General features: G+C 38.6%; 3 protein-coding genes across 3 annotated transcripts; all 3 read right to left on the bottom strand.

The window, feature by feature from the left end:
* Positions 1-12,166: 12,166 nt before the first annotated feature.
* On the bottom strand, positions 12,167-29,934 carry LOC306864637 (metabotropic glycine receptor-like; the record flags this gene model as incomplete). The annotated part of the gene is made up of 3 exons (XM_079408763.1): positions 28,923-29,934; positions 13,661-13,772; positions 12,167-12,205 (listed from the first exon to the last, which is right to left on the bottom strand). Exons 1-3 carry the CDS (start codon positions 29,765-29,767, stop codon positions 12,167-12,169), a joined length of 996 nt encoding a protein of 331 aa, XP_079264889.1. The 5' UTR covers positions 29,768-29,934.
* A 7,525-nt stretch (positions 29,935-37,459) lies between these two features.
* Positions 37,460-43,068, bottom strand: LOC306864986 (patched domain-containing protein 3-like; the record flags this gene model as incomplete). Its single annotated transcript, XM_079409321.1, has 4 exons — positions 37,460-39,189; positions 41,017-41,162; positions 42,136-42,257; positions 42,370-43,068. 4 exons carry the CDS (start codon positions 43,066-43,068, stop codon positions 37,460-37,462), a joined length of 2,697 nt encoding a protein of 898 aa, XP_079265447.1.
* A 10,928-nt stretch (positions 43,069-53,996) lies between these two features.
* On the bottom strand, positions 53,997-106,588 carry LOC306865160 (rho GTPase-activating protein 21-like; the record flags this gene model as incomplete). The annotated part of the gene is made up of 25 exons (XM_079409582.1): positions 53,997-55,709; positions 56,673-56,704; positions 60,083-60,188; positions 60,731-60,772; positions 60,881-61,006; positions 61,555-61,644; positions 61,738-61,811; positions 61,995-62,073; positions 62,168-62,326; positions 64,428-64,570; positions 64,879-65,027; positions 65,114-65,178; positions 66,707-67,006; positions 67,405-67,524; positions 67,973-68,015; positions 68,130-68,232; positions 68,328-68,474; positions 70,796-72,689; positions 73,633-73,656; positions 76,554-76,608; positions 76,992-77,070; positions 81,243-81,335; positions 99,855-99,876; positions 102,330-102,515; positions 106,307-106,588. The coding sequence occupies 25 exons, from the start codon at positions 106,586-106,588 to the stop codon at positions 54,090-54,092; spliced, it is 6,033 nt and encodes a 2,010-aa protein (XP_079265708.1). The 3' UTR covers positions 53,997-54,089.
* Between the last annotated feature and the right edge of the window lie 37,591 nt (positions 106,589-144,179).

Genomic DNA, 144,179 nt, shown 5'->3' on the forward strand with positions numbered 1-144,179 from the left:
ACCGGGCAGGGACACCGGCAAGGGATAGTAGTATCGCTTTTTATTAAATTTTTTCATTTATATGTTTATTATTGAAATGTTGTTATATGCATGTGTCAATTTGATTTAATTTCTTTATTTTCTTAAATATGTGGGTAGATAGTATTTATAGAGTTGTAACTTTTTAGTTTTAGTTACTTTTTCTTATTTGTAAGTCGCTTTGGACAAAAGCGTCTGCTAAATGACAAAAGTAAAGTAAGTAAAACAGATCTTCTATGAATACACTGTCAAAAAGTAGATTTTGGCTCTAAGCATCTGTCATTACAATGTGAGAGGTTCTTCAGATAAGCTGAAGGAAGTCGGGATTTGCCATGTGGAAGTTATTTGGCAGCACATGCGGCTAGCAGTGTGGGAGTGTGTCCCACGGGTGGGTAGAAGTGGAGTGTGTGCCAGCTGAGTGATCAGTCACGCTCAAAACTCCCGCAGACTGCTGCAGTCGCTGTGTGACCGTCTCAGGCTGCACAAGGACTGACGCTCGCTCGTGTTTCCACAGCTTTAGCATTACACATGTTCACAAACCTGTTCAAATAAACTGAAATACAGGATGCCTGCTCTATTTCTATTGCTTTTTGTAAGCTCCATATTGACATCACATTGCCACTTGTGACTATGACTTTTTAGCCATTCAAGTCAACAGATTAATGGTTTCAAAAGAAGAAGAACATTTTGGAATTGGGCTGTTCACACTCCCAGCAACACACAGCAACAAAATGACATGATTGTATTCATTTTCAATGGAGCGCTAACGACTTGCAGTGACACGAGCAACAGTGATCACTGGCAAGTGGATGTGGGTGTGATTAAAGCCGTAAAAAATTTTAAATAAAGTAAAAATTATGAGAATAAAGTAAGAAAAGAAGTAAGTTTTTTTCGACTTTATTCTCATAATTTTTACTTTTCTAATGTCATGTTTGAATTTGAGTTTTTTTTTTTTATATATATATTATATCTTTAATTTTATTTTATACTAAAACACCATTGTAATATACAATACATACACGTGTGTGTGTGTGTGTGTGTGTGTGAGACCCTGGACCACAAAACCAGTCATAAGGGTCAATTTTTTGGAAATAGAGATTTATATATCATCTGAAAACTGAATAAATAAGCTTTACATATATATATATATATACACACACTATATTGCCAAAAGTATTGGGTCACTCCCTTCTTATGAACATGTTTGACTACTTTAGTAATTTCTATGAGTACAAATCTTAATGTTTAAGCATATAATGATATTCTAGGGAACTGTGTGCTTCTAATTTTATAGCAACAGCTTGGACAGGACCCTTTTCTATTCTAACATGACAGTGCCTCTGTGTATAAGGCAAGGTTCAAAAAGACATGATTGATTCAGTCAGTGTGGAAGAACTTGACTGGTCTGCAGAAAGCCAAGTCCTGATCCCAGCTGAACACCTCTGGTGTGACTTTATATTCAGACCGTGAGCCAAAAACTCATCACCAAACACCAATGTTTATTTAAATGCCGAGCGCGCTTCTCCTCGGGAGACCGGTCTCTTTCCCGTGCATGCTCGCTGGTGTCCTCGTGGGTCCAGGAAGGGATTGTTGAGGGATCGAGTGTCGCCGAAGACACGAGCTGCCAGACCTGCGGTCCGGACAAGTACCGCACCTGCGAGACGGCTGATGGGCCAAGATGCCAGGCCGTATAACCCCTGGAAGCGCCGCGGGCCAAAGGAGGACGAAGCCGCCGCCCCTCACGCCCCGGACACTTTATTTTATTATTTCTGTTCAATAAAAGCCTCTCCGAGGCCTGACGCCACACCCACTGTGTCGGTCATTTGCTCTTCCCACCACAATATATATATATATATATACACAGCTAAGTCATATATATATTTGGACACATAAGTGCTTTGACACAATCTGTATTGTTAAATGCGCTATATAAATAAAGGTGACTTGACTTGACACATGCACAATTTTTTATTATTTTAGCTACTGACCAAAACATATTCAAGTTACAGTTATATAATGAATCCTCCAACAGCAGAATATTACTTCTTTAGCATCAAGAAAACAAATTCCTTGTCAAATTATAATATGTTATTTTTACCATCATATATATATCATCTGTGATCACATTTTCTAAAGATAATTTCAGATATGTAGTTTAATGATAACATTACAAAAACAGCACTATAGGAATAGTGCTATACAAGCGACTTGAAGTATGGAGACAAGTGACATGCAGAGACAAAGTTGCTTCACAGTCCAGACCTAATTGCAATCGAAGAAACGTGGATGATTAGAAGAGATTGGTCTGGAGCTGTTTTGCAAGGAAGAGTAGAGAAAAAAATGACAAATCAAAATGTGCTAAGTTATAGCAGCAGACTCTTGTTCAAGAAGACTGGCTGCTATAAAAGCAAAAGGTGCTTCAACAAAGTAAATGATACTTGACTAGTTGTGTGTATAACCAGGGCCTAAAATGAATGCTTGCCATGTGCCAAATGCGAGTAAAAACTGGGATTGGTGAGTATATGAAAGTATGCAGTTTTTGGCCTTGTGTACAATTAATTAACTAGTTTTTCTCTTTCTATTTAATTTTTTTCTCTTTAAAGGTTTATTTGTTTGTTACATGCATTTTTTTGTTTTAATTAATTAATTTATTTATTTTTCACCTCTCAATAGTCTGCTTTTATAACATTGGTTTGTAGACTTTTTTCCAATCAGATTTTAGAGTAAAACTATAGAGTATGTACAACATATACTTTGTTAATATATCATTTACAGCAATAGATAAATCAACTGAGGTTTTTGGTGACTATTCTCATATTCAATTTTAACTGAAACATTTTTATTTATTTTTTTGTGATGCCATTATTAATTTTTGGACAGCGGACACATAAAATCACATCATATCAAATCTACTTACATCTCACGATCGGACTAATTCATTTGAATGGGAGGAAACTGCTCTAAGCAGTCACCAAAAAAAAATAGCACAGCTATTGAATGGTATTGCTGGCCTGTTGCCACACATCATGATAGAATTGATTGTCATACTGAGTGTGGCGGCAGTAGTTTTGCCATGACCAAATCAATGTGATTCATGAGTCTTTCCGGTTATGGCTCTGGCACACATTCTCTCATGTGCTCTCTATAAATGGAGCTGTACTCCACTGTCTGTAATTGTTTCATATCAGCATCCTATTCATTTACACAGTCTATAAATAGAGACATTACCACAGCAGATTGAAAGAGGAGATCAATTTATCATGAATGAAGCAGAAGCTGACATGATACTTTATGATCACCATGACAGCCAGAACTCACAAATATAATGTGAAATTATGACCCTATGGATATTAGGAAAGTGCATCAGGAAAGTAAATCTGTAAGCAGTTTTTGCTGTAATGCAATCATCACCTTTAGTATTTCTCATACTTAGGGTCACTGATTTGAACAAAGCCCTAGAATTTCAGGGACCAATTGCATATGAAGGTGAAAGATTTCCCCATGCTAACGTTTCGCTAATGTGTTGTCAAACAGAGATCCCTGGCTCAAATTTTGTATGTTGTTATTTATTATGATTATGATTATTATTATTTATTTTATTTTTTATGAAAGAAATACATAAATGATAAAGAAATCCAAAAATATTAAATGACATGGATGAATTAGTAATTATTTACGCCTTTTAGTCAAATCCGCTGACTTTGTCACATTAAATGACAATGGTGACAGTCCCCCCCCGAAATTTGCATGCCTATAAGAATTATTTAAGATATCTTAATTTCCTGTTATATCTTAGTTCTTATCAAACTTTTCTTTCTGTCTCTTCATTTTTAAGGCCCTCTCATTCTCTCTCTCTCTCTCTCTCCCTCTCTCTCTCGCTTCCTTTGGCTTGCTCCCTTTATCAGGGGTTGTCACAGCGGAGTGATCCGCACAACCGATTTGGCACATGTTTTACGCCAGATGCCTTTCCTGCCGCAACCCAGCCCTGAGAGTGCATTAACTCAAGCAATCCCAGTGCTGGGAAACACTCACTCACTCATTCACACACACACTCACTCACTCACTCGCTCACTATGGCCAATTTACTTTGTCCAATTCACCTATACTGCATGCCTTTGGACTGTGGGGGATTAAATGCCAATGGTGACAGCTTTTTTTGTTTTTCCTGAAGTTTGCATGCCTATACGTATTAAAGATATCTTAATTTCTTGTTATTTATTAGTTCTAATCAAAAATGTTTTCTGTATCTTCATTTTTAATGCCCTGTATGGTCTATTTTCAGATATATAGGGATTTCACTGTCTCTGTGAAAAAACTGTTAAATTGTACATATTTTCAGTGGTAAAAAACAAATGTTGGCCAATTTTGCATTCAGCTGATACTTTTTCTACTTTTAAAGTCCCCATGCAATCAAAATTGAATATTTTTTTGGCTTTTAGTTTGAATCTGTTAGCCTTAAATGGGTTATGAACTGAGAAATGCCTCAAGGTTACGTATGTAACCCTAGTTCCCAGATGGAACGAGACGTTGCATCGAACTCTATGGGAATGCCTCCAGCGTGACCACACTCTGAAACGTGTGTAATCAGACCAATGGATGGGTGCAACATCACGGACGGGGTGACGTGTGACCAGGAAGCTATAAAAGCTTGCGCGGTGGAGACAGCGGCAGCTTCCGGTAGAATGAAGGAAGTATGGCAGGAGATGCAGCATCTCATTCCCTCTGGGAACTAGGGGGTGGTGATGGCGCAGTGGATAAGACACATGCCTTTGGTGTGAGAGACCCGGGTTCGAATCCACTGTGAGACACCAATGTGTCCCTGAGCAAGACACTTAACCCCCTAGTTGCTCCAGAGGTGTGCGACCTCTGACATATATAGCAATTGTAAGTCGCTTTGGATAAAACCGTCAGCTAAATGAATAAATGTAAATGTAAATGTAACTAGGGTTACATACGTAACCTTGAGATGTTCCCCTTCAGGAACTCGATTTTTGTCGAGTGCTTTGGGAACAAGAATGCCCACGCCGCCAGATTTACAAGTCTCTGCGTAGTATATGTACTGAGCACAACTATGGCAAGAGGACGGAGGAACCAGGAGCGGTACGAATGTCAAGGTCATAAAACCTGACAAAGTTGAATGGCATAGACCAACCCGCAGCGTTACATATATCTTGCATAGCCACACCCTACAGGAAGGCCTTGGAAGCGGCCACACTTTGGGTGGAGTGAGCCTTGACTCCCAAGGGCGAGGGGAGACCAGAGGACTCATATGACATAGAAATGGCATCAACAATCCACCAACTGAGGGTCTGCTTAGTAGCAGGCAGACCCCTCTTGGAAGGACCATAAAATATAAACAACTGGTCGGACTTCCTCCACATGGCAGCTCTGTGGACATACATGTCCAGTGCTCGCACATGCAATTAAGCTCCTGCTGGTCAGGCTCCCAAAAGGGAGGAGGACAGAAAGCCTGAAGTACGACGGGCCTTGGTACTGAGGAGGGCACTTAAGGGACGTACCCCAGCCTGGGGTACAGAAAAGCTTTGGCCAGGCCTGGCGCAAAGTCTAGGAAAGAAGGGGCCACTGACAGGGCCTGTAAATCTCAGACTCTCCTAATAAAAGTGATGGCTAGCAAGAAGACCGTCTTAAGTGTCAGAACTCGATCTGAAACCTCCTCAACAGGTTCAAACGGAGGTTTGCAGAGAGCCTCCAGGACCACGGCCAGATCCATGGAGGAAAACGAGGTCGTACAGGAGGCCTCAGCGCACTGCGGAAGAAACGTGTAACCAGGCGTGTTCTTCAACAGACTCGCCACCGAGAGGGGCGTGGTAAGCAGTTATAGCCACCACGTACACCTTCAGGGTGGAGTGGGTCAACCCTGCAGAGAATCGAGCCTGCAAGAACTCTAGCACTGAACCGACCGGGCAGTTAACTGGGTCAAGCTGGAGATCTCTACACCAGGAAATGAAAAGTTTCCACTTCAGGGCATACAGTTTCCTTGTAGAGGGAGCTCTGGATTGGAGGATGGTCTCAACAAACTCAGACCTTAAGCTACAAGTTTTGCCCCCTCAGAGGCCACACCCGCAGCTTCCACAACTCTGGGCTGGGGTTAAAGATCGTACCCTCTACCTGTGAGAGGAGATCCCTCCTGACGGGAATCTCTCATGGAGAGCCGTTGAGAAGGGAAATCAGGTCCGAGAACCATACTCGGCCAAGCCATAACAGGACTACTAGCAGCAGACGGACCCTGTCATGGTGCACACTCTCTGGAACTCCCAGGAGCAGAGCAAATGGGGGAAAAGCAAACAGATGAAGCCTCTGCCACGTCTGCACCATGGTGCCTAGGGGTGGGAATCTTGAGTCACCTCACGGTTCGATCCGATTCCGATTCTGGGAGTCACGATTCAATTCCAGAACGATTCTTGATCTACCCCCCCATTAATTAATTAATTTACCAACTTGAGAATTTTAAAATCCTTACATTTACATATCCTTACATAAGTAATTAAGTACTTTTTAAAATAATTACAAATAAAAAAATTATTAAAACAGTTGTATGTTAAGAAGTTTAAACTAACAGCCTATAACTTCAAAACATACTAGCAAGAGTGCTTTCAGTGTTTAAGATTATCTGAACGTTTTCCATTCAAGAACTGTGATTTTTCTTCATCTTTCCCTGCTAAAAAAACACAAAACAATAGAAGCCCAATAGAAACCATCACAGAAATTCTATTTTTTTCCATTAAAATACCATTATAAACCATTAGCTTTTTCCAGTAAAACCATTACAAAATTCCTTTTTGTAGTGTGTTTTGGGCATGTTTCCACTAGGATTTAACATCCCACCAATAGAATCCATCACATACAAGTAGACACCATTATAGTGTCCATTAAAACCAATAAAATTCCCGTCATAACCATTAAATCCATTGAAATTCTCAGAATCGATCCAGGATTGTTGGAGAGAGAATCGCGATGCATCGATGGATCGATTTTTTTCTCCCACCCCTAATGCCGTCCAGTCCAAGAGGAGCTGGATGAGTCAGAGAAAACCAGAGGGGACAGTGCGATGTCTCCTGAGTCACAAACAAGTCCAGCTGAGCCTGGCCAAACATTCTCCAAATCTGACACACCACCTCTGAGTGGAGTCTTCATTCTCCAGGCCTCGGCCCCTGTCATGACAGATTGTCTGCTTCCTGATGGAGATACCCAGGGATGTTAACTGCTCTGATTGAAAGGAGTTTCCCTTGGGCCCATACAAGGATCTGGTGTGCCAGCTTGTACAAGGGGCGCGAACACAGACTTCCCTGGTGGTTGATATAAGAGACCACCGCTGGGTTATCGGTGCGCACCAACACGTGGCAATCTCTTGAAAGTGTTTTAATGCTCGAAACACAGCCAGCATCGCCAGGCAGTCGATGTGCCACGTGAGATGGTGGCCGCTCCACAGACCGTGGGCAGGTTGGCTACTCATGACCGCACCCCAACCGGTGAGGGACATATCTGTCGTTAACGTTACACGACGACAAGGCACTCCCAACACCAGCCCCTGTGGCAAAAACCAAGGTTTCCTCCACATGTCTAAGGCATGAAAGAATTGGCGTGTGACCTTGATCATGCGAAGCGGACTTACCCTCGGGGAAAACCCCTTTAGGTTTTGAGCTACCACTGTAGGGGTCTCATGTACAGTTGGCCAAAATGTATCACATTGGACGCAGCTGCCATCAGACCCAGCAATCTTTGAAACTGCTTGATAGTGAGTGACCGGCCTTCTTTGACTCACAACTGCAGTGAGGATGGACTCGATCCGAGCAGAAGACAGCTATGCCTGCATCGTGGTCGAATCCCACACCACACCCATATAAGTGGTCCTCTGTAATGGAGAAAACACACTTTTCTTGGCGTTTAGTCTTAACCCCAACTCTTTCATATGGGCGAGAACTACATCTCAATGTCGAACCACCGTCTGCTCTGATTGAACTAGAATCAACCAATCGTCGATATAATTTAGTATGCAGATGCCCTGGAGTCGCAGTGGAGCCAGAGCAGAATCCACACACTTTGTGAAAGTTCAGGGTGAGAGTGCAAGCCTGAATGGAAGAATTCAATATTGGTAAGCTTCTACCCCGAAAGCAAACCTCAGGAACTTCCTGTGTTGAAGACAGATGGAGAGATGGAAATACGCATCTTTTAGATCTATTGTGACAAACCAGTCCTCGGACCTGATCTGAGACACGACCTGTTTGATAATGAGCATCTTGAACTTCAGTCGCATGACTGAGTGATTCAACCGACGCAGATCTAAAATCAGACGCAACCCCCCATCCTTCTTCAGAACAATGAAGTACAAGCTGTAGAACCTGGATTCTCTGTCGAGAGGAGGGACCACCTTGATGGCCTCCTTCTTCAGAAGAGTATTTACTTCTTGTTCTAACACCGGAGCCTGGTCGGGACCCACCACAGTGGAAACGATCCCGTTGAAATGAGGCGGAGGAGAACCAAACTGAATTCTGTAACCTCTTTCTACAGTATGCAGAACCCATTGTGAGACATTTGGCAGAAGGTTCCACGCTGCCAGAAAATCTACTAAGGGAATCAGTCTCTAGAGACTGACCTCCGCTGTAATAGGAGACCTCCTCAGAGGTAGCGAACCTCCTAGAGCTGCTACGTTAACAACTCAGTCTCCTGAGGGCACTGAGGAGAGACGGGCACCGTGTAATGAGGTGTACATTGGCAATCTGCCATGCCAATTCAAACATAGCGTTCTGATGAGGGGGGTTTAAAACAGGACAGAATATAGCCTATTACTTCAGAATTATAAAAAAATAAAAAACCAAGGCAGTTCATGACCCCTTTAAGGTTATCTACTTCATAAGCTAGTGTGCTCCAAAAAAAATGACAAAATGCGCATTTAGAAGATATAAGCATTCAGTATATAGGGGATAAGGAATGATATGCTTTCCATTGGTCCAAATATAGTCTAGTTTCACGTGCCACACAGTTAGCTCCGGTGCAGAGACACGATAGCACAGAGAGGATCATATGTGCAAGTCGGCACAGACCACAAAGCGTATTGGAACCATTTGAATTCTACATTTATTTTAAAAGCAATATGGATGAGATTAGGAGAAATGGTTAGACAGATTCGGCATTAGAAACAGCACTGACAAGTAGAAAAGATAACACTGGTGCCATAAACCAACATACACACTTTTCAAACTACACATCCTCAGCATGATTATGATCATTGTTGTTAAATGCGGCTTTACTGAGCTGAATCGACGGCTCTGGCTGAGTTGTGACATAAGCTAAATGTTACTGGCTTTTTTTTTTTTTAAAGGTGGAACTGCTTGATATGTTCTGCCCTGTCTTCTAGTTTCTGTTGAAATTATGTCAACACATCGCTTAAAAGCTGTTTCAAGGTACTTCAGTGGACCTTTAAAAAGAAATGTCTGAAGAACAAATAATGTTAAATGTATTGTCTTTTCCTCTATCATAACAATTCCGTAGAATATACCTGTTTGAGTGCCATAAATATATATTTTGAATGTATATCTCTGGAACTGAACCATATATAGGGCCTTAAAAATAAACCCACCAAAAAAAAAAGAAATTATTACGACCCAAAATCTAAAAGGACCTTAAATTATGTTTGATACATCGTGAGTTACAGGTCTACAAACTTTGGAGAAAATACTACTACTACTACTACTACTCCTACTGCTACTACTAATAATAAAACACTTTTTCCTGTTTTTGAAATTATATCTTAATATACTATTATATCATAGTTCTTAATTACATTTTATTTTGGTATCTATTTTTGGTATCTTTTGGTATCTTCATGGCCTCTACAATCTATTTTCAGAGATATAGGGATTTCACTGTTAACATATAATGCAATAAAGATTGCTTTAGTCAACTATTTTTACTAATAGACCAACCAATCTCTGTGTAAAAACAACATAATGACACTGCATTCTTTCTGAAGTAATTTTTATCCCCCTGTAGTTCGTCTCCAAATCTTAGGTGAAAACTGTCAAAACTCCCTCCACAAAATAGTGGACTACTCTGTAAATATTCATCCATGACATTTAATATTCGTCTTTCATAACTATGTTTGTTTGTCGTTTTAACATTAAAATCAAAACTTTGGGTAACACTTTATTTCGATAGTCCACTTTAGACATTCTACTAACAGTAAGTAACTTTGCAACTACATGTCAACTAGCAGTCATTAGAGTATTAGTAGACTGTCTGTTTAATAACTTCTAACACTTTATTTTGATGGGACCACAACATACAACATACTGAGTATTAGAAACTTTGCAAGTATATGTCAACTTATTCTACTAACCCTAAACCTACCCTACTGAGAGTTAGTAGACTTAGTAGTTGCAAATTAATGAGAATTAGTTGACATGTAGTTGACACATAGTTACAAAGTTACTTATAGTTAATAGAATGTCTAAAGTGGACTATCGAAATAAAGTGTAACCAAACTTTGAGCTAGGGAAGTTTCCAAAACTTGGTTGATTTTGACACATAATGACCCTAATGTGACCACATCTTTAGGCAACCATTGTTAACACCTTATCGTGCTATTGTGAGGGCAAGTTTTGCAAGAACCACACACATATTTTATCTAATTTGATCTACTTTTAAAACCACTTCTGTCTGAAACCCGAGAATTTCTTCCCATATGTGTCCTTTATAAATTAGCAAACTCAATCTTTGCTTCTACATTTAGAGCAGAATTTCATAAGGAAGCATAGTTTCCTCATAATGTTCATACTGTTATTTTTGTAAGGAATATCAGGCCTGCAGAGGCACAAGGTTATGAACGATGGCTCTCTTTAATGCCACTTCCTCTGAGCCTCTCTCTGCCTCGTTTCCTCATTAGTACCACAGCCTATCGAAACCATACATCCCTGTCATACAGTGAGCGAGTTCAACGGATATTTCATCTCACACTAAATCTTTTTTTTTTCTTTAACACAACCTACAAAGAGACATAAATGGAAGGAAAGTAATTATTCCACTGGTGGATGTATTTGATGAAAATATCAAACTTCAGAGGGGGTTCAAATGCACAGGCTCATCTGTTAAGTTCAGTGGCTTAAAGTAGCAATAACAGCAGCACATGATCAATGCAAAACCAGCAGGTGTGTGACTCACCAAGAAAAGATCAATTCAAAGTGCCACTGAAAATAGCACAGCTATTTCACCAAAATAACCAATTGGAAAGTCCAAATAGAAAATGTGTTAGCATCTTTGAATCATGCATGTTTGTCAGCTTTTCTACAGGCTATTTATACCCTGGCGGATATTTGTCTGTCTTGTCTAATTTGGACCTGATTGTATGACTAACTCTACAAACACTAGAGGATGAGCTGTTTACTCTTGTCTGGTTGGGTGTACAGCACGGAAAAAAATAAAATGCCACAACATTTTCAGAAGATGTGTGTTTGAAAGGATCTGAAGGATCTGATCAGTTCTTATAAATGTCAATAATGTACTTGTTCCATTAACACACATACATTAGCATGTATAACTCTTTTTAGGATTAAAGGGATAGTTCATTCGAAAGTGAAAATGACAAAACTTTGAATAGGAAAAAAAAATCGCAGAGGTTGTTTGCTGTTATGAGAGATCACGCAACTTTAGAGATGTCTAAAGATTAAATGATTAAATGACAGATTGAAGAACAAAGTGTGTCAATGATGATCAAGATTTCATTCATTTTAAGTATTCTTTGAGCATTGATGTATTGCTGACTTTGACTTTGACCACCGTCTTCAGTAAACTCTCTCAATTGACTGAAACTCAACTCCTGGTCATTATTGTTTACATTCGTCTCTCCAATGCATCCAGCTATGTTTTTTATGCTAGAGTGTTCTTGAAGCTTCTAAGCTTCTGGAAGGTTACCAAAAGATTGTACTCCTGTAGCTCACACTTTAAAATATGATGCTAGCAAGGCCATGGGTTATGCATGAACGCTACACATCAAAGCTTACTACTGAGGGGTAGAATCTGCACCGTCCCCAAGTATGATTGATGCTTGTCTTACTAGGATGTTTTAGCATCCACAGTCAAACCAAAACCATACCTTCAACCACAATGGCTAATTGCATATGCAGTACCGTTGTTACACATTCTGGAAGTCTTTGCTAATGATATTCTTGGTCTGATGAAGTCAGAAATATCTGGTTTGGCTTAAACAGGTTCAGTGATATGTGGGCTGCAGTTTCAGCGTCAGACATCCGAGATAATGAGAGTGAATTACAACTTTTTTTGCATACGAGAGGCCCTCTGGTACAAAGCCTCTATATCACATTACATTAAAACTTCTGATTGCAATGCAGTTTTGAGCTCTATTTATAGTCAGCGTCACCATCAACAGACCTGTGTTATGAGGAGTGGATGAAAGCTATTATGACAGAGGTCACAATTCAATTGCATAATATAGTGAAGATGCTGTGTCGCTATGTGCGGTATGCTCGACTGTGTCTTGAACATGCACACTGTGCAGTGTCCATCAGGAGGCCGAGCACACAAAGAGCTTTCTCAATTATTCAGTGCACCCTGCGCAATCTATTACATCACATCCATTATGAAGGAGCCAGACCTTAAAAATCTATTCTCTTTATAACTGCAATCCTCCAAGCATCAGGTTAACAGCATTAAGACACAGCAAAATCATTCACTGTTGAGCCAGAAGGTCAAAGATATATACAAAAATGTCTTTTGTTCTTCAAAATAACAGCAGGATGAACGCCATGAATCAAGAGCAGAAATCACAATGTGAGTTGGCATGCTGCTCTGCAATGATGTGGTTTTTGGACTGCTTTGTAAGAGGTCCTGAAGAGTTCAAATTATTTATGTTCTACTGCAAAGTGGGGATATTAAAGGAATAGTTCATCCAAAAATGAACATTCTAACATCATATATATAATATATATAATGTCATTTTTTATTGAAATGTCTCATATTTGTATATTTGTAATTATTTGTTTAGAATTTAGATCATTTAAAATACTGAATATAAAATAGCACACTACAGTTAACGTGCTTTAGCATGTTAGTCAACACATCAAAATACATGTAAAATACATAAATAATGCATACAAAATACATACAAATATATACATAATACATACTTCTTTAAAGCTCAGCAAAATATTATCAAAACATAATGATTAAAAATGGTTTAATTTGACATTATTACTAAGTACATGATCAGAAAGCTCTCGGATTTCATCAAAAACATCTTAATTTGTGTTCCAAAGATGAATGAAGGTCTTATGGTTTTGGAAAGACATTAGGGTGAGTAATGACAGAATCTTAATTTTGGGGTGAATTATACCTTTAAGTATATATATATAAAAAAAACACTGTCATGAAAGTTTCTTTTATTAATAATATCTGTATTATACTTTTAAGATTTGAAATACACAAGTGCTCATTCAACAGAATCAAGTGCATTTGTTTTCACAAAGGCTGCCGCATGTACTTTTCCTTTAATGTTATATTCTAATTATATTTTTAGTCCACTGAAATGTCTCCTGGAATGTATTAAACAAGTAAAAACTTTGGTGTTTGCAATCACGACATTGAAGTAATAGCTTGAAGTTGGACTCACCTCCATAGTGGTGAGGTTGCACCTGTGTGGCCAGGCATCTGCAAACCAGCCATCTGCAGAGCACTGATCAATATCCACATCCTGCAGGCTGACATCCACTCGAACAACACCCCTATATGATATGATAGAGCACAAGAGAAAAAGAGAAATTAATCTATAAAGTAAAACACTGGCACTTTAAACATACACTTACAGTACTTCACACATGTACATTTAATGCTAAAAGTGTGCTAAAATGATTATTCAGCTTTGATTGCTAAGCAGAAAAGTCATTGATTGACAAGTCTATTCAAATCCTAAATTGTGTCTTTGTTCTAAGTGACATAACAGCCAATGTGGATGTGTGTCTACACGGATCCAGTAAGACTAAGCATTTTCCATATTGATGTTTTCACCCAGTAAACAACAAATCATCAATAAGATGATCAATACACTCTTTATCAGTCTGGTCTTCCTCTTCAGTCAGCAGAGGAGAGGAAGCTTTTGCATTCTCATCAGCAGTCATAAAGGGAAGAAAAGAACATCAAATCCTCCAGAACCTTACAGGCATAATGTGTAATAGTCTCTCTTCATAGAGCGGCAGCATCCTGAACAAATAACCTCTAAAGTACTATGAAATCATAGATATAGAAATTCTTATAGAAAATAATTGTTTATGGCTTCATCATTTGGCTGAATGGAGTTTTGAGTTAAGAACTCAAAGAATGAAGCTGACTGACACTGAATGATCTTTAATGGCATCTCTCTTCAGCATGTTTATTTTTATTTCTCATCACAGCTGTCTGCACCAGCATTCTCACATCTGCTGTCAACGTGCTGGAACATTAAGAACAGGCTTGTGCACCATCCCAGTCTCAGTTGAGAGAAATCACATTATGAAACACAGATGCCCATGTGCTCTAAAGGCCCGTTCACACCAATACGAATTTGGTTCGATTTGCACATGCGATCTGTCTGTTCAGATGGGCTGAATGCATATGGCAGAAAGAAGAAAAAGCATAAATTAAGATGCTGTGCCATGGCTTGATTCCTGTTGCAGCTTTAATTATGTACCGGAATGGGACTGGCTATTGTACTCTGATGTTGGATGACAAAATAACTAGACAGTAGATGCATACAATAAGTGCATAATTTTAATTTGGAAGGCTACTTTATAAATGGATCAGGGTCTGAATAAGAAACAAGAGCTTTTACCAGTAAGCAACCACCAATACAGTATTGTACGTTGCAAAGGCGATTTCTGCAGAAAATGAAAATGATCTAATTTCTCTGTTAAAGTCTTGTCTTAGCATAGCTTTTCCACAACACAGAAAGGGTTTAGACAGAATTCCTTTACTTCATATAGGACATTGTCCAATTTACTGCAAACATAACTATATGTGTCTTTATTATTAATCTGACACAATCATAAATGCATCAAAATTATTACGTTCTATGCATACACAGGGGAAATAACCTTAGTTTTCAGTACAATATTGTAGAGTGACAACAATATGAATTAAAGAATATCATTAATGTCTGTGTAGTTGCCTAATTGTGATATCTACAGAGCATAGTGATCTTGATATCAAATACAATTTTATGAATTTGAAAGAAAATAATATAAATTTTCACGCTGTCAGCAATGAATCATATGTCTAAATCCAGAGTCTCTCAGAGTCTGCCAATTTCTCTGGAATAACACATAGGCTAATTTTCAATATTTTCCAAAAACAGTTCATTCCAGAGCTGCTTTACGAATGATCTTTATTGTACAATGCCTTGCAAACCCTTAGTGAGAAGGATAACTAAACTCATTCAATTTCTTTATTGCTGTTTATAATTATATTAATTTCAGATAAATTATTTGCTGTCTGGAACAAATCTTGCGTGTGGATCTAGACTGCAGTCTGCTAATTGATGACCTCTGGACAAGGTTGTTGGTATTTGGAACTGAGCCACGGGGGAGGTGTTTGTAAATTGAACATGTCAGATTTTATTATATGTTCATTTAATGACGTTATTATACTTCTATATTACTTTTAACAAACAAACATTTCCAATGTCTTTCGGAAGAAGAGAATAGTATACAGATACTACAGTAAAGCCAATCATCACACATGCTTGTGTTTTGGATCTGATTGCTAAAGTGGCTGTGGAGCCTCTGGTAAATAATAACATACTAATATTACATTATTTTTTTTTTTCTTTCTTTTGTTCATTCATTCAAAAAATAGAATAAACCTTTGAAATCTTTGACATATGTGTCCCTGGACCACAAAACAGTCATACGATTTATACATCTTGATTTATACATCATGAAAGCTGAATAAATAGGCTTTCCATTGATGTATGGTTTGTTAGGATATGACAATATTTTGCCGAGATACAACTATTTGAAAATCTGAGGGTGCAAAAAAAACTAAATATTGAGAAAATCGCCTTTAAAGTTGTCCAAATTAAGTTCTTAGCAATGTATATTACAAATCAAAAATGAAGTTTTGATATATTTACAGTAAGAAATTTACCAAATATCTTCATGGAACATGATCTTTATTTAATGTACTAATGATTTTTGGCATAAAAGAAAATTAATTAATTTTGACCCATACAATGTATTGTTGGATATTGCTACAAATATACCCCAGCGACTTAAGACTGCTTTTGTGGTCCAGGGTCACATATGATGTTTTATTAACAAGGTTAAGGTGGAGCACGATCAGATAATCAACCAATTTGGCACAGGTGTAACTCGTTTAGCTCACCATCCTAACTAGCACAATACGTATATATACTGTATGCAGCCTACCTACCTCTGTTCAATGACAGTTTTCCGGCATCCCTCCTCCACCCCACCTCCACACTCCTAATCTATTTTTATCCCATATTAGGGATAGGCGGAGTTCTCTGGGTTCAGGCTATATTCCGGGCTCGGAGCCCTCCCCCAGGACAGCACACCAAAATATGCTCACTATTTGCTATCAGATTAGATGTAAGGGTGAACTCGTGAAATTAGCAATCATTAATGTCAGATGCAATTATGTTTAATTTTTTTTCACATCAAAAGACACCAATTGATGGACTAGAGTTGTGAGGATTGCTTTTGGATTATTATGATGTTTCATCATTCACTCATTCTGACGGTACCCATTCACTACAGAGGATCCATTAGGTGCAGTGAAGTAATGCTAAATTTCTCCAAATCTGTTGGGATGAAGAAACAAACTCCTCTACATCTCGGATGTCCTGAGGGTGAACTATTCCTAACAATTCGAAAAGGAAGATACTACATATCAAATACTAAATCAAAATCTGCATAAATATGATGATTTATATAACCATTTATGAAAATACCATAAATCGCATCGATGCTGTGGTCTGTGGGGGTTAAGGAAGTGAGTCGATGTGGATATATAGTATCAAAGGCATATGAGAATGATGCTAATAATCCTCTAGACTCCATATTTCTCATGTACAACAGGTGAAAAAATCATCATAAGCTATACTGTGGTGCACGCTGGTCCTGCAGGGATGCAAACATAGATCAGAAAACACTGAAAAGGAAGACTGCCTGAGGTAACAGAGATCTCTTTGTTTCTCTCTGCGACTATATCCGTTTCCTGTCTTTTTCCCTTTCTTCCTCTGAGACAGACACAGAAGGTGCAGTCATGGAATAGTCTCTGCTCGCCTTAATTGAAGCCTTGGCCAAGCAAGTGTGCTAATTTTAGCAGCCGTGTTCATCAAGCGTCGGAATGCCACATCCTTCATCCAAGGTCACATGGGACCTATGGCTCTGTATTGCCATTACTAGCTCGCAAGACAGAAAGTGGATTGGTGACAGTGCCATCATTTTGTCTTGATGATGAAAAGCCTGATGATTATTGTGATTAGTATAAATTGAATGTAATTACTGTGGCAGACTATGTGACACTGGATTGTATTTCAGTCTTCCCTGAGATTGAAATGAGATATGGAGACGTTGACAAGATCTGTTGAGATTTTTTTTTTTTTTTTGGTATGTTAATCGACAGTGTTCAACAATGTTCAAGACATCTACAGCATATCTTGTTAAAAAACATAATTGCCAACAATTTTCTCTGACTTCTCAGAGCACATTAGCTTGCTTGACTAATACATTATAGAGTAAGAAGTAATACATAAAAAGTTGTAATTTACTTTTTATACTTTATAAATAGGACTCTTGACAAATTTTTTTTTTTCAACAAATTGTTATCAATTTATTAAATGCTCTATATTTATTATGATTTATTATATATTATATTTAAATTTGAAATTTTGACAACCCTACAAATAGACGAGCATACAAATAAACACAACATAAACATCAAATAAAATAAATAAATAGTTTTATGGTAATGTTTTGTACTTTTGTGCTGTTGAATGCGTAAGCTACAGATGATGACCTCAGAAAATATCAAGGTATACAGTATTACACAATTCAATTCAATTCTGATTAATTTCTAAATATTTTCTTAAGGAAAAAGAAAAAAAAAACTCAACTATTGATGCACACCTAACAAGGAGACCCTCATTTAGTACATTTCAATAATATTATAGATTAACAACAGAGACTAAACTTTTTATATGCAAATGCTATTCATTTTCAGATATCATCATCATTTATTTGCATTGTCTCAAAAGAGTCAATAACACAGGTAATTTGCATATAAACTTAACTTCATGATATACTTATTTAAACACGCTTATTTAAAAATGAACCGTAAATGAGTTCCCTCTAGTGTGTTTTGTTCTGTTCACTAACAAACTATGAACACTGAATAACTTTCCTGAGGTAATGTTACTTTAAGAGGCATGTTCACAAGCTCTTATATTTACATCATTTCTGGGGTTGAAGCACTGATTGATCTATTAGATGAGAAATGGTACATCCCTAATTAATACATTTATATTTACAATAACTCAAGAAATATAGTACTTTATCTTTGCTTTTTCTCACGTTACAGTGTCAAATAATTTTTTATAGTTTTGTTTCGCTTTTATTTTTAACGTTTCTTTTGAATTTTGACATGGTTAATACGAAAATCACATTACTTTTTGTGTATCATTTGTGTAACAGTGACCATAAAATCTACTATCTGTTATTACTCATACATAAAAGTGATATTGTACATGCATAATACTGACCTAACAACAACAGTTTAACATAAACAGTTACCAAAAGTGAGTTGTCTAAAACTTCAGATTTTTTTTTTCTTTTATGACTAATTCCACAATGTTCCAGAAATATCTAGAATATTACAGAATGTCACGGAAACTTCTAGAATGTCCCCATCCTTGCTAAATATCTTTTAAAAAAAATATAAAATAGTACGAAGATGTATCTGTAATAAACCGATATTTCGTAATTAATCATAGAACTTTATAGAATTTGTTTTTAGAAAATGTATCGGACCTAAATATTTAACAAAATATTGATGCAGCTACATGAAAATAAATAGTGTAATAATGATTAGCACCACAGAATTACATAAGAAACATTTATAAAAAAAAATAAGTGAAACAAATGTTTGTTACATTGCGTTACCTTTGGTAAAGCTACATTTGAGACTGATTCATTTAACATGACTTGATTAAAAAGATCAATTGTGTGCCTTTTTATTGGTTTATTGCTTAAATGGGTCATCAGATGCCCATTTTTGATATGATTCTTTAGGGTCTTAATGAAAAGTCTATAACATACTTTGGTTAACATTTTTCAATGGTAGTGTAAAAAATGACTTCTTTACCCTGTCAAAATCAGCTCTGTTTTCAGCACGCTGATCTAGTCCATGTTGCTTTAAATCCTAGTGAGCTCTGCTGACTCCGCCCCTCTCTTCTGTGGAGTGATGAGCAGACCATAGATATGTGTAGAATCCCTATTCGACCGCTCCAGATACATTGAAGTGTCAGCCATCTCGCATTCACCATAATAATGAATATTCAAAGATATACAAGTGTATAACTTGCTGTTGTAGACGCACACAATCAATGCACTCAAAGCTTTGCAGACTGTTCCAGAAATGGCGGATGGCTTATCTATTGTCCCATAGAAACAGTCCATAATGAAGAATCTAGGTATATATATCTATGGAGCATACTAAACTTCAGCCACGAAACTGGCTAATTAGCACATTATTAGGAAAGGCGATTTGCAAAGATTCATAAAAACCCTTATACTCTAGCTTTTTCTGTAGATAAAGCTGGATCACTTTTATGTAGGTCAGGAATCGGCGTATTCACTTCAAAGCGAAAGTAACGTTAATTCACTGCTTCTTAAGCAGCTCAGATGTTGGAAATAAATGACGACTGCTATATTCATTCGTTACATCGAACAACTAAACACTTCAAATCGCTTAATCTCAGACATCTTGTCTTCCCCTGCACCGGAGTCGACACAATGGCGGACGGATGACAGCTCACTCAGGGCGGGTCTAAGGTAAGACGGTCTTGTCAATCAACTATCGTGGGAGGGGCCTGTGCAGAACTACGTCATTCTGACGGCAATCTCAGAACAGCCTGATTTGAGAAAGAGGATTTTAAAATAGGGATTTAAAAAAAAAAAACAGTGGGTGGATTTTTATCATTATAGGATGGATGTGTACACACACTTCCAACACACATTTATGTTCAAACAACTTGTAAAGTGAATTTTGCATCCAATGATCCCTTTAAATGAGACCAATTTTAACCTATATTTGTAAAACAAGTGCACTTTTATCATAATGAATCATCTACTCCATTGCACAGCTGTCATTAGTGGTTACAGTACAATTTTCTTCTTACAAAGATTATTATAAGAAGCATTATTATTATTTATTATTATTAGGCTATTGGTGGTGTTGGCAAAGGTAAGTTAAACGACTTATAACAGTAATACCATGTCACTGCAAACTATTTCTTTACTGCAACTGTTAAATTGATATTTATGTAATAGTATATGACACTTTAACACTTTTTGACATCTTATTTCATTAAAATTAATTCATTTTTGCAACAAATGCAGTTAGTGTCAGTGCTACAAAATCAAAAGTGATTTTAAATGCATTTTAAAAGTTTAATCAAACTTTAAGATACTTAGTACTTATTACAACAAAATACTTTAAAAGAAAATACTCATGTATGAACTGAAAATGTTTTCCAATGCTTAATTGCATTGTTAATTGCAATTTAATGAAAATGCATTATAGTTTAAATTTATATTAAACGCAATTAGCTGAACTCTAGAGTGCTTTTCTGGCCCACTTCAGTAGGACTAAGTAATCTTTATAAGTAATTTCATAATTATATTATACTTATTTTGTCTCATGCAAGTACTGGCGAATAAACTGACAAACATTTATGGTAAACTAGCATGCAATGTCTTTTGAAACTTGTATATCATCTACTTAAATACATTTGCAATTATACTTTAATACACTGTAAAAAAAAAAAAATCGCCTTTAAAGTTGTCAAATGAAGTGTCACGTATCCTGTGGGTGTGCCCTGGTTGGCCACCAGATGTCACTGTCTTGTCTGAGCACATGGGTTTGTGTTGTGATTGTTCCATGTGTTCCCCCGGCTGATTGTTTGACCCCGCCCTCCTTGTTATTCCCTAATTGTCTCAGCGTGTACACCTGGTGCCTCCTCGTTTGTCTCCTTTAAATGATCCTGGTGTTTGCAGTCCTGTTCGGCCACGTTGTCATATGTTCTTGGTGCAGTAAGTCATGTCTGTTTTCTAGTCCTCGTTTTTGCATTGCTCTGTCAGTCTGTTTTTCCCCTCGGGGTAATTTATGTTTCTGTTTTGTTTGTTTTTATAATTAAAACCACCATTTCCCTGCACTTGAGTTCTCGCTTCATTTCTCTGCACGTATCATGACAGAACGTGGCCGACATCAGAGAACTCAGCGGGGAATGGATTCTTCCCATCCTCCAGCCCCTAACGTGAGGAACCCCACTTTTTTACGGATCCTCCAGGTCAGGACGCTGCACTCTCTCCGTCAGAGGGGCACTGACGTCAGGATGTTTGCCTGGACGTTTTGTGAGGCAGCAGAGGGTTTGGGATACAACGAGGTGGCTCTCAAGGACTTCTTTAACCTTGCCCTTGATGAGCCCCTCGATGAGGAGTGGATGAGGGAGCTAGACCACTTGACTTTTGGGGAATTGGTGGAGTTTTTGAAGCTTCTCCAAGCGGCGGTGCCCGCTCACAGCGCTCCCGAGGCGGCGGTGCCCGCTCACAGCGCTCCCGAGGCGGCGGTGCCCGCTCACAGCGCTCCCGAGGCGGCGGTGCCCGCTCACAGCGCTCCCGAGGCGGCGGTGCCCGCTCACAGCGCTCCCGAGGCGGCGGTGCCCGCTCACAGCGCTCCCGAGGCGGCGGTGCCCGCTCACAGCGCTCCCGAGGCGGCGGTGCCCGCTCACAGCGCTCCCGAGACGGCGGTGCCCGCTCACAGCGCTCCCGAGGCGGCGGTGCCCACTCACAGCGCTCCCGAGGCGGCGGTGCCCGCTCTCAATCCCCTAGTGGTGGCCGAGGATGCCGCAGCGGCGCCCCGCTCCCGGAGACGGAGGAAGAGGCGGAGGAAGGCCTTCTCCGTCCCACAAGGCCAGGAGGCTACCCAGGAGCTCACTGCTGGCCAGGAGGTCGTGCCAGAGCCACCCGTGCTCCTCGCCCTGCCGGCGCCACCCGTGCTCCTCGCCCTGCCGGCGCCACCCGTGCTCCTCGCCCTGCCGGCGCCACCCGTGCTCCTCGCCCTGCCGGCGCCACCCAAGCGCCTCGCCCTGCCGGCGCCACCCAAGCGCCTCGCCCTGCCGGCGCCACCCAAGCGCCTCGCCCTACCGGCGCCACCCAGACTCCTTGGCCTGCCGGCGCCACCCAAGCGCCTTGCCCTGCCGGTGCCACCCAGACTCCTTGCCCTGCCGGCGCCACCCAGACTCCTTGCCCTGCCGGCGCCACCCGAGCGCCTTGCCCTGCCGGCGCCACCCGAGCTCCTCGCCTTGCCGGCTCTACCCGAACTTCTCGCCCTGCCGGCTCCACTCGAGCTCCTTACCCTGCCAGAGGCCGTTCCTGAACTCACTGTCTGCCCTGTTACGGCCACAGAGACCGTTCCTGAGCTCACTGCCTGCCCTGTCACGGCCACAGAGGCCGTTTCTGAACTGACTGTCTGCCCTGTCACGGCCACAGAGGCCGTTCGTAAACTCACTGCCTGGCTTGTCCCTCCGGCCCCACCCTGGCAGTGCGCTGGGGTTCCTGTTGGGCCGGAAACCCCCTGGTCCGTCCCTCCGGATCCGTCCTGGTCTCCTGCTCGGCCTTGGTCTGCGGGCCCCCTGCCTCTGCACGGGCCTGGCCCACCATCCCTCCCCCTGATCTGTCTCTTGCCCACCTCCCTTCTTGACATTTTGTATTTTCATTTTTCATGTTTTTGTGTGTTCTTAGTGTTGCAGGTGGAGCATCTGGGAGCTGCTCCTTTGTTGGGGGGTCGTGTCACGTATCCTGTGGGTGTGCCCTGGTTGGCCACCAGATGTCACTGTCTTGTCTGAGCACATGGGTTTGTGTTGTGATTGTTCCATGTGTTCCCCCGGCTGATTGTTTGACCCCGCCCTCCTTGTTATTCCCTAATTGTCTCAGCGTGTACACCTGGTGCCTCCTCGTTTGTCTCCTTTAAATGATCCTGGTGTTTGCAGTCCTGTTCGGCCACGTTGTCATATGTTCTTGGTGCAGTAAGTCATGTCTGTTTTCTAGTCCTCGTTTTTGCATTGCTCTGTCAGTCTGTTTTTCCCCTCGGGGTAATTTATGTTTCTGTTTTGTTTGTTTTTATAATTAAAACCACCATTTCCCTGCACTTGAGTTCTCGCTTCATTTCTCTGCACGTATCATGACATGAAGTTCTTAGCTATGCATATTATTAATTAAAAATTAAGTTTTGATCTATTTACAGAAGGAAATTTACAAAATATTGTCATGGAACATGATCTTTACTTAATGTCCTAATGATTTTTGGCATAAAAGAAAAATAAATAATTTTGACCCATACAGTGTATTTTTGGCGAGTGCTACAAATATACCCCAGCGACTGTTTTTTTTGGTCCAGGGTCACATATATCAGTAAATATCTTATCACAGATGAAAACAGAAGAAGTTTACTAAACGTAAATTATTGTTAGGTTTAGCTTATAAAGGAACAATGTCTGAGGAGATGGTGTTTGTTGATGGGGTATGCGTAATGGCAGTGGGGTAAGGGGTGAAATGTGAAGGTACAAAGAGACGCTGACATTAAGGATCGCTGGACTGTTTGCTTTGATAACGGCCGGCAGTACTCGACAGAATGACCCCGGTGTCACAGCACAGACGACAAGCAGGGCCTTGAGTCACATTAGCCAAAACTCATCCTGTCAGCCTAATGCATTTCCCTTACATTTCCCTCATTTTGTTTCCTTAAAATAGAAGCACAACATGACACTGAGATCATACTAAAACATAATGCTTCAGTGCACTTGATTTATTAAGAGGATGCTTTTAAGACCGTCTGCCATTCAATAGACGTGTGCCTTGAAGCTAGCTAAGGTTCTGTTGCTGCCTGAACAAATACAAAAAATTACTCTACGCTTCGTCCATCCATATTTCATGGAGTCCACGGCAGAATGACAGTTTGCTCTTTAGAGAGTATGTATAGCTGTCTCCTGTTTCATTGTGCAGGTTTTGTTGGCTAATTGAATTTTATCTAACTGTCTTCCTTTCTTTTTGGACTGCATTAGCATAACAGCGCTCGTGGCGAGATCCAGCTTCGCACTGGATGAAAAGAGGTGACATCCGTCTCCATGCATTTTCTTTTTAATGAGCTCCCCCTTTTAATGCCAAACTGAAATTAAATTCAAATAGAGCAGAACAGCAAGAAACCGTGTTCACGCTAATTCCAGCTAACACATGAAATGGATGGATTTCTCCCAAAGGACTCGATTTGTTCAGACAAGAGGTAAGATAGGACATCAGTATTAACAATAGCCATTTCCAATGCATTCATATTAGCTATGTTCTGAATGGAATACCAGTTAGTTCTTAATGAATACTGCACTGTATACACTGTCTACTAGTTTGAAAATGACTTTGTTTCTTGTCATTTCAGCAGTGTAACTTTTATATCTTATTTTATATTTTAAATCTAATATTACAGTATTACCGTTAAAAGTGGGTCAAAGATGAGAAATCCTATTTTGTTGTCTGCATCAAATTAAACTTAAAAAAAGTTATTTTATATACATAAAAAGAATATTTCATGCACGTAAAGTGTCTACTGTAATGTGAAAATAAAATGTTAAATTATGGGTAAAATAATGTTCTATCATCATTTAGCATAACAGATATATATTTTGTAAAGATGAAACAACATACGTATCATAGACTGTACTTATTAAAATATAGAAAATAAAAGATTAGCAAACAAAATTGTATTATATTTAAAATTATTACAAAATGACAAATGGGTAAAGCCTAGTGGTTTGAAGGAGAGTAGAAAAAAATTGGTAAAGATTTAAAATTATGATTTAGTTTTTTTTTTTTTTTTTTTTTTTTTTTTTTGGGGGGGGGGGGGCTCTTTTAATATCATCTAATGATTATTGTTCTAATCATGCCTCAGGATTTTTTGTTGTATAGACTATTGCTACACTAAATGACATTTTAGTGGATGTGTACTGTAAATAATGGTGAAAATTTATTTTAGTATTATATTTTATTTTATTTTAAATACATACATACAATGGAACACATTCTAATGTATGGGAAAAATATTCTAATGTATAGAAAAATTAAAGCGGTATTAAACTTATTATTGTTTTGATGCTTGAAAACCCATACTTGAAAACAAATATGAACATGATGTTGTAGAAATGGCCATGTCTCTTTAAGACTACCATGCCAGTAGTAATTGGTCTATTCCAAACTCGTCCTCCCTTGGGCTCTTGGTAGGAGCTTGTAGGTCAGAGGACCTACAGCCCATGTGGGTTATAATAGGACATTGTGGATTTGTGTATCCCCAGAGGCCCCTGGCAGACTGGACAGCCTTAATAGTGTTCAATTTTCTCTCCATCCAACCCTCACTCACACCTGACAAAGGATAAAGATTGCATGCTATGGTACCTTAAGATCTATATGTACAGTTAAATACAAAATATGCAAAGAAAGTATACTAAATAACTAAACGTATGAGAGGGCAAATCTTAATGTTACACCATACACTGACATTCTAAAGAATTGTGAAATTCCGAATTCATTGCAGCATTTTGGGAGCAGTACTCCAGTGTGCAAAACAAAGTCTACATGGTTGCAGTCGAGGAAGAACTGAGAACTGAGATTTCTAAAAGTTCAAAAGTAAATCTCCCATTACACTTCAGTGAAATCAATACATAAATGCACAGCTACATAAAATAGTAGCATCTGTGAGAGAAAGACAATGCTTTCACCATACAGCCAATTATTGTTGATCATCAGAAGTCAAGAGATAAAATGAATTTCAATCTTCTAGAATGGTTTGCCAGTGTGGTTCATTGCCTCATGAGCACTTCTCATTTGATAATTAGTCCTATACCAGATGAATGCTTATAATCAACAAACTCCTTTCCACATGATTTAAAACAAATAGCAGCCTCAGATGCTATTAATCTATTAATTTTATAATAATCGATTAAAACCTTGAGAGACCCCCCAAAAAATTTTTACAAATAAAATTATTATTTTGTTAATTAATTATACAATTATTATATTTATTACTATAATCATTATAAAAAATATTAATTCATCAACATCATCTATAATATAAAATTTTTGGAGAGTTGCACGTCATGACATTTTACAACTTGAACTAACCTTTTCTTGTCATAAAAAATTGCTATCTTAAGTTTATTTTCTTCATATTTCTATATGTCGGTTGCACCATATGACTTTTTCATTTCATTCTTTTACTTTTCATTATAATATCAGACCATTGTCAAAATATCAAAATATATATGTTTTTAATCATTAAAATTTATTCAAGTCACTGTATGTATGAATTGCATTTTAATGTATTTTTGAATACATTAAATTTGAATAGATCCGAACAAAATAATGAACATCACATTACTGACCCTTGGGCCAATAAGCAGCCACCCAGAACAACCTAACAATACCCTAGAAACCACCAAACAACCCTACCCATCCATATAGCAAACAATTAGAACACCTTAGCAACCACATAGCAATATTCTAGCAATCAGCCACAACAACCTCACATTATGGCAATGGGCATGTGCTCAAATTTCCTCCAAAAAAGGTACAAATGTGACCCTGGACCACAAAACGAGTCATAAGGGTCAGTTTTTCGAAATTGACATTTATACATAATCTGAAAGCTGAATAAAAAAGCTTTCCATTGATGTATAGTACAATATTTGGCTGAGTTACAACTATTTGAAAATTTTGAAAATATTGAGAAAATTCACCATTAAAGCTGTCCAAATTAAGTCCTTAGCAATGCATATTACTTATCAAAACTGAAGTTTTTACATATTTAGGGTAGGGAATTTATAAAGTATCTTCATGGATCATGATCTTTACTTAATGTCCTAAAGATTTTTGGCATAAAAGAAACATCAATCATTTTGACCCATACAATGTATTTTTGGCTATTGCTACAAATATACCCGTGCTACTTAAGACTGGTTTTGTGGTCTGGGGTCACAAATATATTTAGAATTAATCATATGTGTGCTCTGCGTGTCCTTTAGCTGAAGCTACACCAGATAATGGAACTTGTCAAAGTGAATAAAGACTCAAATAGATGTAATTAACTTTTCACCTGCATGGCCCAGACATTTCACTACACAAATACCAGGTTGTCCGTCACAAGAAGTCTAAATTTAAGATTTCGACACAACATTAATCTAAAAATGTCTGCAGATGTATGAGAGGTGCCTCTAGTTGCTGTTGTACATCTTTCATTATTTATTCATTATCGTATTGACTGAAAGGTATCCTGAGAGTGAAGACTGGAGACACTGCATTACAGAACACCCCTTCCCCCCTCCATTGCCCCTTTATAAATATGTGTAGGTGGCAAAGAGTGGGCCTAAAGACAACAGGATGGATCTACCTTAGTGTCATGGCCAGCAAGTGTTTCGGAATTCATTACCCAGGAGGTACGAGCCATCATAAGATGAAGCCTTGGCCAAATATCGACCTGTGCAGAGAGGTTACAAATTACAGCATAACTACTGAACAAACCCAGAGAGACACTGGCTTCCGCTGGCTTTCCTCATTTAGATGATAGACTGGAGAATCTGACGATGGCAGATATAAATGGAAACACCATTTTGCTATATGCTGCAAATTGAGCTCGGTCCCTGAATTGTTACATACCACAGTCCAGCTATTCATTTAAAGCAATCACATAAACGATTTTCCTGAAAGAAGCTACAGGACTGGTTACAGCTTTTAAAGAACAATTGTGACTGTAAAATCTGAGTCCATGGTGCTGGCGCCTGTGGGATTAATTAGCAAACAGGAAACAGCCCTATTCCTGTCTCTGAGCTCCAGTGTTACCGGCACCCCTTAACTCATCTATGAACAGAGTCGAGGATCCTTGTACACAACATCTCCACCATGTTAGCCTGATCAGTATAAACATCTCCAATGACCGCGGTTGTATATTGAGAAGTGATCTGATTGTTCGGGGGCCAAGAGGTTTCTTGCTATGCAACCAGCATTGGTTATTTTTAGAAGCACTCTCTACACCTGCAGTGATGGTTTGCCATACTAACCAACAGCATTCGTGGTATAAAATACAAAAATGTGAACAATAAGACTATGAAAAAACATTATTGTTACTGTAATTTGGCAATTCTGTTGTAATAAATTGCTTTGACACACTCACACTGAAACATGCTTTTTTTTTTTTTTTGTATTATAAAAAATGTTTTACAAATAAACCAGAATTAATTCTACAGTAATGAATTTTCAAAAAAAAAAAAAAAACATTCCTACTAAACAGAACATAATCATCATCATTAATAACAGATTATGTGTGTATAATCTGCACTGTAAAAATAAAAATTTTCAAAGTTGTATATAAAAGATTATTAGTTATGTTTTACAATAAAATTCTACTTTGAAATGCCACATTTAATTCAGTGTTTTACTTGCGGTTTCTTTATAATTGTTTGTGAAATTTGGCAATTTCTGAGTAAAAATAATTTCTACGGCAAACATTTTTCAGTGTGCATTATGAACAACTGAACAATCCATCCATGTTACCAAAGTTACCTGAAGTCTGGATTCCGGTTGGGTTTAAGGCCATAGAAGCCAGCAGACAGTGTCATAAACCATCTGGGAATGAAATTCCCATTTTTACACTCCAAGTACGGAGCTGACCAGCGGATCTGTCTTTTGTCGGTAATATAACTTTCTCCATTGCGCACAGACGCGTCAAAAGAGGCAAAATCTTGACTCAGCACTCGTTTTTGGAGATGGGTCTTCTTTTTATTTTTATGCTCGTGGTACCACTCCGTATCAGCCGTTCTGTTCTTCAATACATGGTGTGCAGTGCTGGATAAATCCTGAAGGATGATCTCTCCACCTGCCCGTGTGGCCTGAAGGTAAACAGGTGGCCCATCAGGAGGGGACTCGGTGCTTAAGGTGACCACTGCTCGATGGATCTTGATGTCTCCCTCCAAGATACTCCTGACCAGAGCGTGGTACCACTCCATATCGCGTCTGGGGCTGTGATCTCTGGACCTGTTCGTTTGTAGGATCATGTTGAGGAAGTTTGTGGCGTGAAGGACCGTGTCCAGGACGCTGCGCATGGAGTGATGAGCGTCTCCGCGCGTCCTACCCCGCAACACCGCCAGCTCATATCTCCTGGAGCAGTTGCTGTGTTTTAAGGTGGAGGAATCCCCCGTGTGCAGAAACGCACTCACCACTCTGGGTACCCGTTCCTCAATCCTCTGCGCTAAACCCGAATGGGGATTCCGGAGGTGCGCTTGCTGGTTGCTGTGCGTATTATAAATGGGCAGCTTTGCGTTTAGGTCCCGATCATGTTCCACATATCTATAATTTGATCCTATAACAAATCCCACTTGCAAGAGTAACGATATCCGGATTATGGCCATATCCTTCAAGCCCGCTCTTTTACCTTACCAGCTTCAGATCACCAAATCTGATGCGAGAAATCACAGCTGGAACGAATCAAATCAGCACAGCATTTTCACCTGTGGATTTTCACGCATTTCTGACACCTGATTCCTGGCCAGAAGACAGTTATTGCATCGGTTATCCCCTTCCCCTCAAGTGCAGTGGTGTTGTTTGTGTAAGTGATGCTGATTCGGTCTTGTATCTCCTTGCAGGAGCGCAGCAGATGTACAGGATCCCCGACGCTCACCTCCCAATATGATGCTGGACCACAACAGACGTGATCGAATGAGAGAAAGGGTAAGAGAGAGAGAGAGAGAGAGAGAGAGAATCCTATTTTTCGGAGGCAGGGAGTCAGTACTTCACACTTGGATGACAAACACACTCCGCCCTCTGTCGTCCACTCCAGTCTTAAACCATTAGAACGGCAGAAACCATTTGCTATAGCATCTAGTGAAGTCCGATTCGCTTCATCGTTCATTGAGTCGGTTCTTTTCAACGAACTATTTCGCAAAACAGACTCGTTCGGTCAGAGCGCTTATCCAGTTCTCGGCTTGCGTATCAGCTACACTGAGCTAGGCTGTGTCTCCCAAAAGCATCGTAAGCTTAAGTACATCGTAGACCCATAGAAACCAGTGGAGCTACGATCAACTTAGGCTTACGATCCTTTTGGGGAACGCAGCCCTGAACCGTTCGAAGGAACTGATTCGGGGAAATGAGTCGAACTTCCCAACACTACTAACATCCCGTCTTCTTCATCACCTTATAGGGTTTAGGAAAGTGCCCTTGATTGGTGTATGGTCATTTCTGCTGTCAGTCATTTGACGGAGGGCGTGTTTGTAAAACTGAAGGAGCTATCCAGTGCTGAAAGGAGAAAAACATACATCGAAAAAAACGACGATAAATCACATTAAGGTTTCGGGTTTCGGTAAAAATAGACGCTCGATGGGCAGGAGTACATTTATAACAGCTCTGCTATAAACAGCCTACTGCATAAACATCAACAGGGCGACGCTGTTTAAAAGACACATTGCGCTGAGATAAACGGCGTTGCTGTCGAGGTTGAACTATGAGCTAGAATTGAGACGTAACGATAAAAACGAATTGCCGTGGTTGTTTATCATAATAAACAGATCGCGCTCTTGTTTTCAACAAGAGTTTGTTTGTTGTTGTTTTGAACGCAAAACTAGTCTTGACACACATTCGAACGCGTTCTCGCTCACAGCACGCGTCTTAATACGCCGTATCAAGTTTTAAGCAGTTTCATAACGCGTCTCCGCCACGCTGTTTGAACGCTAGAATGCGTCCTGTGCGCACGCTGATCTAAATACAAGTCAGTGTTGTGATTCCCCATCAATAATTACTTCTTGAGTTAAACATATACAAGCTGGACAGTGCTGTTTGCTTCGAGGAGACTTTGGAGTGCGAGTGCGCAGCACTGCTTGTCGCTCACTGGGGGAAATACTGCAGTGATGCCAACAGCACAGGATGGATGCATGCGACTGCGTGAGGATGTGAATCATGGTGCAATATGAGTCATCATCACCGCACGAGCGCGTAATCCAGATCTGTAAACAATGAGATGCTCAGAACGAAATCTAAACGCGTTCGTCTGGGGCGCAAATGACTCAAGCAACTAAATGAACTGAAATGGCATTTAAGAGCAAACAATCGGTGATGCCATCAGAGGTACACGACTCAAGCTTACCAAAGCCCCTCATAAAAATCCATGTCTCTGAACCATATGTTCATAAATGGAAATATTTGTACATTATTAAATCTCAATCTGACAAGATCCTTTGGTGTTGTTTTAATATATTGATCATATCCAAGCATAACTTATCTCCTGATAGGAATTATAAGGGGAACATGGGCTGTTGTCACATGGGAAACATTCACAGGGGATATATAGATGTATAGAGCCAAAAACTCATCACCAAACACCAATGACTTGTACATAAGGGTACTGTCATTTTAGACACGTCCAAAACTGTTGCAACAGAGATGGAAATACAATTTTTAAATACATGAATTATGTTTCCATCTTTATTGCCGCAGTTTTGTTAGTGCCTTTTTCTGTTCACACTACATATGCTTGTTTTTTCTAGCCTAAATTGGGATATTATTCTTCAAAATAAAATGTGCAATATCATCATACACTCAAAAAAAAAGAAAAAGTACTGTACACTATGTAGTCTTATTGTATGAACTTAAATTAATTGTATAGAAAGGTTCTCCTTATTTTAATTTGATTCACAGAATGAACAATTCTGCAATTTTGGAATATAGTAGCTCTTGGGTAATTCAAATCAAGTGTTTTGTGTTTCATAGATGAAAAGCCAAATAGCCAAATAGAGAAGTAAAATACAGAGGGAAGAATTTTAGTTAGTTAGTTAGTTAGTTAGCTAGTTAGTTAATATTTCAAATGACAACTGCTGCAAATGTGAAGAAGTGATGTGCGTACTTAATGTAAATGCCTTTAATGTGATCATACTTAAAAAAAAAAAAAAAAAAAACTTGTAGGTAATTTATTATATTGCTTTCATTTATTTAAAAACGGATGATTGAAAAATATAATTTTCTGCATGACGAAATTTTCTCAGTTTCCCCTAGCTGCTTGCTGGTTGTTTTTTCTAAGAAATTATTTTTGTACATGAATATAAACTGTGCCTATACACTCTGTCCAAATATGGCCCATGTACCATGTTAATATGATGGAATTTTCTGCATTGATTTTTCACAGGTACTTTACTCTTATTTTGAATTACGCATTACATTTATGCATTTGACAGAAGCTTTTCTTTCTTTTTTTCAAAGCTACTTACATTGCATTGAGGGAACACATTTTAAGTTCTTGTTTTCCCTGGGAATCAAATCCATGGCCAACGCTAGTACCATGCTTTACTGTTAAGCTATACAGAAATGTTTTTAGGGTTGAAAGAAATTTTCATAAACTTGCCTGTTCCTAAAAAGGTAATTTTCTGCCAGGATATTTTTTCTTCTATGGATATTTCTGATCTTTATTTTACAATTAATGGTCTTATCAGTGGCTTCCTTTACATGCTCTTTCAACACTTTAAGTATTTAGTGATTTTCAAAAAGGCTGACTTTTTAAAGGATCTTGTGTCCAGAAATTTGAGCTAAATCTGTTGAGCTTCATTAAACTAAACTGTCTTCTGGCATCCTTAGCGCAGTTAAATGAAAGTATAACTGTTTCAATAGTAAAGCAGCAAGACGCAATTTAACATGATTTTAATGTGAAAATTGCTTTTCTATGTACAATAATATTTCAATTAACATTCTATAACAATTTCTACAAACATATATCTCATATATCTCTCAACAGCAAAATGAATGCATTAATGATCTTGTGGCACTGTTGTGTGGACTGCTTAATAGAGGTGCAGTTTTCAAGACTAAACTCCTCTGAGTCAGAGTTTTTCCCTTCTGTTTCTTTGTCTTTTTTAGGAGTTTTATGGCGTGTCATCATATCATATGCAGGGAGAAGACGGGCGAGACCAGGGGTGACTGGAGTGTGTGGCCACAGAGGGGATGTGTCAGACCCTTATAAACAACCTGATCAGGTGCATTTGGCAGCCATGGGGTAGAATATGTCCATTTGCTGTAGCATCTGCTATGCCTTACACTTTTTAATAATGACCAGTTTATACAATAATTTAGCAAATGTGTATATTTTTATATTAATTTTCATTTAACAACATATTCACTAAATGTGTACACATTAGGAAGCCAGAACCAATCAGTGTATATTGTTAGGAGCCTTTTTTTATTTCTGTTTTAGTAAACAGTCAAACAAAAAATAATAATAATAATTATAATGAACTTTCTGTCTTAATTTCTGAAATGATTGCTACACTTTCAACCAGTGACCTTTTGCTGAATTCAAACTTTGCCTATTCAAACAGATAGGAGCTGTGCTTGCACGAAATATCTGACCAAATTGGCCGTTGAGTGAACTGGCCTGCCTTAAAAGGATCTGTAAAAAGGATGCATTCAGATTAGGACTCTCTTATATTTCAGAATTCTCTAAAGGGTTTTGTTCTGGGAAAGACTGATATCTGCTATTGTAGAATATTAGGTTTGTGTGCAAAAGCTATCTAGCAAAGTGCCCTGCAGTCATATTTGCAAATAGCCACCTTTTTTATAGATTAGGAAGTCACAGCTTCTAAAGCAACCACCCAGTTTATTGATAATCTAGAGTTTACATGGGTTATCCCACACTAAAACTTTATTATGTCATATGACACTTTTCTTGTGCTGCTGAGGTATATTTACCTTTCATTCACACAAATGGCCTGGGTTAAAGTAGTATTTTTTCTTAATTACATTTTCTAAATTAAGTGAATTGTGGAATTTCCATTCCATTCAGATTTAATCTAAAGCTTCATTGAGTTTACTTTTCAGAAGTCTGTAATTCTTAATGTCCATTTTGTATCCTTAAATTTCTTAGCAGAGACCACTAATAAATAGCCTAGGGTTCCAAAATCCCATTATTATCGCATTATGAGGGTGCATGTAAACACACTCATTGAGAAATGACTCTTCCTACATTTTTGCAAAACTCCAAAACGTACCTATAGATGCAATTCACTGCAGTTTCCAGCTAAAATGAACACTAGAGGCAGTAAAAGAGGCAGTTTCCATGGTTAAACTTTTCACACATTTTTGGCAGATTATCGATTAATAAAGACTTATTTTTGCATGGTTCCTTGTAAATTACTGTATTATGATAGCGCATGATTTGTAATGTAACACATTTCAGTGCTTTTATCATACAACCAAATGAATGGCTTTCTGATGTGGAAAACTTAGTTGGTAGCCTGCCTGATTGCACTTGGGATGTGGAGAGCTCGGGAACGAGTCTCATGAAATAAGGGTCAAATTGAAGACTTGTAGAAGCAAGCTACTGTACAATGGCATGATTGGTTCAGGAATTTTTTTTCACATTCGTTTAACACTGCTTTTTGCTTTTGTTAACACTCCCGGTTAGGTTTACGTCAGTGTTGAGGAGTAGCTAGTTACATGCAACACCATTACGTAATTTAATTACAATATAAATGAAACTGTAATCCATTACAGTTACTGAGAAAAAAATGTGTAGTTAAATTACAGTTATTTAAGAAAATGTTAATCATTACAAAGGGGGTTACATCTGAATATGTTCAGTAAAAATCTAGGATATGTTGAATAATATTATTTTGCACACAGCCAGTGAAAAACCAAAGCTGCACGATAAACAGTACAAGACAAAACATAACAAGAATGCACACCGATATAAACATGAGCTGCATGAGACAACGAGAAACACAGAACACAAGAACGCACGTGGACAGAAGAGCGCAACGCCCGATCAAACTCGAGACCACGCATTCACACAACAAGACAGAACAGGGAGCGCGAGTGTGTGGACCCCGACACAAAACCAAAACTGAGCAAGGCATGAGCTCCAGGATCCAAACACCACTCTTCAACAAGAAGCAAGGCACACAGACAAAAGAGTGCACTCGAAGCCACACATTCACTTGAAAACAAAGTCATGAATAAACTACACTGAAGGGACAGAACACTGACAATATCAGATTCATGTTAATCTACTGGATATTTCACTTTGAAAGTGCTGTGAAATGTGCAAGAAGTAATGTATAACAAACCACTGGGACCTAGGATGACAGTACATATGGGATTTGTACTTGATGTTGCTATAGCTCATATAAAAATACACATATATGTACTTTAATTTGACTTTTTATATATATAATATATAATGTAACGTAATACAAGTAATATTAATATGTAATTTAAAGAAATAATTTAATTTAGCTCAAAGGGAATCATTTATGATTTTATAGGGATTTGAACAGAATCAGTGTCACGGCGATTCACTGAACTATATAACAAACTCTGCTCTGGATATTAAAATCAAAATATAGTGAAAACACTATTAAACAGCACAGTAACAAGATCGGCAGATTAAGACATTAACTTGTGAGCAGAAAACACAAGATACTTCTCTTTTCAATATAAATCAGATTTTATTTATATAAACCTAAGACATAAACTAATCTAACACATGAACACAAGCATTCACACGTTGCAGAAAGAGAGAAAGTGAGGAAAGGATGAGTTTAAGAGAATGGAAATGTGAAATCCCAAGTTTACAGCAATATGTTCAATTGCATAGACCTGAACAACCATCAATCACTTATTTAACCCTCGTTTTGAGTTTCTCAATGAGGCTAAGATTTATATTAAAGTCACCAATTCAGAACTTGGAGGCGTTACTTGCTTGCATTGCCTGTGTTATGGGTTTCCTTTGTGTCGTCGTCGGTGCAGACAGGGGGTTCCCCGAAGTGTCTGATTGGCTGGAAGTTCAATAGTCTTTGAAGTGAGGTCTTGGGCGTTGGCTGAGGATGCGGAGATGGTCTGGTCGAAGTTTGAAGCGAGTGCAGTCGGAGCTGGACTTTGTAGCAAACTTACATTAACACACGAAACTCCACGGAAAGACAAGAAACTAAAGTAAACGAATAAAAGGATGTAACGAGACTAAGTTGTTTTCCTTCTCATTATGGCTCGTGGGCCAGAGCATGCTCAAAGAGCAGCACGCGGTGGCAAAAGAGAAGAAGACAAAGAGTTTTGAAAAGAGAGCATTTTTACGAAGAAGAGTGAGAGTGACAAGAGGAAGAGAGCCAAGAGAAATAAAAGATGGTGTCCTGAGCTTTTAAACTCTGCTTTCAGACCGTCCCATCTGGACATCTTGACCAATTAGATACTGTCCTTGCTTGGGGTATTGCTTTGTTTCTCCACCCCACTAATAAATCAACTTGTTATCTGTTCAGTCAGAGGTCCGAACTTTACAGGCTCTTGCAAAGTATACTTTTGAACGTTGATTTCTATAACAAGACTATGATACATTTGACAAAGAATTGATTGGAAGAAACATTTAAAGCGTGAATTTTCAAACTCATACATACCACACATACATCTGAATCCTTCAGCTATTCAATAGTGATTAAAAAAACCATACATAATATTTGATTAAAGCATGATAATCTAATGTGTAGTTTACAAACATAGTGTAGGTTATTTCTATGCAGAGAAATAACTCGTATGTCCTTTTAAGATTATTTTTAGTACATGTGAACAGATTGTCTCTATGAACGAAGGACTTTCAGTCTGGTTCTTTGTCTTCCAAGAGACCCACCCAAGAGAGTCTGTAGCTCGTGATTTTCTATGACAGGTTTACATGTGAACATCAGTCTTGATTACTTGCAACAAATTTGACAGTCTCCTTCTTGAACTGGAATTATTAATAAGTATTCTTTTGTCTCAATGTTGCAAACTGTTTTGTGAAAGAGGCTTGCTGGTTAGTTTGCTTCAAACTAGCTGGTGCTCGAATCTGGACAGATTTATTACATCCCGTTTCTTGGAGCCTCTCTGAATTCCAGCTCCTCAGGTTTCAATGTTCTGATCGCATCTTCACTTTGTCTGATTCAGTCTCTGATATCTTACAATAATATTTAAATAAAATAATACATTTTAATACACAATACTCACTTTCTCTGCTAAATGAACCTGATAAGAACATGCAACCTATCATCACAGAGAAACTAATACAGACTATTTTATTTACATAATAAAAGTACACTCAGTTCCTATGGACAGTCCGGGTCACGGCACCAACCTGAAGGCATCTTATTATTTGGAATAAAATATACTTGACTACTCTGTGTTTTTACAGTTTGTCTACACATGTGGGAATTGTCCTTAGTGAATGCATAGTTATCATATGCCGTGCTTTCAATCATAATGACTTTTGGAATAACATCAGGCACAGTTGTTGTTTTGTTCTTAGCTTCTTTTGAACTGCAGGGCAGTAGGGTCAGAAACACTGGGATGAAGATGATACTGTGAGCTAAACCAAAAACCATAACGAGGAACATGATCTTAAAGAAGGTCCTGAAGATGTGGTTCTTGGATGCAGCCAAAACTAGTACGCCTATTATTGTCGAGGCAGCTCCTTGTAGCACCGGATAGCCCAAAGAAAACAATGCATCAACTGCCCGCTCATTGGCTGTCGATTTTTTGCTAGAAACAAACGCATATGAAATATGAGCAGAGAAGTCGACAGTGAAGCCAATGCACACCACCAGGATGATCATCGAAATGGAATCTAGGTTTATGCCCCACAAGGCCATGAAACCAGTGACACCGGTGATGACTGAGCCGATGGAAAACGTGACCCACAGGGAACAAATTGGGTTTGGGATTAATAACAAGGAAACGACCAACATGACAGCTGTGGTGAAGCCCACATTCTGAATGGTGCCGGTCACTATGACCAAATATTGGTCCAAGTAGATGAACAACGGGTGGAACACTATTAGTTTAGCTGCACTACAGCTTCGAGCTGTGTTTCTGAGTTCATTGAACATCATTATCTCCATACTGGCATTGGAAATGTCTAAAGTCTGGACAAAAAATCTTGAAGCATTGATTTTGCCTTCTGCGATATTAACGTCAAACTTGAACTCTGGATAGTGCAAGAAAAAAGATGATAAATTCTCCATGAAGATGTTTTCACTGTCTAGATTTAGGCCTTGGGTATGAGCAAATTGTAAATAAAAGTCTAACCAGGAGACAGACAGATTTTGATTGGCAAATGTCAAGTTGTAGAGTTTTTCCATGCAGTGGTTTAGTTCTGATCTGCTGCTCTTATTCCAGTATGGTAACTCTTCAGTCACTACAACCATGACATTTGGACCATACCTGGAGAAGAATTTCTGATCATCATCATAATAATTTACGACATACGAATCATCAGCTGCCAGGTCTCTCATGTTAATGCCCTGCTTTAAATGAAAACATCCATAGATGCCTCCAGCCAAATAACCCAAATACAGCAGCATCACACAGACTTTGGTCCAGGGCTTGGTCAGGAACGGACCATAATAGAACTTGAAGAAATGTGCTATGGGCTGTTGTTTCTCAGCACCGTTTCTTTGGTCATAGTCGCCACCTACACAGCAGAGGCGATACGCCAACGACTTTCCATTAGGAGTTTGTGTTGGGAGTTTGCAGCAGGTCAGCCAGTGTCTGTTACTCTGCTCTCTCCTGCCGTTTAGGGCTAGAACACTTCCAAAGAACAAGATGTTATAAATGTAACAGAAAATAATGGATGTGCTGGTGTACAAGCAGAAGGCCTGAACTGAGCGGAATTCACTCATGAGCCCGATGTAGAAACCAAGAACGTCAGTCAGTGTAGTGATAGTTATAGACATGGCGGCTTCTTTGAAGGTTTCTGCCATTCTCTTCTCCACTGGATCCTTCACTTTGGTTTGTTGCCAGTTGGAAAGCATGATGAACATGTCATCAACACCAATGCCTGTGAAAAAAGCTTGCTCTTAATAAGCCAACTCTAAACCATAGGTTTGAAATCACACATTTAATTGAAGTTTTATGCTAAACATTTTTTAAATGTTTTAAAATAATGCTATTAAAGTTATATAAACATTTGCATTTGAACAAAAATGTGAAATTTAGACTATAATAAAATAAAGAAAGACAAACTATAGTCTTTCTACAGTCTTCAGTGTTACATGATCCCTCAGAAATCATTCTAATATACTAATTTGGTGCTCATGAAACATTTGTTATTATTATCAATGTTGAAAACAGATGTGCTGCTTGACATTTTGTGGAACTCGTGACCCATTTTTTTTCAGGTTTCACTGATGAATACGAAGTTCAAAAGAACAGCAATAAATGCCTTTAGTGTTATCAAGTTAATGTTTCCTTGTTGAATAAAAGGCATTTCTTTAAAAAAAAAAAATAATAATATATATATACATATACAGTATATATATGCATTAGTGCTGTCAATCGATTCAAAAAAATAATCGCAAATTTAAAATACTAGGATTTACCTGTAAATGTGTTAAATAAAGGAATGCATGACAAACTAGTTTAAGGAAACAGAACCTTTCACATCTCCGCCAGGTATGAGACATAATCCTTATTATTCTTTTGCTTTTTTTTTTTTTTCAGCCATTATCAGGCTTTATACTGACAATAAAACGTTTACCAAGCCACATTTACAACTTCAATCCCAGTACACATTTACCCAACTATTATCAAAAGTATTTCTAAATAAATACAACAAAACATTTACTTGCGACCTTACATGAAGTATTATCCTTCCTATTGGTCATATACAGTATTTGTCCTTTTGCAGGAGCTTGACATTTTAAGGAATAGAGCTCCAATTGTGGAAAAGAGTATACAAATTATTTTAATGATGAAAAATACAGTAAACAGTACTGTGAAATATATAATGTTGCAATTTAAAAATAGGTGTTTCTATGTGAATATATAGTAAAATATAATTTATTCCTGTGATCAAAGCTGAATTTTCAGCATCATTTCTCCAGTCTTCAGTGTCACATGATCCTTCAGAAATCATTCTGATATGCTGATTTGCTGCTCAAGAAGCATGTCTGATTATTATCAATGTTGAAAACTGTTGTGCTGCTTCATTTTTTTGTGGAAAATGTGATACCATTCAGTCTAGGGTAAGATTAAAAATATAAATATTTTTTTTTCTTCAACAATGTTGAATTAATCAAAGATTATAGAATACAAAAATGAACTTTGATTAAATAGATTTAAGTGACAGTAAATATATTTACACTTTTACACAAAGTACTTATATTTCAAATAAATGCTGTTCTTTAACTGAAAATCATTATACCAATAATAAAACCATTATTAATAATTGATCACAAATAATAACTGATAATAAAAGCAGCAAATTAGGCAGCATTAGAATTATTTCTGAAGGGACACTGAAGACTGGAGTAATGATGCTGAAAATTCAGCTTTGATCACAGAAATAAATGACATCTTAAAACATCCTAAAAAGAAAACTACTATTTTAAGTGTAATATTTCATAATATTAGGTATTATGTATGTTTGATCAAATAAATCAAATCTTCTTTCAAATAAATAAATAAAAAGCCTTAATTATTTCAAACTTTTAACCACCAGTGTGTATATAAAATAGGCTAATGCATGTGAATTAATAAGCAAATTATATTTGCATTAGGCCTATAGCATAAATCACTTCTAAGATTGAGAAAGATTTTTTTGATTTTTAACATGTGAAATCACGGAAGAAAGCAGATTTGCAAGTTACCCATTTTACACACTTACCCAGAATCAGGAAAGGTGAATTAGCCACTGTTATTACGAATGGCACTTGAAAAAGGAGCAGCAAGCCAAAGCTGGAGAGCACAGCCAGACCGGCAGACAGAACTCCCATGAAAGAAACCCAGACCTTGTTCCTCACATTATCGAGACTAAAATCAAATGTAAAAAAATTCATGACCACTAGTGATTTTTTTTCTCATTTATAATATATAATCAAATACATAATATAAATATATCAAATATATCAATATATAATCATATATATCAGTAATATATAATCAAAATTTGCCCCCCTTTTGCTTACTACCACTTAAGGTGGCATGAACACATTTCTTTGTTTTAATTTATTACAATTATAAAACTTTCCACACACACGCACAGGTGTCCATAGGGACATTCCATAGGCGTAATAGTTTATACTGTCCAAACTGTATAAATACCCTAAACCTATCCCTCACAGAAACCAGCATTTTTAGATTTTCAGAAAATTTAATTCTGTATGATTTATAAGCTATTTTTATTAGCTAATATAACTGGTACTATCCTTATAGGGACATTTGATCCCCATAACGTAGGGAATACCAGACAGACACACACACACACATACACATGTTTGTTTTCACATAGGCTTAATGGTTTTTATACTGTACAAACTGTATATGCTATTGCCCTACACCTACCCTCCACCTAAATTTAGCCCTCACAGGAGACTGTGCATTTCAACTTTCACTCTGTGTGATTTATAAGCGTCTTGAAAAGTGAGTACATGGGTCAATGTCCTGAAAAGTCACCTTCACCTTGTAATACCTATATCATTATACAAATTTATGTCCTCGTTTGTCACATTAAACGCACGCGCACACACACACACACACACACACACACGTAATTCAAAATTTAAATCCCCAAGACTGCATTTAATAAAAAAATACAGTAAAACAGTAAGACTGACAAATTTCTTAACATATAAAATAAAAATAAATTAAAATGTTAATATATTTTACTGTCACTTGCTGTGTCTTTAAATCAGTTTTCATCATCTATCTATATGTATATAAACTTATTTTTATTATTTTGTATTATTTGTTTTTATGTTTACTCCCTGTAGTGTCTGTTGCTTACCGCATGCAAGATAACACTGAGAAGGAGATTGCGAGTGAGTAAGTTATTGAAAAGAGAGGAATTCCATCTGTTGTGTGTTTCTCTATCTCCTCTTGTCTGGAGAGTGAGGTAAAATGAGACACCTGCAGATTGAGAAAGTTATCTACATATATGCTACTTATGGAGTACATATACAGTATGATTTGATCTACAATATATTTGCATGCGTGAACAACTCCTTCACAGGCTACATACCTTGAGTCCTTTGCTGAGCGGTTTTTTGGATAGAACATTTTGGAATTGTTGAAGCCATTCAGAGGTTCCATTGTTATCCTGCAAAAAGTAGAAAAGTCTGATGGCACGTGCCTGCTGGATCACGCCTCCTCTTTCTTCAACACCTCCTACTGCAGAGCCAAGAAAAACATCTTTCCCTTTCCACGTTTTCATCGGAAATGATAAATTGGTGAATTTATTATCAATAATGTCCAGTATGGGATTTGAGACACAGTCCCCATTTTCTCTGGCACAAATATCTTTATAACTTATCTGAGTTTGATTGACTTTAACAGAGAGACTATGCACTTGCTTGTCAAGCTCGCTGATTTCCTCAAACAGGGCACCTGTTAAAATGTTTCCTTCCACAACGGAAAATATTATCACTGAATAGTTTCCCTCAGCATAGAGTCTTTGTTTTGAAAACAATGAATCGTTACTTGGAAAAGTTTCTTTTACAAACTGTCTGGCTTGCTTGGAAGGTCCATTGATAAGTGTGAACTGTTTCTCAATGTCATTGTTCTCGCGGTCTTTGAGAAAGTACAGTCCTCCTCCCAGAGCAGCAGACATTATCAGAGGAATGACAAAAAAACAAACCGGATAAGAACCAACCAGATGGCCAAGTTTCTCAAAAAGCTTAGAAACAGGTTTCTCAATGCAGTCTGTACGATAAAACGCCATAGTCTTCAAGAAAAGGGGAAAAAAACAGAGGCAAGACTAGACTGAAATCTGTTCTGAAAGATGTTCTCATCTGTTGTATTTATTAGTCTACACAGTTTCTGAAACCCTGCCCAGAGGTGTGTTCATACAGTATAAGGAGGGTGATTTTGTAATAATTATCCAGAAGAAATACTGGCATTTTTTATATTTCCTTATTTAAAATAATTTTCATGAACCCAGGACTTTTGAACTATGAATGGAGGAAGTTTTTATTTATGGAATCAGTTGGTGACAACAGTTATTCATTTACAATAGAAAATGTTAAACGTCTAAAGGTAAATGCAATATGATAAACCAAGTTGCATGTGAAAGTAGTGTTATGCAGGCTTCTCACTGGCTGATCATTAAAAATATATCTTGAAGTCAGTAAAATATACAAACTGAGGCGTGTGTGGGCTTCCTTCCCCAATTATTTTTGCAAGTTGCAGACAACTAGTATACTCATGGCAAGACGTTATGGCAAAAACATTTTGTTTCACGTACTGGTCAGTTTTGAGATTTTGGGCTATTTGGCTTAAAATACACTCATAAGTGTTTATTTTATTCTGATTTATTTATTTGTATCTGTAGTTTGCAATTACAATACATATCAAAATGACTTTATTTCTGATGCACTGAGACAGAAATATCAACTTCAGTAGCACTTTTTTATAAATAAAACACTTTTATTCTTATCTATATTCTGAAAATTTTTGCATTTGGCTGGTTTTAGACATTTTATTCCGAAAATATTGTGAAGATTTATTTTATTTTATTTTCTCTGTAAAACAAATACTTCCCTATCAACAAAATGAAACGAGAATTTTGAAACTGAATTCATCCAGGATTTTGTTCTGAAAATGCATGCCAGTTCGTGCATATTAGCTCCTTGCATTCTTTCTTATCATGTAGACAACAGGTTAAGTAAAAATATGAATATGTAATATAGCATGTATATTAGCAAAACATGCTTTTTAGTAGTTTTTTTCTATCTGACTAATGAGCTCATGGATGCCGAATGGTTATTCTGAGGTAGCATTGTTTAAAAGTTTTACACATTTTCCGCAATTTGAAACAATTAAAATGAGCAATTACATGAGCAATTTAAGTAAGTTGTATTGTATCTTATAAAATACCTTTTGATGTCCATTCATGTTTATTTCGTTCTATAGTAGTAAACAGAAAGATACGATAGGTTCGCATGCCGCTTGAACTGAGGCGCTAAAGCAATCACTCATGCCATATTAAAGAGGGGCAAAACCACATTTGTTGTTTGAATTTCATTATGAATTTAGCAGACTTTTAAAGCAGATATTTTCTTATTTAAAGTCAACAGAGCACAAAGCTTTTTTGTGATTTTTGGACAGCAAGTGCACTACAAAATCAGAAAGCTCTCAGATTTCATCAAAAATATCTTAATTTGTGTTCCGAAGATGAACGAAGGTCTTGTGGGTTTGGAAAGATCTGAGGGTGAGTAATTAATGACACAATTTTCATCTTTGGGTGAACTATCCCTTTAAGGACACCAAATATAAAGAGGAACCCACAACTGTGCTGCATATCCTGAGCATCCGTGTCATAGGATGTCACCTCACTAAGAAATTTTGCAATTTGAAGACAAAACTTTCTGCCTCTGTTACTTTCTCCTAAAATACTCAGTTCTTCTAACCCATTCCAAGATTTTTTTTCCCTTCATGGTTGAGTGCAGTTGTGACGGCTAGTGAAGAGTGCTGTTCCAGCCTTTAACAGGCCGTGGTTTTGAGCCCTCCAGGCCCCTGCCACTCAGCTGTCAGTCCAGGCCCATATGGGCCCTCAGAGAACAGTCTAATATCATATTTCACACACAACCCGCTCAGGGTCAGTGATTTCGCAGATGCAATATGAGAAATGGACTCTTCATCAAAGAGAAATAAAAGGAAAATAAAACACCACCCACAATACAGCATTAAAACCATTCTAGAAAATTAATCTATGATGCTCTTTTGAGGGGGTAATTATCAGTGCAGTTGTTTAGTAAACGGCATATATAGAGGAGATTAAGAGATCAGTTACATCAATATTTATGTATATAGCTATCATTGTAGAAACAGATATATTTAAGTCATCCATGATTCCAGAGTGAAGGTTTCCAATAACAGACACTTTGAGATATAGTAAGTAGTAATGGGCTGGTATTAAAATATGATGTAGCCTATGTTTTCACAAAATAAAAATCAGTGTTGAGGCTAAAAATCCAAACAACTAAACAACTAAACAATAAAAGAAAGAAAGAAAGAAAGAAAGAAAGAAAGAAAGAAAGAAAGAAAGAAAGAAAGAAAGAAAGAAAGAAAGAAAGAAAGAAAAAGAAAGAAATGTCTCAGTTATGTATGGTGACCCCCGTTCCCTCATGGAGGGTAGCACTTGGGAGGCCAGACACATCTGACCTCATTGAGAAAAGGTCAATGAAATTGGTGAGCAAAATTTGCATAGCTGGCCATGCCCTGGACATCTGTGTATAAATAGGCCAACATGGCATTTGCTCACTCGTTTTGTCCTGACAAGTTGAGAAGCGTCTCAGCCCATTCAGTGTCAGTTCAGAGATATACCTTAAGAGACAGAACGTCTCTACTCCCTCCATCAGGAAATGAGGGTTACCATACATAAACAAGATGTTCCTTTTAGGTCAGTCACTTTGACGTTTTGTTGAATCTGACACTAGGGATCCCTGTACTATATGCCACAGCTGCTGAACTTTCCTGCGCCGATCAGCTCGCTGGTTTGTTCACTTCCTTCTTTAATGAGTCCCTTGCTACCTCCGTGGTTCCCACCTCATTTAAAAATCTGTAATAATCCCTGTGCCTAAGAACAATAAACCCTCTTGCCTGAATGACAATCGCCCAGTTACCCTCTCATCTATAGTCAAGAAGGTTTTTGAGAGACTTGTAAAGAGCCACATTTGCTCCTCCATACCTGATACTTTGGACCCTCTTCAGTTTGCCTATTGCCCAAACAGATCTACTGACGATGCCATCTCTCACGTCCTCCACTCTTCCCTCACACACTTGGACAGCAACAATGGGAATTATGTAAGGCTGCTATTCATTGATTATAGCTCAGCTTTCAACATTATAGTCCCCATCAAGCTGGCTTCTAAACTCACAGACCTCGGCCTAAACTCCTCACTCTGTGACTGGTTCAAGACTTCCTCACCGGCAGACCTCAAATCCTGTGGGAAGTCGTGGCCTAATGGTTAGAGCGTCGGACTTGTAATCCAAAGGTTGCGGGTTTGAGTCTCCGGCCGGCAGGAATTGTAGGTGGGGGGAGTGAATGTCCAGCGCTCTCGCCACCCTCAATACCACGACTGAGGTGCCCTTGAGCAAGGCACCAAACCCCCAACTGCTCCCCGGGCGCTGCAGCATAAAATGGCTGCCCACTGCTCCGGGTGTATGTTCACGGTGTGTGTGTGTGTTCACTGCTGTGTGTGTGCACGTTGGATGGGTTAAATGCAGAGCACGAATTCCGAGTATGGGTCACCATACTTGGCTGAATGTCACTTCACTTCAAGTGGTGAAAGTTGGCCAGTTCACCTCAAACTCCATCACTCTGAACGTAGGAGCCCCACAGGGCTGTGTCCTGAGTCCCCTGCTCTACTCTTCATACACACATTACTGCGTGTCCTCTCACAGTCTCTCTCTGAATGTGAGCAAAACTAAAGAGCTGATCATGGACTTTAAGAAGAAACAGCAGCGGCCCTACACTCCTCTTATGATCAGTGGGACCCCTGTGGAGAGGGTGAGTAGCTTCAAGTACCTCGGTGTAAACATCTCCGAGAACCTGACTTGGACTACACACATCCAAACACAGGTTAAGAAAGCCAGGCAAAGACTGTACCATCTGCGACAGCTGAGGATATTCAGGGTCTCACCAGCAATCCTGAAAACTTTCTATTCAGGGACCATAGAAAGTGTATTGACTATGTATGTGTATTGGTATGGAAACAGCTCAAATCAGGACTGCAAAGCACTACAGAGAGTTGTGCGCTTAGCTGAGCGCATCTCAGGGTCTGCTCTCGCCTCTCTGCAGGACATCTACCTCAAACGCTGCAAAAATAGAGCTGTCAAAATCATCAAGGACTCAAATCACCCTGGTAACCGTCTATTCACTTTGCTTCCATCTGGTAAGCGCTTCCGTAGCCTGATGGCAAAAAGTGAGAGACTTAGGAGGAGCTTCTTCCCCCAGGCCATCAGGCTTCAAAACTCTAACTCTGTCTCATAACATCACTTGACTCCATGTTAATATCAATATATCAATAAGCTATTCATAACACCATGACAATATCCATTCGTTTAAAGCAAAAAGTCTACTGAACCTTTCGTGTCCTTGTCGATACGTGGGAAGCGGTCCTGACACGATGAGATACCGTCTGCATACCGTCTCGATCAGGCTCCTGAAGTCCCTCTTCATTGTCTCCGTCTGCCGCATCTTGGTGTCGTTAACCCCCACATGCAGCACATGCAGCACGACAGCACCTATGCTCTCATCGCCCTTCAGGATCACGGGTATCTGCGCAGAAACAACGAGAAAACAAGCACCGGGGAAACAGTGAGTGTGCACTTTACCTTCAGCTAATGTAGCACGGACGTGCCGGACGATGGAGTCTCCGACGATCACAGCGTCGCGTTCCGTCTCGCAGAGGGGAGAGAAGCGGTTTCCGGGTGAAGATCTCGAAGGGTTTCCCGGCGCCGGAGTGAAGGACATCTGGGAAGATCGTGTCCTGGGTGCACAGGGTCTGTGCAGAGAAACACACAGAGTAGAGGTGGTGGGAGTGTTAGCAGCGTGCTGTATACGGTGAGCGTCGGCCCGGGATGTTTCCAGCATGGCTCTCCGCTCTCTTAGCTGGGCCTGCTTCTCCACCAGGTCACGGATCTGCTTCTCCACAGCCTCCAGCTCCAGCTGCACCGAATACAGCTCGAATGTGTCCTCACCTGCACTCAAAGGTAGACACAAATCCGGCATTTTAAGCAAGTAACAATGAAACAATGGTAATGTGTGTGAATAGAGTATTAGCAATGTAAGCGAGATTAGCGGCAGCCACGCTGCCGATGCTAACGGGCTATAAGCTAATAGCAGACTTGAGAAATCAAAATAAAACTAGTGATAACAAGGCGCTCTGATTGGTTTTGTTTTAGAATGCTATAGGGGATATATTCACATGTTATAGAAACGAAAATGATAGTGTATAAAAAAAATTTAAGATGGAAAATAGATGATAAAGAATCAACTTGATGGAGCTCAAACTCAAATCACGCAAACTCAAACACAATGCAATGAGCAGGCTATTGTTGGCACTAAGTCCAACTGAATGATAGGCCTCAAACAGATCTCTCTGTAAGGCTTGAAGGATCACTTAGAGATCCCAAGAGGGGATGAGGCATAGCCTTGGAGGATTCAACCTCCGGGCACCTCTTAGGAATCTGATAACCAGATCGTGCTTCCCCACCGATCTGCCCTCTAAAGTGTCATGGTTTGCTGCAATAGTGGATGCAGACAGGCCCTCTCGGGGGAAGGAGAACACAGACCCAATGCCACAACTCTGAGGATCCTTCCCATGGGAAGAACACCAATTCATGAAAATGCGTCATTTCAGGTCGTATAGCCACCTCATAGAGGGAGCCCTGAACCCCTCCCCCCTTTCTAAGAACCAAGTCTTGTTTGGGAAGTATGGAGCCACCAACAAGATTTGTTCCCTGGTTCCATGGACAGCTATACAAATTTTGCTTGCCGATTTCATTGCCCTTTTCTCAATAATGTCAGAGCTGTCTGGACTCCCAAGAGTTACCCCTAGTGTCGGACTTTTATACAACACTGAAATGACTGACCGAACCGGAACTCATTTTATGTTCCTTGAAAGAAAATTGTGTTTGAAATCGCATAAACTTTAGCTTAATTTTTCCATTTAGCTTGTGATACTTTTGCTCAAAAAGAAAACAAAATAAAGTCTGAGAGAAACGTTTATGTTACAGGCTTTGGCAATCTAATTTATAATGAGTCCCTAATAACAGTAACAACTTATTGGCAGCTGTGTCCAGTCTAGTCTTCTCTGTAGTTTCTACTTTAATCCCACAGGTCTACATTAAAGAGCAGGAGACAGACTGGCACCTGCAATTATACCTGTTCATCCAGCCATGGGCCTATTTTCTTACACTACACTCCTCCTTACACACACACACACACACACACACACACTACACTCCTCCTTACACACACACACACACACACACCTGCCAGTAAAGGCTAAATATTATTACTAGCAGACCTGTAAACAAGCACACAAAACTTTTTTGCATTCCCATGCAAGCCTAATATACAACAACAGCCTCACAATGTCATGCAGCATTTAATTATTCATGCCAACACCTTGCAAATATCATAAAAGTTCCCTGCATTGCTACATTGTACTTACCATGCTAAAACTGCAGTGCTCTTAAAATCCAGTCAGGACGCATTGTAAGAAAATAACTGGTTAAATAATTGCTGAATATATATTCTGCTATATTTGTCTAAAAGAATAACAAGGGCACCCAGACTCCCTCTTGTTTAAAAATATGAATGTGGACTTATCTTAACAGATATTATTGCTGTCATAAGCAGTCCTGGAGAGCTACGAAAGCCCTTTTGCTCTAGGGGTACCACTGCTGAGTTAGCAACCGAAATTCATATCACTATGTACGGATTCATTTCTTTTCCTGTCCCCATTGAGCCAGAGCTGGTTCATTCATTATATCTCTTTCATTCAGCAGGAAAGGCATATTGTGTTATGGTAATAAATAAATATCACATTTATTAAAAAAATGTTTAAGTTTGTGGTGGGAGTAAAAAAAAAAAAGAATGCTTGCAACTGATTTGATCAATTATTAGCAAAAAAAAAAAAAAAAAAAAAAACCCCTTTTATGGCTTTTATTGTACATCATGGTTCATAGCTTTTCCCACAGTAATAAACAATACTGCGGGTAAATAAATGATGCCAGTATTCATGTTTTTCATAGTTATACTTTAAACACTTGTGTTAAACATATTTTGTTGGTTTTACTTCCTTTTACTGGCACAAGCAGGTCTAGGAATCCCATGAAGTCACTGTATACCCTTCAAGCTATAAATGTTGGAACAAGACCTTAGATCTTTAGATTTGTATACAACTATTTAAATAACCAGGCACCTGTGTAGCTTACAAACCTCCTGATACCTTATAATCCCCAGAGCCTTGTGTTCAGAAAATTAGAAACGTCTGCCTAGGACAAACTGTTATCCAAAAGGTGATCAAACTTTTGCAGTAATGGGGCTGAGACTGTGGCATGAGCTGCCTTTACATATTAGGTGTGCTAAATCTGTCAGTGTTTAAGAATCTGCTGAAAGCTCATTTTGTGCTGGCAGCCTATACTATGGTGCATGTGATTCTTTGATCTTAATATATGTATGATTGTTTTTATGTAGCACTGTGGTTAACCCACATGGTCTTTTAGTAGTGCTCTATAAAAAAACAATCCAAAATCAAACCATCCTTAACAGTAGCTAAAATTACTGGTTACAGTAGTGACTTACAAGTGAACAAGGCTTTAATATAAAAAAATATACCTAATGGACACACTTTATTTTAAGGTCTAATTCTCACTATTAACAAACTATTACATTTGCCTCAATAATCTCCTAATTTGCTGCCTATTAATAGTTAATAAGGTAGTTAAATTTAGGTATGGGGTGGATTAAGATTTAAAATATGGTTATGCAGAATAAGACATTATTATGTGCTTTATAAGTACTAATAAACAGGCATATGCATGCTATTTAATAGTGAGATTTGGTTCTTAAAATAAAGTGTTACCAAGGTCTTGAACATCAGCCTTTTTCAGATGTTTTGGTTTGTTTCAAATTTATTTCAGAGTTTGTTTGGTTCAAGGTTTAGTGCTCTTTATTAAATATTATTTTGAAATGCCTGTGCATAAAATTAATTGGAAAAATAATTCTGTTGCCCACGCAGCTGAAAACAAAATGCACTCAAACTATTTTATTATGTGTTAAAAGTGCCTAAATGTCGATAAGGAAATAGAGTTGCACTTCGGCGTTACAGTAACTCCTTTTACCGGCACCGCCAGGTCCAGGAAGTTCATCAGATTCAAGTGTCTACCCTTTATGCTTCAAAAGTTTATTAAACTGGAATTCAAGCTGTTAAAAAAAATCCTCAGGCAATATAAACATTTACGAGAAACTAGGGTTTACACAATGTTATACAATAACCAACATGCAAGGTGTTTTTGGATGTAGCCCAGTCAGATCTCCACTTAAATTGGATGACCCAAACAACAACAACACCAAATAATAATAATAATAATAATAATAATAATAATAATAACAACAACCATTTGTACTGCCATATCTATAGGCCATTTTGCTAGGTGATACTGCAACAAATTCCTTGTATTGAGGCACTTATGATTGCACAATGCCCTCTTCTGTTCAGAAAGTGAACAACACTGAACATATATTTAATTAAAAATTAAACAAGCATGTACCCTACCAACCAAAGTTTTGGACTTGCTGGTCTAATTTTTTTTCTAAATGCTGAAAATAGTTTAATTTAACCTACTTGTAAATCAAATCAAATCAAATCAAATCAAATCAAATCACTTTTATTGTCACATCACCACAGCACGTGTGCCTTCGTGAGTGAAATACGAAGTATTTAAATTGTAAATCTGTAAACTAAAATTAAAAAGTTGAAATTGAAACAGATACTGTTGGGGGAAGTAATAACTGAGTGACTGCTAGACCTAGAGTCTATACATTACATAGATTACCAATGACAATGAGAAGAAGCTGACAAAGACCATTTATTTCCAGTGTTTTTTTTTTTCTTTTCTTTTCTTTGCAGTTGGGAGTCACACATATGAGCATTCAGAGGTAAGATGAAATCCGCACACATAAGCATGAAGTCATGCATACTCTCCCGAGGAGTCACATGCTGGCTACTACACTGGTCAGCTCGGACAAAATATGTGACTTTTTGACAAAGGTAACATACAAAAAAAAAAAAAAAAAAACAATACACATTTAAGATATTGCCTCAATACAAGACCAGGGTAAAGACGAATCCAGTGGCAAAGTACGAGATGACTCGAGACTACTGACTGATGAAGCAGTGGAAGTTCTGGGTCTGCTTTTGCATCGTTTTGTATAAAAATGTATTTTTTTTATTCTGATAAAATTCAGTCATTCATTCACAATACATATTACATATTAACAAATGACAAAATTAAAACATGGCACCTTTCCTGTCACCAGAACCAGTTGAGGCACTTTTTTTGTAAGGAAACAAAATTCCTTGTAATTTTATGACTTATTTGCTGTTAGGTCGTACTTTGCATTAAAATGGTTCAACATGACAATACCAGTAAGCCTGGTACTGCTACAGATGTTCAGGCTCTGGTGCTTTCACTTTAGCACTTACTTTCACAATCCAGTAGAAATATAAAAAGATTTCATTCTTCTTCCACATTTACGTCTGGCTGTTATGATGCACTGTAAAAGGGATTTCCACAGCACACAGCTCAGAAAACAGCCCATATTAAGGCTAACCTTCAAAATAATAACAATAAAAAACAAAAAACACTTCAAGTACAGACATTATTTACATTTTTTTCACAAATGAAAACTGCAACAAGCAATTTACGTGTTAGTCAATATAACAGCAAGCATATTACATTCTTCATATAAGTAACATCAGGAGTTTTCTTTTTTTTTGTGTCCTAACCTTGGACGAGATGCCTTTTCTTTTCCTTTGATATTAGTATCCTTCAGTAACAGTTTTGCAAATGCATGTCTGTCAAAGTCAGAAAAATTGTGCTGTCGAGGCAGTCGGTAAACATTGGTATTTTACAGCCTCTGAATATCAGGCCACTTCACCGTCATGCATATATTACTACCTTTCAAGAAAACAGCTCCAGTACTGATCCAAAAACAATGAGTCAGATAACTCAAATGTGTTACAATTACTCCAGTTACTTTTTTATAAGCCTATACATATAGATATATAAAATTTATATTTATAATATATATTCATATTTATAGATACTTTGTTTAAAAAAAAAAGGACATGGGGATGGAAAATAAAAGGGGAGTAACCTTAGCTCTAAGGACATTCATTCAATTTAAGGCCTGTTCACACCAACACGCATGTTTGGCACACAAATTCATCCTGATTTCCACATACACTTTGTCTTTTCAGACCTAAACATACAAACTGCAGACAGGTTGAATGAAAATGCAAATTCATTCTCTGACAGGTGCTTATAGAAAAGCAGAAATACTCTGGTCACCCCGATGACCCTGATACACAAAGCGCTGTGCAAATTTTCTGACACCCGCTTGTCACAGAGAAAGAAAATCAAATAGCATTTACAAGTTTTCAAACCGTCATTCAGATTTTTGTATTTGCTATGGTGTTTATTTAACAAAACCGAGTACAGAGACAATAGAGCTGGTTGCGGATTTCACTGCCATTTAGCAAAATAATATTTGAGAGTGTTACCATGCCATTTTATGTAAGAGAAGCAGCTATAGGCATGTCACAAAAAGCACAAATCTTACTGGTTGGCCAGTTTTCTTGTGATTGAAAAGAGATTTGTTGCATGGCTGGCATGCGAAAGTTTATGTCGGTCTAAAACAGGGCTGGGCAACTTCAAGCCTGGAGGACCACTGTCCTCCAGAGTTTAGCTCCAACCCTAGTCAAACACACCTGAACAATCTAATCAGTGTCTTCAAGATCACTAAAAAGCTACAGGCAGGTGTGTTTGATTAGGATCGGGGCTAAACTCATCAGGACAGGAAGTTATAAACAGATGCATTACCAGTCTGTGTTTGTGAAATATGAAAATGCATAGAATTTTTACACCAAACATTCAGCTTGGTTCGAACAGGCCTTTACACACATATTATGACACTCTTACACACATGCAAATTATACCTTTGTTTTAAAGATATTGGTAGAATCGTGAGCGCACCACTTGGGCTCCTGACAATTTCTGAGGATGAGCATCATCTCCAGAATTCAAACTGTTTCTGGATTTGCCCTTTGACGCACCTCCATTTACTTGTTCAGAGCTGGACTGGGGACATGGAGAAGCAGAGGGAGTCAGTCGCTCAGCGCTCCCTGCTTGGGCCTCTTCCATTTCTGTCTCTATCCTATCTTGACCTTTCAACTCTAGACTGGCTTGGGAGCCCTCAGTTCGACGATGCTCACGAGCAATCCAGTCCCGGATAGACACGTCCTGAGAGTCGCACTTGGGTTTGAGGTGCTCCACAGAAGAGAGTTCGGCACCTTGGTCCACCCCGCCCTGTTCCCTCCAATCATGAATGACATCTAGTTCAGCAAAATCCCGCTGGCCGGCCATAGTATGCCGTCGGCGGATGCCCTTTTTCTTTCCACGTGATTCCGTAGAGCGTGTCTTTTGCGTTCCAACACCGAACATGTCATCAGCAGAGGCACGTAGACGGGACTTAAGTCTCTCTGTGATTTTAAGATGCCACGATGGCTCAACGCGGTCCGATTCAGTACGCAATGAAGCACTAAGGCTGCCGGTAGAACGACCTCTCTTCATGACCTCCAGAACTCGAGACAGTCGATTTGATTCATTCTTGCTGACCCCTTGATTGCCACCACCAGCCCCTGCCTCCACAGATGAATCGCTGTCCGTCTTTTGTCGAAGGGATCGCCTTCTGGTCAAAGAGTCGCATTCTATAAGCTTATGGGAGGGCAGCAAGCGACAAGCTAGTTTGGGTGTGCTGTTGCCGCCATCTTCTGTTGATGGTATGTCTAGTCCAGCGATGCCAGGGCTAAATATTGGGAAGTCACTCTCGCTGTCGGTTTCCATCGGCCGTCCCTCACTGATGAGCTCACTGCGCTCGTCATCTGCCTCGTTTCCTCCCCGGCTTTCTGCCACAGACTGCACCTCTGGACTTAATGTGATGGATTCCACTCCTGTCAGAAAGGTGGTAGAGGAAGTGGTCGAGTAGTCTGACGTAATAGAGCTCACCTCTGCAGTTAGCGAAGCCCCCCAAGGAGCGGCTAATTGCTCAGGGGCCGGTGATGTTGTGTCCCATTTCCGAGGTCTGGTTCTGGGTACGGAGGCTATAGAACTCATGGTGCCCAAGTCTGAGGTGGTCTCATCTAACTGTGAGGAAGGATCTGAGAGGGTGGATCTGGTGGTGCGACGGTTGAAACCAGGTGAACATGAGAGCTTGGGTAAGGGGGAGAGAGCTGAAGAGGGTTTGTCTTTCATAAAGAAAGAGTTTCTGTGCTCCTTCTTGTTCTTCGGGGTTGACTCTGCACTTATGCCGTTCTTCTTCTCTCCAACAAGTGATTTTCCACATGGGCTGGACCTGCCTGCAACCTCCTCCTGGCTTTGACGGTTCTGCTTTTGAGTTAGGTTCTCTTTCTTGGTGAACAATGTATCAAGGTCGTCATCAGAGCTGCTGGGTTGCAGCTTCTCCTTGTGCTTCTTTCGTTTGCGGTTGGCCGCAGCAAAAATGGAGGAGACTCGTGGCTGAAGGAACTCGCGGCTGCAGTGGTCCTTCCCTGATCCCCAGGAGCCCTGGACAGAAAGAGAAAGCAAGAGTGACAGACTCAGTCATAGGGAAAATAAAATAACTTTGTAAACCAAGGAGCCATAAAGCACAAATGCCTAGCAAGGAAACATGGAATTAAAAGCCCAACCGCTGCCCTTGCAGGTGGCTAACCCAGAGTACTCCACCTGCTTCTCTGATAGCAGCACAAATCAGAGGTTGAAGGACTGAACATAGAAAGAAACATTAGAGACAGTCACAGAGCTCCAAATGAGGCCTCTTTTTCAGAACAGCCACATAGCACAAGAAGCACCCGCAACACCAACAGCACTGCCGCATGGAAAAAGCTGCATGGGTTGCATTTGAAAACAAAGCTGGAGCCAGATGACAGAAAAAGGGATGGGAATCTTAATCCATTTAGTGGTTTGTCTAGTACTTTGGGAGTTAGAGGAAGAGTCTAACTACAAGAGATAAACTTTATTCCCAACATTTATCTTCATGTCCACCAGCCTATCGTAGTAATGGTTCTTGGTTGACAAAGTGATGTCTTAATTCAGTGAATGCCAGTCAGACATTAATTCAGTAACTGACAGTGAATGTACTGTTTTAGATTGAGTTTGAGAGGCCGATCCACTAAAACATTAGAACAAGTTATAAGTTAAACATTCAAGAACTGTTAAAAGAGCCAAACAGCATGAAGATATTTCAGCTGCAGTAGTTTAAAAAAAATGGTTCTCGATTCCCACCCCTAGGCAGAAATGCTTAGTGCACCTTCTAGCAACATCTCATTTCTCTGTTACACTGAATGCAGGGCATGTTCAAAGCATGACATGATGCCCTCTGATCCATCTGTCCAGTCTCTTCAAGATGGCAACTGGCTCCCAGATGCTGCTTTGGGAGTGGTGGAGCATGTCAGCCTGGTGCAAGAACTGCACTCACTCACTATACCTGCCCTATCAGAGAAGTGGCCTCGTTTTAAAAGTCAAACTCACCTTAGATTTAGCAGAGTCACTGGTTGGTGAATCTGTGGAGTAAAAACAATGATGCATGGTTAGTGACTTGCACATGTCGTTCTACTGATCTCAAACAAACTGATATACAGAGAGAAGGTGATAAGCAGAGAAACATATGCATGAAGAAAGGGTGTGCATGACGACGAGAGCATGGCAAACAACGAGAGAGAGGAACATCGAGGAATAGTTCAAAAGCAGGCATGCATGCAAACGAATTAGTGAGCGCTGTTTTACTGTAGCGTTCAGATACATATTCACCAGTAGGGAGCAATTGTTCACATGTAAGACCATCCAGCAAACACAGACAATATGGTAACATTAATCTGGTACAAAATACATTTTTGTGGTTGCAAAAGAGATCAACTGGACTTGAACTTTTTTATGAAGGAATAACTCCAACTAATAGGATGCATGGACCACAGAGTACACACAAAATGATGCAGGTCTTGCAGGCAGTGATGTGACGTCATTGAGTGACATTTTTGTTATAATAACCTATAGAAAATCTATAACCATCTGATTCTGACATACTAAGATCTTAAGAAGCAGATATACAGAATCTATGATTATAAGAAGAAACTTGAGATAAATTGAATTATCTTTGAATTTTAAGTAGTATATAAGTATAATTTTAAGTAATCAGCAAAATATTGTACACAAAGTATCGTGGCTATACACATAACCAAAAGTTAATCTGTGTAAAACAGCAGCCCCACTAATAATATGAGAAATAATATAAGGGCTTCAACTAAAATACGAGTTTTCAATAGACTTAAACCCTTCTGAAGACTGTGTTAAAGTGTTCACAAGGCTCAACTTGTTTTGAGCCTGCTTGTTCCTTTAAGTGAATTTAGTGCTTTTTAATTAATTGATTCTACAACCCTTTCCACTCTGAGCTGAAGTACAATGTGTGTGGTTCAGAAATGGATGTTTAATGACAGTGCTGAGGCTGGTCTGATGTGTGCTGTCGTGACCACAATGAAGACGAGACACTCAAGGCATGAACCAAGGTCAGAAGTGACAGGGGTCAGAGAGGGGCTAGCTACGCAGAAAAGATGACACTATGGGAAGACAAAATGCCAGCAAGGAAAAATTAAAGAACCGATTCACTGCTGTCTTTGCTCTCATTTCATTTTCCATGGTAAAGACTACAAATTTTGGAGGCTTATTTTTTCCGTGTCGAGCCGAGCCCCCCTACACACCCCTTGGTGGTGACAAATGATATGACCGAGTGATATTCAGAGCCGAGTAGCATTACCATGCTGTCTCTCCATTTGGCCAGCGTTCAGAGAGAGAGAGAGAGAGAGGGGCGAGAGACGGCAAAGTGCCTTTGAGACAGCAGCACTGCTCTACGCCAGGTAAACTCACAAACCACACCCCACAGAACCCAACACTTCTGCTGCGCTTTCCTTTTGCACTTTTTTGTTCTCTTTTCTCAGTTGCCCCCGTCATAAAATGCGAGGGTGTCTGCAGACTAGGCAGCTACACTGCGGGCAACAGTCCTCCCTCTTCCTACAGTTCCAGCTGCCCATCACGGACACTACTGAGTCCATCAGTGACATCAAGGTGTGATAGGCTCCGCCCACTTGTCCTGTGTCAAGATCAGTATGTGTGAATGCTGGGAAAGCCTTTAGGACACGCGACAGAGGGGCACTAGGGACAGAGGGATCAGAGATTGGCAAGCGTGTTCTGAGGTTTGGCTTTAGCTGTTTATTTGTTCTCTCTTGGAGAAAGAACATGACGTGTTAGTGCAGCAGTTGGCAGAACTACAGAGATGACCCAGTGGACGCTTGGAGATTGAGACACACTAAATGGGTGAATCTCACAGAAACAGTTGTATTTCACCCCAAAATCAAAAGGAAAAAATCTGAAATTGTAATCTGCATAGGGTAAATGAAGCCTATTTCAGACACCATTAAGTTCTTTCGCATTCTAATATTATTTTCATAACAATTAAAGGGATAGTTCACCCAAAAATGAAAATTCTGTCATTAATTACTCACCCTCATATCGTTCCAAACCCGTAAGACCTTCGTTCATATTTAGAACACAAATTAAGATAGTTTTGATGCATTCCGAGAGCTCTCTGACCCTCTCATAGACAGCGAGGATGCTTACACGATCAAGGTCCAAAAACGTAGCAAGGAGATCGGTAAAATAATTCATGTGAGATCAGTGGTTCAACCGTAATTTTACAAAGCTACGTGAATACTTTTTGTACACAAAGAAAATAGAAATAATGACTTTAATCAACAATTTAATCATCTCTGCATCACCCTGGCGCCATTTTGGAGAGTATCCACTGAACGTAAATAGCGTATGCTGATCAAGTGGATACATTGTTTTCGTTCAAGTAAACAACGTAGAAAACATTGAAGATGAACGGAGGCCTTACGGGTTTAGAACGACATAAGGGTGAGTAATTAATGACAGAATTTTCATTTTTGGGTGAACTATACCTTTAAGGATCTTTCCAGTTACAATTCTCATTATTTTAATGTGCCCAAATGTTTCACTTCTTTTTTTTTTTGGTATAATCTGATTATTCTCTCCCATTCTTCTTATCATTGATTCTCATAAAACATCTGATGTCAATTTATTTTGAGAACCAATTCCCACACAATTAGTACTTAGCACAATTAGCACATGACCATATTTTAGATCCATTAATCCACCCAATACCTAAACTTAACAACCACCTTACTAACGTTTTAATAAGCAGCAAATTAGGAGTTTATTGAGGGAAAACTGTTAATTAACAGTGAATATATGTTCCAAATTCTAAAGTGTTATCAAACATCTTTATTAATATTATTTTTGGCACTGTAGTAATGTGGGGAGGAAATAATAATAAAAAAATCTTAATGTAAAAAATAGCCTTCATTTTTCTTTTGCTAAACAAAATTTGATTCTTTCTTTCTTTCATTTTTTTTTTTTTTTTTTGTATTTTTGGGTGAAATATGGCCCATGTCTTTAACAGGTTTTGTGAGATTCACACAAACATGACAAATGAGCAAAACAGAAATGGGATAAAAACTGAAATTAAATCAGCTAAAGGATGGAAAGTAAAGATTCAAACCAAATAACTCAATGTCGCACAGAGAAAGCTTCTGTAGGCAAACATGTCTAATATCTTGCCTCACAAACTCACACAGGCTTTGTAATTAAGCCATAGCACAGAAAAAAAAAATTAAAAAATAAAAGTTGGGAGAAGCTGCTTCTGTTCTCATTTTTTATCAATATTAAAATAAAATGTTTAAACATTATTATACTGTAGTTTTTGTTTTAGCTCACATCACAAGGTGTGCTCTTAAGCATAATGATACTTTGCAGAAGGGTATAAAAGCTGAACCCGTGTCAGAGAGGGTCCAGCAAAGGGCACATGTTACCTGACACTTCCCCTGGAGAGGTGCCCGTCCTGCCGATGTTGGTCAGCAGGTGGTCAATATTAGGCACAGGCTGGGACTCCACAGCACTGTCCTCCTGGACCGTAGTCTGAGCAGACATATAGAGAAGCAATTCATTGATTCAAAGTAATGAAAAGAAACTAGATTTTAATGGTTCTTGCTCATACAAAATTTTGCCTCCATGATGCTACAGATGTTTTCAGTGATTTTTAATGCAGGAGTTCTGAGTGGCTGCTAGCTTGTGACTTAAGGTCTCTGCACACTGAGTCCGAAATTTTCACACGTTAAAAAATAAATACGACCTCACGTTGCGTCAATCACGTATGCACACTGCCCCCGAAACTTTCGTCGGATCAGGTTCGATTTTCTGCGTTTTCGCATCCGTAGTATGCATTTTGATAGAATACGGAAAAACTGAAAAAAGCATGCAAAAATTTTGGACTCTGTGTAATGACCTTTACTCAAAAGAGCACATCCACAGTTATGGATAAGATACACTCAAGTACTTTAAGAGTTAAACAGGGTTAGGGGTGTGTTTAAAACCCTGATGCCTACCTTAGCAAACACACCTAAAAAGTAAATAATAAAAAAAAAATAAAGAATGACGAAAGCAGCAGTACTAATACACACCGTAGGTTCCTTGTCACCCTCCTCAGTGAAGAACCAGTAATACTGCAAAAGAGCACCAGACTGCATTCAGAATTATTTCACCAATGCTCAAATACCTGACACATCTTAGAGAGGTGTTTTCATTTTACATGAGAAAGTTAAAGAACTCACATGCTGAATGAGCGTTTCTACAATCTTGTACTGGTCTGGCATGTGTGTCACCATGTGAGTCATATTGTCTTCAGATGTTCTCACTAGTGTTGGGCCAAACACAATAGCCAGATTCCGTGGCTCCATCTGACACGATGACAAATGAGAAAGATGAGACGTTTCTAAAGACGTTATAAAGTGAGTGTACACACAGAACATATTCTTTTGAACATCAGGGTTTATGTCCAATGCACCACATATTGCTGTTTTGTTTACATGCTTCATTCATGTTTTTCTGTAAAAATCAACAGTGCACATTATTACACAGTAACTTGCTCTGCTTATAAACACTACTTTCCTTTTGGTTAATATCACCAAGCCCTACCCTCCAACTACATATGGCCATGCAATCAATTTTTGATGCATAAAATCAAGTCCCACCACTTTTGAATATCATATTTCCCTCAGAAACTAACAACTAAAATTAGTTGCAAACTTCATTTCATGCTTTCCTTAAAAAATAACTCTAAATTAAATATCCGGATCACTGAAAATCTGGGAAAAAGCTTGAAAATATGTCTCAAGAGCCCTGTATTATGTGTTCTGTTCCATTTTGTTGCACGTCATCTTGTTGTTTTTGAACAGAAGCGCACATTCTGTGGGTACATCCCTGTGGACTACCAGAAATGTTTTACCTTGTTCTTTTCCGAGTTTTCAGCCACAGTTTTGAGATGTGCCGAGAGGAATTTCAGTGTTTCATAATGGTGATCAGGTAACTCGTGAAGCTGAAAAATGAGAAGTATATTTAGGGTTGCCATAACAAACAGTGAAATTATTAGCACTATAAACAAATGCTAATTAGGTAAACAGCTTCATACCAGTCTTTTGAGTACTTTGAGTCTCTCTACAGGATCCTCTATTCTGTTGGCATCAATAAAGTCTGCATATCTCTCTATAGAGGGCATATCATGAAGGAAAATTACTTCAACTGTCATATGTTGAAATTGCACATCTTTATCGCTCACAGCCACTAGATGGCAAACTCCACAATTACTGTTTAGCAAGTGCAAGATATATAAATAAAATATGAGTCATAAAGAGCCCCAAGCAAGGGAATTCCAACAAGGACTTTTACCATCAGTGAAGAGAGGTTCAGGAAGTTTTCTGAAGAAGGATTTGAGTAAACTGCTGATCACATTCAAGTCCTTCCATTTCTGTGGGGAATAGAAAATGTATTAAAAAAAGAAGAAAACGGAGCTCAAGGAAGAAGCAAAGAAAATGTTACGGACACCTGAACTATAAACTCACATCATCCTGAATATCGATGTCACCCATGCCCTTGTTATTGAGCTCTTCCTGCATGATGGAGATGGCGGCATTATTTCCTGGCACTCTGTAAATGCCAGTGTATTCCAGTCCTCGTTCTTCCACCAGCTTACAGCACACTTCAACTATCAGAGGAACAAACTAAAACAAACAAAGAACAGTCACATGCCTGCAAGCCAATCTAAATCACTAAGACTGCACACCATAAGAATGTGTGCTGCTTACATAGACAAATATGACTCCAAAATCAGCAGTATGAAAAACATAGCAGGTTCCAATACAATTACATTCATCCCACAAACTAAACAATTAGTCTTTAAACATTATTAAACACCCACAGCTAAAAATACCACTACTGTAGAGCTCACTACCTTGTGAAAAAGTGTACTTAATTTGACTGAATGTACACCTGTAGCATACTTAAACATAAAGAATTAAAACATTTAAAATTGTATATATATTGTGACGAGTCGGCTGCCTCCCCCCTGTCTATCATCACCACCCCGTCCCGTATTCGCCGCCCTTCACCAGGCTCCCGACGGGAGTGGGTGTGTGAGAGAGGAGGGGCGCTGAAACAGCCAGGGCTGGCGGCGTGTGATGAGGCGCACCTGACGTGAGTAGAGCCTCATCACCGCCGCCGTTTAAACGCCGAGCGCGCCTCTCCTCGGGAGACCGGTCTCTCCCCCGTGCATGCACGCTGGTGTCCTCGAGGGTCCAGGAAGGGAGCGTCGAGGAGGACTGCCGCACCCGTTAGGCGGCTGACGGGCCAGGATGCCGGGCCGCCGAATCCCCCAGAAGCGCCGGGATTTCCGCAGATGGACGAAGCCGCGCCAGAGACGCCGCCGCCACTCGCTCCCGGCCCCGAGAGGGGAGCGCGTGCGGCCACCGGACTCCGCCCCTTCCCTGGACCCTTCCCTCCTGAACACTGCCCTCCTACACAGCCCCGCAGCATGACGAGGACACCAGATCCCTGTTTATTTTGGACACTTTTCCCCCTTTGGACACTTTATTTTAATATATTGTTTAATAAAAACCTCTCCGAGGCTTGACGCCACGCCCACTGTGTCTGTCGTTGGCTCCTCCCGCCACAATATATATACTGTATATTAATGAAATTAGCTCACTTAAGTGTGCTTAATGGCAGTTTTAAAAAGTGCACTGTGGAATGATGTAAAATTAAAAGTTTTACTTTAAAGTACATTTTAAATTATTTTTTAAATAATCTGTTAATAATTACACTTATTGTGATGTGTTGACTAACATACTAAAGCACAAGTAGCTGATTATAATTTTAACTGTAGTGTTGCAATATTGCATTTAAAGTTAATATATTGTATAGTATATTCAGTATATTCAGCAGTACACTTTAAACATATTTCAAAGACAACAAAATTAGTTAACACTTTATTTTAAGGTGTCCATAATACAGAGTAATTACCTAGTTAAGTACTTAGTAGTAGCCGTTGTACTTACATGAAACAAAATGTACTTACCCTGTAACTAATTTATGGAACAGCCTGTACTTAGAGATTGCAATTATGTAGATGTAATAGGCAGCTACTGTTACACATATGTAACAGACAGCTACTTATGTAACCAAAAGATTGTTACATATGTGTTGCAGACTTTATACAATGTAACTATTAATGTAAGTAAACAGACATAAGCTACTTAAAATAAAGTGTATCTATACTTTACACCTTATCCAGCTGCACCTTAGTTTGATTTAACCCACCAGTACACTGCTTAAATATTACATGGTAACACTTTATTTTAAGGTGTCCTTGTTACACGTTACATGTATTTACTATTATAATAACAATAAATTATGCATAATTACATGCAAGTAACCCTAAACCAAACCCTAATACTAACCCTAACCATATAGTAAGTATATGTAGTTATAAACTGTAACCAATTACATATAAAGACGTTCTGAAGTCGTACTTACAGTAAATGGCAAAAAAAAAAAAACACTCTAAAGTTAAGATCAATTTATTTATTTTTAAAGTTAAACCATAATGTATATTCATTTAATTACAATTAACATGCTATTACAGTGTCAAAAATCATTATATTCAGTTAGCACTTAAAAATATTCTTTTAAATTATATTAAGTGATAAGTCCTCTTTTTAAACACACTCTAAAGTGTACTTCCTTTTCACAAGGGAGCGAGTTTGTCACTGAAATCAACAATGCCAAGTGCAACAGTGAGAGAAAGGGCGCTCTTTGTGGTCTTACTCTGTTGGTCTGAGCTGGAGGGCAATCATCTAGTCTTACTCCAAATGTGATTCCATGAGACGATTTCTTCTCAAATGGCTTTCTCATCAGTCCAGGGATGCCCTTCCTCCATGTGCCCTTATCTTTTGGTGGACTGGTTTCATCTATGCACAGGCAACCATAATAAGAATTAGTCATAGAGATACAAGTCTCAAACTTAGTGAGCTATATATCTTCAAAGGCAGCACCCTACCCAAACGGAAACTCATAAATGATTGATTTGCAATCAACAGCACTAATGAAATGACTTCTGACTCACAGTTGATTACAGTAGAGTTTGATGTTAACATGTTGCTAAACAAAATACTCTAATCACAAAAATACTTAACATACACAAGCACTCGATATATTTTTACTGATACTCAAAAGAGCTGAATACAGCACAAAGATTAAGTGCCCTTGATGCTGTTACCTTTGTGCATTGCTTTCCTGTCGTGGTCCTTGTTTGGTGAGTGAGGGCTTGCGGCTTTATTCTCCCCTTTACCGCCCAGTAACGTCTGCCTGATGCTCAGGGACTGACGGGACGCTCTGGGTGAGTGTTCTGTCTTACTGCTGGGTGGACTGCGACACACAAATACCAAGTCAAGATGTAGAAGAGGAAGAAGACTACGAAATTTGATGGGAACCCTTCCATGTTTCCTTCTTACCTCATTAGAGTGTTGTACTCCTTTATTTTCCGGTTGATGAGGTCTGTGCTAGTTACAGTTGCATTCTACAAAAAGAAGAAGGAAACAGAGAAAAGGAAGACAAAAGCTGGTGTCAGACGAGTGGATGAAATATAAGAGTGGAATCCCCAAACACACCAGAGGGCTTGTGGATAACCCAGTGCTGTAAGAAGACAGAAGCGGACGTACTATAAAGAAGACGCAATGGTTTTCCTGAAGTGTTACTATTTATTTTCAAAAAAAGCCCTAGGTTATGTTCAGCTATTGTAAGAAAATTCTTTAAACAGGGTCTTTTCCATGATTCATGAGGAAGTCCAAAATATCCACCATATCCATATCAGGCACTAGACCTGGATAGACTTACCCAATAATTCAAAGATGAAGTGTGGTTTCTACACTACTCACGTCACTAAACGAACCTGCAAAAATGACGATTATTTAATTTTTAAAAACATGTTTCCCATCTGCCAATGGTCAGACAAACCCATGGTACTGGCTGAACTAAACTTAAGTCAAAAAGTTGAGTTTAAACAAAGTCATATTGAATTTTTATAAAGTCTGAAAAGTCTGATGCTAGGACACATACCTTAGCATTCAAAGGTAATTAAGGATTTAGATAATGCTAAACAGTTTTGTTCTAAGTGAGAGTGTACAATACTCAAAAAACATCGATGAGGATACACTCGGTTGTCTTAAGTGAAAAATAGCTGATTGTCTGAAGTGAGTTTAACATTTTCCATTATTTAAGAAAACAAATTTAGTTTTAATTTTGTTTCTAGCTTTTTGACAACTTTGAAATTTCTACAAACTGGCACCATCACTTGAATAAAGTCTAGAAATATCATAATATAGATTGCCCAAACTTCAAATTCATCAGTGCTACTTTGTTTATTCTTTTTTTCCCCATAATTATTTTTTTTTATCATCCAACTCTTTCTTGCAAAGTATGTGTATGGTTTATGATGTACAGTACATAAGATTTTCTTTTGTGCATAAGAAAAATATTATTTTACTGGACAAGAAGAAGAAAAAAAAAAACTTCAATCATTCTTGAAATTAGTCATAAACAACGTATGCAGTATACGTTGTTTACGTTCAGATCAAAGCGTAAACAATGTGAACAACGCATCCGCGTATGGTGCTGCTGACTCAGAACAGCATACGTTGTTTATGTATGTGATACTCTCCAAAATGGCACTATAGGGTGACATGGAGACGAGTTGTTGAATAAAGTTGTTATTTTTGCTTTCTTTGCACACAAAAAGTACTCTTGTAGCTTCGTAAAGTTACGGTTGAACCACTGATGTCACATGGATTATTTCTGAGCCTTGATCGTTTAAGCATCCTTACTGTCTATGGGAGGGTCAGAGAGCTCTCGGAATGCATCAAAAATATCTTAATTTGTGTTCCGAAGGTTTTACGGGTTTGGAATGACATGAGGGTGAGTAATTAATGACAGAATTTTCATTTTTGGGTGAAATATCCCTTTAATGACAGGTAATCCTCCTTTATTTGTATGTAAGCACTGAAATTGAATTTTGAAAAAAAGAGTGTTTATGATTACTGATCATTCACCTCTTCATCCAAGTTGCTGTTCTCTTGAATGACTCGGATCCAGGACAGCATTTCCTCACGATCTTCCGCCTGGAACAGGTATTCACAGTCTGATGTTGTCAGTCGAAGTACGTTCTTCCGCTTTGTGTCGCTGTAGGAGATGTCAATCAGACAGGCTTTGATGCTGATTGGCAGAGGCTCGTCCTCGATCTGGGAGTTGGCATTGGTTTGTCCATCCCTCTTGTCCTTGTACAGATAGAGGCAGTGGCCACGAAGCACAGCGTAGATCTGCTTCCATGACCGCATGCTACTACCAACACGCTGTAGAAAAGACAACAGAATTATGAGTTCAAATAGCAAATACAGAATACACAAGTTGATCAAATTAATCATTTACAACAGCTTCTATGATTCTGCACCCTTAACCATGGTAAAATCACTATAATCTACAGACTTATTGTTTATATGTAACCTTTGAATGGTGTAACATATGACAAGATCTTACAAGACAAGATTTCTGGCACTACCTTTGCCTACATTAAATGTTTCTGAAAGAAGCTCATTCATTCAGAGGTGCAAAGACTCGTTGCAACATGTTTACAATATGACAAGGACTCCTACAGCATCACAGAGCAGCATGCTCTGAAAACACTTTCATTTAGTATTGGGTCCAGGAACAAGAGAAATCTTGTGAATTATGGTGTTTAGTGGTGTTGTACCTTTCCCTTATCTGAGTTGAGCTGCCGGAAATGAAGTGGACCCTCTTTTGTGGCATCAGTGAAGACATCTGAAGTAGAGTCTCTCCTAGAGCCAGAGTCCTCAGAGGATCTGTTGACAGCCTGAAACACACCAAACATGGATTAACCAGGATTCATCCTTTTAGACGAATACCATTGAAAACCCTATGAGATAATTTATCAGTTTGGTAACTGGAAGACCACTGAGTTCAATATTCAGTAATCAAATTGGATGAGAAGTGAGATTACAACATTTAATCAAAAGCAATGCTAAAGGTTTAGAAAAGAATATAAGTGCTCGGTTACAAAGTCTCTTTCCATCTCACTATAATCATTTTAGGTGCTACTCATTGGCCAAAAATTGGTGAATTTGCGTACAGGTCAGGGTGCATGATTAATGTATTTTAATAAGAATTGGCACAAAATTATCATTACATTTTCAGACTTAATGTTAGCTGGAGATCAGATGCCAACAAGACAGACCTTTATGTAAGGTGTGACCTAATAATAATTTGTCATGTGTTATCTTTATTAAAGCAGTCTCACTCACCTTTCTAAGTCCCTTGAATCCATGGGTGTGTTTAATTGACCGCCTGTACAGACACAGTAAACAGAGAGATCATAAATTGGGAGAGACAGCAATAGAAGAGGACTGACTCTTCAACCTTGTGGTAGCTTATGACATCATGTCCTGATTGTAAACTTACCCTCTCTCTTCTCTGTAATTATCCAAGCCCTCATCGAAGGATCTGGAACGCTCCGTTTTAGCTCCAGAATCTGATTCCAAAATTGTGAGGAGTCGTAAGGAATCTAGGTTGGACATATGGGAGAATGCATGGTTAAAAACAAAAGCACATCTTTGATGCTACTGAGATTGTTTATGTGTTGGCAGAGATGTTTCTCACCCTGGTCATGGGACAGCTGTCGGCGTATTATGGGAGAAGGGGAAGTTGGACTGGGTGGGATGGTGGTGATGATAGGTGTGCTGGAAATCACGGCAGAAGCAGGAATGTGTGTGGTGTCATGGTCGTTACTGGAGCTTGATGGCTCGTCTAATGACAACAGACATGAGACACTAAGATTATTTATCTTAGTAGTATATAAGATGGATTAATGTAGTCCAATAGAGACAGCAGAATCAGACAGTCTGGAGGAAACATGCTTACTCATACAGCTAAGAAGAATGAGCAATCATTAACCTGATAAGCCTCCCACACCTTTTCAACACGCAAACAGTAGGGCAGACAGATTGCATCACTGCATAAAAATTCAATGTTTCCTTCTCTATAATTTTAGTGGAAAGTCCTAGTGATTGCTCTCCCTGCAGTCTCTGTATAACGCACTAATAAACTTTATAATGAAAAAATACCAACTGAAAAAATTGCCATTTCGGAAAACCACAAGGCTGTGAATGTTGTGTGCATTGGCATAATGTTTATAATTATATAACTTGACTTTAAACTTCATGCATGTTAATCCTTTCTTGAGTTCATCAGTTTGAAAGCCCAGATATGCAAAACCCAGCACTGTCGACTGGTTCTGTATAACAAAAAACAAACAAAAACCTATCAAACATAAAACATGGTCTATTAAATAGTGTATAAAACCAAACCCAAAACAGTTCTACCAAGTTAAATATAAACCACATACCATAACAATAGTAACAGCCTATCAAATAAAACAATCTATAAAACCAAACCCAAACCAAAGTATATCAAATTAACTTCAAAACACATTCCACCATCGCTTTCAAAGAGACTGGCATTTCAGGAACTAATCCAAAAAAGGAGCAATCTTTGAGCTAGTTTCCAATGGCATGTTCCATTACTTTGTCCTATCACTTTACTGCCCTGTTGTTTGTTTGAGGTTTCTGAGCTTGTGGATGAACTGGTATCAGGGAATGGCAGTGCAAGTGGCTTCCTCAGTCCCGCTGCCATGGGTGGAATGTGTCAGTATGTCACATTATCTGTGCCTCTGGGGACTATGATGTCATGTCCTATCACTGTACTGGTGTACATTACAGTATGGAGATGCTCCCAGGGACTTCATGAAACCATGTGCTCTATGAACACTCTTGAGCTGCTAGTATGCATACACTGTGTAAGAGCTTAATAGAACTCAGATTACTCATCAGTCCTCTCTGCTCAACAGTGTTTACATTGGGTTATTTAATAATAATTTGTTACATTTACATAGCACTTTTCTGGGTACTCAAAGCGCTTTACATAGAAAGGGGGAATCTCCTCAATCACCACCAATGTGCAGCATCCACCTGGATGATGCGACGGCAGCCATATTGCGCCAGAACGCCCACCACACACCAGCTTACTGGTGGAGAGGAGACAAAGTGATGAAGCCAATCAGTGAATGGGGATGATTTGGGCAGGATGCCGGGGTAACACCCTACTCTTTTTCGAAGGACATCTTGGGATTTTTAATGACCACAGAGTGTCAGGAACGTCTCATCCGAAGGACGGTGCTTTTTACAGTATATTGTCCCCATCACTATACACTGGGGCGTTAGGACCCACACAGACCACAGGGTGAGTACCCCCTGCTGGCCTCACTAACACCTCTTCCAGCAGCAAGCTAGTTTTCCCAGGAGGTCTCCCATCCAGGTACTGACCAGGCTCAGCCCTGCTTAGCTTCAGTGGGCAACCAGTCTTGGGCTACAGGGTGATATGGCTGCTACATGGCTGGGTTGAGCTAGTCATCCTGCTGTTATTAATATTATCATATATAAAAACCCACTGTTATACATCATTTGCTCTAAAGCTCTCTATGCAAAGCCTGGGCCATAAAGATGGAGAAACAGTGTGGCCTTTTAGCCTATATGAGTTATCTGAGCAATAAAAAGCAAATTCATCAAGTCATGTCCTAGTGTGAAGCTGACAATAACTTCCTTGTGTTAAAAGTTGGGGGATAACGTTCAGATGTTTAGTTTACTATGAATAATATAAAACATAAAGCAATATAAAATATGATTATTGAGACAGTCATTTTCCTTGTGTCCCCTCAGCTGCTTATGTTGATAAACAGAGATCCAGCTAGAACATATTCTGACAACTGCTTTGGTAAACACATAAACTACATTAGGTAATAATGAACCAAGCAAAAAGCCAAAAGAGATGCAGTTTTCATATGCAAATCCACTTTGAATATGTCAAAGTCTACATTTATGTATATAAAAAAATCATTTCTGAATCTGGAGTGCTTGTATCCAAAGAGACTACTTACATTGCATTCATTGTGTACATTTTATCCGTTTTACATTTTTGAACAACCTGTTAACCTTATCAAACCTAATCTGCCTTTGAGGTAGACTGAGTTGTTGCTATAGCAACAGCATCAGACAAACAGAAAAAGCTCTCACCAATGAAGGGAATGGAGTCCAGTGAGTCATCAAGGTTGCTTGAGAAGGAGATATTACACTGGTCTCCTTGCTTCCTTGTGTGCATTTCTCGGCGGGCATCGCTGGGCAGCCAGCATGTGTTGGATTCTGCAGGTGGTTCAGCCCCCCTTTCCATCTCGTTCACTGCCAGAATGTAGGAAGGATGGCGGATAGGTTGAGATCCAGACTTCTCCCTCCGAACCACAACTACAGTGGCATCTGGGCCCTCGATACCCTCCACCGTCTTCTCATTGGATTGGGGTTGTGGTTCTGTGTACCTAGGTTGCTGAGGAACTGTTCCGTTACTGGTGAATCTTGGCTTGGATCCACCCTGTTTTGTTCTATGGGGTTTAGAGGCAGCAGAACAAGAAGAAGAGCGACCTCCACGGGCTACTTCTCTGACGGGATCCTGAAGGCTGTCAGCCCGCCCCCTGGGCTGTAACTGCTTTGCATTGTGGGGCATGTGGTTGGCAGTGAGAGGTGTTCTTTGGTCTTTGACAGGGCCTGTGCTGGAGCTACCACTGATGTGGCCTTGTATTGATGCCAGGGCAGAAGCTATGTAAGTAGCAGCAGCAGTGGAAGGGTCTGAGACATAATTTTTCGCAGGTAATAGTGAGGGTCTGTTTGTGGAAGTTGCAGAGGTATTACCCAGGCTTTCAGCTCTGGAAGTGAGCAAAGAATCTGTACCTCTACTAAAGTGAGGAGTGATGGGCAACCCTGGGTAACTACCCCCTTGTCTGTCTGTGTTAAATACACCCTGTGTTCTGTGAGGCGCCATGCGTAAGGAAGAAGACTGCCTGCTTGCTCTTGCCTCGTCCCCTCTGTGCACAAGCAGCCACTCATCTGTCTCAGTTCTACAGCACGCTTGCCTGTCCAACATGGATGTTGCATTCTCATTCTGTCTGCTTAGGTAGCTGCAAGAATATGCTCTGGGTTTTAGGATGCCTATAGGGGCTGATGGGAGAGCATCCTGGGAAGCACTACGAGGCCAATTCCCAGTTAGAGAAGCCCGATCAGTACCACCAAGCCTCTCCTGAGAGGCACTACGCAGTGGCAGCACACTGGATACCTGATAACTCCGATCATGTGAGGCGCTCCTCCGTCTCAGCTGTGATCCAGAAAAGCCCCGTGAGGGCGTAGCTGTTGTTGACGCACTCTTCTGCTTGCTGTATTCAACTGTACTGGATGGGGATGCAGCTCGCAAACTGTCCAGGCGCTCCTGAATAGTCCGGGAGCCGTACATGTAAATCCGTTTGTTGTCAATGTATTCCTTGTAGGTGGTGTAGTTCCTCCAGTCAATGTTCTGGTGGGGAGAGCAGGGGGAGGGGGTGGCAGGTGGAGGGGAGGGTGTATAATGGGTGGGAGAGGTGGCTGATGGGAAGGTTTCTGCTGTTGTGGTTAGGGTATGTCTGTGGGAAGATATAGGCTTTGTGTCTATGCAAGTCTCTGGAGTTCTGGGGGTAGAGTCAGCAAAACCAGTGGACTCCACAGTTCTGTTGAGTTTGTGTTGTGATTGTGCTGCCCTGGTTGGAGATAAAGTGACATGGTCACTGGACCTGTTAAAGCTTGGGTCTGCTGAATCACCATACTGGTTGTCCTCCTTCCTGTGGCTGGGACCAGCCCAGGCCACATGTGTAATTCGGTCTGTGGATTCGGGTGATGCTACCATTGTCCTAACATTCTCATTGAATACACGCACAACAGTTTGGGTGTTGGGGATCAGCGGAGTTTGGGATGCGGTAAGGGGAGATACCTGTGCCATGACCAAGGCATTGGGTTCTATCCATGGGTAACATATTGGGGGTGGCTCAGGGATGTTCTGGGCATTTCCACTATATGCCTCGTTTCCTTTGAGGTATGCATCTTGAGAATAGGCCTGAAAAGAAGGGAGGTTCTATTAAATAAATGAATGACACTAATTGCACTAAACAAACACTGGAATACCAAATATATTCATTGCCAACATGGTTAAAGCAGTTTCCAAACATCAGAAATGTTACTTCTTTACTACTTTAATAATAAAATATAGGGGACAGGTTGAACCCCCACTTCAAATTCAAATGCATCCCAGGACAAATGACAGGGGAAAAGGTCAAGTAGCCAGAATCAAATGCATTTAACCTCATGGAGAGATTAGGTATCAGAGGCTTACCTACCTTTACCTGAGGAGAGAGAGCAGTGCGCAGACAAGAGGAAAAAGCGAGAGGAGGGTAGACTTTCACAGACGCTAGTGGCTGCTCGGTTAACATCTTAAGAAGTCAACAGCCAAGTAATATCCTTAAGGTCTGACTATATTCTGCTCAGGAAATCACTCCCATTTACAATGAACTCTCTTAATCCAGGTTAATATATGAAGTTATTTATGTCCCAATGTGCACAGCACAGAGCTCCGGCGTTAATGCGAGTGTAGACGTGATAGCTGGACTTTTGACTCTACACCTAAGGTGTCGAGTTACAATAGTAGACATGTCCCTCCCTCTCTCTCTTTCTCTTTCTGTCTGCTCCACCCCTTCTATGAAAATAAAGATGACTCAGAAGGCGACAAATATATATATATATATATATATATATATATAAAGGTGTAACCTCACAGCAAAGGAATAAATTAGGGGCAAAATGTGTTTTGTGATTGCATAAGCAAATACTGTACCCAAGCCTGTAATTATTTATATACGTACAGACTGTATTTTAATAGACATTACAGGTATAAAGGGAGATGGAATACACATGTACTTTCATGCAAAGGGAAAGAAACCACAACAGGGCAAAATTACATAACAGAAGAGAGGGAGCAGGTGACAGGTTTAGCTCCTTCTTACCAGAGCTGTGATATCCCTGGAGAACTGCAGCCGGAAGGTTAGATTGACAGCGGGAAAAACAGAGGAAGAAAGAACAAGAAAAAAGAGCAATACTGAGGGAAGATGACAAGAGCTCTACAGGTACACCAGAAGCAATCAGCCCCTGCTCCAAACAGTGCTGCTGTCATTCTAGTGCAGGATAAAGTGTGCTATAAATACACACTGCAGCAGAAAGAGAGAGAGAGACTGCTGGAGGGCTGCCAGTCCAACACCAGAGATGAACTAGGCAGAGGAGGACACACTTAAGATCAGAGGGGGTGACTGCTGCTCTTTTCCAGAGTGATCCTGGAGTTTTCAAACATATAAAACTTTCACACACACACATACACACACACACACACACACACACACACACACACCTATCTTGTCTAGTGTGGCCTATGTGGCTCCTTTCCATCCACACAGTGACTTTCTGCACAATTCCTGTCTGTTCAGATGGCAGCTTCATTTGTTCTTTTCCTCTGTTGTTTGTATGCCCTTTCGACCCATTTACACCTGATATTAAGATCCACCTCAGTTGGTCCAATTACAAGTGGTCAGCTAAGACTTACACCGGGTGGTAATACGGGTCTCAGATGTGTTTTCTGTGACCACTTCCACATTGGATTTCAATGGGAGGGTCTCTATTTCACTACATTAGTAAAGTAAATAAATAGATTGACATACTTTAAAATCTATATCTGGTGTTATTTTTTCATCCTTCATCTTTGCAGTGTTTCACAATCAAAACATTAATTTTGCAAGGTGTTGCTTTGGATCTGATCGACTGATTGCTTTGCATGGTGTACTTGTTATCCTTCTCTGAAGTCCATTACATATCTTCTTCTTAAGCACACATGGTAATATGATCCTTATATCTGCTCATAATCTGCCTACATCCAGTCTTTATACATAACTACTAATGCAAGTCTGTCATCAGCAATGTCATAAAGCAATTTTAGATTACAGCTTTTGCCCTAAATGTAATTCCCTGTTTTATGTTTTACATACAATTTATGTGTGAAAGGGACTTGTCATAATCCTACAAATAAAATCTGACAATCTGCCAATTTATGGTGTAAAATTACCTGAAGATTTTCATATTGATGCTGTGAGTGCACAAATCAGTAAAACTTCATGTTTAAAGTCATTAATCCTCATGCAAACTTATAGTCTTATTTAAGGAATCATTCTCATACACTTCAACCCAATCACAACAATCTGAAGGAGCTGACACCTTTACTCCACACCATTTACTTGTAGGCCTATGTGAGACAAGAGTTGAAAATCAATTTTTCAAAAAAAAAAAAAAAGAGAAGCCATAACCACTGGGTTCCAAGGGTTCACAAGCACACGACCATTGCAATGGCTGTTCTAAAACTATACAAGATATCTTGTTTTTCTATCCAAATTCTATGCCAGGACTGCATGTTTGCTTCACAGATAAGGCAATTCTGGAATGCACAACAATAAAAAATAAAAATAAATAAAATAAAATTCCAGTGATGTAGCAACTGGGTGGAACATGACCTTCTGACTTTTGGAAATTACTGAATACTGATGTTTTCTTTTTGTGTGCTTAATTAGAGACAGTCTATAAGGGAAATAATTGGAGCTGTCATATAAAACAAAGGCTTTAAACGAAACAGAAGTTTTCTAGCTGGTTGCTTCAGCAGTGGGCAGGTCTAACACACAAGTCATAATTTCACTCTCCGTGTTTTGATTTCAGCAAATCACCTTGGCTGAATGCAAACAGTTATTAATATTCACGGGTACAAGAGAATACCAGAAATTATCCCAATAGACCTAAGGGAAGACCTGAACCAAAAGAAAAGCTATCTCTGACTACTGTAAGTTAGTGTTCGAAAAATGGTCACAACTTGGCTGTTCGTGGGAATTTTAGAATGTTTTCAACTTTTTTATTGTTTAATGAAATGTTATATCAATAACAATAAAAATAGGGGAATTTTTAGGTTATTATTTAGATCTTATTTATGTGTACATTTCTTAATTTCTTCATTGTTTAAATAAGTAAATACACAAAAATCTACACTTCTAACAAATTGCATACCTAAAAAGGTGACCGGGTTTTGAACCACACTGATTGACAAAACAATTTTTATAAAAAAGACTACAGAAATAAGTAAATTTTGTGTGATGTGTTACAACTGCTAGAATCCAAGATTGATGTCATATCAGAGGTGTCATATAGAGCTTATTTTCATAGAGAGCCATTAGAACCACTTCCTGTTAGCTGAAATAACAAGCATGAGTGCTATTCCTAACTCTTCAATTCAGCACTGGATGGACTCATTACTGTCAAGTCAGAAAGTGTCTGAGGGCTCCACAGTGAAGTATGAGTTTATGTGGTTGGCATGTAACAGCCTGAGATTTGGAGTTCTGTTTGGAATGTGCTCAGATACGGGGGTGGCATTACCCTAGTTCTCAGGAAAACCTCATTACAGCTGCATTCAAAATAAGCACACACACACACACACACAGGCGCCATCACGCTTCTCTGCTCCGCTGGATCACTGAACTCTGGCTGGGAGAGCATCTTCACACACAAACTGGTGCCGTTTGTTTCCACTGGTCTGCTCTCCTTCCCACAATTCCTTTTGCTTGAACAAATCTCATTTTCAATGCAGTTTTCCATTCTCCATTCAGAAACTTCAAATCTTTTGACCATGACCATACCACTGAATACCTGAACATACATTACTGCCCAAAACATTAAAAATAACAGGGCAGATGAGGAACTTGAATTTTCTCAAACAAGAATTAATTTTAACTGATCAAGCCAATATGAAATCCTAAAGAGGAATCCATCTATTTGCACAAGAAATTATCATTAGTTTCGTGTGACAAGTAAACTCATGAGAAATATACCATACCAAACATACCAGCTGTAAAATGTCTTCATCTTTTGGCATCACGCAGAGCTCCAGAGACGTGTCACTGCAAAGAAAAATAAAAGGTAATTGTAATATTACAGATGATGGCATGACTTCAGTCACAAGAACAGTGCTTTCTTTTAGTAAATTCAAGAACAAGGAAGGGCTGCTAGCTGTTAATTCCAACTAAAATTACGCAATAACATATCCATTAAACATCCTCAAGGATTAAGAGATTTATCTAGATCAAGATTTAGCAGGAAGAGATAATCAAATCACAAAATGAGGGGAAAAGGAGCATATGGATACAGAGCAGCAAGTATTTAGGTCAAATTTAGGTTGAAAAACCCCCCCAAAAACTATGACTATTTACTAGACCAGATCTTTAACCATGAAGCTACACCACCCCTCAGGGGCTGAAACAAGCAGCGCAGCTTGCAACATTACCTGTTCTGAATAAGGGCAATTACTTGAGAATACGTTTTCCCGATGATGCTTTCTCCGTTGACTTTTACAATACGATCCCCTGTGGAGAATCAGGAAGAGAATCAGATGCTGTAGTTCAGTTATGTAAATACATGTTTTATAAAATGTTTTGCATGTATACACAGGATTGGATGCTCCTTAATGATCCTCCGAAGAACTGATGATTCTGTGGTAAGAATAATTAAAGATTTGGACAGGAACTCAGAGCCTTGAAGTAAGCATGTTCAGATATGCTGAATGATTTGAGCTGAAGATGAAATTCACAGGAAGACAGAGTGGTCAGAGAAGGCCAGCAGTGAGAGATTCTGAATAAATGTGGGAATATATGTTACGGACCCTCCAAAAAGTCTGTCTGATGACATCAAGAAAGTAATAACTCCTCTAAATGTTTCTTTGGGTTCAGATTGATCACACTTACGTAACACTTCAACTGCTTATGACAAAGTTCTGCCAGTTGGCTGGGAGTACGACCTTTTGCCTGGTTTACCTCTAACTGTTCAGTAGTGATGCTTTCATGCCTCAATGAGCCCAGATTTATGTCTTAAAGTGCATATTGCAGGTAAAAAAATTTTTTAAATGAATATATAACCTTGTATGAAAATACCACATGAACCGTTAATGCAGGATTTGAAAATGTTTTACAAGACGCGAGGGCATACATTTAGATAAAAAAAGTGAGGCTTTCCTTGACAGTTCTCAAAAACCGCTTTTTTTCAACATTACGTCACATAAGGGAGTCGTGTGCTGCACTCTTCTTTGAGCGCACGCGAGTCAGTGTGTTTTCGGTAGTTATTTTTATTTCAATTTATCATCGTCATGGTAAATTATTGTGTTGGTGGAGGTTACACAAACTCCAGCCTGTCAGGACATCGAGTCCACAGGTTTTCTAACAAGAAATAGGAAGGTATCTTCTGGGCCTCGGTGCGTTAGAGCAGGTGAAGAGACTGGACTTCACTAATGCATCTGCTTCAAACACCGCTGTGGTGTGTAACTTAACAGATGTGATGGAGGCCAAGTGGAAAAGCATGGTCAGCAGTTAATGTGATCTAAACTTGTGTTTGCTTCTCCCAGCATATGCCGTCTGAGAGAGGAATACTGCAGGTCACCACAGGCTCCAGGAGAACACAGCACTGTCATGTCCACTACACCTCTTTCCAGATCCCTCCAGTCAGAGGATCAACATGATGAGGCTGTTGGTTTATATCTAGTAAAGCCTTCACCATTTAACACACTTTAACAACACATTAGTGTGATACCCAGACTGAAAGATTAGGTAAATGTTTTTAAATGGGTCAGATGGTATTTCTTTTGGTAGTACATGTTTGGTACATCTACATATACATATATATATATATCAAGCAGATCTGCATTTATGCAATTTCCTCAGCATCTGAACAGTCATTGCAATCCATTGTTTTCCTGTGGTTTAAATGGACCGCTCTTCCCTTTTGATACGTCACTTCCGGTTTTGGCGCGTTTCAGATGCGGAAGTAAAGTTCTCTCACAAAAACGACGATTTTATACGCCATTATAAAAAATATATTTTAAAGAAAATCTAGTTCCTACAGTATTTTTCTATACATCGACTCACTGGAGTCTCTAACCTGCAATATGCCCTTTAAGGGGGCCAACCAGCAGGATGTTTTCGCGGTCTATTTGTGCTATTTTTATATTTGCTGGTGTATGCACATATGCATCAGATGGACGTCTTTGGATGCTGCATTTTTAAGATGGCAAAATAGTTAAAACTTTCCAAAAAAACGGTATTGACGGTGTGTTATTTAAAATAAATGTATATTGATATCATCTTAAAGGGACAGTTCACCCAAAAATGAAAATTCTGTCTTTAATTATTCCCCCTCATGTCATTCCAAACCCGTAAGACGTTTAGACATGAAGACGTTTATCTTCAGAACACAAATTAAGATATTTTTGATGAAATCTGAGAGCTTTCTGGTCCTGCATAGACAGCAATGCAACTACCACGTTCAAGGCCCAGAATGGTAGTAATGACATCGTTAAAATAGTCCATGTGACATCAGTGGTTCAATGTTATGAAGCTATGAGAATATTTTTTGTGTGTATTTATTCAACAACTTTGTCTGTTCCGTGTCAGTCTCCACTGCCAATCACAAGAGTACCGAGATGCATTTTTGTTTTCTTTGTATAAAATGTGTCACATGGACTACTTAAATATGTCCTTACTACCTTTCTGGGTCTTGAACATGGTAGTTGCATTGCTGTCTATGGAGGGTCAGAAATCTCTCGGATTTCATCGTGTTCTGAAGATAAACAGAGGTCTTACAGTCTCTCCAAACGAGCTGTTTCAGATTCTCCCTCTGTGCACGTCACCGAGGGGAAAAAGTCCCACCCATTTGTGACGCTCTCTGCCCTATTAGCATAAACACAGCCCTGAGTGAGAAGATGCGGTCCGCCATTACTGGAGATATATATAATGTCAGCACCAAAGAGGCATTACATGTGTTGTGTTTTGGGATGCACTAATAAACATAGGAGTCGCCATAATCTCCCCCATCTGAGCCAAGAACACTGTGGTTTAATTTAATTTTCGAAGGAAATACCACGGAAAAAAATCGGTAAAGTCCCCTAAATGTTTATGAATCAATACCAACGCATCATGCACGAACATCCTTATGTATCACGCATTTGTTTTCCAAATTGCCTTTCTGAAAGAGCTTCTTGGCACTCTGTAAGGCTTATTGCTAAAGCTATCATTGTCTCTGTGTGTTTGCACTGATGCTGCATTCAAGTGTTGCCAGAATGATCGTGAATAGGAATGTGGTAGTAAAAGTTGCATATGAGAGCAATGTGAGTCGATCGCTTGAAGTTGTCGAGCTCATAATCAGAAGTGGGACTTATAAAGTTTGTGATAGCATGAGACCAGCTATGTTGTTATTTTTATCCCACCGTGCTCCCCGTCTGTGTAATTCATAAACGTGAAATTATTATGCACAGTATTATCAGATGACTGACTTTGAAACAGAGTAGTTTTCTGTAAAGATAACAGGTTTGTAATAATAGTGAAATGTTTATTTGCAAAGGCTAGCGCTGCTAATGCGGAGCTGGAGCTCTGGAATCTCTGCCCTCTTCTCCGGGAGCAACAGCTCACTCGCATTTAAAGCAACATACTCAAATCAGCGTGTTTTGGCTCATACCTTAAAAGTGGCAATTTTAACAAGCTGTAAAAATGTATCTGTGGGTATATTGAGCTAAAACTTCACATATACGCTCTGGGGACATCAGAGACTTATTTTACATCTAGTAAAAAGGGGCATAATAGGTCCCCTTTAATACATACACAATCATAATGTAAATAATGTAGCGCCATCTGTTTGACATGCCACTATAACACCTTAAAGTTGGTAGTCACCTAGTGTACCTATTTGTGCTATTTTTATATTTGCTGGTGTATGTACATATGCATCAGATGGACGTCTTTGGATGCTGCGTTTTTAAGATGGCAAAATAGTTAAAACTTTTCAAAAAACGGTATTGACGGTAAGTGTGTTATTTAAAATAAAATAAACACAGCCCTGAGTGAGAGGATGCGGTCCGCCATTACTGGAGATATATATGTCAGCACCAAAGAGGCTTACCAGCACCTTAACGTTGGTTGCCACCTAGTTTACAGCTACTACTGCCAAATAAATTCATGTTCGATAAGATGATGGATGAAAAGGAGACACTCGCTTTCAACACTCGAAAAAAAAAAAAATTATAAATAAATATTGTGTATACCTAGTCTGCCGGAAGTTTATATACGCTTTTGTAACAATTTTGGCTACAAACCACCTCTCCACTTCCCTAAAGTCATGTTGTGCATGCGATTCATAGGCCAAAAAAAGAAAACACAAAATAAACAAAGTTAAAGATGAATTTGAATGATATTGCCCCCCCCCAAAAAAAAGATACTATACTGAAAAAAAAGATACTATACTATACTATACTGTCTATAGATACTGTGATAATATCATTATCGTGAATTATCTTTGTCATGATATCATCTACTGAAAATCTGATACCATGACAGCACTACAACGAACCAATCAGAACGATATAGAGGAAGGACAAGCATTTTCTGTTTACTGAGTGTCTGCTACAATGTTAGTGTCTTAATACCCTAATTATGAATAACTGATGACAAGCCTACGCATTAAAAACATATCTCCAGATCCATGTGTCTGTCTGTACCTGTGCAGAGTCCAGCTCCGTGCGCAGGGCCACCCTCTTTCACCTGCTTGACAAAGATGGTGTCCATCGGCTCCAGTCTGTTCCGTTGTCTCCCTGATGGCATGAGACACAGAACAAGAGTTACTAAAGAGTTTAATCTTGTAAAGCATCAAAAACACACAAAATAAACAGGAAATTTCTAATGTAATGTCATACATTAGAAAGGAATATTTAAATCAGGCCTTGGTCCGGCCCTCTCTTTTTCTCTTGCATTTCCGAAACTTGAACTGTCTTACTCACACCATTTTTTTAAGACTCATATCGCACAACGAGACAGCACATGTTAATCTACTGTATTCTAGTCAAGCTCAGTGAATCTTCTGTGGCAATCTCTCACACGCTGATCTGACTAAAGCATACGATAATATAAGATATGATCATGCCTACGTGTGAGAGTGTGTGTACACATATTTGATGGGGTTAGATCATGCTGACAGCTGCATGCCTGCAGGGATACACTGAGGGAAAGTATGTGTGCTGTCTGAAACATTGTAGCTACAAATATAACCTTATATATAATGCATAGAACTGACTGACTATCCACATTATGACGCATTGCACCGAATAGTATGCAATATTAAATGCTAATGCTGCATGCCATATCTGACCTGCTAACTCACCCATCACTGGTAAAAAAGTGCATCATCTCTGTGACAACTGCCACAAACCACATATTGAATTATCAGATACTGTAGGCCAATAAGGATTCTGCACGTTTTCATAATTTTCTGTGCTTAAGGAAAATCTGTGGAATGTTTAAACAGAGCTGACTAACCTAATTATTTAATAAGCAAAGACACATTGTGCAGGAGACAAATTACAATGTCTCTTTTGCTGTTCAAATTCTGCAGAAACCAACTGAATCAAATGATGGCAGATTGTGTGCTGGCCTACATGTACAGCTGTCTGGGACCAGAAAAATGAAAGCCACACCAGCACAGAAAACTGCACTGCAGAAAACATACAGCCACTAAACACACAAAATCACTGATATGTCTTACAAAAATGCTTGCATTAACATAGATATAGAAGTGCAGTATTTGAAGATGTGTTACACTGTTGTGTGGTGTCAGGCTCCCTCTACATGCAGATGAGGTATTGCAGAATATTTTCACCACATACTGAATGATGTAATACCTCACTGACCAAATAGGATATTTAGCACGCTCTGTTTCTGACATACATCTGGGCGTGTATGTGATGTATATGCATTAGTTTCTGACTTCATATCATGTCTTGAAAAACTAAGAGACAAAATGGGTGTTTAAGTGTCAAGTCAATTGTATTTACAATATGACGGTGAAGTGACGTGTGGCCAAGTATGATGACCCATACTTGGAATTTGTGCTCTGCATTTTACCCATCCAAGTGCACACACACACACACAGTAGTGAACACACACCTGGAGCAGTGGACAGCCATATTGCTTTGGCGCCCGGGGAGCAGTTGGGGGTTCCGTGGCTTGTTCAAGAGTCTCACCTCAGTCGTGGTATTGAAGGTAGAAGAGAGTGCTGGTTATTCACTCCCCCCACCGACAATCCCTGAGACTCGAACCTGTGACCTTTGGGTTACAAGTCTCTCTATCCATTAGGCCACGATTACCTAACATAGATTGCTTTAAAGCCACTTATCAGAAAATTCAGCCATGAGCAGCACAAAATTCAGTTTCAGGAACCAGTAGCTTCAAGCAGATCTATGGAGACTAATACAGTGCAAGTGAGTTAAGTGCTGCTGCTACTGTAATTTCATTTGCAAGCTTTAAAAATGTCATTATGCCCCTGATGAGCTAGCCAAAGATAACAGTGTCAAGGAACCAAAAAACAAGTTAGTTTCCTCTAACTTACAGGATGAGCAAATTGTAATTCCAATTCCATATATTACAACTGATAGTATTTAACTTAAAATAATAAATACTATACCAAAAATAGCATGTAGTTTGACCTACAGTCAGGTTGTTGGGCTCTCCTTGTTGAATTGAATGTGCACTTGTAAGCTTCACATTTATATTGGACTAAGCTGTCAAGTAGAGAAGTTATGGTATGTGGTATATGGTATATGGTATGAACAACATCTTTTCTCAATCAGTTCCCACAATGGGGAACATGTTATTATTATTATTATTATTATTATTTCGAGTAGCCCTAATTTATCCAGTACTGAGCATCCATCCATATCCTGTAGAGGGCAGTAATTCATATGACCAATTGATGGTTTTACAGAGTAATAGGATACTATCAATACAGTGGCTCGGTACCAGACCAGGAGGTTAACATTTTATCCCATTACATTTGAATTGTGGTTCAATCTGATTAGTACTGACATCTCGTGAGAGGCTTTGGATAATATGATATGGGCTCATCCTCATCTATTGAATCAGGCTGCCAAGGCTGGGTTTTTAATGGCAGTGCTTTACTGAGAGGTGGAAATAGTCAAGTGCTCCAAAGGATGTCCAACTGATACTATTACATCCATCGACTAATGGGCTGTGGATGTCAATCACAATACTGTGGTAATGGCCATTTCGAAGGTACTTAAATCTGCAATGCTTCAGAAGACTTAGAATATAGAGCACGAGTTGTACACTGATCAGCCACAACATTAAAACAACCTTGTTAATGTCATGTAAGTCTACCTTGTGCTGCCAAAACAACTCTGAAACATAGACTTCACAAGACCTTTGAACTTGTCCTGTAGTATCGGGCACCGAGGCATTAGAAGCAAGCAGATCCTTTAAGTCATGCAAGTTGCAAGGTGGGCTTACATCAGTGTTGGGTAAGTTACATTCAAAAAGTAATTAATTACAGTTACTAATTACTTCCTCAATATTGTATTTAAATTACTTTATTAATTACTCTGAAAAGTAACTTAGTTACTCAATAAGTAACTTAATTATTCAAATTGATAATTAGGCTACATCTTAAAATCCCTATAAACCTTAATAGAAATTAAACTCTTTATTCTTTCAATTTGAGTCAAACATAGAATAGTTTAGCCTTTTAGCTTTAAAACAACTGTAATACTTAAACTGTAATACTTAAGATGTTCAGGAAAAGCCCAACTAGTAAAATCCGTACAGGTTTATGTAAAAATAACACATTAATGTAGGTAAGAATAAATGACAGAAATGATCTTCTCTGCTGAATAAAGCTCAGATACGAGAAAGACTGTAGCCTACCTCAGTTTCATACGGATTAGGCCTACATAATCAGATAATATTCGTTTTCGATTTGAATTCGTTCATTTAAAAGTAGACACTTCAGGCTTTCAGATACAGGAAAGACTGTACCTCGCTTTAGGTTCATACGGATTACTTAATCAGGAATATTCGTTTTCGATTTGAATTCGTTCATTTAAAAGTAGAAACTTCAAGCTTTCAGATACGTGAAAGACTGGTCTCGCTTTACTTTCATAGGGATTACATAATCAGCAATATTAGTTTTTGATTTGAATTTGTCCATTTAAAAGTAAAATTCAAGCTTGTTAGATTCAATTGATTTTAGTCTTATATGTATCTGAGTATTTAAGGTTTCTCTGTGAATCAGGAAAATCTGAAAGTGAACGAGCCGGCATCTATGGCATCTTCTATGGCATCTTCATATGAAGCACCTTTATTTTTAAGAGTGTATGCAGCCCCAAAAAAGTCTTATGCACTGTGTTCTGACACCTTTCTATCATGGCCAGTATTAAGTTTTTCATCAATATGAGCTACAGTAGCTTTTCTGTGTGGGTCACTGAGCCACAGGGGTCACCGATGGCCCTTCCAGGTGCCACTGTAATGATACAATCAATGTTGTTTACTTTACCTGTCAGTGGTTTTAATGTTGTGGCTGATCAATGTATGTAGGCTACTACATTAATGTTACAACCCGAATTCTGGAAATGTTGGGACGTTTTTTAAATTTTAATAAAATGAAAACTAAAAGAATTTCAAATCACATGAGCCAATATTTTATTTACAACTGAACATAGATACCATAAATGTTTAAACTGACAAATTTTACAATTTTATGCACAAAATGAGCTCATTTCAAATTTGATGCCTGCTATAGATCTCAAAATAGTTGGGACGGGGGCATGTTTACCATGGTGTAGCATCTCCTCCTCTTTTTAAAACAGTATGAAGATGTCTGGGCATCGAGGTTATGAGTTTCCAGAGTTTTGGTGTTGGAATTTGGTCCCATACTTGCCTGATATAGGTTTCCAGCTGCTGAAGAGTTTGTGGTCGTCTTTGACGTATTTTTAATTTAATGATGCACCAAATGTTCTCTATAGGTGAAAGATCTGGACTGTAGGCAGGCCAATTCAGCACCTGGACTCTTATACGAAGCCATGCTGTTGTAATAGCTGCAGTATGTGGTTTTGCATTGTCCTGCTGAAATACATAAGGCCTTCCCTGAAATAGACGTCATCTGGAGGGGAGCATAAAAGTTGCTCTAAAATCTTTAGATACCTTTCAGCATTCATAGTGCCTTCCAAAACATGCAAGCTGCCCATACCGTTTGCTCGTATGCACCCCCATACCATCAGGGATGCTGGCTTTTGAACTGAACACTGATAACACACTAGAAGGTCTCCCACTTCTTTAGCCCGGAGGACATGGCGTCCGTGATTTCCTACAAGAATGTCAAATTTGGACTCGTCTGACAATAGAATATTTTTACACTTTGAAACAGTCCATTATAAATGAGCCTTGGCCCACAGGACATAACAGCGCTTCTGGACCATGTTCACATTCGGCTTCCTTTTTGCATAATAGAGCTTTAGTTGACATTTGCAGGTGGCACAGCGGATTGCGTTTACCGACAGTGGTTTCTGGAAGTATTCCTGGGCCCATTAAGTAATGTCAATTACATAATCATGTCGATGAGTGATGCATTGTCGTCTGAGGGCCCGAAGACCACAGGCATCCAACAAAGATCTTCGGCCGTGTCCCTTACGCACAGAGATTTCTCCAGTTTCTCTGAATCTTTTGATGATGTTATGCACTGTAGATGATGAAATTTGCAAAGCCTTTGCAATTTGATGTTGAGGGATGTTGTTTTTAAAGTATTCCACAATATTTTTACGCACTCTTTCACAGATTGGAGAGCCTCTGCCCATCTTTACTTCTGAGAGACTCTATTTCTCTAAGACATCCCTTTTATAGCTAATCATGTTACAGATCTGATGTCCACTAACTTAATTAGTTGCCCACGTGCCAACTTTTTTGAGACCTGTAGCAGGCATCAAATTTGAAATGAGCTCATTTTGTGGATAAAATTGTAAAATTTCTCCGTTTAAACATTTGTTATGTTCTCTATGTTCTATTGTGAATAAAATATTGGCTCATATGATTTGAAAGTGTTTTTGTTTTCAGTTTATTCAAATTAAAAAAATGTCCCAACATTTCCAGAATTGGGGGTTGTACTTTTAATGTGGTTTTATTGTGCTTATTTATATGAAAGGCACAAAATGAATATTCAACAAGCTCCTTTGTACAATATTTGAAGAAAATCAACAACGTGAAGGTGAATAAATTAGAAAAAAAATCAAAAGAACAATTCATTTGATTGTTAAAGCATCTCTGTAGAGTTGAGAAACTTAACGGCTGTAACTCTAGTCTGATCTGAATATGTCCACATGTGCGTTGATGTTTCACACTGCCTGTTGTGCCAAATTCTCTGCTGTCCCTCGGGTGATTCATTCAAACTTCCTTTTCTTCAACACATCAATAGAGGGCAGAGTAGGGCACACTGAAAAAAATGGCTTTGTGTGGACAGGTTTGTGTAACCCCCCAGCGTCTGGAATCTCTTTTGTTAGTCTGTGTGAGTGTGTATGTGCTTGTGAATTAAGAACAATCCTTCCACAACAAACACACAGCTTTTTACTGGACACAATTTGCTTCTCACTAGCTTGCAAACAAAAATCCCCAAAGTTTAGTTCATATCCCAGTGTTTGCTTCTCCAGGGCTATTTCTTCTTTCAGTGTGAGGTATATAAAATAAATGACTGATGTTTTCAGCTTGAACTGCACTCGCCCCCAAAACCCAGCCAGTGTCAACACACTATACGACTTAATGTGAGAAATCAAGGCCTGCTCTGCTGTAGGCAATCTGCACCTGCACCTTAAACTGCTTGAGGAACCAGTGCCAGGCAGTCAGGTATAGATTGCTCTAGGGTTCGTGGGGCAAATGAGTTCAACCCAAAACCAGGCTCTGTGGGAAATTCCTGAACCTCTTGATTTACAGTAGCATACCCGGTTCTGCTCTACCATCTGAAATCACCTTCATTCTGTCACTCAAATTTAAAATTTGGTGAGTAATGGTGTTTTGGCCAGATTTAGTTTGAAAACATAACATACTTCACACTACCATTCAAATGTTTGGAAAACTTTAAAGAAGACTCCTATGCTCACCAAAGCAGCATTTATTTGATCAAAAATACAGTAAAAACTGCAATATTGTGAAATATTTATACAATTTAAAATAAAACATTGCTTTTTGCTGCTTATTTATGTATTTTGTTTTATTTTGTGGAAGCAGTCACTTTTTTTCTCCAGAATTAATTGATGAATATCTGCGTTATTCATGATCGGTATTGTCACTTTAAACATTGTAATGGGTCCTTGCTGAATACAAATATTAGTTTTCAACAGCAGTATATGGTTCCCATTAAAATATTAAGCAGCAAAAACTGTTTTCAACAATTGATAAAAAAATAAGAAATGTTTCCTGAGCACCAAATCAGCATATTAGAATAGATTTCTGAAGGATCATGTGATATTGAATGAAGCTATGGCTGCTTAAAATTCAGATTTACAATCACAGGAATAAAATACATTTTAAAATATATTAGAACATTTTAGACTGTAATAATATGTCACAATATTACTGGTTTTACAATATTTATTAGCAAATAAATGCAGCCTTTGTGAGCATAAGAGACGTCTTTCAAAAAGACTTCAGCCTGAGACAGTCAGTGAAAGAACTTTTGCATACAAAAACAATGAAATCTTTATAATATGCCCATCTCCAAGCCTGATTGGCTGACTGCACACATTCATAATGTGTTCTCTAGCTGATACAATGAGCTCTGCCAAACTCTGCTCTATATGCTTTACTCTAGTCTTTTCCACTCTTCTCTATTTGACCTAATCTTTCCTCCGTCTTTTTTTCGTCTCTGTGTGTGTTATTTTGGCTAAAGTCTCTCGTGCGCAGCTGGCCCTCCTGTTGTTTTGTGTTGGATAATGTTGTTTGGCAGAGGTTGGGAGGACGCCCATTCCCTTGATTCCCTCAACATTACACAGCAGGGCCAAATTCCTGCACAACACAGCACTGACTCTTTCTCTCTGTCTCTCACTCTCAGACAGTGGAGGGAGAAAGGGAATAATTAGGGAACTGGACTTGGTATGCTGCACAAGTGTAAAAGACATGAATGCCTATCATTCATCTGACTCTTGTGAACAGAAAACTGCAGGAAATACTTTGCAAGATAGTATTATGACAGTGCAAAGAAAACCTTGATAGTCCATGAATTTAACAGAAATAACTTTTTTTTCTAATTAAATTTTTCAAATTAATAACAAGAAGTCCTGAATATATCTATATTAAATTCCCAAATATACTCATATCTGTTTTTAATATGCTCTACATGGCAAGCCATCTGATTTAAAATCCAGTATAAACACCAAAAAAATAAATCACTGTGTTATTACCCATCATCACTTTGAGCAGTCAGTCACCTTGTCAGTTGCCTAGAAACCACTCCTCACATACACCATTGATTTCAATAAGAAAGCTGCAAAAGCTGCCATCTCTCTATTGAACACACCACAAAACATGTCGGTAACACATCAATCAATCCAACATAGAGATCAATGTAGTGACCTTTGTCAACCAGAATTTTGAAAATGGCAATACCAGTATCTAGAGAGCATGATGATATACCTATAGGTTGATATATGAGATGATTGACATCTGCTGATAACTGTGCTTACTTACTTGATTGGGAAAAGTGTACAGTCTTTTTCACAAGGAATGCAGGGAAATGTTGTCAGTTGATGGCTTCATAGTGGACAAATGTCAGCCTATTAATCAGCCTTTTAGTACATTAAAGTCTGCTTTCACCCGACAAGACAACCAGGCCTCAACACTGGCCATATCATAAACATATTAAAGTTAACACTAGTTGTATAGTTTCTTCAGTCTGAATGTACATGTAACAATAAATGCTTCAAACACAAGTATGCTACTTTTTTCACATTACTTCACTATATCATATAGGTTTAATTCAGCGAGAGGCATTGGGTTATCTTGGCTATAAAAATAGTAGACCTATTTGAAATGTTTTGAGCTTTGGCAGTCTCAAATAATGAATCAAGAAAAATAAATTACGACTGATATTACTTCTAATATCAGGTCAAGTGCAATGCATTATGGCACATGCTAAGCTCTGTTGTATTACTGCAACCAGCTTAGCAAAAGTTTGCATACTGCACATAGTGTACATACTACATAGGGCCCAATGATTTCCGTGATGTGGAAAATGGAATTTAGCCTACTGTAAAACATGGATTGTCAATTAATTTAGGAAATTTAAGATTAATATATCAAAACATTAATTTCCTCTCCAGAGCATATTTATTTAGCACAATGTTTGATTGTACATTTATATTGAATAATAAACCACAGGATTCTGATCAATTAAAATTAGAATAGACATTTTGGGGAAAATAAAGCCGATAGATTTCAAAGTATTGATTTATTTAAATGTTAACAATAATAGGGCTATTATTGTTCCAATTTAAATAATTACAGTGTTAGATTTATTAATCAAATTGATGAGGCATACATTTTTAATCAGTTCATCTTTAATTAAAATGTATTTAAAAAAAAGTTTACATTTTTAAACAAAACAGAATTTCAAATTAACGAATTAATGAAATTTGGGGAAAAAATTCAAAGATTTCAAAAATATCACTTAAAGTATGGTTCCACGTATGGCTCCAAACATAGGTCCAAACACATAACCAGCACTGGGGGTAATGCATTACAAGTACCGCGAGATATGTAATCAGATTACTTTTTTCAAGGGGTGTTCGATATGACAATTTTTGATCGTGGACGATAAAAATGTCTCCACAATCTGCTTTTGAAGAAATATCATAGTATCGTGCTACAGCGCACATTATATCAGCTGCAGTTCTGGTGCCTCCGTCTCTATATACTGTACAGCGCCACATACATTCACATCAGTGTTAACTCAGCACTAGAGTTACACTCACAAAACACTGCACTTATTCGCAATCACAAAAGTACATTATTTGTGTGTTTTAAAGCCTTGCAGGTTAAGCATTTCATTTGCGCACTGGTCTGACGTGCTGAGCCCGTACACCTGTAACGCACGCGCTAACGCCTGTCTAACAGCGCCTGATTAAGCAACGAAGTTATCTTTTGAACTAATACTGTCAAAACACACAAGGTTTACATATAGACTCAGTTGGTTTTGTCTAAAATGAAAGTAAACAGTTGAGAGAAAAACGGATGCTTGCCTGTATAGTAGATGCGTGCAGGTCTTGACTTAAACTTAAAGCGACACTACTAAACATGCAGCCGACTGTCATTAAAAGGGTAGTTCACCCAAAAATTTAATTTCTTCCATTATTTACTCACTCACGTTGTCCCAAAACTGTATTAATTTCTTTCTAGTGCTGAACACAAAAGAATATATTTTGAAGAACGTGGGTAACCAAACAGTTGCTGGTCCACATTGACTTTGATAGCAGGAAACGTGGTTTTAGTTTGGTTTAGAATTAGTTTGGCTGTACTGTGCAGACAAATTAGTAAAACCAACACGACGAAGAATCGTGATAAAATCGTGATATTTCTAAAAAAAATTGTGATATGATATTTTTGCCATATCGCCCACCCCTATTTCAAGTAACTAGTAAAGCAATGCATTACTTTTTAAATTACAAGAAAAATACACCAGTTACTTTTATTACCGCGGGAAGCAGGGGTGCTGAGGGTGCTGCAGCACCCCCTGGCGTGTAGCCCAAGAAAAATGGGGGTGCGGTGTTAAAAAATAAATCAGTGAAAATTTTATAACGGAAAATAAATAGAACTCAATTTATTAATTTGTATATTCATTAAAATTAATAGAAAAAAGAAGCCTAAGCCTACAATGACAATAAGCAACAGTAGAACATGAATTAAGTTGAATCAAATTGATTGTGAAAGACGTTTCAACATTTGTTGCCATGACTTTTTGATCATATTATTACCTGCACCGTGCTCAAATCAAGAATTAACGACCATTTCTACAGCCACCGCAAAGATACAGCAGAGAAAGATCGAGAGCGTATATTTACCTATATATTTATAGGATATTTTATAGCGTATATTTTAGCAGCAACCAATCTCACATTCTCACATCTGCAGCGCTTATTTTGATCTTTAAAGTTAGATATTTCCTATTCTTGGAACAAAATTAGTGCTTAAGGTCGATTCAGTATTAGGCTCCTCTTATTGAAAAAAAAATCCCACACACAACATCAGCAATACAATGACAAAGTACCTTATATTAAACATAAAACTTTTATTAACTGACTGAATAAGACATACTCGCGTTGTAACAAATAAATAAAAGGTTTTTGGATTTTCCCCTTACTTAAAACGAATGCTTAGTTTGGCTCATTATTGTTATTAATAATAATATTAATAAAGGCTATAGCCTACAATGACAAATTCAATTAGGCCTATATTAAACTTTGAACTTTTATTAACAATATGAATAAGGGAAATATGTTTTACCCGTATTGTAACACAAATAAATAAATCAAAAACACAAAAACAGATTCAGTATTCCTCAAAATGAATGAAAACAGTGAAATGCAAACTGACACAAATATGACACAAACCTGCAATAATTCAGTGTTAAATAACACAAATATCCTTTATGTATAAAATCCCATTGCATTTCCTTCAGCCTCAGGCTTATTCATTTCACTTTTGGTGTCAAAGAGCTTTACATTTGCCAAAATATAACTTTTTATATTAAAAACAAACCTGCAAGCCATGAGCAAAAGTAATGCAAAAGTAACATATTAACACATTAAATAAAAAGTAACTAAGTAACAAAAATAGTTATTTTTTTAAGGAGTTATATTGAAGTGAAGTGACATACTGCCAAGTATGGTGACCCATACTCGGAATTCGTGCTCTGCATTTAACCCATCCAACGTGCACACACACAGCAGTGAACACACACACACCGCGAACACATACCCGGAGCAGTGGGCAGCCATTTATGCTGCGGCGCCCGGGGAGCAGTTGGGGGTTCGGTGCCTTGCTCAAGGGCACCTCAGTCGTGGTATTGAGGGTGGAGAGAGCGCCCCCACCAACAATCCCTGTCGGCCCGAGACTCGAACCCGCAACCTTTGGATTACAAGTCCGACTCTCTAACCATTAGGCCACGACTTCCCTTGTAATGCATAACTTTTAAAAGTAACTTTCCCCAACACTGCACATAACACTGGACCTGTTCATCTATAATCAGGTGCAGGAACAAGCAGCCAAGCGTTTGTGTGACAGCCGAGCCAAAAACACATTGTCTTTTGGGAACCCAGAGCTCTCTTATTTACGAGCAGAGCGTTCTCCATATCTACTGCAGTCAGGCAGCACTAGTGTAATAAAGCAACAGAGACACAAGAGTCCCTGTCTGGAGCGCATCCAAATCAAGTCTGGCCAGTGCACGTAAGGTGGGGTTTTACTGGTCCTCCAAGAATCATGTGGAATTCTATTTGCTTTGTGCTATTGCTCCCATCCCTGTCCTCATGGACGCCACCCAAAACACTGGCAAGAAAAGAAAATGAAATGAAATATCTCTGGCATGTATTTTCACAGAAAAGAAAAACAAATATTTGAACAGATGTTGACTTTTTTATTTTTACAGCATCTTTATTCAACTGTAGCGAAGTCTTAAAGCAAAGCACAACAGGGGGAATTCACTACGAATGAACTGTGACCGCAGATATGAAATATTTATTTGTCCACATTGTTTTAAGGTATAATTCAAATCATACAATGGAGAAAACAAGCTGATCACAAGGGAAAGTACACAGAAATGCACCCACATATTGGCAGAAACTAAGTGGCCTTCCTACCTTTTCCTTGTGGAACTTGAGGGACTTCATTTAAAAATCTGATTCTACACTTCTATGATTACTTTCTACTCAACGATGTTTGATGTGTAATATACAGTACATGAGGAATGCCCCAATGAGTTTTCAAACTGAGCGGGGCTGTTTCTCATTGCATTTGTGGTTGGTTAGGACAAAATATGAATGGATTTTAATTCTAAAAAAAAATGCATGATTAGATTTTATATTATACACAATTAACTTTCTGTGTCGCATCTGGATAGGAAATTGTTTTCTAATAAACCCGTTTACAGTTCGCTTAATTTGTGTGGTTACAGCGTCCTCATGCAAACAGTGATGCTTTCCATAATGAGATGCAGGGTTTGCACAAAAATGCTAAAATGGCACAACTTTTTTAGTCAATTTGCACCAATATGTGAGTCTAACACCCACCTCAGCTCAATACTTGCACAGATCATGTGAACGTGAGAGGAAGAGATGATGGGAACTGAGAGAAATATATTCTGGGCTTTACAACAAACAACAAACACACAAAAACATTGTGTCATTCTTTCAAACACATTTTAAAGGCAGTAAGAGCGCTGATCTCATAAAGCTGTTTATACACAGCTCAAACTGGACGCCATCCAACTATTCCACCCAGATTGTCTGCACGTGGAGAGCAGATCTCCATCCACACACACACGTCAGACAAATAAACATCCTAATTACTGTGAGGAAACATCTAGTTCTATGCAATGATAAGAAGCAAAAGAGGAAGAAAACATCCTAGTTTGTCTTGGTTGGTGACAAATCCAGAGGAAATTTCTGGTATTTCTTAGCAGACTTGAAATAATCTCTACACAGGCAAGTGCCTGCAAAAGCTCAAACTTGATTTTATTCATTGTTGCATTCTGAAATGTACCAGGATGTAACTCATAAAGCAAAATAATCTGTCATTTAAAGGCACAGTTCAACCCAAAATGAAAATTCTGTCATCTTTTGCTAACTTTCTTGTTGTTCCAATCCTTTCTTTTGTGGAACACTCTAAACAGATATTTTGGAAGATGTCTTTTTTCCCCATACAACAAACGTTGGTGTTGTTGATGGATTGAAACGGTTCTTTTTTGTTCCACAGAATAAAAGGTAATACAGGTTTGAAACAGCATGAGGGCGAGTAAATGATGGCAGAATTGCATTTATGTTTGAACTATTAACTATATTTGAACTATTTTGTAATCACAGACTTGTACTGAATCTAGCTAAATCTGTGCAAATGTTTAAGACATTGTTTAAATCTCTTCTAAAGTAGACACATGTTAGATTATCAGGGTCATTTCTCAGGAGAAAAATCCGAGAAGCAGAAGACTTCAGTAAAATTCTCCATTTAATCGTGTTGCTGTCTAAGTCAAACAACTGAAATATTTAAAATATATTATTATTTGTGTTCACTAAGGCACAGATTGCTAAAATAAGGAGAGGGACCAGGGACCAGGGTTCTTCTGACATGGGCCAGTAAGAAATCATCTAGCAACCACACTGTCAGAAAAAAAGGGCAAACATGGTACCTTTAGGGGTACAAGAGCTTGTCACTGGGGTAATATCTTCAAAGGGAAACATTTGTACCTACCTTTCCACTAAAGGGTGCATATTAGCAACTTAGAATAGTAATATGTGCCCTTAACTTACATTATGGTACTATTATGCACCCTTTAGGGGTAAAGAAGGTAGAAAAGGTTTCCCTTTGAGGGAACTGGCCCAGTGACAAGCTGTTGTACCCCTAAAGGTAACATATTTGCACGTTTTTGTCTTAGAGTGCATGTACCAATGCTTTAGCAATCATTCAGTGCACACTCTGAGGTTTGAAGAGTACTGCCCTTCAGCAGAGTAATACAAGCTGCCAAATGAAGGCATGTGTTACACATACAGGCAGCATCTCCTTAACACTACAATAAATCTGTGTGTGTTTGTGAGAGAGAGTCTCAGGTTACACACCCCCGTCGCAGCGCTCTCTGGAATGCACCATTTAAGAACAGTTACGAGAAATTTCTGCAGCTCAATTTCCTGCAAGAAAACCTCTTTACCAAATCTGTCACTGAAAGGCCGATCAATTCACTACAGTCCTTCTGGAAAACATCCCTACACAGCCATCAGTTGTAATATGCCTTTAGCTTTGCCTGTTAACGGTTGTGATTAGTGCTTAATTACTGAAGACTATTTAGCATGCTGAAATTATTTTATCTGTGAATGAGTTTTTTTTTTTTTTTTTGGCTGTAATCAAATTCACAATAAAGTAGGCCTTAAATGGCAACATATTTACAAAACTACAGAACTACATACATAAAAAAATGATAGCATACAAATGATAACTGAAACGCTGTTTTATTAAGTTTCAGATAAAGTCAATAAGATTAAAGGAATCCTGAAGCTGGAAACAGAGTTGGCCAATCAGCATCCAGAATGGAAACTGATGTGATAATATATAGGCTCTATTACAGACAAACTCACTGTGAGTATGCAGGACTTTATATACTGATCTCATACTAAAAAGGTTTCTATTGCAGGGAGATATGTTGAATAACTTGTGTGTATATGTGTAAGTGATTGTGCAGTAAATTGACGAATATATGCAGCAGATGAAAGCCAGAGCAGGTCTTCCTGCTGTCATGATGGACATGATTCGGATGTGAATGAGGAGAAATGTGACAAACACTGCAGCAGAACAGAGAGAGAGAGAGAGAGAGAAAGAGAGAGAGCGAGAGCAAGAGAGAGAGAGAGAGAGAGAGAGAGAGAGAGATGGCGCTTCCTTGACCAGACTGGACAAAGAGATAATTTAGACGTGCATACAGTAATCTGAACACTATAAAATGTTTATTGCAAATAATTCAATGGCTATGTTTCCAACAAACTATCTATTTAATGTATATGCAAATTTTGAGTTTGCACTTAAAGAAAATATGAATTGAAATAATTGATATGCACACAAAAATTCACATTAAAGTTAATGCACAGATGGATTTTCTGGAAGTCAAAATGTGCTGGGAACAGATGATGGAAACAGTTTTTCCACATAAACTATGGCAAGTTTGGACCATTTGGACACTAAAGATGAGGAGAAGTACTGTAAAGTTGACAGGTTTCAGTGTTTCCCCTGCCATTATATTAGGGGCGCGCCAGATCACAACAGAAGTCATTTAAAGTTACCTTTCCTATAGAACAGGTCTATACCTTGTTCTTTTATTAAACAAACTACATAGCCTTATGTTATTTATCTTATTTACACAAAGGCATGTCATTAAAGTCCCTTTCAAGGAAAGTCTGTTCACTTGTATTTGCAACGCCTCCAGAATTCAAAAAAGCTCAACAAGCTCAAGCAAGACCAAGTCCTATCTAAATGAATGGGGGAATGCTGAAATCTCTATCCAATCTTAAATTACGTATTTCAAATCAGAAACAAAATCTGAAATGAACTGCCCCATGAATGTTTTTTCTTATGCTCAAATAGCATTTAAAAAGCGTATTTTTCCGGCTAGACCAGCCAATGCGCATGTGTAGTTCCAACGCGCTTATGACTGTGCATGCTCATCGGCTGCTCTAGCCTCTGGTTTCTGTGGGAACCGGAGCTTCTAACGGCCGCTGCAGTGACGCAATGACTTTACCAATCAACGATTGACTCCTCAAAGTCACCGTAGCACCATTTTGGAGAGTATCCGCTGGACACAAACTGCATACGCTGTTCTGTGTCAGCCGCACCACACAGATATGCTGTTTTCGTTCAGAACAAAGCGTAAATACACGTAGAAAACGTATCCGTGTGGCGCAGATGACACAGAACAGCATACGCAGTTTGCTTCAGTTCGGGGTCTGCAGCATTTTCAAAAGTCTCAGTTTTGGACCTCGAAAATGCCGGAGTAATGTAAACGACAGGCATAACCGTAGCAAAAGTTATGCATTTTAAAACGAAAACGCACTAGTGTAAATGGGGTCTTAGTGTATCAACAATCAGTGCCAATTTTAATTAAACAAACTGCATAGCCTACGAGAGTGTGACAGTTACATACTGCATGTAATTTCATGTAAGCATGATTTAAAAGAATGTTTTGTAAAATAACAGTCTGACATTAATTGCAATCATTAACGTTATTAACAACAGCCCTATACTGTTGAACCAATGTGCTTTAAGCTAAAGAGTCGTGAACATGTTACTATAGTTTCAGGAAACAGTCGCAACTAGATAGTTAATTTCTCGTGTTACATCATACTATGGTAGTTAAGCAGTGAGTTATGTCACTGAATGTGAAACCAGCCCTGGTTAGGACATGATGTTAGGGCTAACACTGAAAGACTGAGAAAGAAACTGCCAACAAACCGTACAGATCTGGACAGACCTTGCCAGGGGCTCCAACACTGTGAATATCAAACATCTGCAACCCTCTTCTCATATACTGTACATATACATAAGCAGAGGTGGGTAGTAACGAGTTACATTTACTTCGTTACATTTACTTGAGTACATTTTTTGGGTAACTAATACTTTTAGAGTATATTTTAAAATGGGTACTTTTACTCTAACTCAAGTATATTTTTAGAGAAAAAAACGGTACTTTTACTTCGTTACTGTGGGCGACTCTCCTCTCGTTACTGTATCTTAATGCAATACAAGTTAAAAATGCTTCAGTTTATTCCAAACGCGCCGTCTACTTTTCTCTGGGCAATGAACGATGCCCATTCGATTCTGTTTAAAGGCTTTATCAAACCAGTTGGCAAACCAGTGAATCGGTTCGCGAATCAGTTTGAATGATTCGTTCAGTTCCCTGCCGCACGCGCTGAGTCTCTGAAGCGGATCTCACTCAGATAACAGAGAGTTTAAGAACATCAAGAGCGCTGAAGACGTGGCTTTGGATCTACAGTCAGTTGAAAGCAAATCTGCAAAGGCTTGTTTGCTGGAGCTATATGAAGATCTTTATTAGATGAACACCGCGTGTGCTGTCTACTGTTCCACAGGTATAGGCCACGATACCACTATGACATTACCAGTTTGTTGTACATGTACCTTACATTAAATACAATGTATAATTTATACATTAAATAAGCTGTCACAGAGTATGAAATGAACACCCGCGGAACCCGCGTTAGCTCTGCGCAGCGGCACGCGGCCTGTTCTAGACACAATTAATATTCATATTTTTACAATATTTACGCTTGCAAAAATATAGGCTACATTTGTTTACATTTTGCAGAACAGAAGATCCGTCAGTATGCATTTGTTTCGTTATGTTCAGAGCAGTCATGTGAGGCGTTTTCAGAGGTTATAGGATAATACATAATTAATTTACTTTAAAATATAATTTAATTCAGTGATGCAAATCAGAATTTTCATCAGCTGTTACTCCAGTTTTCGGAGTCATATGATCCTTCAGAAGTCATTATAATATATCGATTTATTACCAGTGTTGGAAACAGTTTTGCTGCGTAATATTTTTTGGAACCTGTGACATATTGTTCAGTATTCTTTGATGAATAGAAAGCTAAAAAGAGCAGCACTGATAATAAATCAACATGATTTCTGAAGGATGAAAATTCTGATTTGCATCACTGAAATAAATTACATTAAAAAATATATATATATATTTTGAACGGCAGTGTGTGTGTGTGTGTGTGTGTGTGTATACACATACACATTACATAAATGTAATCTATATATCTAAATAAAAATAGACTATATTCAGTACCTATATGATCCAAAGTAACTAGTAACTAACTACTTGAGTAGTTTTTTTATCCAATACTTTTTTACTCTTACTCAAGTAACTATTCAGACGATTACTTTTACTTTTACTTGAGTAGAGTTTTTGGGTACTCTACCCATCTTTGCTCTACTATGTATATTTCATCCTCACTCTTTCACCTCAGGTTCACCTCACAGTTTCTGATCTTTATTCTGCTGTTTTTCTACTGAAAACAGACCTGTGTACATTCTACTACCTTGTATGATTTGTAACTTAAAAAACAGTCCTTTGCAGTAACCAAACACCAGCCCACAGCTGATCAACTGCCAGAGAGCACGCTGCACTGCCAGCTGGGAGTTTTCCTGCCCCGGGCGCGAGCTTTAAAGATTCCCAGCAATTCACATGGTGCAAGGTCAGACACAGGCCATTGAAGATATAACACCTCACTCTGAATTTCATGACAAACACAGCAGATATAGACCTAAATTTCGGAGAACCTCCGACCCACTATTAGGAAGCGTGAATCTGGTTTTTCAAAGAAAAGATCTGGACCAAAATCATTAACATGGCTATTCTTGCAGTGATTATCTTGCTGTTAGCTATGATCTTGTGATGTTTAATTCTACAGTCATCTCAGTCAGTCCAAGAGAGCCATGTTCAATGTCTCAGAGAAAAGCCTTAAATAAACAAGCACAGTGGAGGTGGATCACAGAATGGTTAAACTCACCTCTGCTGCTATTGTCTTCATCCTGAAACAGAGAGAAGATAAAAGAGTGTTAAAAATGTTTCAAAGACATTCATGAAATCAAGTGCTTTGTGGGGCTGGAATCATGTTCCATTTGAAGTGTAATCCCACCGAGACAATTAATAAATATGTCTGTGAACAAATGTTATTTAGTCTCAGATCCTTCATTTGAGCACTTGGTAAAACCTAGTTAAACATTCCAGAAAATCTTAAAGTGACATAAATAAATACACTCATACATACATTATGCTTGTAAAGGCTGCAATTATTTGATTTGAAATATAGCAAACTAAATATTGTGAAATATTATTATAATTTAAAATATATTTTTTCAATTTAACATAAAAACATAATGTATTCCTGTGATGGGAAAGCTGAATTTTCAAGCTGTCTTCAATGTCACATGATCATCATGAAATTATTAATTTGAAAAGTGAAAAATGGTATTAAAAATTGATAATAGCATTGAAATCCTAATCCAATCAAATCTTAATGGATGGATCAAGTCTGGCCACCCAACCGTTTTTTTTTTTTACTTGGAAACATTACTGAAGTTAAATGTGTTACAAAAGCTGTTTAATGATGCAAGGAAATGTTCTCTCACTTTTATGTGTCAAACAGATTACTGCGAATCACATGTTTGCTAACAGAAACTAATCTGTAAGGAAGCAATATCTGAAGCAGCTGATGGTAACAGCATTATCTAGACGCTTCATTTCCACCGACTGGTGATGGTGAGAGAACAGAACTTTAATCTCTTTATGGGGATCGTGTAGTTTTTTGACTATTACCATTAAGTCAGGTCAACTTCATAGCTTAATGTGTCCGGAAAAACAGCCTTCTGGCCAACATGTTAAACATCCATTTATGTTTAGGAGCAGAACAATCTGAGGGCTCAAGGAAAAATGGTGTGCGTATCAATAGGTGTCTCAATCTAAATTCGTAACATCTTTGATTTGATGCCTCTATCTACCTGGCAAATCCAGAGATTATTTCTTCTTTGGAAGTGCTTATTGTAGCAGCCTGGGAACTTTTCCAGGTAAATCTGTGCAATAATTGTGGAAATCCAGACAAACAGATTAGACCTGAACTTTTTTGCATCTTGTGTTTGCCATTTTTGTGAGCAAGATGCATTATGACCTGATGCAACTTCTAGGAGTTTGGCTAGTGTGCAAGTCATGATTAAACTGTACCGAAATGCTATGCTCAACAACTTTGAAGATCTAAATGGCAATTAAAACTACGAAAACAGTGGCTGGTCACATTACATGTTGGTCAGATGGTTTCTTTCGGAATAAGGTGCAAAGTGAACCAGTGGACTGGATTGACAATACTGATTTCTCGATTTTAATTGACTTTCATTTTGATGAACCAACGTAGATTCTTAAATCCTAAAATTAATCTAGTTTTCAACTGATGCATGAAAACAAACTTCACTAAACATTATTTTTAGCGCACCTGCCATCCAATAATTGTAATAAGCTTTGTTCCTCGGTACTTCTTATATGAAACAAAGTCTCAGTTTTCACATTTTGTCAATTTTATAACAAATTTAAAAAATATATGCATGTCAAAATTCAAATGATTTGACACTCTTTAATGTGACTTGACAGATTTCTATAGACACATCAATCCTCAGGAAAGCATTTCAATGTCCATAACTCGTTAGTTAAATAACGGTAGTATTTGCAAAATGTAAGCACTATATTCATTACAGTGATGTCGTTATTTTTAATGCAATTAAATCTGTCATGAATTTAAGCTTATATATAAATTAAGTTTATATTTCAAAAATGAATTGGAGTAGACTCATATTATATCATAAAAACTTTGATATAAAAATGCCTTATGTGCAATCTAAATGTTTATATAAAACTCTGAGAAAGTTTTATTTGAGTGCTGATTATCAAATATTTTTTATTAACCAATTATTAAATGCACTTTATTTTCGGTTTTTGACTAAATGAAAATGTTTTGGTTTTAAGTAAAAAATTTATTTCAGTGTTTCACTGCTTCCAAAAGTATCTCATAAGGTAGCATATAGTTTACAACAGGCTTGACAGCAGCTGACGAGGATTTCCTATAGGATCCCATACAAACTGGATAAGCTGACGGAAATGGCACTTTTGAGAATGGACATCTTTAACACTGCAGTGGAATATGCTGAGAAACAGCTTTCTACAAACCACAGTTGAATACATTAAGAATTCACAGCGCAGAGAAACAGGCAAAGCAGCACTACGCGGTGTTATGAGGCCCGGTAGATGTTATTTTTTCCCTGCTTGAGATGCAAACATCATAAATTCCCCTATTAGCGTATGAGGAAAAGCACTAAGCATTTAGATTTAAGCACATCTCTGCCAGTCTCTGAAGCTAAATTATGAGGAAGTAAACTGACAAAACCAATTGATCCATTGATCTGGACCGCACTTCTGTGTATGTTTGCTGTGCGCTGACCTTGAGAGAAGACTGTACGGCTGACTCGGGTGGGTACACGATGAAGTGACGGAGCGTGAAGCCAAAGCCGTGAGATGTACGGCGTAGGTGCAATGTTTTAGGCCCTGGCCATGAGAAGGGCTCCTCTTCAGCGGCCGGAGACAGAGCCGATGCCTCGCTGCGCTCACAACCATCCTTTTGTTTAGCCTGAGAAAGAGAACAAACACTTAATTAGTCATTCAGATACATTTATCCAAAGTGGCAGCACACTAATTACAGAGAAAATCCACACAGAGGAAATTGAGGTGAAGTCTTTGACTCAAAGGCCCTCATTTATCCTAAAGCTCTACAGTCAGTTCTTACAGTTACCATTATTCAGATATTTAACCACCCATCTGAGTTTGAGCTTACAGCAGGCCGTGTAGATATATTTAAGGTTAAGAGAACACTTATTTATTACTTCACAGAACAAATCTCTACACACATACTCAAAATGTGTTTATTTTTTCCTCCTCTATTTAACTACTAACATTTAAAGTATAGGCACTTTTGTGAAACAAAATAAACATTGATAACAATATGTGTATGGACCAAATATTTAAATCAGCATACTAAAATGATTTGTGAAGGATTATGTTAGACTGAAGACTGGGGTAATGGCTGCTGAAAATTCAGCTTTGCATCACAGGAAGAAATTATATTGTAAAATATAGAAAACATTTTTTTTTTTTTTTATCAAATAAATGCAGCGTTGGTAAACCTAAGAGACTTCTTTCAAAAACACATCTTTATGTTCAAATTTACCTTTATTATATAGTTTACTTTTGTCTGAATATATGCCATTGTTTTATTGCTTACACAAAATATGATAATAGTAAAATTTTATTCTGGAGATGAAAATCACAAACAAGATTTTGTGAAATTAGACATTTGAGTACAATCCTTATAGTTACTGACCCTTGTCATAATGTGACAACTAACCCCTGTCTCACCTATGATGAAGAGCACTTCTCTTTTCACAATTTACAAATGAATCTGCACTTTATTTTGCCATGTGTGCAGTATAACACTATTGTCAAATCAAGAAAGGGTCAAAAGAATTTAAAGAGTATGATCTCCAGAGGGTCTTTCCTAATCTGTTTGACCCAAAACCGACATGCTAATCAGTAAGAGTGAAAAAGAACTGAAAGGAGCTCAACATTGCACAAAGCACTCTCTATCCCAATGAAGCAGCAAAACATTTGCCTTTTTAACCTGGAGCATCAGCACTCACTTCGAGACTCTTGGTGTTCTAAATGATTTTCACAAGCATTGAACTGTATTATGACCAGGATATACAGATAAACTGTTACTTATGAGCAAACCATGAGACCCAGGAAACAAGCTACCATTCAAGAAGTTCATAAGAGTTCAAAATAAATTCCTGTACCACTAGCAACTGGCCATTGTTTTTGTAAGTATTGATAAGAAAAAAAAAAAAAAAAAACGTTTTTACTGTGTTAAACTGTGTATTATTATGCTTATTAGTGTACCACTTCATTAGCATGCTAATATCTGACTCAATATTAATTAACTGTTAAGTCTCTCATGTGTTTTATATTTGGCATGCTGTTAGATGGTTCAATTGTTGCCTTAAAAATCAGCAAGGCAGCTCACTAGGTTTGGGCACAGAGCTCTTGTGCCCTGTTATCATGTCATTCATATGGTATCTGAAAACAATGGTTTTCTCTTAAGGGCAGAAGGTACTGAAACAGAGTATCCTGTGAGTGTTTATAAAGCATCGCTGACATGATTTTACACTTCTCAAATATCTGCCATGACAATGACGGTCACACTGAAATGTCAACTGAGATATTTCTTTCCTATTATCAATGATCAACACATATACCACGTACATCACGACACATTCTGTGTTATTTTTTTCCTCCTAGGAAACTCGTGTCATTTAGGCTACATTATGAAATAATGGCAGTAGAATCCCATTCCGCCACAGGGTTTGTGTTTGTGGTGGGCTCTGACAACACCACACTGACTCTGGGTCACTCTGGCTGCCAAACAGACCAGACTGTGGTCTAGCCCTGCAGGAGATGGATGTATTATAAGGGAATGGATGTATTGTAGCTTGTGGCTGGGATCAGGTACAGACAGCTGTGGACGTCTCTAGAGTCTGGGCTGGACTTTTACATAACTGAGCCTGAAAATTACATCACCGGGATTTAAATCACTTACATCCAGTGTTGGACACAGTCCACTGCAAGATCTCACAAAGAAATGGATAGAGAAGTTTGGGATGGCAAACTAGCATACTAGTATGAAGTGTAGTAAGCAATATGCATATTGTAGTGATTTCTGTTTATCCTTCTTGTTCAATTATTTGAATCACTGACAAAAAGGGAGACATTTTCACAGATATTTGTCTAGATCTCCCCACACAACATATTTTTGAGCTCAATTTCGGAACTTTCTGGCATCATTCAGTATAATTATAGGTTATGTGAAGGATTCGTATTCCTGTCTTTGCTCTGGTCCACCTGTGAATGCTACCTTGAATCATACACGTGATTTTCCAAAAACACCCACTATAACATTAAAACATTCCTCTGCCTTTCATTTTTCATTTCCCTACCATTAACCAGTCATATTCTCTATGTGGTGGGCACACAACCCTGTTTCCAATGCTAAATTTAACCTGTTAAATTATACATCTGGAAAAAGCTCTCGTCTGAATGGCGGAAAGTCCAGAAGTGAATGGCTGCCCTGTGTGAGACTCCTTCTCACCAGAAACAGCATCATACAAACCATCCAGTCCATCAAAGAGCACGTATAATACACACAATCTCATTGGTCATTGGTTATATTTAAGATCCTCCAATCACATGCTCTGATTTCACTAGCATGTGCATCTATTTTTTTTTTTTTTTTTAAGTTCCAGTTACATTGGGACTTGTAATACCAGAAAAGTTGGCATGGCAAATTTAGCCAAGCTACGGTTCATCTTTACAATCTGCTGGATCTCGTTTGTTGGTCTAGAAAGCAATGAGATTACATTTAGATGGTTTCAGATGTCACCTGAAATATTCTTAATATTTATCTTAAAAAAAGACCCTAGCAATAGGACAATATGGCAATATTAGAGATCTCAACATGGTCTCAAACAAAACATTTCTCAAAAAATTTCTCAAAATGAACTCAAACGTTCTTTATCAAATTCTTCAAAGACCAAATGATTCATTTTATAGCTCTATTCCCCTACCGTCAACAACTGTCTCAACTGTCTATTTTGTTTTCTCTTGAGGAACGCAAGGAGAAACATCTGAGACAAGACTGATGGTTAGCTAAATGAAAAACTTTAATCCATTTCAGGGAAGTCTCCTGAGCTATGATAGAGCAACCTTTAAGCAATAACATTTTCTTGCAAATGTTGTCATGACAAAATGCACAAATATGCATGTGCTTCCTGTAGTTATGGCAAGCGTGAGTCACACTTTAGCCACAGTGGAGCTCCTGGTGAACACAGGAATATCTTGCTTTCCCAAATACACACACTTTTCCAAACATAAAAGCAACTTAGCCACAACTCTGTTCTCCAAGTGAAACAATTATCCATTGGGTTTAGGTTAAAAATGTGAGCAATTACCCAATACCATGTCTGTTCAATCCCAAGGTTGCTCTACCGGGATGGCTGCTTACATAGGAACAATAACTGAAACATGAAACCAGGGCACGTACACAGTCTTCTTGCTGTGAAAAATATGTTACATGTTGGCTCAATGTAGGAGACCTAACCGACCACACTGGATGTCAGTTGTTGGTTGCAAAGCATTCCTGAGAGCCATCTCCTCGCCCCCCTCAGCCTCGTGTAACTCAATACGCTGCTGGGAGCCTCTGCCAATGTGAAACCCCTCCATCCCGCTGCAGCACCAGACTGTCACAATGAACCCATCTTCTCTGGTTTAGTTCTGCTACTCTTAACCTACAGCAGATCCAGAGATCCTTACCCAAGACCGCATGCAGTTCCTCTGAGATATCTTCTTCAATTTTCGCCAAGAGATGCCATTCTGGGCCTCCCGAAGCCCCAGTTCCACATCACCCCAGTATGCCCTGGCCAGGAGCTGGAACCAAAGGCAGGAAGTGTCCGATAAACAGCCGTCCACCCCTGTCAGACAATCCCAGGGACAGTCCCCTATTGCGCAGGAACACCCTGGTACATCCATCTGGTCTGGGCCGTCCTTCCCGGGCAGAACGCAGTCAGTACACGCCCCATTCCTCTGAGTGAGCATGGCAAAGCCTGCTGGTCCCTGCTATGACTGCTTTCCTCTGCTGATCCTTCTAATGATGTGATTCTTTCTCGCTCTTTGCGATCCCTCCCTCTCTCTCTTCCTCTCTCTTTCAGAGTGGGAAGGAGTGCACACGCATGAGGTTTCCACTGAGACACGGAGCACGTCAAGGAGAGAGTGAAGCAGGGAAAGAGACCGTCAGAGCTCAAACCAGCGTACCGCAAGCACAAACATATGCCTGCGCTGGACATTTGCAATGTTTCTTATTTGATTGTTCTCCACTGCTCAAATGCAAAGCTAATATACTGCCTGTCTCAAATGTACCTATAACCCTGAGAATTTGGGATGCAACACATCCTGCATCATTTTTGCAACAGAACATAATAGTGCGAGTTATTTACTAGAACAGACTTGGTGGTAGGCTCTTTTGGCTTGGGCCAGTAAACAACCACACATAACACCCTAGCAACCACTTAATGCACTGAAAGTCACCTAGAACATACTAGCATTGGAAAGGCAATTGTTACACTGGAGAGTAACACACTTCTCACCAGAAGATGGCATCCACAGCGGAATTATAAAAGTCAGGGGTTCTCAAGGACCTAGGCTGGGTGAACCACTGAGAATGGTTATGAAAAACTAAGAGAGTGCCTTTATGTTTTTTTTTATCTTTAGTGTGGAATATATCTGTTTGTGCTTGTAAATGATCTACAAAGCACAAAGTTAATCTCTCAAGTAGAAAATACTTGACTGAAACGCCTTGTTTGTAGTCCTGCCATTATTTCTGCTACATCCCCATGTTATGTGGGGATGCAGTCGTGGCCTAATGGATAGAGAGTTGGACGGACTTGTAACCCGAAGGTCGTGGGTCTCGAGTCCTGGGTCCGGAAGGGATTGTAGGTGGGGGAGTGAATAACCAACACTCTCTCCACCCTCAATACCACGACTGAGGTGAGACCCTTGAGCAATGCACCGAACCCCCAACTGCTCCCCGGGCTACGCAGCATTGGCTGCCCACTGCTCCGGGTGTATGTTCACTACTGTGTGTACACTTGGATGGGTTAAATGCAGAGGACAAATTCCGAGTATGGGACACCATACTTGGCCACACACCACTTTCCCTTATACATCTGCATAATCAGTACACAAAAAAGAAAAATAACGTCTTTATTCAACGTCTTCCACCATTATTGAGAGTACCATGACCTATGTGTGTGGTGCTGCTGACGTAGAACATAGCTTCATAAAATACAGCTGAACCACTGATGGCACATGGACTAGCCTATTTTGTTGATGTTCTTGGTACCTTTCTGGGCTTTGAACATGGTAGGACCCTTGCAGTCTATGGAGAGTCATAAACCTCTCGGATTTCATAAAAAATATCTTGATGATCAAAGGTCTTATGGGTTTGGAATGACATGACGGTGATTAATTATATTAATAATTATATAAAAATGTATTTAAAAAATATTTGAAAATGTCTTGGCTCTTCCAAGCTTTATAATGGCAGTGAATGGCTGTTGAGATTCAATAGTCCAATAAAGTGCATCCATTCATTCATCATAATTCTTACCCGAGCTTACGACAACCTACGTCATCCACTGAAACGCCACTCTCTTGTGTACATGCGTACAAAAGTTAGCGGAAGCAAAAGATTACGATTTATAAAGTTTTGAATATGCATATTTTGTCTCACACAAATGCATCGATTCGCTTCAAGAGGCCTTTATTAACCCCCTGGGGCCATGTGGAGTACTTTTAAGCTGGATGGATGCACTTTGGACTTCTATTTCACTAATGAAATCTCAACAGCCATTTGTTGCCATTATAAAGCTTGGAAGAGCCAGGACATTTTTTAATATTACTCCGATTGTATTTGTCTGAAAGACGAAAGTCATATACAGGTCATATACAAGGATGGCTTGAGGGTGAGTAAATCATGGGGTGATTTTCATTTTTGGGTGATCTATCCCGTTAAAGAGACGGTACAAATACTGTGGATAGCAACGTAACCATTCTTCAAAATATTTCCATTTATGTTCCAAAACATAAAAGTTTGGAGTGATTGAGTAAATGACAATTAAATTTTTGATTGAACTATCCCTTAAATTAGAGCTTGCTTTCCTATAAACCACAGGGTCATGTCTAATACAGTATTGAGAGTCTCTCTGTTCATCTTCCCCTGTAGTGTTATGAGAGATGAGCACTCAGTGCCATGAGAACGGCTCATGTGACCTCCAGCACACAGACTTGCAGCAGACGCTCAGAGTAGCTTTATTTTAAAACCTGCTCCCCACAGTGGCCGATCCTGGCTAGATAGCACTCAAAACAAGTGCACTGATAGATCAGCATCCCAGCATTAAAACTATGTACCAAAATCACACACAGCACAAACAAAACAACTATATAAAGCTGCACTTCCTCTAAGAATCAATTTATTCCATAAATCACATGCACAAACACTTTCCATATCCCACAAGCATGCGCTGGGCTATTTTGTGCAAAACACACAGAGAGCCTTCAGAAATGTGAAAACAGGAAACCAATGATGGCATGCTCATCTTCATTCCTCTACACTGGCATGGCATCTCATTACCACACACATTCCTTTAGACATACACAAGCACTCACTCGCACTATTGCGTATGGAAAACATATCACAAAAATAACTCGTCCAGCCATGTGAGGCATCCTTGTTTGTGAGGATCAGGGTGAGAGGGAACTCAAAGAGGGCACTGTGTGATCCCCACTGAATATACCAGCCCAAAAAAAGAAGGCATGCTGCGGTATTGGTTGGTGTTCATCCCAATGGGTTTCGCTCCACACAAAAAGCATTCCAGTTCAACTACATAAGCGTCTAAAAAGAGAGCATTCATAGTTCAAAATGCATTTTAATGTGCGCGACGTTAAGAATTAAAACACATTTGGATGAGTACTGAAAGTTCCTGTCGTTTATGACACATCATAAGAAATTCACATAAATTAAAAATATATTCCAGCTGGCTGAAGTCATACACTGTGTGTTCATGGAGGTTATTTCATAGAAATAAAGGGGGAGGAACTCCCTGCTGCCATGGAAACAAACAGACCATCACAACAGGTTAGACTCTTGCTTTGCTGTGATGTCGCTTGTAATATTGGTCAAGGTTTTTTACACTAAAAAAGCTTAGTGTAATTAGGTTATGTAACAAAATATAAAACCAACGCATTTAATCTAAAGAAAGAGAAGTACGCTTGCCAAGCAAAATGTTTCACACAAAGAAATGTGCAAGGTTTCCAATGAATTCAATGCCAGTGTGAACAGTCAGTCCTAAAGATTGCATTTGAAAAAGAAACCAAATTATGTGAGTGTGAACATAACTAAAGCTTCTTTGGGTCACTGTGTTTTTCCAGTCACTTCTGAGAATATATATCTAAATGTATTGCATTTTAACATGTTTAACACTCACAGACTTGAAAAGTAGATTGAGGATGGTTTGATTAAGAGACAGTTTACCCGAAAAATCAAAAATTTTGTCATCATTTACTCGTCCTTATGTCTTTTGTTCATCTGAAAAACACAAATGAAGGTGTTTTTTTAATTATCAAATATCAAACATATCACATCTAATATGTTAGTTGATCAGGGAGTCAACAATAGTTGGTGCATTTCAACAATTAAATGGATAAAAGCATGTTTGCACATTTCAAAGGCTCACAAGCATCCACTTCAAAGAAACCACAATACACTGAGCATCTTTTGAAATCCAGAGTGTTAAAGCCTTATGGCATCACAGGTGTGTCACTTCAATAGACCTGTTGACCTTTCAGCGTATTGACTGACTTGTCGTTTCAAACCCCTATGCCCTTTTCTTCTGTGGAACTGAAAAGGAGATGTTTAGCAGAATGTTCATGCTGCTATTTTACATCAAATGAAAGAGTGTTAAAAAAAACTGTTCCATGACTTGTGCACTATATTCCAGTCTTTTGAAGAAACAAGTCTTTACTGTTAACTACTGATGTCTTGTAATAGATGCCAGTAGCACAAAACTGAGGCAATTTGAATGTGGAGGTTATGCCAGAGCAGCTGACAGCACTGAACTATCATCTTCAGACAGCAGTGTTTCATTAAAGCTCTTCCTGTAGCAGGTGAGCATTCTAACCGCAGAATCACTGCCTGTAAAATTAACAGCAGTTTAAACATCCCTCTGAGCTATTGTCTGCCTGCTACCTTTATACAACCAGTAGTAGACTTCTATAATATGTACTGAACACATACAAAAGACAGTAATAATTCATCATTACTAACTGAACTAGAGCCATATCTCTAAACTTTTGACAATTATAACAATGGCTTTTCTAATCAGATGAACATGGCAGTGGGCACAAACAAAAAGACTGGGGCAGCAGGGAACACAATTTCTTTTTTTGTTAAAATACATTGGGTGCAATGAAAGATGCTTTGGATAAAAGTCTATACCACCACAGTACTATTTTGTAATGGGGGTTCCCTTGGTTTTTACACTTTTTTTTTTTTTTTTCTGATCTGTGGTCTCCTCACACCCTCATGTCACAGCTGAGAGCAGCTTTGCCAGGGGATTGTGGGTAAATGTATTAACAGTCTCCAGGCCAAGCAGAACATGCTGTAACCATGGTAGTGAAAGAGTACTGGCGTTGTTATTTGCAGTCATGTTTGAGTTTTTTCCCCCTTTATTGCTAGGTAAACTAAAACCAAATTAGTGGTAAAGAGGACATCCTAAGGGGAAAAAGTGAGCCAGCTTGTGGATTTGGACCTTCTGCGAGTCTACTAAGAGCCAAACACAAATACATGGCTTTCACTTTACTTCAGTTCAGAACAAGTGCAAAGTAAGTGAATCTCACAAAAAAAGTATCATATTTCATCCCTAAATAAATAAATAAATACATTTTCTGAATAAAATGGAATTTTATTATGGGTGTATTATTTTGGGTGGCTCATCCCGATGGGTTTCAGTCCACAGAAAACATAAATAAATAAATAAAAATAAACATTTCAGTGAATCTTACAATCGATATATGTCAATATATTTATTTTTATTATTTTATTTTTTTTATTTAAATACAAAGCTTTCTGTAGTCACACAAGTAATTCTTTGCAAACCGTTGAGGTTTATTTATTCAAATCATGGTGCCTAAGATTTATTGGCCGATTATTAAGGTGGATTTGTGTGACAAAAGAAACAAGGGCGATGCTTCAAGACAAAAGGGATGGAGTGGATTGGCAGCAAGAGATTAGAGCCACAAGACGACCACAAAGGAGCCCGAGGAACCCTGGGCATCCATACTAGAGCGAGGCAGTGGAAAGATTAGGCTCTATTCAGGAGGCCTGAGACTCATAGTGAGGATAAATTTAATCTGGGCAGACTGCATCTGGACTCACTGAGGTATGACTTACAGTAACAAAAGCTGCTCTAATGAAGGCTATGGGAAGAAAACCTCACCAAGATCCCTAATATAGCCCCCTAACCATGTGAAGTTCAATAATATGCCAACATTACCCCCAAAAAACCCTGCCTCCTGACCTGGTGCCACTGGCACACTCCAGTACACTACGCAGGAAGTGAGATAGCAGGAACAGACGGACCATTATGTGTAATGGTGCCTCGTATTACTTGTTTCCGAAAGGTAGGCAGTTGTGGGAAAGTCATTCCCAAGGGTAGAGGGATATTTTGGCATGTCTGGTCACGAGGAAAGCCAATTTGAACTGTTTGTGTGGCTAAAATGTGGCAAATAACATGCTTAGGACAGTGTTGTGTAAGCTTTGTTAGCCTAGCACTGAGCATAACTGAACTGAGAAGGTTTAGTCACACTGGTTTTCCCCGTTCACATGAGGAAAAGAAAACAATATCCTAAAATCTTCGTCTACAGACCAAACATCAACATAATCTGTTGAGGAGTCAGTGAGTCAGACCTATAGACTGTTTTGGTAAAAAAGAACACAACCATCTTTCAAATATTCTTTTTTTTTTTTTTTCAAATGTGAGTCACACTCTTACCGCATTTTAGAGAAGTTCAGGGATTTTTAACCATCACTAGAAACCACATGAAAAAGTTACGCTTGGTCTACATAGAGGAGAATTCCATTAAAGTAATACGAGTTAAACTCTATCAGCAAATAACTGTCATAACTCTTAAACATTGTTATACAATGTAGAGCATGAGACTAGTGTGGCAAAATCACAAACCCTTAGTTACATCCAGTTTTCCATGCCATGACCTTGTCAATCCAGTCACTTTTGTATGATCTGCACAAGGATACCAGGTGACATTATTCATAAAACACTATGTACGGAATGTTACAATAACATACAAAAGTGCATTTTTGTTATGAGTTAACTTGAGATTAATCACAACGTAATTGCACATTTTTATTTGTTCTAAATGTACCTTAAATTAATACTTTTCAAGTTTTTAATACTCTAATCAACATGGGCATGGACAAATATGGATGCTTTATGCAGATGTATGTTTATTATTATTGAAACCATAGTGAACATCGAGCATGAAAACTAGACATGTTTCAAAGGTTATAGATGTTTTTCAAAAGAACTTGTTTGTGTCTATTAGACACATGAAAAAAGAAATACCAGGTTCCCATTCTTTTCACTGAGCAATTTACTTACACAAACCTGTTTACATTTTTGCACGACAGGGCAGCTCACTTCTTCTGAACATGCAAAATGTAGATTTATTATTTATTATTAGATTTGTTTGCCTCTCTATGCCCACATACTGTATTTTGATGCAGCTAAATTCTCATAATTTCATTGGTATATTTTACTGTTTCTGTTGTCAGACAATGGAATGAATATGAAATAGTGATTGAAACGCGACACATTAAGACTACATAATCAGCTCTCCCTTCCAAGATGTTAATCTGCACAAAAATCCTGATAATCGAGCCGTCGTCTGATGAAATCCAATACACATAAAATAATGAAAATAGCTGTGCTGTGATTTCGGCTATACTTGCATGTAAAATTAGAGAAGCTACATAATATCTGTGTTTACCTGAAAGCGCTGCTCCTCTCCAACGCTCGCTGAACAGAGCAGATGAACAGAGAGAGAGAGAAAGAGAGAGACAGAGAGAGAGACGTGTGCGTGCTGAGAAAGCAAGACCTCGCACAGCAGTACCGGCGAGTCTCAGAAGCTAAATATGGTTTGGGCAAACACTAAAGATTTGTCGCTAGGTGCTTTTTTGAAGAAAAAGAAAAAGAATCTCCATTCTAGGCCACGAGGTCAAACAGAAAATGCGCGCTGCGTTAATAAAATTAGTGCCGTTAAAATGAATTTGCATTAACATGTTAACTTTGACAGCCCTAATTTAGACATAACGTGTTTTCTTTTAACATGCAATTGAGTGTAGGCTAAGTATGCTACATCTTTTTACCAATTAAATTAAATTAAATTCAGTTACACTTTCTTGCTGGAATTCTTTCCAAAATTCGTCTTGAAACAAAATTTGACTTTCACAAACACACGGCTGCAGTGTATTAGACTAGTGAGTCCTTTCTATTTTGCAAAGCCCAGAGGCCTACTTGGAACCCCACGGGCTAGTACACTACATTTAACCTCATTTTTAATTTAGCTTAATTTTTAAAGAGGTATCCAGGTATCATCTCTGAAACAGAGAGCGAGAAAAAAAAACAGTTCAATTAGTATTAAAACTTTTGGCAGTCAGATCAAATAAAGAAACAAGAAAGATTTGCTACTAATTCAAATGGAGGGTTGAACACACTGCATTGAGGGATACACTATCCATATTGTGCTCTGACTTTATACTGCACATTGTGGCAAAAGTAGCAGCTTCTCTAGCTATACCGTACATATAGAAAATGTGCATACTGCGCGCAGCATGAATAGCCTATCATTTATGCATAGTATGAACAGTATTTTAGTACACTATTCCAAACATAGCCACAAATACATGGAACAAACTCCAGTGGTAATGCAAAACCAGATGTTCATGCACCTGGAAAGGTAGCCTCAGCTCAAAAGGATGATTTAGACAACTTTGCAGCTAAAATCACAATGAATTAGTCAGGTAACCCTTAAAAAAGCTTCTAATTTCAGATTTTAAACCCTCCGGTCCTATTCTGCCATATACTTCCATTATAAGTGAATTACTGTAAATAAATGTTTTTTTTATTTACAAACTGAGGGACGACTCAAAATGATTGTCTGTGGTAACCGCCAGCACTTCACAGATGTTGTTAATCAACTTTACGTGGTAAATAATGTTATATTATATATGGACTATTATTTTAAACCAAGCCTGCATTTCGATGTGGAGAAGATTCCTAGTTCCCTATAGAGGATACCAACAAAGGGTCCAATGGTGGGGGTGCAGGGTCTGAGGTGTGGTAGCTATTGCTCAGTGAAGGCCCCTGTCATTGTCCCCACGGGTCCCTAGACACTTACAGACAAATGCTGCTGTCAATCACACACCCTTTCATTCGTTTAACAGCAGCTGCTCCCGTGCAGAAAAGAAGGCAAAATATGTTTGTGACAAAGGAAGAGTGTGGCGATAATTTGAATATTTGCATTCAGACAGATTCTGCCTGAGGGATTAAACCAAATCTGACAAACAAAACCTATGAAAAATGAAAAGGGCTGTGAATGGAATACCATCAAAAGAGAAAATAACAATATATACAGTCCAGATATGAAGCGTTTTTAATATAAAAATAATTCTTATATTTATATTAAGAATAAGCAATTCTTCCACTGAGTAATATTGTTCATTAATTGAAGAACATGCTTTTATGGGTGACATACAGCAGATGAAAAAAAAAATTCAATAGTTTGATTTGGAATTTCTAACTTGGAATTGGAATTTTCTCTCACACTCGGGTCTAGACACTCAACAGACACAGATTTATCATTCACACAAGCACCTGATTCATGCATAAACCGACAGAGACATAAACATTTGGAAATATAAGGAACATGTGAAGGTATAGGCTAGCCGTGTGGTGTGTCTAATGACTCAAGTGTTCCAGTGGGCTGAAAGAGGCCTTAGTCTTCAATGTGCAGCACTGGGGAAAAAAAAAAATAACACAGACACAAAAGGGGCCGTACAGCAGCAGGGCCAGTGCAAACTGATGCTGAAATCTATCTGAGCATTTACACAAAAAACAAATATTCTGTCATCCCTAAATTATTAAACTCCCCTTGAAGTTGTGCCAAACTTGTATGATTCTTTTTCATTCATCGAATACAAGAAACAGGTATTTTGCTAAATGTTCAAGCTGTTCTTTTCCGTTCAATTAAACTGAGATGGGACAGAAATGAACAGTCGAGCTCAAGACCAAAAGGAACTAATCAAAGTGGTCAATATGACTTATTATTAAGTCATATGACAGCTTTGTGTGAGAAATAAAACTCCAAAATTTAAAGGGATAGTTCACCCAAAAATTCTTCATGCTCTTCCAAACCTTTCTTTCTTCTGTGGAAAATAAAATATATTTTTAAAACAGTATTATTATTCTTATCTAAAACTGAAACTATTTAAAATAAATTTGGTTAAAAAAAAAAAAAGTCTAATATTACATAAACATATACTATATTAATACTATATTACATTATAGTATTAAATAATAAATTAAAAACTAAGATGTTTTATTATTAAACATTATAAAAGCACATACAATTAAAAAAAGCATATTCATAAAAATAAAAGCTATTTTAAAATATTAATAAATAGTATATAAATAATACTAAAATAAGAAATGTTCGAGAAATGTTCTTTACACCCTACAGCGCAAAGCCAATGGTCACCAAAACAGTTTGTTTAACAAAATTCTTCAAAATATATCATTTTGTGTTCTGATGAAGACAGAAAGTCGTGGTTTGAAATGACATGCGGGTGAATAAATTATGATCATTTTCATTTTTGGGTTAACTATACCTTTAAGGCATTTATGAAACAGAGAGGTTGCTACATTCAGTAGTTAGTTAAAGAAAAAAAAATGAGGATGAGCATGAAAAAAAATAGATCACTTAAAAATTACAATTCTGTCATCACTTTCATAACCGCAAGAGTCATACCCTTGCAGATGTGAAGACTGAGACACAGTCAAAACAATTGCTTTTGAAGCAGTTTCACTTCATTCATTCTCCAATGCGTGACCAGGTTGTTAAGACAGTGATGTCACCATCGTACTCAGAGTCAGACAGATAATGTGACAGAGCTAATGAACAAAGTAGAACAGAACCTCCACAGCTGTTTATGAACCAGAAATCCACCGTGATCCTGCCATGAGAAACTGATTTGCAATTTGACTTTCCGAACACAACCGTAGCTAAGACATGCCACGCATGTTACTAACTGCGTCTGCCATGTCTATTTATGTGACTGGTGAAATATTCACAACAGGGATCCAAAATGCATTGGTGCTTTGAAAGACATGCCTAAATCTAAAAATACCCTGCCTTCACATGAAAGATTAAGATCCATATGACTCCTGTGAGCATCCAGCATGAGCACAAGCTCTTTCTCGTCATTGGTTGGTCCCTCGGTTGACATCAACATTTGGATCCAAAGAGTTTCCAGCATGATGACTTCATATCGAAAGAGCCGAGTGGCTGGGGTTAGACCGGGGAAAACAAGACTTTGGCCAGTTGAGTTGTTTTTTAAGAGCATTTGCTGTGGGCTTTGGTGGAGTTTATTGCACGATAGTCCTGACTGCTGGAAACAGGATCTTTTAAAGAACGCCGGAGCCATTAGTGTGACAGAAGCAGTCCACACCCTTAGAGCTGAACCTAGAGTAATAAATTAGGGGGAGTTTTATACAAGAAAGAAAAAGAAATCGAAAGTGGGGGAGTCATGATCACATAAATTAAGTGATTTGAACTGTCCACAGCATCTGAGAGTGCAATTAGCATGCTTAGAAACTGCACTGGTGTTTTTTCCCTATGTAAACAAGCCCTGGGCCGCGACACATGGAAGAACACTGTGTCTCCACCTCCATCAGCTGATGGGTGTGTACCGCTCTCCTCTGCTACACTGCTAATGTTGCAAAGCTCCAGCTAAGATGCCAGTTATGGTCATTCTGGTGTTTTAAAGGAGTAGTTCACCCAAAAATGGAAATTATTTTATTTACCCTACTGTACGTTTATATTGTATGTATATTTTTTTATTACGTTTTTTATTTTAATTCATGTTTTCCTATACAATAAATTATATAGCATACTTGCTCAACATTTTCTCTAGTCTGCTCTAACATCTTTTAAAACTATGCAATAGCTTTGTGCATTTGTTTTTTAATTATTATTATTCACTGACAACGTTCTTCTGTGGCCAATGGTTTTTCAAGTATTTGGTGTCAAAACTGCATTATTTAGTATTATTTATATACTATTATATACAATGTTTTAATTTTAGTTTTGTTTTTTTGATTTTGTCATTTTATTAATTTCAATTTCTAAATATTTATTTTTTTCATTTCATTTCATTTGTACTTCAACTTAAATATATTTTATTTCAGTAAATTGCCAAGGTGAAAACTTGTTGTTGTTGTTGCTATTTTTGTTGTTGTTCTTTTGAATCTAATATTTATATTTTATTTAAGCTTTAAAATGTAATGAAAATAATTTGGGGTAGCAATAACAATGAAGCTGGCAATCTAAACGGACAGTACAACCAAAAATACAATTTCTATCCTCATTTATAACTTTTTTTTTTTTTTTTGTATATACAGTGAAATAATAAAAAATAAAACAGATCATACAGGTTTGGAACAACATACTGTAAAAGTGAATAAATAATAACAGATTTTTAATTTTGGGTGAGCTATGCCTTTAAATTTCAATCTGTTTTTCACAAAAATATATGCATTGCTCTGTGTACTGCACAAATTTACTGTATGGTTTCAGAGGACATTTAAAATGCACAATTTGTATGAACTAGCAGTATAATCTTACACTTTTTTGGAGCTCAACAACTTCTGCAGTATGGAAAACTATGACTAACATCTCCTTTTGTCTTCTGTGGGAGAAAAAAAAAAAAGCATGCAAATTTGGAACAACACGGTAAATAAATGATGACAGAATTTCCATTTTGAGTTCCTAACTATTCCTTTAAACTAATAAAAATGACAAGCATTGTCAAATTTATCATTAAGCACATGTCCAAAGTTCTCCACTTTCCACCTTGTTTGGTCTGAAGATATGAGGCTTCCTGTTATCTTTGAGACCACAGAAGGGTGATATCACCCGTCTGAAATATCAGAGTTCTCTGAGGACAGCAGAGAAGGCTGTAGGGGAAATCCCATTGCAGAACAAGCCCATCTGTCCTAACACTGGCCTTACGAGATGTCTGTCCAACTGTCTCCTCTGAGGCATTCCTCCAGAGTTGAGTAGAGAGATCCCAAGCAGGATTTGCTTGATTTACTGTCTGCTGTGTTGTAGTGCTGTAATCAGTCGCTTTGCGTAATGTCTGTGCTCAGCTGAAGCCCTGTTGCAAAGTCAGAGGCTGGAGTTTACCACAAGGATAGGGTTAAGGTCAGGTCAGGTGACACAGGAGAAGAAAGCAGTGGAGCTAGTGATTAGATGTAAGCATTAAAGAATTGACTTTAAGGTGGAGTAGTTTCTAAATTACTCAAAACGCAAAGATGATGACTTAACAGAAATACTAGGATGTTAGATAAATAAAACTTGCATCCTTGATAACACCATAATGGTTGACAAAGAAAAACTGCAGTGCTAGACATCAGATTAAATATTTATTTCATAATTTTAGCCTGATTAAACAATGGTTAGATTGCTTCACTCAATAAAACTATAAAGGGTCTTCACTGACAGTGATGCGAAAAGGAAACCCAAGAAGACTCCCAGAAGTCATTCATTTGTGATGAGGGTTGACGACTTCAGGCAATATGAGCGTCAGACTATTGGCAATGTAAGAAAGTTGAGAAGTGTTGAATTTTATGCAAATACGCAATGACTAGATGCTGGCAATAGGAGTACAGACAGTGGAGCACACATGATCTGCCGCTTGACACAGCTGGATACATTTTAAAGTCTAATGTTTAAAAATAGTATAACGCAGGATTCCTCAAATCCAGCCCTGGAGCTACTGCCCTTCAGCTCAAACCCTTATCAAGCTCTCCTACATGTGATTTCCTAGTGAATCTGATTAGCTTGCTCAGGTGCGTTTGATCAGGGTTAGAGCTAAACTCTACAGGGCAGTGGCCTTTCAGGACAAGAACTGAGGAACCCTGGTTTAGCATGTCCAACTTCTACATCGTACATGAGCTATCATACAAGCAAAATGGACTGAAACTGTAAGTTCAGGGGTGAACAATTCTGCTCCCGGAGGGCCACTATCCTGCAGAGTTTAGCTCCAACCCCAATAAAACACACCTGAACCAGCTAATCAAGGTCTGCAGGATCACTAGAAACTTCCAGACACGTAAGTTGGGGCTGAACTATAAAGGTCTCCAGGAGCTGGACTGGACATTTCAGTCCGAGTTCTTGGTAAAACCCACCACTGTGACTTCACTGCATTAATGACCGAAAAGGGAATACCGAGGAACAAGGAATCTGGATAAACATAGTTTTATCCTTTCCATTTCTCATGTCAATATGGTTTCACAGTCCTCAAAAATGTCTGCAGATGCTTGTAGCATTTGTCAAAACACGGGGTCTCTCTGTGGTCCTGTTCCTGATTTGTTTTTAAGTCCTGCTTATGCAATCAGGACCAAAGCCAGATGAAGGTTGGAACAGGCCATTAAACCCTCCACACCACCATCCCAGCAGCCTTCCAGCTGCAGAAAATACCTCACCGTGAGCTTTACTTTCTCACAAGACACCACAGATTATAGTTACAGACTACTGAGTGATATATATATTTTTGAAAGCTGTCATTTAACATCTTGCTCATTCAAATGCCTGCATGTTTGCAAGTGTATTCTTGACTGAGACAAAGACTCATAAATGTGTTCACTGGATTTGATGTAACAAATATGGTCTGTTTTGATACTTCTCTTATGAAATAGCACTGGTGTTGTGTAATAAAAACAAGAGGCATTTAGAATGCAGATAATATCTATAATGACAGAATGACCAAGGATGTTGAAAGAGGGGGTCACTCTTTCACTCTTTGGCTGAAAAATGTACTCACAATTACGGTTTTCACATGATCAAGTCTCTGTTGCAAGAAAGCTTCTCTCTCTCTCAGTTTCTGTTTTTTCTTGTGGAAAAGCAATGCTTCCACATAACTTAATTTTCTTAGCTGTATTTGACATTTAATCAATATTTCATTCATCTACTGCTGTCATATATAATCGATTTATGGCAAACCTGTGCTTTGCCTGACACTTGGCAGTGCGGCGATAACCAAGACTCAATCAAGCCAGATGAATCAATCAATCTGTCAATCCCCAGTAGGGACCAGAATTAACAAAGCTTACTTCGGGATCTCAAGCTTTCACACAGGCTGATTTTGTTAAATCTAGTTCTTTGGGCACCACGGGAACATCATCAATCTCCCTCAGTCATGTAGTAGAATACGGAAAGTGATGTTTGGCACATGCATTTAGCCAGAAAATAATAAGATTGTTTGCATTCTATTAGAAACAGAAAATGTCTACATAAATGAAAGACCAATATATTGACGAGACTGATATTTTTAGATGGCATTGACATTTTTTCGTATCTGAACATTTTTTAATAAACCACTCTGTATTTTGTCTATTTGGCTGTTTTAGAGACAGTTGACCCAAGCACAAATGATCTGGTCGTTCCTATGAGAGTCATCACAGACTTTGGCAGGGTGGAGTTAGACTCCGTAGACTGTGGAGAGGGCAGCTCTCAGTTCCGGAGCAGTCCCAGATTGACGGACAGATGGCCCCACCAGCTAAGACCACCATCAGCCACTCGTGCTGGGTGGGGGGTTGGTTAAGCTTGAGCGACTGATTAAGAATCAGCCTTTAATCTGGATGCAGGCAAGAGTGAATCAGTGCGGGTAGCAGGCAAAGCCCATGCTTCCGTCATGGACACATTCTGATCAACTGGTCTGTATTTTCATCAATCTTCAGATGAAGGAGTTTGAGAAATAGTAGAACAAGGTAAGATGGAGAAAAAAGTAAAACACTGTACTGTAATGTGCAGATTAATGTTATGGATTGCTGTCTAAATGGACTGCAGGTGCATTTAGAGACATAACGGTCTGGTTTAAAGGTGTTTAAAAGATCATAGAGTTTAGGAATTAGACCATTGTAAAACACTGAAGATGTTTAATGGACCTGGGCCGGATGGTGCCTACAGCCCTTGTGGTCTTCAGCTGAGCCATTACTTTGGTGACATGCCAGATAGGCTGTCAGATAATAGTCCAATGAAGACCGTACCAGTGCAAAAATGAGGGTGAATGAGCACACTTCACAGGAAACATCAAGTTCATATCAACTGAACCATTTTGGACAGGGCCAAAGATGGGATGAACCCTGTGGACAAAATGTCCAATGAGAACAGATGGACACAAGTCAAGGACCATGGTGATGCACTGTCCCAATGAGAAAGTCTGTCTGTGGGAGTAGACTCCTCGTTTGGCAGCAACTGCAGGTCATGCCACACATGTCTTTCTGAACTACACAGAAAGGTGTGAATAAAGGTAACTGAATAAAGACAGGACACAGAGCAGCAAATATTCCAGTCTAAAATTCTGCTCCCCAAAACCTCATCTCAAACCTCCCCCTGAGCTTGGCAGCAAGCATGTGCCCTAAAGTTTTAAGCTTTAAAAAATAAAGCAATCCTTTAAGCCTTTTAAGAGGAACTGGAATCTGTCCGAGGGTTCCATGATGAAATCCTGACAGATTGAGTGTATGCTCTATGTGTAACATAAGCCCTCAGAAGAGGCCAAATGGTTCAACTACAGTAACCAGGTAACCTGCAAAACAGTGCCCAAGCTTACATTTCAAAAAACAAATCCAGAGTCCTGTATGAGCAACTCAGGAAATGACATAATACACAAAAACCTACAAAAAGGCAAGAACAAAATTTTATTTCTCAGAAAGCTCAGATCCTTTGTTGTATGTTGCGAGATGCTTCACATGGTCTGTTGTTGACAGTGCCTTGATCTATACTGGGGCACTGGGATTAGAGTCGGAGATTCCAACTGGCTAAATAAACTCATCAGGAAAGCAGGTTCTTTCATTGGAGCGGATCTGGAACCTCTGGAGTTTGTTTCTGAGAGGAGAATGGTGTCCAAACTGCCAACCATCATGGGCAATATGTCCCAACTCCTCTATGACATGCTTGATAAAATGAGGAAACTGTTCAGCAGAAGGCTCATTCTGATTCAGTGCAACACCATCTACTGCCATAAAACTGTACAATTCATACATCACATGCAGGGGCACCATGGACTTGAAAATGAATGTTAACTTTGGTCTTTTTGAGGACCAATGACATTTCACTGTGTGTGTAACAACAAAACCGGAGACCAAGTATAAAAATGCATTGCTCATTGTGGGTAGCATGTTGCAGTCACAGCTGACAAAAACATTAACAATGAATAGATTTATTGTAGGGAATAGTATGAGTAGTGAAAGCCATGGTCCATTATGAAAATGATGATGGTATGACTTTTAAGTTTTTGTTTTTTGTTTTCCTCTGAATTCTTAGTTTTTTCTGGTTATGCTTACATTGGCAGTATCTTGTGGTCTGACTGGTTAGTGTTAGGTCAGCGTATGGTCCAGACCGGAGAGAACTAAAGTGAAACTATGGCTTTGAAAATGCACAGTGATGCCTGGAATCATTTTGATAATGAAACTAAATATCCCCAGGAGTACTCATTTATTGGCCTACTTGTTTACTGGCATATATCGAGTACTCAAATAGAATAGATAGATGTTCATGCATAAGTAATTGCTTTTTTTTTTACGTTGTATAGATTCCCATGTTCGAGGCAGATCTCTTGCAGAGGGACTGTCCACTCCATGATGTTGCAACGATGAGGTTAAGACCTTGCTAAATGACACTCCCATACACTTTTTAACATCTATGGATTGTTATGTTGTTTGCATTGACGGAAGAGCTTCCCATGACAGTGATTAGCATGTAGAAGACACCCATTATGATAACAGTTAAATATCATTCCTCATTGACCTAAACAGTCCTTTACGTCAACACTTAAAGAAGTCTGAGTGAAAAACAGACCTGTTTGAGGCAAACTCTCCCTTTCTTGACAGCGCTAAGGCCTGGTCTCAGCGGAGGGTGAAGTCATATGGAGAAGAGGGCCGGGCCTAGAGAAATATGTTCACTATTAGAATTTAGGGTCTCCCCCTCCCTCCGCTGTCCCACCCAAACCTAAAGCAGCTGGACCGCCTCATGACCCACATGATTAAAAGCAGTTGGGGCCCTTAGTGAGATATGCCAAATGGAATGTAGCGACTAGATATGTGTGTGTGTGTGTGTGTGTGTGTGTGTGTGTACTGTAAGCTTAAAGTGATCCGTCAGGAAAAGTTTTGCTACACAAGAGGATGTACATTCCCACACCTGCGTCACACCTGATGCATGCCATTACTTCAGTTTCTGTAATTCCCCTTATAAATAGACCAGGATATAAAGCTAAACATAACAGCACAGGTGGATGAACAATAATGAAGCAAATATTTTAAGGGAGCTCAAAAGTCATGAGACCACCAGGTTGATTTTAGGAAACACTCTTCACACAGTTCCGACCACATTAGAGGAACAGGAAATAAGGGACAAAAAAGCTGTGTCAATGAGAGAGAATAAAAGTGGTTCCTGTAAACACAAACACAGACGAAACCACACAACGTTTACTCACTCCCTGATGACCCAATACATCCAATAACCGCTTTTACTAATTCAGGAAAGAATTCAGGGAGGAATGTACAGTCGTATACCTGTGAGGGGAAGCAATCCATCGGTTATATGGGAGTCACCTAAATACACCGCATATTAATTAGTAGCGTTTGCCAAAGGAAGCATCCCTATTACTATTACCTCAACAAACCCTCTAATCCTAAAGCCCACTTCTGTCGTTATACATACACTGGAGTATGTATACAGTGCGCATTAAGTAAATGTAATCATCAGCATAGTATATGCATACTGTATGTGCGCAGATAGATTTTTCTAACAGTGTGTTCTCTGTACATCACACATGCACCTTGAATCCATTTTGCACTAGTTTGTCTACGAGGTGGCAACACTGACCCCACTCATTGTTTCACAGTCAAAAAAGAAACAGATGAGGTGGAAGAACAACAAACTCTTCATGATGGGAACAACAATAGATGGCTACATTGACAAGTGCTTGTGTGGAGGATTAAAAAATACCCCCAACTCTAGTATAAATGAGTATGCTGACTTTTTCATTTTTTTTTTTAATTAAACTTTCTAGTGCACGTATGTCAAGTTCCTGAGTTCATGTACAGTATCAAATTATATAAATTTTTAAAGGCTATACATTCGACTGTAAGCATGCTAGTGTTCATGTTAAAACTGAAGTTTACTTTGAGCTTAAAGGGATAGTTCACATAAAATGGCGTGAATGGTGGCGGACTGAACAGGAAAAGAAAAAATCAAAGTTATTTTTGTTTTCTTCGCTCACAAAAAGTATTCTCATTGCTTCATAACACTACGGTTGAACCACTGATGACACATGGACAATTTTAATGATGTCTTTACTACATTTCTGTGCCTTGACCCTGGTAGTTTCCTTGCTGTCTATTCAGGGTCAGACAGCTCTCAGATTTCATCAAATATCTTAGTTTGTGTTCCAAAGATGAACAAATGTCTTACGAGTTTGGAAGGACATGATGTGAGTAATTAATGACAGAATTTTCATTTTTGGGTGAACTATCCCTTTAAGTGTTCATCGAGTGATGATTTTAACCTAATCAAAAGCTGATACAAATTTGGTTGGTAGGGAATGAAATCCCCATAGGCAACTATGGGTTTCATAACATTAAAATATTCTAACATAAACCACTAAGCTTAACTTTTGGGAAAGTTGTGGTTATGTCTGTGATGTATAATTCAATCTTAAAGCCTGTCATGGCTGTGACGTAGTGGTTCACAGATGTGCTGCAGAAACTGAAACACTGCGCTAATGTGGATGATAAAGGCTCAGTCCTGAATTCCCCTCTCCTGACAAATCATTTCCTGATGCTCTCTTCTAAGTTTGTCAAATAAAAAGTAGCAAAAGGCAAAAATCCAAGAATAAAACATAATAAACCAAAAACAGCAACATGTAAGTTGTAAAATACAGAATGTAAAGGGATATTACACACAAACGTTTAATTCTTTCATCATGCCATCCCATATGAGCATAACTATATTTCTTCAGATGAACACAGACAAAATATTTTAGAAAAATAATGAATCCCTGTGAGTCCATATAAACTGAATAGGTGACAAGCAAACGTTGTGAAAAGCACATACACCCATCATGATGGTAATTCATACTATCTCAGGTGATGATGCTAATATTTCACAATTATTTTTAACTATAAGCTATATTTTCTATTGGCCACAAGAAGCTGACTTAGAATTTGAACTGGAATGACAGGAAGATAATTTACTGAACCAAACACAGATAATGCAATCTGGGAAAGGAAGTGCTCTTCCACCCTGAGCTATAAAAGTTAATCTATACATCATTCTCTTCTAAAACTTCAGTGCTTTTTGCAATTTTAAGCTTTCAAATAAGGTTTTTGTTAAAAAAAAAGTTGCTTTCTAGTTATATGACTTTCTTTATAAATCAAATTTGAATGGAAGTTTTGCATCCTGTTTGGTATCTCAATTCAAATTCAGGAAACAAATTGGAATTTACAAGGCATACTCAATTCAGTTCTGAATAGTACACAACCCTGATACATAAAAGGGCTTTTCACACTTGAAACAGTAACATGGGTCATTCTACACCCCTAATAAATGGAAGCCTGGATTATCTTGCTTCAGTTTTGCTATTCACACTGCTCACAATTTACCCGGCATAACAAACATCCCTGGGTACATAATCTGACGTTTCACACTGTACATTCTCAAACCCTGGGTTATGCATGTGCCTGTCCAAAGCATATGAATATGAGGTACATGATTGGCTGTCAGTTGCTAAGTATCTAGCCATAGCATTGTTTACACTACAAGTTTGGCACCACAATGCAAAACTAACCCTGCTCCAGAATAGGGTCTCCTAACCCCACGTAAAAAGCAATGATAACCCTGAGGTTAAATGCAGTGTGAAAAGCCCTAAAGTAAAAAAAAAAAAAACAGTGAACAAGAAAAGATTATAAAAAGCTATAGATATGTTTAAAAATAAATAGAATGGTCAAGTAAAAAATATCAGAAGACAAAAGCAAACAACAAAGAGAGAAAAAACAAAGCAAAACCAATTAAACAAATTAATTAACCCAGAAAAAGCCAGTTACAGTGCAAGATCAGTAAAGTAAAAAGTAAAGTCGTGACGTATTGTCAAGTATGGTGACCCATACTCGAAATTGGTGCTCTGCGTTTAACCCATCCAAGTGCACACACACAGCAGTGAGTAGTGAACAAATGCACACACACACACACACACAGTGAACACACACCCGGAGCAGTGGGCAGCCATGCTGCAGCGCCCGGGGAGCAATTGGGGGTTCGGTGCCTTGCTCAAGGGCACCTCAGTCGTGGTATTGAGGGTGGAGAGAGCGCTGTACATTCACTCCCCCCACCTACAATTCCTGCCGGCCGGGGACTCGAACCCGCAACCTTACGATTACGAGTCGGACTCTCTAACCATTAGGCCAGGACTTCCCCCAGCAGGGTTAACACGCAAGTAGCAATTTACTGAGGCACAGCAGGCAGGGAGGGGCAATGCAGACCCAAGGCAGCCAAAAAACACAACAGGACGTGCCATATGACAGCTGACCTGCCTGCCCAGAGTATGTTATAATACTCCCAGCACAACAGGGACCGTTACAAGGGACATGTTCAGACGTGTCAGTACTGGCATTAGTGCAGACGCCATTATGCAAGGCATTATGGGACAGTCAAGTGGCTTATTCTGTGTAAATAGATGCCACAGCATTTTTTTGCCCTCCTTCACAGTCAAGCCAACACACACAAACAGAAACGCACTCTGTTTGGCAGTGGGCTCAGAAACTCTGACTGTAGCTCCATTCTGAGCTCCGCGGGTCTCTCAGCCGATGACCACACCCCATCCCAGCTGGACCCAATAAAGACGCTATTATATACTCCCACATTCAATCTGCCTATCTTTATATGGTTATCTCTCTCAGATAATACTTTCTTCCTCTATCAACTTTCATTTCTGTCTCTATCTTGCTCTATTACATTGTTTCACTGGGCTGTTCTTTGTATCTGTGTGTGTGTGTGTGTTAGGGAGGGTCAAACGGCTCACAGACAGGAAATACTCCAGCTCTGAGAACTCATCTCTGGCATGCTTGTGCTCTCTCAAATGAAAGCAGCACCGATCACTCACTAACATATGGATGAGGCCTGCTAACCACACTCAAAACCAAAAACACGCTGTCAACCCATCGTATATCAATACGAGATCACCAAGCAATTGATATATTTTCAATGAGCCATAAAGTGTGTTTTTGAAATAAAACCAGCTTCATATCTTCCATGTTGCGCGCTTTGGATGAGTTGAACAAACTTCAGCGCACAGCACATGTTAAATTAACAGCAGCTTTATTGCAGAGAGACTCACTGGGAGCAACACAGACACCCAATCACAGCAAAAGCATGCCATTTATAAACCATAAACAGGCTTGTCAGCTTTACCAGAGTGTTTCTCTTACAGAAAGTACCATGGAATTACCATAAGAATATGCTTTTGAAAACCATTGTAAAAAAGTGTTTCTTTATAATGATGATAATATAATAATACCAACTCATTAAACAGCCTTCAGAAAAAGAAGGAAGATGTACACCACTAAGAAAAAAAGAAACAGCGGAAAACTTTTCAATACATGCAAATAGCAGGATGAGACAGTGTTGTTATTTTTTTTTTAAGAATTTAAGCTAAAGAAGCTATATATACAGTATATATACAGTGTATATATATATATATATATATATATATATATATATATATATATATATATATATATTAGTCAAAAATCCTGAAAAAAAAAAGATTTAATGGTTTTAATGGTAGTGTCAAGTTTCCACATTGATGATAATAAGCAATGTTTATTGACCAAATATTTACATTAGTATACTAGAATGATTTCTCAAAGATTATATGTGTATATATATATATATATATATATATTTTTTTTTTTTTTAACAAATTAACATTATTTTTACTATAATTCTGATTAAGAAATACAGATTATGTCAGTGTATTTAATCAAAATGACACGTATGGCAGCAGTATATGCTGTGTGTTTTGTTGTGTGGTTTCCCTCCACTGCAGGTGGAGTGGGTGGAGTTACAGCAATACATCACTGATGCTCTGATTCTCTGCCCTTCATGCTGCATGTCACATTACTGCACACTGTTGCCATGGTAACCGCCTCCTTTTTGACCTGTGGTTGTGATGTGTACGTTAAGAGAGAGAGCGATTTGGTATATATAAATGCATGTGCGTGTGATTTGTGCTTCAGAAATGGGTGGGGGTGGGGTTTGAGGAACACAGTCATAAAACAACCCCTGAACCTGCCCCTCTGATGACTCCTCTAGCTCCGCCTCCTCCTGCCTGCATTGCACCAAAAGACCCGTGTCGTTTCACAGATGTCGTCTCACACACTCTCTCTCTCCTGTTTCACATTCAGAGCATGTTAAACCCCGGACAACAGCACACAGTAAAGGAACACACACTCCAGAGAGACAGAAAGCAAGTGCATTTCCAGCATTAATGTCACTCGTGTGTTTTAATTAGAAGGCACTGATTCATTTTGAGTCACAACAAATGTGTTTGATCCATTTATCTAGATTGGTTTTTACATGGTTTACATGATTATATCAATTAGACATGTACCATGGTGCATTTCAAAATATCATTGTATTTAGGGTTGTGTATTACCAGCTCCTTATGATACGATATGCATTATAATGTATGCATGTTGTGATGCATCACAGTTTCATAACTATATAAAGCTTGTTGCAATATATGATTTTATAGTATAGCCCTAGTGACATTACCAACTGATATCATCACTGTACCAAGTTATTATAAGAGCAGTGTTTTAGGATGTATTTTTGGAGGCAGAAATTCCATGTCATGATAGTACTGCCACAACATATGGACAGAGTATTTGTGCTGCATTAGCACATATTGATTTCACTGCATATGGTAATGTACTGTGCTGTATAGTGTCAATATGAGTAAAAGCATCAGGACTAACTAACTACACAGACACTTCTATACAGAAAACATGATTCACAAGTTGCCCAGTCCATGTATTGTTGGTTGCAGTAGGCACTCCAACTGCAACAGTTCTTTCTACTTGCAACTTGTAACGTTTTCCCACTAAAATGTGAGATTTTGCATTTTAATTCTTAGAAATGCCAAATTTCAGCAGATGCATCGGTCAAACACTACTCATTCGCACAAAGTTAAACTCAACCGCTCAGCTTTGTTTTGCTAACAGTGAATCTGGCTTATTTTGCCACAATTCTCATTGAAACAATGACAACCAGGTGCTTTGTTGGTGCAGACTGCTGTACGAACCCCCCTTAGTAGTACAAAACAGGCAAATCAGCAGATCTAATCATATTTAATCACAAAACCCCTTTCCACAGTTTTATTTATTTGTATATTACGAGTTGTTGAGCAGTTTCTTTACACATATTAAGCACACACCTGCTCAACCATTAGAACCAGCACATGTCTTTATTTCTTGAACCCTCAGAAAGGAGATGACACATAAAGCAGGCCTGCAAAAATCAGTCATATGTGAAGCATTGTACAGTGTCAAATACTGGCAAACAAACTAAAGTGTCTTAGCCGAAAGCTCTACTGCAGCTGATCTGGAGGCTTTATGATACCTTTTTCATATCAATGGATGAGATTGTGTGGTCGTGAATTCCTCTTTATCAGAGCAGCAGTGGTGCTTCTCTCACTATCACTCTTCCCATGAATCAGGGTGAAATAAACGGATAGAGAATTATCTCCTGGGAGCGGGTGGAGTGAAATTATGTCAGAAAATGTTGGTTATCCATAGACAATCTGCCTTTGATACCGTAATCCCTCTTAGGTCTCTTCCTCAAACAGATTTCTATCAGTTCTCTCTGAGTGGACACTGCTGGCAGGCTTTCCGGTTTTCCCATCACAGATCAAGTTAAAGTGGAAATCAGCTGCTCCACAATAACTTTGAAATTAAAGAATAGCTATTAGGTGTCTCAAACAAGACTGAGAGAAACTTTCAAAGATTCAGCGCTATGTACCTACAAAGCTGCAAATTTTACTAAATCCAGTGACAAACTCTTCTTTGGAAGTGCTCATGGGTAGCAGCCTGAAAATGTATAGTTAGATAAGCACAAACACTGATTATATCACTCTGATATTGCACTCATAAAATGCACCAATACTGAGCGGCATGAGGCAATTCAATGCAAAAAAATGTATACAAAATACATTGAAAGCATGCAACCTTACAGCAGAAGATACAAAGTATACTGGTCTTCATTCATGTTTCAATTTCTGTGTAAACCCAACTGTCATATTTTATCAAATTCACCAATTTACATAAATATAGTCTTCAATTATACTAACAGCTTTAAACATAATTTTAACAGATTTATTTATGCTTAATGTCACTAATAAAACTGAAAAAACACCAACATTTACATAATTGAGTCAAACATATAATGATGACAAGCAAATATTATATTATTATGCAAAATGACTGTAAAAAAATGATAAAATGTATTACTAAGAAGAAAATAATGGCAAGGAGGTGTGAGCATGGGAACTGAAAATAACCATTCCTTTTGAACCAGTATATACATTACTAATCTAAATTAACAATCTGAATGAATTGATTCATTAAAATGAATCAAATTTCCAATGCTTTGTTTAAGAGAGTCTGCAATTTAAATTTGCATCCAACATTGCATACTAATGAGGAACAACTTTGCAATTATATAGTATGAATGTTTGTAAAAAGGAATTTAATCAAGATGTATTACATCTGCCATGTTGTCACTGTCATGTGACTTACACAGGAGTCATTCACAAATCTCTCCAATGGCCTCATGGGATAGCAAAGTGTCATCAGATGTGCTCTTCGGAAACTCGTAAGAAGTAGTAGGTCATCTGGGTACTTTCTGTCTAATGTTTTATGAATACTATTAATTTGGACATACTACTAATTTCATGAACTGTTTTACTATAGTAGGGAAGTAGGCATATTCAGATGCAGGATAGCTAAGTGTGTTTGATTATAACCTCAGTCCACTCTGCTAAAAAACTGAATTAATACAGTATTCTAAAATCAGCAATGAACAGTCTACAGTCACTCTACTGAGAAATGCATGCAGTTAAGTTAGTAGCATATTTATTTAGTTACGCCCTAGTATCACATGCAATGTGTATCAGACGATTTGTGAATGGGCCAGAAGCCAGAAGCAAGACTGATCTCAAAAGTACAGAAGGTGAAGCCCACAGGCGGTATCATTAGTACAGACATACAGCCCCAGTGAAAGTAAACCAGCTCAGTCTGGAGTCTTTCTCTAATGCTTTAATTCCCTTCAGATCTTCTTCACAGCTTCTCTAGGGTGTATTGTCAGGGCGGGTGTGATGCAAGCGTGAGCTGGGGCCGCAGTCACACAAAGAGCCGGAGCCCCTCACCCTCAGCGGAGCAGGTGGGCCAATTAGAGTCCCCTGGGCCTTCACAGATGCTCCCAAAGACCAATATAATTGGGATCTTCTCTGCTGGGTCGCTATGAATTATTAATACACTTTATGAGGGATACGATCAGTTGTCGTAATGATGAGACTAGCAGACATGCTCATTTAACCACAATGAACAGAGTTAAGACAAAAACAACACAACGGGACACTCTTCTAACAGATTTTGGCCCTTCTGGAAGGTTAAGGATTTACCCAGCATGGGACGGTCATTTTTTCCACCAGATGACCAGGTGCTGGAGTGTGAATACTGAATATCATACCACAGGCTTTAGCACAAAGACTGTGTTCACGGCTCCAAACAGAGGCCCGTCAGTCCTGCATGCTTGCAAACCATTTCAGCAGAGCTAAAATTAAATTAGATCAAGGGGCAAAGCAAGAAGGCACTGCTGAGTTAGAGCCGACACAGCACGACCCGCATCTCAGATCACACAGAAAGACAGAGCTGGACAATGATTACAGTCTCTCACTTGTCTGTCTATGAGTTGCGTGCCAAATGAACTTTGAAAAGAAGCCAGAAATATATGCACACACACACACACACACAGAAACACAGAAAGCTGCAGCTGTGTGCTAGGGTTTAGTTTTACTAGTACCAAAGAAGGGACTGAAATATAAACTGTGTGCAATACCAACCACAATTTTTTTTTATATGTCAGTACTGAGTGATAATGTGCTGCTTTTTAGGAGTGTAAAAAGCATTGTTATCGATTATAATTACTAAGATAATACACTAAGTGTTACATAAGTAGTCTCATATTTCATCTGCACACTTACAGCAGACAAGTGCATGCAAGGACTGTATAAAATGGCACATTTTATATTAAGAAGTGCATACTACTAAGCTATTGTTATATGATGTGCAAATATATTATGCATATTTATATTAGTCTTTTAGTTTAATATGCATCAAGTCAAGCAATGTTAAAACATTAATTGTATGAGGCTTTTTATTTGTTTCCTCAAGTACCTCTTTATCAACATCAAACTATAAATGTGTTCTTTTTAACTCACATTATACAATATATCATTCAATATTATAAACAAACAAAATACAAGAGCCACCAAGTAGCGCATGCATGTATTATGCTCTGACTCTCATTAATGAGAAAATTCTACACTACGCACATTATACAGATTGCTGATTTTCTTTCCTTAAAAGTACCTGAAAAATACACTGATAACAGCCTTTTTATTGGCAGTCTTAATATTTCAGTGAAAATATCTGATTTCGGATGTTTTTTTTTTTAGACATTGCGCCAACCCTACCAAGTGCACATGATAAAAACATTCACCTTAATGGAAAATCAACAGACCAAAAATAATTTTTTTTTTTTTTTTATCTACAAAACACCAGGAATCAGTCACGAGTGCTCTGTGAAATCAGACATCCCCATGCAACCAGTTCTGCATTCACACACTGCAGGAATACTTGCAGTTATTCTTGGTATCAGACAGGCATTTCCATGAGATAAAACATAGACAGGAATGCCAGGGTCAGAACAAGGAACTATGAATATCTTCAGAACAATGAGACTCTTTGATGGGAGATACTGTGCATTTTAAAAAGCATTCACGCTAAAATTTATTTCATGCACACTGCAGTAGAGATGGATAAAAGCTGCACAGACCTGACTGTTAAACGCACAGTAAAGGTCACACATCCGACTCCATTTGTGGCTGACCATGCAGTCCAGAACTCTTAGATGAGCCATGTCATTAGTCCTGACTCAGACGGTACCCCCGCGCCCACCTGTGCCCCAAGATCTTTTATCACCGGGCTCTCCGGTTGATCCCTTGGAGCCTGCTCCTGGCACAAAGGTGATGGGGGGCGTGAGGAAGTGAGAGCGTTGCGTCTGAGCCCATCTGTGTGCCCAGCATATATAGATTAATAATGCATACGAACACCAAAACACAAGAAATCCAACAAGACGTCCGCAACTCCAAAGAGAGATCTCCAAATAAGAGGAAGGTGAGGACACCAGGAAGGAGGCTTGTTTCCCCTCTGGTGCTTAGTATTTAAGAGTAATCAGTCTCTCCCTCTTCGCTCTACAACTCCATCGCTCCATCTGTTCATCTTCTTGCAGTGCTGAGTCAGGTAGCACTGCTGCAGCAGGCTTAACCCCTGGATGGGAGCGACAGGACTGCAAAAGACAAATCGCATTCTGGGGAACTCTAAATTCCTTGCTGCTTTAAAGAAACACTGCAATCCTCTCACGCATTGCAGAAACAGAAGAATGGGGGTTGAAACAAAACAGGAGATTTGCATCATAGAACATGTCTCGGGACTACGGCAAGTGTGTGAAGATGCTGCCAGGATGAAGTGGGTTGAACTGCGTACAGCATGTGCTACTCGGAGCAATTTTAATATTGGTGTTTGCGAATGTTTGCTAAAACAAACATCACTATAATTAATGTCCATACAGTACTTAGGGTTAGGGATTAAATCATATTCTAGAAGAAAAAAACTTTTAGATTTAGAAGGAGATATTCAATTCTTTTCTTGCAGGGAATTGGGTCGGTAAATAACCACATACTGTAGCAACCACCCAAAAAACATTGCAACCACCTAGCAATTCTGTAGCAAACACTCTAACAGACAAAATACTCTAGCAATGCACTAACAACCTATCCTGGATGGCCAATCATGTCCTGGAGAGTTTAGTTCTAACTTGCCCCCACCAACTTGTCTGAAATCTCTAGTAAGCAGGTATGTTTAATTGGGCTTAGAAATAAACAGCTGCCTTCCAGGTGCATGATTGGACACCCTTGCCTTCAGCACATGCACCTTTGCACCGTGGCAGGAAGTATTACCTATATAGGCAAAGACCACTCACATTTTTCTTATAATGAATACATCTACAGTAGTTACTTTATCTTGTATGAATCTTGAGTATGTTGATTCTTAGAAACACATGCTTGCGAAACGCTATGAAGAAGGGGCATTTACACATCTGACAGATATGCAATGATACTGTAAACATTATATCTCTTATATCCGAAGTACTGGTATACCAAAGCAGTCCCAAGGTGAATCTGGCTGGATTTTGCAGATCTTGGCTCAGAAATTCACCGGCCACAAAATGAATCCAACTGTCAGCAGATTGGTTCCACACATGCAATTTTAATAACATCCAAATGCCAACTGTCAATCAGATGGAGAGAGTTGGCAGCCAGAACCACATCAGAGTCTGAAGCAAAATGAAGAGTGCTGATTAGATGCTATTTACAAGGACAGGTTCAGTGGACATGCACTACCATGGAGAGGGCTTTATTTTTTAGAGAAGCTTTGGGATACTAGGTCAAACCTGAGTGAGTTAAACCAGAGCAATGCACCAGAAACCGACAACTGTGTTAGGTTATTCTTGGCGCTACATAAGATTTATGCTGGATTGCAATAAAAGGCTGCAGCAACATGAAATTCAAAGCGTAGATGGGGAAGGTTACATGAAGATGGGGAGCAGATTGATGAAGCCACACATGAAGGATCTCAAGGCAGGTCAGGGCTATATACACACTCGTGTTGTGCAGGTCAGTTGGGCCAAACTCACAATGTGCAGACTTGGAACACCAGGGCCTCATCCGTAGTGCTGTATAAACATATGCTGGAGAAACACATCGTTCTAGTACACTCAAAAACCTCCATCCCTTGGGTATGGTCTTTCCTCTAGGCACTGCGAGAACCAGCACAAACATTGAAACATACCCCAAAGTGTTGCAACCTTCTTGGAGGTGATATAACAGGCAGAGAAACAATCAAGTAACTACAAACGTTCAATTCCAATCTCATTGCATTGCAAATCATTACCAGATCCCTAAAAAGACCAATAGATTGACCCTCGCAGCTCTTTCATTAATGAACTGTGAATCTCCCCCTTTACAATGAATGGTTAATTCCAGGGTGCACAACCTCATATTCTGACCCATTCCAACCAACCCAGGGGCCAATCAGATGAAATCAATACCGGTAGTGAAGCTCTCGCTCTGTCACTGCACACATCAAAAGAACAAATCAATGATGGGCTGCTAAATCTCCAGATAAAAAAAAAAAAAAAAAACACATGACATGTGAGTGGGCCATTCAGGCTCTGACTCAAACTGGTCACATGACTCTTGAGTTGACTGGAACCAGCATTTTCAACTAGCTGTTGTCCTTTTGGTATCCTATATGCTCCCGCCACTACATGAAGAGACTGTGTACAACTGGGCATGTCTTCTGAGGCCAAGACTACTCCTGACCCTAACCTTAAAGCATTAGTAACCCCTACAATTAGTTCAAGCCTGACCCCAGCCCTAATTCAGACCCTAATCTTGTTCCAGAAACATGTACTTCTTGGCAAAATCAAAGTCAAAGCTCATTTAACCAACTGAAAAGACTGAGATTTCCTACTTCAATCTGAAAGTGTCCATGCAGATCTAGATACAAACACAAAAAACTGAGTCACTGAAATAACAAAATCTGGTAATGATTCTGACAAAAACCGTGTGTGAAACGTGCACAGGCGAACAATTCTAATGTACGTGACTGCTGTGGTTAGGACATGAATGCTAAAGCTATGCAGAGCATTCAGATGTTATCACCATTAAATTCAGCTGGCCAAATGAAAACTCATGAAAATTAAAGTGACAGAGGAATGTGGCATCCATTCGCTGACAGGAAGTCTCATTGCATTCCAAAGACTTTGTGTGGGGAAAAAATATTGCTAACTAGAGTGTTGGTTAAGTTACCTCAACCTACTGAAGAGGGAGAGAGAGAGTAGAGAGAATTACTGAATTACACACTTCAAACCTATTTCTTACATTGATGCATTGTAAAAACTGAATGTACTCAGTAAACACTTTACAGTATACCATAATAATTACTATGATTATTGTTCCTCTTGTAAAACAATTAAAAAATAAATAAATATGCAATTTTTTTTTTTTTTTTTTTTTGAGTTTATTGAGTTTAAGATAACATGATCTACTGTAAGTCACAGTTTGTGTGACAGTGTGAACGGCATCCATGTGTTTGACCCACCGCAGATAGAGCAGGTGGCAGCATCTTAACACAGATGTGCTCTGGAAATATAGACCAACACTGTCTCAATGAACACTATTCCCACTGGGAAAAATGCTCACTCTGCCCATCCACCTAGTGTTAATGAGAAAGAGAGGCGATTCAGACTGGAGTAATTTATACCAGAATATCAGTCTACTTTCTGACTACAGACTTATACAACAAACGTCCCCTCTGGTGGCTGTTTTTTTTTTTCTTTGTCTACTCATTATAACATAAAGATTGTGGAGCAATACTGCAGGAAAGCACCTAATGTTAAACCACTGTGAATTCCAAATTAAACGGGCAGGTCTATTCACAATTTTCCTATTTCCGACGATACACAAAAGAAACCTATCCAGATAACGAAAGCACATACAAATGCACAAGCAATCCAAAGGCTTGACTGAATGATGATAACTGGGAATCGGTGAAGTGGCTACGGGGGAACCCTTAAATGAGACACTTCTGATGTTTCCCAAGGAAAGGCTGGAGCTCTGAGAGGTTTATAGAGAGAAATGTCCATCTCTAGCGTGGTTTCAGGTCAGGAACTGAACACTTGGTTTACGGAAATCTATTGGATTAGAAATTTCAGATCCTACTGCACTTTCCCTAAATCCCTGCTGAATGAACCAGACTGGACCAGCAAGATATTTCCATGCTGGTCCAGGATGCAGACATGAAGCCAGTTGACCAATGAAGCGTGGCAGAGAAACCAGTATACAAACCACAATGGCAGTAAAGACAGGCAACTGCTCTGTGCATACTATGCTCGGCAGTGATTTTGTGGGTGTTTGCGGCATTGCCTAATTTGCATAATTACTTCAAACCAGGTTCTAAAACAAAACATAACGCAAATAAATTAGTCAATCCATATATCAGTGTCAAACCATTTTGTGCAGAGCATCGAACGGAGCATTTCCCAAATATGTTAGAATAGAGGGCAAGCCAAAGGCAAGCACACAGACAGAAATACATTCACATGAGAGGGAGAGACTATAGAGTGAAAACAGGGGTTCAAACATGCACACAATGAGAGCCAGCATCTAACACTCTCGCAGCCTGTTTTTCAGAACAGACAACAGAAATCAATACATATGGAAACAGAATGAGCAGTTGAAGGCCTGAAGTGGCAACTCAAAGCTCTGATCTGAGATGGCACACAGAAACAGCCCTGTCAACACTGGATTATGGTTTGGTCCATTGGATTTAATGAGACAACGGTTAAATCTAAAAGGAGAGTTTGTTAAGGGCGTCTCCACAACATCTACAAAAGCATGAAGCTCAATCGCTTAATGATTTGAGCAAACAATTCAAAGATAAACATTAAAGTCAAGTCTACAATATGATGTATTGTATTTCTGAATGAAATAGGATATTGAAAGAAAATGTAGGGCGGGGATTGGTTATATTCATTAGGACTTGATTGAATCATGAAACGTGAGTGATACATTTCAGAGTCATGTCGCTAAGGGTATTGGTGACTTTAGCTAAAAAATATATATATTTTACAGGTGGTGCATGCTCAATGCAGCATGTTTTACGACAGTCACATCACAGATCTGATTTCATTTATCACGTGTGGACAGTGAGTCGAGCTGACTGACAAGAAGAGTGAGGTGAGACAGACAAGACGATAGAGGATGATTTAGTTTAGAAACTAAATGCAAAAGCGTCTGCGCATTTTAAACATTAGTTTCTTATTTAATTGGTTCCACAATGGCTGCTGATTTTTACTTTATTTAAAATATGTGTAATTTATTTATTTTATTTGATATCGAGGTGTCTGCCGTGTCTCCAAGCTTACTTTTTCTTTTTGCTAATAGACATTCTACGTTTCTTACTTATTTGGTTCCACAGTGTTTGCTGATTTTCAGATTTGTATAACTAGGCTATGTAAACTTTGTGTAAATTATTTGTCATTTTACATAAGGAATCGCCAATAGTATGGTGTATTTTGATTCGTTTAGTTAAAAGTTCTATGATTTATATATAGGCTAAGTTAAGTTTAAAGTTGTAATTTGTCGTTGCTTGAATTGACGCTAGTTTGAAAGTGAAAGTAAAATGCGCAAGCAGCTTTTAAGCTATTTAAAAGTGAAGGAAAGCGAGGGAAAACTCAAACAAACTAAAAACGAACAATTGCTTTACGCCGAATTGCTGCTAATTTGAAAGTGAAAGTAAAATGTTCACCCCACTTTAACAAGCTATTTTAAAGCAAAGGAAATTGAGGAAAAAGATGGAACCCTCACACCCCCATGGTGATACCGGTATTACCGGTGTTATTACTCGTCGATTAACCAGTGGGGAAATTTCCTCACCGTCGCAAATGTAATTGATCTGTAATTTTTGTAATGGCCAATGTCGGGTAGACAATGACCAACATAATGCTGATACTATAAGTTACAATTTAATAAAGCTGACTGAAATTAATCATGTGCTACAGTTATTCGCTGATGAAGATAATCACAATATTACCAAATAATGATCAATTTATTTGGTTTCTCATAAAATACTGTACAAAAGATTGGGATCAGTGAGATTGTTTTTGTTGCTACAGCAAGAAATTTATAAAGCAAGGATGCAGTCAATTGATCATGACAGTAAAGGTATTTATAATGTTACAATAATGTTTTAAAGGGGTCATATTATGCGATTTCAAGTTTTCCTTTATCTTTGGAGTGTTCGAAGCTGGAAGTTGCAAAGACTAAAGTCTCAAAACCAAAGAGATATTCTTTATAAAAAGTTAAGACTCTGCCACGCCCCCTTAAAACGGCTCATTCAAACACGCCCCTGCATGTCTACGTCACGGTGTGGGAAGATTTGCAAAACACCGCCCAAATGTATGCACAAAGAAAGAAGGCGGAACTATTATTCTGACACCGGTGCCATGTCCTGGAGACGCTGTGTTTCGTTGTGAAAGTGAAACTACTTTGTTTGGGCTTCCAAAAGAGGACACAACTAGAAATCAGTGGTTAAGTTGTATTTACAACACTGTTCCAGAACAGTTCAACCCGAATATTAGAGTGTGTGCAGCGCATTTTACGGAGGACTATTTCCTGAACCTGGGAGTAGCCTGAGCTATGCTCAAAGGCTGTTTCCATAAAGTGGGGCAATTGCAACTTTGCAAGGACAGTCTGGCACTTCTTACTCACAGCCTGTAAGTAAGTTTTTTTTATTTAAAGAATTTGCCACTGACGATTCAAACATAAGTTTTGAGCAGTGTAGTGTTGTGCTTGTTGTTTGTCGTTTCTCAGATTACAAATGCAGACATGGTAATGTTTATGCGGCATGATGCAACGTGACGCGTAAAAAGACGGTATTATTAAGTCATTATAATCAGTAATTATGTCCCCACTGGATGCAACAAATCCCTTGCTTATAGTGAGTTTTATTGTTTTAGTCTCATCGCGCCGGGACATGGCCTCACAACATGGTAAGGGGCGTAACATTTCCGTCTCACGCTTGAGGTATTCGGCCAATCACAACGCACTGGATAGCTGGCCAATCAGAGCACGCCTTGCTTCTCAGAACAATGAGCTTTGTAAAAAACGACGCGTTTCAGAAAGGCAGAGCATAGAAGAGCAACAATAATGTACAGTATGTGGAAAATAATGTGTTTTTTAACCTTAAACCGCATAAACACATTGCATTACACCAAATTTTATTTTTAGCAACCTCATATGACCCCTTTAATTAAAATCAGTTATTTTGAACTTTCCATTCATCAAAGAATCCTGAACAAAGTATCACAGTTCCTAAAAAAATATTAAGCAGAACATCTGTTTTCAGCATTGATAAGAATAAGAAATGTTTCTTGAACACCAAATCAATATACTGTATTTCTGAAGTATATTGTTTTCTGATTTCTGAAGTATCATGTGACACTGAAGACTGGAGTAATGGCTGATAAAAAAAAATCAGCTTTGCAATCACAGAATTACATTTTAAAATACATTTTAAAAAGTTATTTGTAATAATATTTCACAATATTACTATTTTGACCAAATAAATCCAAAGACTTCTTTCGAAAATATATTAAACAAAATGTATGGACCCGAAACTTTTGAACTTAGCCTCCACAAGGTGACCTCATCTGGGGAACACCAGAGTATATTTGTGTGTGAGAGAAAGAGAGAGTGGAGGTGTAAAAGCAAAGAGCAGCTGGGCTTTAATTACCCTCTATAGCGCTGGCGTCCTCACAGGGGGCAGGGCGACCGAGGGAGGGAGACACAAAGAGAGAGAAAGACAGACAGGGAGAAACGCCCTCATTAGACATGGAGACCTAGATGGCACAGAATAACGGGCCCACCTGAGACCACTGTGCACAATAAACCCCTGGGGGCATCTAATAAGTGTCAAGAGAGACCGGAGCAGGTACAGTCATGCACCTGTCCATGCTCTACAAAGAAGAACTTAAGGAAAGCTCCATGACCGAGGAACTAATGCATATTACTATACATACCCTAATCTTTATGTGTGTCTTGGGAGTGATGTTACTGAAGTAGAACACTGATTTAACTCATGTTAAACAGGAAGTGGAGAACTCCGGGTGATAATGAATTAAACAAGCTTCATCACAGGCGTGAACACAATTGGACTATGAGGGACACCAAATGTGTAGATAATGGATCACATCACTCTTTCATGCATATAAACAATGCAATTACACACTGTAATGTTTAGGTTTGCCAGTGGCACTATATAGAATGACTAGACAGACATAATGCCACCGCATTTCAGTTTCTCCTAGTAGGTTGCCTACCAAGACTGAATTTTAAAGAAGCATATTGTAGATATGTTGCCAGTGGGAAGCTGGAAAGGTATGAAACATAATTTTGCGTCCTTTTAAGACAAAATCTTACTAATTCACAATTAGTTCTGCAAATCTAGAGGAGTTGCTGCCTATGTAGGGTGTCTGAATCAGTCAGCTGTGAGTTTCCATGCAGGATGGTTAAGATGTTGGCATAGAAGAAAGCTGGCTGTGTAGGCAGCTCACTAGGTTTTGATACAGAGCTACTGTCTGTACACATAAATATAACAAATATTACTGTACTGAACTATAAAAGTAAATCACACTGTTTAAACTGTAATCTTAAAACTATAGAGTGCACTGATGGTAGTGCAATGATGCTTACAGAAGCTCAAACGTTGTTAACTCAAGAAGGCATTATTTAATGGTGTGGATAAAAGCTTTTTATGAGTCTGCTGGGGACTTTTCACGCACCTGCTGAGAACTTCAGTTACTGTTTAACTTTATAACTAGGTAGCAGTGAGGCACATCACGATTAGTGATTCTGAGAGAAGTGTTTTTTTGCATTTAAAAACATGACACACAAAGCAGTGGAATGAAAATTATAAAAATACGTAGATTAGCATGGAGTGCGTCGACTCGTTGCACCTTTAGCCATGCCCATTGCGCGAGCCTGCAATTATCCCTACATAAGACTGTTTTTCTGCCATGTTTAACACAAACAAGACTCTAGAGCAGAAGGTAAAGGCTAGGGGTGCGTCCGAAATCGCATACTTCCCTACTATATAGTATGCGAAAAACAGTCTGCGAGGCGGGTAGTATGTCCGAATTCATAGTATTCGAAAAACAGTAGGCGACAAGTACCCGGATGACCTACTACTTCCGCCCGAATTCTGTAGTAGGCATACGATGGACACTTTACTATCCCATGAGGCCACGGGAGAAGAGGCGTCATATTCGAAAAATGGCGGAAGGAGGCGACGCGGCTGTTTTCAAGTGTAAGTACCTCAAGAAAAAACGTTGTTCATTGTGGTTGAATTGTACTTGTTTAAAATCATCCAAGTAAACGGCTTACTTGTTGAAGGTTCAAACAATGTAAACAGATGAGACGATTTTGTGAATTGCTGTTAAAAGAGGTTTAATCAATGCAGTACATCAGCTTGTTAACGCTGCTTTCCTTGAACAGACGGTTCGTTTAGTAATTTAATGAGATAAAGATAAAAACTTAAGGGAATTAAAGCGATTTTATTTCTCTTTTACCAGTGCTGATATTTTGAGAGAACTTAGTTGGATACATAGCAAAATACTGTTAATAAGTGCCTTAGCTTGCCATTGTAGCATTGATAGATTGATCAATAATTATCACTAATGTTGATGTGACATTGAGAAACTATTTTAAAGCAATATCTTATAAATATAACTTCAAAACAATATCAAAATATTTTTCTTCCCCTGTATAAGATGAGGACTTTAAATTTGCGTAACGAAAATGAGTGGGGGAAAAAAGTGGAAATTAAAAATTTACCCCAGGAATAAAGTAATAAATTTGTCAAATTAAGCCCAAATAAATATAACCCCCAAGTGACATTTGTGATATTGCTAGAATTTCAAAGAACTGTGATATGAATTCCCGTTTTCTGCAGGTCTAAAAAGTTCTTAAAATGTCTTAAGTAGTGCCGTCTAATTGATTAATTGCATCCAAAAATAAAAGTTTGTGTTTATATAATATGTGTATTGGGAATATTTATATGTATATTTAAATACACACGTGTACATTTAAATATTTACATGTATATATATATATATATATATATATATATATATATATATGCTCCTCTCTTCGGGATACATGAGCACTGAGCACCCGGTGATCGCCTGGAGCTCACGGCTCCGAAATCGGCGAAGCACATTTTCAAATAGGCGCTGTTTTTAATAAATAAACCGC

Source organism: Barbus barbus, assembly GCF_936440315.1.
Source record: "Barbus barbus genome assembly, chromosome: 46".
Lineage (NCBI taxonomy): Eukaryota > Metazoa > Chordata > Actinopteri > Cypriniformes > Cyprinidae > Barbus > Barbus barbus.